Source organism: Heterodontus francisci, chromosome 24, assembly GCF_036365525.1.
Source record: "Heterodontus francisci isolate sHetFra1 chromosome 24, sHetFra1.hap1, whole genome shotgun sequence".
NCBI lineage: Eukaryota > Metazoa > Chordata > Chondrichthyes > Heterodontiformes > Heterodontidae > Heterodontus > Heterodontus francisci.
This window is the reverse complement of record NC_090394.1, coordinates 18,179,424-18,323,602: the sequence shown is the minus strand read 5'-3', so window position 1 is coordinate 18,323,602 and position 144,179 is coordinate 18,179,424.

Here is a 144,179-nt window from a genome sequence, read left to right as displayed (position 1 = left end):
CAGAAACATAATAATCATCCAATTACAAAAGAAACCAGAGAGCACAGAAACAGTGGGTCTGCTGTATGCACGTTGCATGTTGGTGTTGATGCTCTAAGATGCTATACTGAGTCTGAATACACTAAATGATAATCAGTCTTTTCAGTAGCTGTATTTACACATATAAGTATCAAATTGAGTTGGAAGCATTTGAATTCTAACGATATCTGTTACTTCACAGAAACCAAGTGCTAATCTTCTTGCCACAAATTTACAACAGAATGTAGCCACAGGTGCATGTATGTATTGTATTTCAATAATACTAAGTTTGCCATATTGGAGTGGAACATATAATCTGGAGCACATTCTGTTGTAGGTCAGTCAGTTAAAGCTCCGAGTCTTGGTGCATATAGCCTTACAGTGAATCATACAGTTTTGTAATGACATGCAATGCAAAAAGCTGGGATGAAGTTTGATCCTTCACGGAGGATAATCTTTTCTTCCAGAACTCAAGGAGCACATCTCTGTGGTGGTTCTCCCGGTCATGTGTCATCTTTCTTGGGTTTCGATTGGCTCTTCCACCAAATTAAGGACAAGCAGGAGAACCCTTGTGGGAATTCATACCCATACACTTAAACTCAGTGGGCTGAATTTTATGGCCCCCCTTGGGATGGGAACAGAGATGCGTAGGAAGGAAGGGGGCAGAGTGCCCATCGCCTTCCTGATGCCTCCTAATTTAGTCGGGGATTGAGAAGGCCGAAGACAGCCTTGTTGCCCCAGCCTAACTGTGGCACTTCAGGGCCTCTTCCTACTTCGACTTCAATTAAGAGAAGGTAGAGGGGCCCACCACCGCAGGCCGACACTGCCAGGTAAAACATGGCGGCCTCCTAGCGGGGGTCGGGACGGTCCGTCCTTTGGGGGTGATCGCCGCCCTGCCTGGGAAGATGTCCCCCCCACCATCTCCCTAACCCACCCCTCACCCTGTTGCTGGCATCTGCCTGAATGGCCCCGGCGACCATGACCCCACTCACCTCTCCTGGGGTCTCTGACATCATCGGTACTGTAAGGCCGCCTGCAGTACCAACAGCTCCCAGTGGCACTACTGATACTGCAGAGCTGTCGGCCTTCCGATTGACCGGCAGCTCCTCGAGGCGGGAGCTTGTCCCTTAAAGGGACAGTGTCCCAAACAGAGGACAGTTAATTGCCCGCCACCATGAAATTGCAACGGGGGTCCGATGGAGGACAAAGGTGGGGACTTCCCCCACCTTTCGGCCTGCCTCCGGGACTCCTGTATTCAGAACAAAGTTCAGCCCAGTGTCAGTCACTTGTCAGCATTACATGTAAACCCCAGTCTGTTCTGTGCAGGAAAATGTTACCTAGTCAAAAAATCAATTGGAAACAAGCATAAGATTTTTTAAAAGTAAAAACCCATGGTTTTTCTGTGGTGTTGCTCATGGATAGTCTGAACTACTTCATGGTCGTGATAGTTCACCATTAACCTGGCCTTCCCCTTTAAGGCCATTCCTCAGGTACTGAAAAAAAGCCTGAACAGATCCAGAGATCAATTGGAGGCTAATTATTGTTATTTTGGAAGGGTCTCTAGATAGGCAACTGCTTGAATCCTCTATTTTTATCTCAAGAACCTTTCCCGATAACTAAAGATTAAAAAAATAGAAAGTAAATATGTTTCTTTCTCTTATGCTGACTGTTCATTTGTGATTTGTTGAAGTTTATTGCAAAGCATAGCTCTGAAAACATCTCTAAAAATAGATGTAGGAGGACTAGTTTTTTTTTAAAAATGGCAGATGCACGGTATAAATACATCATCTAATGGGATTTCACTCTTGTCTTGATTTGTATTGTCTCCATGTGACTTTGTCACTCATGGGATGTCTGAGCCATTCATAGAATAATTTCCATATTTTATTTTTTAGAGATACAGCACTGAAACAGGCCCTTTGGCCCACTGAGTCTGTGCCGACCAACAACCACCCATTTATACTAACCCTACAGTAATCCCATATTCCCTACCACCTACCTGTACTAGGAGCAATTTACAATGGCCAATTTACCTATCACCTGCAAGGAAACTAGAACACCCGGTGAAAACCCACACGGTTACAGGGAGAACTTGCAAACTCTGCACAGGCAGTACCCAGAATTGAACCCAGGTCCCTGGAGCTGTGAAGCTGCAGCGCTAACCACTGCGCCACTGTTCCACCACCTCTCAGGTGATAGCCTCTGTAGAAAGCAATTGAATCTAATCTTCTGACATTTTCTCTTTAGTTTCTGCCCTACATAGTTTCACTTTTGTCTTGTTGCCATATCCCACATTATATCTATAAGGCTTAGGACAACTTACATTTGCACAGCATTCCTCACATACAGAAAGACATCTCAAAGAGGCAGATCCTGACTGTGTGAAAGTGCAATACAGGTGCCAGCTGGTCATTAACTCATTTACGTTACTGCTGATTTTTATCACCACAGACTTCAATCGGCTACTGTGTCTTATGACGTGGGGGATAAACAATGGAAGTCGAGACGGAGAAAAACAGGGAACACGGATAAGCTGCAGGGGATAGTCCACAATTCAATCAGAGTCGCTTAGCTCCTGTATAAAATAGGTGGGGCAGACGGAAAGTTCCAGAACAGTTAAACACATAAAATGTAGGGTGTTGTGAAATATTCATGAAGGCACAGACTCAGCCGAGCAATTCAGCAGAAAAATATGATAAATTATTTATAAAACTGAAACTTCAAAAAAGCACATGCAGCAAAGAAACCGTTGTTATCCCCGATTGTAACCCTTGGTGCAGCCGCAAAGCTAGAAATAGAAGTAACGAAACAAAAGACGAGTCTCATCCTGATAAGGGCATTTGTTTCATAGTCCATGTATCACAGGTTCGATGCACAGGCTCTCAAACTTTTCCATCAAGCCCGACTGAAGCATTCCGCACTATAAATTCTGACTGCAATGCCAGCTTGGTACTGAATCCAAAAATGGAAAAGCCTGACTAATGGGTAACTTGATTCCTAGCAGGAACATACGCTTGAGGTGAGTGTGAGTTGGAGAATCATTGCTGCTCTCTTTAACCCTTTCTTAAACCATGCTCTCTGCTTGTGACTTGCTGGTGGGGGCACAGGGTGAGTCAATTTAATATTAGACTGTGTGACGATGTCACAAGAGCGACTGTGGGATATGGAAGATGGTCATGATTGAAGATTTAGGGGTCGAAGGGCTAGAAATTTACTAGTGCTGAGATTTTGCAGGATGGGTGTGGAGGTCACAATTTGTGATGTGCCCATACCCATTCAGATCAAGGTGGGCTTTTATCTGACTGATTGTGGTGCTAGCTGGTGTACCTCCAACGCTGAGCTCTGTCTCTTAATGTTGCTGACAAGCTCTGCGCACAGCAGGAGGCCCAGCAGTGTTGTTTTCCAATCACATGGCAGGAACAGCCTGCTCTTTCTTACAGCAGGTTATCTCTTAAAGGTAAGCTGGACAAAAAGATTGCTGCAATGGAAATTCTTGCAAACTGAACACTAGTGCAGACCAAGGGATCCATAGTGATGGATGCAGCACTGGAGACATTAATGGTGCAGGTGAGAATGAGGCGAGATACCATGGTCCCACAGGGTGGAGGGGGTGCAGGAGACCCTCAGGAACCACCATCAGAAGGGAGTGGCCAGGGAGGTCAATTCCTGGCGTCTGGACCCAAGGACCTGTTAGCAGTGCTACAAGATGTCTAATGACTTCACGCAGGTGATCAAGGTCAATGAAAGTATCTTTACATGACATCTCCTAGTCACTACTACAGCAGCCTCTCACACGACTCAATGCACCACACTTCCGTCACTCACCCAGCAGAACTCCCTGACACTCAGGACTAACATCCAGATACTCTATCGCACCCTCACACACCTACCAATGCTGGCAGCCTCACACCTAACTCTCACTGCCTCCACATACCTCCAGCGATTCAGCTGTGGTAGGCACATCACCCAAACAGTGCAGGACAACCACTGACAGAGCTGGCAGAGGAAAAGGACATCTGCATCTCCTGAGCCCTCCTGAGGAGTGGCTCCCTGCATCATGGTGCTGGCAGCGATGGGGCCAGTAGCATCTGGAGTCACTGAGAGCATTATGAATGAAGGCATATCTCTGTCCTATGCCTCTTCTCAACTCCCAGCTCAGCCTCATCCTGTTATCTGAAATGATGAGCAAGCTGCTGATGGTGTGACCATGGACTTCTTGCTTCCCACCCCAACCCCCTTCCCTCACACCAACCATCCCCTTCTGGATTTCTGCTTTGAGACCCCCAAAAACTGCCACCTGCACAGCCACACGGGGGCCCCAGGCGCAGGAAAGAGAGCAACAACACAGCACTTATGAAAAGGCCTCATCACTAGATCTGACATAGCCACAAGACCTACCTTGGAGGCTAGTATAGAGTTGGGATCAGCACATGGTGAGTCACTGGGCACGAGTGGGCTGCAACCAGGCCACGGTTAAAGGATGGTTCATTTGCCAGTTCACCAGAGGGTTGGGTGGAAGACAAGTGCTGCTGCAGAGGACTCAGAGGAGAATATCGATGGGGCAGCACACGGGACAGCGCTGATGGGCATGCACACCAAGTGCATTGGCTGGCCTGCCAGGCAACCTCCTGTCACTGTTAATGAGTGTGGAAGAGTCTGACACCAACTTGGTAAAGGGCATGGCTCAGAGCTTGCCCTCTCCTCAGTAGGCAGTCCAGATTGCTGAAGCCCATGCTGAGATGGTGCAGTCTGAGGTGAATTTAATTTAATTTTTAATTAATTTTAACTTTAATTTTAAATTTAAAAAAAATTAATTCAAATCAAACATAGCATCGAACATCACAGGCTTTCAGGTAGGTGATTGATTTGGGAAGAAGCTACCTGTTTGGTGAGTATCTGGTAAGTGATTAAGGTCCAATCCATTTAAAATAGTAAAGGAGCTAGTGGTAAGCTTAATAAAATATATAAAAGGAAAATAAAATCAATAATTGAATAAAATAATTAAGTAGTTAATTAAAACCCATTAAGGATGGCAGGACAGGTGATGTGTCACAGCTGCAGCATGTGGGAGCTCCTGGATGCCAGTGTGATCCAGGGCAAACACGTCTGTAGTAAGTGTTTGCGGCTCGAAGAGCTTTGGCTCAGAGTCATGAAACTGGTGTCAGAGCTGCAGACACTGCGACACATCAAGGAGGGGGAAAGTAACCTAGACTTTTTGTACCAGCAGGTGGTTACACCCCTTAGGATAGGGTCTTCTGATTTGGTCAGTGGTCAGGGACAGGAGAGTGCGGCTGCAGCGGAGGAAGTTAAGGTGACCCAGAGGGCAGGAGTGCAGGAGCCTCAGCTTTTGTGACTGTCCAGCAGGTTTGAGGTTCTTTCAGCTTGTTTGGACGAGATTGGGGGTGCAGGGTGGATGAGCAACCTGACCATGACACCATGATACAGGAAGCTATTCAAGTGGAGGGAGAAAAAAGGAATGTAATGGTAGTGGGGGACAGTATAGTTAGGGGGATTGACACTGCAGCAAAGAGCGAGAGTCCAGACGGCTGTTTTGCCTGCCCGGTGCCAGGGTTCAGGACATCTGCTCAGGGATGGAGAGGATCTTACAGTGGGAGGGGGAGGATCCAGTCGTTGTGGTCCATGTAGGTACCAATGACACAGGCAGGACAAGGAAAGAGGTTCTGCATAGTCAGTATGAGGAACTAGGCACCAAATTAAGAAGCAGAACCTCAAAGGTAATAATCTCTGGATTATTTCCTGAGCCACATGCAAATTGGCATAGGGCAAATAAGACTACAGAAATTAATGCGTGGCTCAAAGACTGGTGTGGTAGAAGTGGGTTCCAGTTCGTGGGGCACTGGTGCCAGTACTGGGGAAAGTAGTGGCAGTACCATTAGGACAGTCTACACCTGAACCATGCTGGGGCCAATGTTCTAGCGAGCCACATAATTAGGGACTTAGAGAGGGATTTAAACTGAATAGTGGGGGCATGGGATCAAACTTGGGAAGATATGGTAAATCAAGGAGTAGAGACAAAGCAAGAGAGAAAGGTATTAATATGGGAAACGATAAACAGACTGTGACAGGAAGGGACAGAGGGTACAAATCTAAGAGTAAATCAAAAGATAGGCTAGAAGTTACAAAAATAATAAAAGGACAAAACTAAAGGCTCTGTATCTGAATGCACATAGCATTTGAAACAAAACAGATGAACTGAGAGCGCAAATAGAAATAAATAAGTACGATCTGATAGCCATTACACAGACATGTCTGCAGGACGACATAGATTGGGACCTGAATATTGAAGGGTACATGGCATTTAGGAAGGACAGGAAGCTAGGAAAAGGGGGAGGGTAGCTTTGTTAATTAATTATGGTATTAGCTCAATAGAGAGGGATGACCTAAGTTCAGAAGACCAGGACATAGAAGCAGTTTGGGTAGCAATGAGAAATTAAAGGCAAGAAGTCACCTGTGGGAGCGGTGTACAGGCCACCTAACATTAACCATAGAAACATAGAAAATAGGAGCAGGAGTAGGCCATTTGGCCCTTCGAGCCATTCATTTTGATCATGGCTGATCATCCAACTCAGCAACCTGTTCCCACTTTTGCCCCATATCCTTTGATCCCTTTAAACCCAAGAGCTATATCTAACTCCTTCTTGAAAACATACAATGTTTTGGCCTAAACTGCTTTCTGTGGTAGCAAATTCCACAGGTTCACCACACTCTGGGAGAAGAAATTTTTCCTCATCTCATTCCTGAATGGTTTACCCCATATCCTTAGACTATGACCCCTGGTTCTGGAGTCCCTCACCATCGGGAACATCCTTCCTGCATCTACCCTGTCAAGTCCTGTTAGAATTTTATAGGATTCTATGAGATTCCCCCTCATTCTTCTGAACTCCAGTAAATATAATCCTAACCGACTCAATATCTCCTCATACGTCAGTCCTGCCATCCCAGGAATCAGTCTGGTAAATCTTCGATGCACTCACTCTATAGCAAGAACATCCTTCCTCAGATAAGGAGACCAGAACTGTACAATATTCCAGGTGCGGCCTCACCAAGGCCATGTATTATTGCAGTAAGACATCCCTGCTCCTGTACTCGAATCCTCTCGCTATGAAGGCCAACATACCATTTGCCTTTTTTCCCGCCTGTTGGGCCTGCATGCTTACCTTCAGCGACTGGTGTACGAGAACATCCAGGTCTCGTTGCATATTCCCCTCTCTCAGCTTATAGCCGTTCAGATAATAATCTGCCTTCCTGTTTTTGCTACCAAAGTGGATACCCTCACATTTATCCACATTATAATGCATCTGCCATGCATTTGCCCACTCACTCAACTTGTCCAAATCACCCTGAAGCCTCTCTGCATCCTCCTCACAACTTACCCTCCCACCCAGTTTTGTGTCATCTGCAAATTTGGATATATTACATTTAGTTCCCTCATCTAAATCATTAATATATATTGTGAATAGCTGGGGTCCTAGCACCGATCCCTGCAGTACCCCACTAGTCACAGCCTGCCATTCGGAAAAAGATCCATTTATCCCTACTCTTTGTTTCCTGTCTGCCAACCAATTTTCTATCCATTGCAATACACTACCCCCAATCCATGCGCTTTAATTTTACTCGCTAATCTCTTATGTGGGACTTTGTCGAAAGCCTTCTGAAAGTCCAAATAAACCACATCCACTGGCTCCCCCTCATCAACTCTACTAGTTACATCCTCAAAGAATTCTAGTAGATTTGTCAAGCATGATTTCCCTTTTGTGAATCCATGCTGACTCTGCACGATTCTACCACTGTTCTCCAAGTGCTTTGCTATAAAATCTTTGATAATGGACTCTAGAATTTTCCCCACTACCGACATCAGGCTAACTGGTCCATAATTACTGCTTTCTATCAACCTCCCTTTTTAAATAGTGGGGTTACATTAGCTACCCTCCAACCTGTAAGAACTGTTCCAGAGTCATCTTGGAAGATGACCACCAATGCATTCATTATTTCTAGGGCCACTTCCTTAAGTACTCTGGGATGCACACCATCAGGCCCTGGGAATTTATCGGCCTTCAATCCCATCAATTTCCCCAACAACCGTTTCTCTACTCATACTGATTTCCTTCAGTTCCTCTCTCACTAAACCCTGTGTTCACCAACATTTCTGGTATGATATTTGTGTCCTCCTTTGTGAAGACAGAATCAAAGTATGCATTTAGCTGTTCAGCCATTTCTTTGTTCCCCATAATAAATTCCCCTGTTTCTGACTGTAAGGGACCTACATTTGTCTTCACTAATCTTTTTCTCTTTACATACCTATAGAAACTTTTACAGTCAGTTTTTATGTTCCCCGCAAGCTTGCTGTCGTACTCTATTTTCCCCTTCTTAATCAATCCCTGGTCCTCCTTTGCTGAATTCTAAACTGCTCCCAATCCTCAGGTCTGTTATTTTTTCTGGTGAATTTATATATCTCTTCCTAGGATCTAATGCTATCTCTAATTTCCCTTGTAAGCCATGGTTTGGCTACCTTTCCTGTTTTACGTTTGCGCCAGACAGGAATAAACAATTGTTGCAGTTCATCCATGTGCTCCTTAAATGTTTGCCATTGCCTTTCCACCGTCATCCCTTGAAGTAACGTTTCACAATCCGTCATAGCCAACTCGCGCCTCATACCTTCGTAGTTTCCTTTACTAAGATTCAGGACCCTAGTCTTAGAATCAACTATGTCACTCTCCAATTTGATGAAGAATTCTATCATATTATGGTTGCTCATCCCCAAGGCGTCTCGCACAACTAGATTGTCAATTATTCCTCTCTCATTACACAATACCCAGTCTAGGATGGCCTGTTCTCTAGTTGGTTCCTCAACGTATTGGTCCAGAAAACCATCCCGTATACACACTATGAATTCCTCCTCTATGGAATTGTGACTAATTTGATTTGCCTAATCTATATGTAGATTAAAGTCACCCATAATTACAGATGTTCCTTTATTGCATGCATCTCTAATTTCCTGTTTAATGCCATTCCCAACATCACCACTACAGTTTGGGGGTCTATATACAACCCCCACTAACATTTTTTGCCCCTTAGTATTTCTCAGCTCTACCCATAAAGACTCCAATTCATCAGAGCTAATATCTTTCCTCACTATTGCATTAATTTCCTCTTTAACCAGCATTGCAACTCCACCGCCTTTTGCTTTTTTTCTGTCCTTCCTAAATACTGAATACCCCTGGATGTTCATTTCCCATGCTTGGTCACCTTGCGTACATGTCTCCATAATCCCGACTATGTCATACCCGTTTACATCTATTTGTGCGATTAATTCATCCACTTTATTGCGAATGCTCCGCGCATTAAGGCACAAAGCCTTATTAAGTCTTTTTAACATTACTTGTCCCCTTCCCACTATTTTTAAACTGTGGCCCTGTTTGATTCTGGCCCTTCATTTCTCTGCCTAGCACTTTTCTATTCCCCTTCCTGTCTTTTGTTCTTGTCTTTGATCCCCCCTCCTCTGACTCCTTCCAAAGGTTCCCATCCAGCCATTTTAGTTTAAACCCTCCCCAACCACTCTAGCAAATACACCCCCTAGGACATCAGTCCCAGTCCTGCCCAGGTGTAACCCGTTCAGTTTGTACTGGTCCCACCTCCCCCAGAACCGGTCCCAATGTCCCAGGAATCTAAAACCCTCCCCCTCACACCACACTGTAGGACAGGGTATAAAGGAATAAATAATGTCAGCTTGTCAGAAAGGTACAGCGATAATTATGGGGGATTTTAACCGATGTATAGACTAGAAAAATCAGATGGGCGGAGGTAGCCTCGATGAGGAGTACATAGAATGTTTTCGGGATAATTTTTTGGAACAATACGTTCTGGAGTCAACCCGAGAGCAGGCTATACTAGACCTGGTATTGTGCAACGAGATAGGATTAACTAATGACCTCATTGTTAATGCGACCCTAGGTAACAGCGATCATAATATAATTGAATTTTACATTCAGTTTGCGGGAGAGAAGAGTGGGTCCAAGCCTAGTATTTTCGACTTAAATAAGGGCAATTATGAGGGCATGAAAGCAGAGCTAGCTAAAGTGAACTAACAAATTAGGTTAAGGGATAGGTCAATAGAGATGCAGTGGCAGACATTTAAGGGGATATTTCAGAACACACAGAATAGATACATTCCAACGAGGAAGGAAAACTCCAAGCATGGAACCCGCCATCCGTGGTTAACTAAAACAGTTAAAGATAGTGTCAAACTTAAAGAAAAAACCTATAATTGTGCAAAGATGGGAGGCAGAAGATAAAAAAACTGCAAAGAATGACTAAAAGATTGATAAGGAGGGCAAAAATAGAGTAAGAAAGAAAGCTAGCTAGAAATATAAAAACAGATAGTAAGAGTTTCTATGGATATTTAAAAAAGAAGAGAGTTAGCATAGTGAGCATTGGTCCTTTGGAAAGTGAGACTGGGGAATTAATAATGGATAATGAGCAGATGGAGGATGAATTGAACAGATATTTTGCACAGTCTTCACTATTGAGGATACAAGTAACATCCCAGTATTAGCTAAAGTCAGGAAATGGAAAGGAGGGAGGAACTCAAGAAAATTACAATCACCAGGGAAGTGGTACTGAACAAATTGTTGGAGCTGCAGGCTGACAAGTCCCCGAGTCCTGATAGACTTCATCCTAGGATTTTAAAAGAAGTGACTAGTGAGATAGTTGATGCATTAGTTTTAATTTCTAAATGTCCTTACATTTGGGGAAGGTTCCATTAGATTGGAAAATAGTGAAGGTAACTCCTTTATTCAAAAAGTGAGGGAGACAGAAAGTAGGAAACTACAGGCCAGTTAGCTTAACATCTGTCTTAGGGAAAATGTTAGAAGCTATTATTTAAGATGTTATAGCAGGGCATTTAGAAAAATTCAAGGTAATCAGGCAGAATCAACATGGTTGTGAAAGGGAAATCATTTTTAACCAATTTATTGGAGTTCTTTGAAGGAGTTACATATGCTGTGGATAAAGGGGAACCGGTGGATGTATTGTACTTAGATGTCCAGAAGGCATTTGATAAGGTGCCACATCAAAGGTTATTGCAGAAAATAAAATCTCATGGTGTAAGGGGTAACATATTGGCATGGATAGAAGATTGGCTAGCTAACAGGAAACAGACAGTAGGCATAAATGGGTCAATTTCTGATTGGCAAGATGTAACAAGTGTGTACCACAGGGATCTATGCTGGGGCCTCAACTTTTTACAATTTATATAAATGACTTAGATGAAGGGACCAAAGGTATGGTTGCTAAGTTTGCTCATGACACAAAGATAGATAGGAAAGTAACTTGTGAATAGGACATAAGAGGGCTATAAAGGGATGTTGATAGGTTAAGTGAGTGGGCAAAGACCTGGCAAATGGAATATAATGTGGGAAAGTGTGAAATTGTCCACTTTGGCAGGAAGAATAAAAAAGAAGCATATTATCTAAATTGTGAAAGATTTCAGAGCTCTGAGATGCAGAGGGGTCTGGTGTCCTAGTGCATGAATCGCAAAAGGTTAGTATGCAGGTACAGCACGTAATTAGGAAAGCTAATAGAATGTTATCGTTTATCATGAGGGGAATTGAATACAGTTTCAGCTATACAGGGCATTAGTGAGACCACATCTGGAGTACTGTGTACAGTACAGGTCTCCTTATTTAAGGAAGGATGTAAATGCGTTGGAGGCAGTACAGAGAAGGTTTATTAGACTAATACCTGAAATAGGCGGGCAGTCTTACAAAGAAAGATTGAACAGGCTAGGCTTGTATCCACTGGAATTTAGAAGAGTAAGAGGCGACTTGATTGAAACATATAAGATCCTGAGGGGTCTTGACAGGGTGGATGTGGAAAGGATGTTTCCCCCTGTGGGAGAATCTAGAACTAGGGGTCACTGTTTAAAAATAAGGGGTCACCCATTTAAGACAGAGATGAGGAGAAATGTTTTCTCTCAGAGGGTTGTGAGTCTTTGGAATTCCCATCCTCAAAAGGCAGTGGAAGCAGAGTCTTTGAATATTTTTAGGGCAGAGGTAGATAGATTCTTGATAAGCAAGGGGGTGGATGATTATCCGGGGTAGGTGGAAATGTGGAGTAATCAGTTCAGCCATGAACCTATTGAATGGTGGTGCATGCTTGAAGGGCCGAGTGGCCTATTCCTGCTCCTAATTCGTATGTTTGTATGACCATCATGGCCCACAGCCTTTAAAGGACATCCCAAGAAGACATCTAAACTGCCCTCTTCAGATTCCAACAGCCATCCACCTCACCTGCTGCTGTCAGTTGGGTTGTTCTTCATAGAAGCACCAGAATAGGCAAAAGCACTTATAGGATAATCAGTAAGAGTAAGCACCAGGGTAAATAGTTTTAAGTCTGTTGGTGCTGTTGGTTGCTGTAATGTTTTCATTGTTGTTTTTTGCTCTAGATAAAGAGTGATTAAGGTAATTGAATAGTGATGAAATTAGTGGTATATTTTATTGTGTTGTTCATGGGAAAGTTATTGAAAGGATTGAGTGTACATGTTGGACTTCCTGGATGATGCACAATTGTGGAAGGAAAGGCATGTGGAATCAGTGGAGGACTTGTATGAAAAGTGGTCTTCAATTAGATGGCAGCAAGCATTCTTCTCATGTGCAGACCATCTAACTGGAACCCTCTGGTCCTCCCTCAGTCCTCCTCCTCAACCTCCTCCTCCTCTTGTGACTCCTGACCTTGACTGTCTGACACAGTTACAGGTGGTAAAGGCTGATCTCTCATGATCAGCAGACTGTGGAGCATGCAGCAAATCAGAATGAGTGTGGAGCCCACCTCGCGCTCCTGTCCCTCTCTACTGTAGCAACTGGTGCTGCACTGCCTGGCCTCATCTCCTCCCATTCTTCCTCCTGACCAAGAGGGGAACCCTAGCAAGGTCCCCATGGCCCTTTCTCATGGTGACTCCTGTAAGGTCTCCAATAAAGGTACAGTAGCAGAGTGCTCACTCTTTAATTCAGAGAATTTCCAGAAAAAGTTTTGATAGTGAAGTCTTGACAAAGTGTCCTAGGAAGTCTCATGATAGGTCTCAAAAGTCCTCTTCAAATGCAGTGTCATCAGTTTATCTCCAGCATCAAGTGAACAATGAATGCTGAGCATAACTTCAAGTAGAGTTCCCAATCCTCAGCAACGACTTCTTTACTGCTGTTAGGAAAGGCCATTAATTGCAGCGCTGGCCAGCAAAATGGCATGCAGCCTCTTTAATGAATACTAGGAGCAAACTTAATTGTCAGAGCCTTAATGATCCTCAGGGCAGCAGCTCCTTGCTTATGTTTCAACTCCGTTACCAAGATGCTGTCTCGCGTTAAACGCTTGCTAAACAGGAACAGCAGCTCATGATGCCATCTTAGCAATGTCAAGGACTCTTCAGCGCCTAAAGTATCTGGGGAAAATTACCCCAAAGATCTTTGTTCTGGTTCTCATTTTTGGGACCAACACTCCTTTAAGGCTGTATGAAAAGCAGACGTGGTTAAAAAGTGGGTGAAATGATAGGAGAAAGTGACAAAAGATAACTCCGAACGTTACTCATTCTTAAAGATGGGTTTTAAAAATGCTTGAAAAAAGTTGAAAAAAAGAGACCAATAATTTAAGGCCTAATTAAATGTTATGAATGAATAGCTAGTGCAGGATTCTGCAGCTATTGCGACATAGCAACAATCTACAAATGTCCAGAAATGAGAATGACTACCTAGAAGAGTAGTGGGACAGACATTTTCATGGGTGCAGTGGACATTGCCAGGTATATTATGGGAATGGAGAACAGGATGGAATGAAGTCCAAAAGCGTAGAAGGCTTGGGAGACTCTCAAGTCACAGTAGATTATAACCCAGATCGCAAGCTTATTGCAGTTGAATCAGATATGTGAGCATGGCTGAGGAGTAGTTTTGGAACAAGTTCAGAATCACTAAGGAATCTTGGTATGGTTACAAAATGGTTTTCTCACCTTCAGCAATAACAATATAATTCATCATGTCTTTTTTTTTGTATCTATGTGTTCTTTGTTCATTTATAACCTGCCCTTCCCTTTTCCTTTCCCAAAAATAAAACCAAATTGCGATCTAAAAAATGCTAAAAGCATTTCCAACTAGAATCTCTGTTTCCTCAACCAGAAGGATCAAAAATCAACAAAACATCTGTTGGTTGGCAGCACTTTACAATTTATCTGGATAATGAATGAAGGCACTTTGCCTAATTACTAAATTTGCCAATATGAAAGACAACAACAAAGAACTTGCCAAAAATTGAGTTAATGGCTTGATTTAAGGAATGCCTCCAAAAGGCTTCAACCATGAATGGCTGCCATTTAAGTTGACATTGTGAATGGTTCCCTCTCCTCAGGCAGAAACCCCACCCTTTCAAAACTAATAATGAATCTCTCCTCAAAGGAAAACCTCCCATGATTCTTCTGTTCTTGTAAACTACCATCTCATCTCCACCCTTCCTTTCCTTTTCAAAGTCTTTGAAGATGTTGGGTAGCCAGAGCAACTCCACTAATGGCTTTGCCTCCCTCTGGAGTCCTCTAAAGATCTTTCCTTTGTCAGTTCCTCTTCCTCATCAATATCATGCCCCTTGGCAACATTCTTCAAAGTCATAGGATCAGCATCCCCATGTACACTGATGACAGTCAGCCCTACCTCTCCGCTACCTTTCTGAACCGCCCCACTGCCCCTGTCCTTTCAGTCTTCTTGTCCAGCATCCAGTCTTGGATGAGCTGTAATTTCTTCCAGTTATACATTGGGAAGACCAAAGCCATTGTCTTCAGCCCCCACCACTACTTGCCTACCCTTACCACATCCTGTTTAAATCCATTCATGGCCGTGTCCCTTCCAATTTCTGTAACCTCCTCCCTACAAGCATCCCATAACTCCCTGTTCCTCCAATTCTGGCCTTGTGTATGCCTCCTTCCTTTGCTCCACTGTTGATGACTATGCTTTCAGCCATTTAGACTACATGGTCTGCAATTCCTTCCCCTCCACCTCTTCACGTCTTCTCCTCCTTAAAATCCACTTCTCTAATCAAGCTTTTGTCACCCCATCCAATATCTTAACTTTGCTTTGGCATCCGTTTTGTCTGATTGTGCCTCTATGAATCACCTTGAGAGATATTTATAAGTTAAAGGAATTATATAGATGCAAGTTTTTGTTGTTGGAAAGATCTAAGGATCATATGGAGACACTTACTGGATAAGGTAATGTAAGCACTGTCAGTGTACTCAAGAGGAGGTGCAGAAGGAATAATTGGTTCATTAACAAATAGAGCAAGGGCACCAGCCAAGACAGCCCATGGATTGCTTAATCAGGGCCATAGCTTAAAGCTTGAAGAAAAGATGATCAGCCTGAGATTCAAAACTATGTGTCTTTGTTCACAAGACACTTCATTTCAGACATGTCTTCCAACTGACTCAACGGGCTGGATCTTGTGCTCGGCCCGATGTCAGGTTCCGTGGTGGGGGGGGGGGATGAAGGGGCGGTGCCAGAGAATTGGAGCGGCAGCAGCCACCACGGAACCCGGCACCGGGATTGCCTGTCCTCATCTTCCTGGAGGCGGGGAAGGTCGGTGGCAGCACCTCTGCCACTCTGTGATGGGACCCTAGTTTAAATATTTAAAATACCTCTCTGCATACATTACAATGTCATCAGCTATGATCTTCCTCGAGACACATATTTTCAATCAGAGGACTGGCAGCTCTGAAACCTCAGCAGCGTCACCAGGAGTGGCTGTCACAGCTGAGATCTACAGGAGACCTCGGGAGCTGGGTCAAGTAAGTTTTTAAAAATATTTTTAAAAAATCATGGGGCCAGGTGTCGGTGGGGAAACCCCTCCAGAGAGATTGTTGGAGCCACGGGGGCTGCCTTCCCTGCCCAGGCCCTATCTTTGTTTCATTGAGCCTGGTGTCCCTGGCTGCTGTTGGGAGGCCGCCTCCATTTAGTTGGCGACCTCCCCATGCCATTGGCAAAATGCCAAAAACACTGTAAAATGGCACCAGATTGGGCCTTTAATTGTGGTAATATATGCCCACCTCTTTGAAGCACGCAGTCTCTCCGCATCCTATCCCACAGCTGGGAAGTGCCCTGATGGCAGGGTTGCATTGAGGACTGACCTGACGTGGTTCCCCCCCTTTTTTACTAGACTCCCGCCTCTCAGCTTGCCTCCTGTTGGGATGGGGTGGGGGAGGGGGCGGTAAAATCCTGGCTTTATGTCTTTTATGTATATATAGTTACTCTCAATTGTTTTGATTTTCTTACTGCACAAGCTGACTGTTTGAACTAGCTTTAATATATTGATCAGTTTAATACTGGGTTGTGCTAACTACTCGGCACTGAAACAACTTAGCTCCACCTAAAATCTATTTATTGAGTCCACCTGGTGTTATCAATATGTAATTTAGGCAAAGTAAAACTTTGAGCGATCAAATATTGTTATCCTATTAATTAAAAGAGGAATAACTTCAAACTTAAAAGTCTCATAAAGTCCATTGCTCCTGGGATCTGGAAGTTAAGTCCCCCATAATGCACAGCATCAAGCCTATCAAACCTAAAAATATCACTATTTATTAGCTATCTGTATTTCATATAAATTAATATAATATTCAAAACATACAAGTGATTAATTTTTAATTTAAACACCATAATATTTTTCATTTATAACATAAGCCTGTCAGTTACATTTTGAAAAAGTGAGTCACAATTTTGATTCATATGACAGAAGTTAAACTGTGCTCCATCAATGTCATAGGTCACATCACCACTTACCAAGAGCCCACAGGACATTTCACTATCACGCAGATAACAAACTTGAACTCGGCAGTGCAGTTCGCCTGAATGATCAGCTCACAGAGTTCCTCGGATCTCGACAGCAGAGCCGGTCATAGCCTGCAGCGTAGTTAAGCAGTCAGCTCACATCACCATCAGACTGTCACTACAGTTAGTTGATTAAGTCTTTGCTGTAGAGCTGGTTTAAAGATCACTGATTCTGTCAATTGCCTGGCAGGACCAATCAGACTGCAGGTCACTGATGAGACACGTTCTTCTTTTTAATGGTTGTTTCCACTCAAACTACAGGTTCCAAAGACGTAAAGGAATTGGTTACAAGAGTTTAACTAGAATCTTTTTGTGAATCTTTCAGTAAATAATTGCAAATAATATGTAACAATAATAAAAGATGATTCCTCATTAAACGCTGTTCATCATGCACTTTCTTTTAATACTGACTTGGGTTCCATAAGGGTTAAATGTAATGGCACTCCAGAGGCGGAGGGACAGAGTATAGTGGGATTAGAACGTGTTAAAAATGTTAGAATTTTTTTTGTTGTTGTTATATAAATTACAGCTGTCCACATACAAGCATCATGACAGTCATGTTCCCCCAAGGAGAATGGATGTCATTTGATATTTAAAACTATAAAGATTCAGTCTTGTGTCTTGCAGCCGAGTGAGACGGTGCTGATAACATAATCGATGTACAACAGCAGCTCAATATTCAGTTTCTGCATGTTTAATCTGGAGGCTCTGCCCTTGTCCTAACTGTTTTGAATGGGAAGAGTGGTGTTCCTGTGTCTGGACATTATGCATAGTTGCACATCACAAAACCATTACGGATTGACCTCAATAATTTAATATTATTTTGAACCGTCGGCAGATTTTACCATCTTTGCACTGATTTCCATTCAGGGAGATCATAATTTGTATCAAGTCTGCTAAGATCAAGAGCAAAAATGCCTATGAAATAACATCTTAAGAATTTTGTCAGTTGCACAAAATTCTGAAAACATTGATGTATTAAATTGGTTTAATTAAAAATGTTATGTTTGACTTTAATATGTGGAAGTGGAAAACACAACTACCAGGTAAGGGCTAGGCAAACCATTGTAAACAGTTTTAACATATACTGACCCACTTCTCCTCCTCCCCTCCAAAATATGCAAGAATACTGACATGGATAGAAAATGCAAAAATGTTTCCACTCTTCAGATTTGGTGGAATCTACAGAAACTATTAAACTCTCAATACATTTCCAAAAGCTTCTGCCTGTGGCTCAACCTGCAGATATGCTGATGGCAATTTCTTCCTCTTTAGTGAATGTCAGGCATTAAATATGAATAGTCTAAAAGACATCTTCCACAAAAATGGGTTACATCCTTCCAGTCTTTGTCTGATAAATTGTACATTACAAAATCCTAATTGTTGTGTCCTGTACTATAAAAGTTAGTCTCTCCGTTTCAATGAAACCCCCATATCTACACAACTAGAACTCCTCTTGTGTAGTTACTTCAAAACTCTCTTGAAGCAGTCTCACTTAAGGGAGGTCTCTTGTAGAAATCCCAGTATTAGCGACGCCCACATCCCACGAACAAATAAAAAAAAAATTTATGGTTACCATGTTGGATGACTCCATCCTTCTTGGGGAAACATCTGGGAAAACTGCTTAGTAGACTGTATATTGAATTATAGAATCACCGAAATGGAGGCCATTTGTCCCTTCATGTCCATGGCAACTGAAAAAGAGTTATCTAGCCTAATCTCACTTTCCAGCTCTTGGTCATTAGCCTCATAGGAAGGTTACAGCACTTCAAGTGGATATCCAAGTACCCTTTAAATGTGATGAGGGTTTCTGCTTGCACCTCTCTTTGGGATGAATTTTAAGTGCCCGCTCCCGTTCTCGGCGGTGGGGGAAATAAATGATGGGCGGCACGCACGGGCTTCACACTGCAGAGCCACCGCGATCTCCTGCGCAGTGGCTCATTTAAATAGTTGGGTCGGTCCGCCCGCCACCCCCCCCCGCCCAAACACGTGGAGGAGGTGGGCTGACCAGTGCCAGCAATGACGTCAGCTGCCTGTGCACAGGCACTGGTGCCATTTTTAAATTGCAGCTAGCGCTGCCGGCATATTTAAATTTTTAAAGATACACCCTGGCCAAAATTTACCAAATAAAATTCTAACACCCCTTTCCCACCCCCCAATAACAACTAAATTAACTATTTGCCCTTCCACCACCACCCCCACCCCCCCAAAACACTTACCTTTTAAATAAAAGCAAAATTCTGCAGATGCTGGAAATCTGAAATAAAAACAAGACACGTTGGAAATACTCAACAGGTCCAGCAGCATCTGTGGAGAGAGAAGCAGAGTTAACGTTTCAGGTCAGTGACCTTTCTTCAGAACTTACCTTTTAAATCTGACCTGGCCCCGCCCCCCCAGACTGCACAAAGTTTAAAGTTCACCCCTCCCCACCACCCCCTACACTCATTGCGTTTATTTGACCCCATTCCCCACCACCCCCCCCCCCCACACTGAAAACCTTACCTCCCCCCTCCCCACCAGTGTCACACCTGCTTTCCCCAGATGGGGAATTAAAGACACGGGAGTGCTTGCTGCCGCACTGAAGAATGTGGAGAGCCCAGAAGAGTGAGGGTAAGTATCTTTAAATGCATTAAATTTACTGATTTAAATATTGAAATTTAGGTCTGGTCACCCAGCAGTGGGGGGGACTGTCCCAGACCAACCTTCCGAACCCCACCCCCCACCCTCCCCCCCACCATGGAGTCCGACCTCGGGGGCCCGGTAAAATCCAGCCCTTTGAGTTCCAGACCACCACCACCCTCTTGGTGAAAAAATTACTCCTTAAACTCCCTTCCAATCCTTTCATGAAATTTATGCCTCCTGATTATTGGCCTCTCTGCTAAGGGAAATAGGTCCTTTCCACTCAATCTAGGTCCCTCATAATTTTATGTGCTTCAATCAAATCTTCCCTCTGTTGTGTTTGCTTCTCTTTGTGTTAGTATTGACTATACACAAAAAGCAACCAAGCAGAAGCGATTGGTTAACATGTAATGTAGGTTCTTTATTTACTGCAGGAGCTATCTTACACAGGTCTAGCCTGAATGCCTACTCTTGACAAACTCCCACCAAGTAGAAGTCACATGGTTATTAAAAACATAAACACACCTTCTTAAAGGTGTACCACACCATCCCACTTTTTCTAAAACAATCTCCCTTAAACAAATAAACCAGAACTATATACAAATCAGCAAACAGTGGTAAATTACAAATATACATCATACAAGATTATGACATATGCCTCATAGATTCATAAGTCTCGATAACGCAGTGATGGTCTAACTATACGCCCTGCCTTGGTAACTGTATATCTGCTCTTGGATTGTTGAACAGTTCCACGCGGACTCTTCTCCTTGGAAATAGTGTGCTTAGACTTGCTTGAGACTCGGTTTTGGATCTCGTCCTGTTCACGATGGAATCATGAAGTGATACATGGTCAGGGACCTCTCTGATCCGACCTCTGTTTCATCTCATTGTTATACCATTAGTTTTGATGACTTCATATGAACGTGGTTCAGAACATATTTTAGAAACTTCTGCTGGACTCCACGTGTCATTTGTAGGATTTTGTATTCTGACTTGCTGTCTTACTGACAGACTGGATAATTCTCCACCTACATGGCTGTCATGTTCACCTTTCATCCTCTCCTGTTTGTCCAAAAGCTCGTCTCATACATTCAGATGGATAGAATGGTTGCTAGGTAGATCTATGCATACCTGACTTCTGAACATCAATTCTGTTGGAGATGGAATGGTAGAACTTAGAGGAGTTGCTCTGAGATGGAGCATCGCGATATGTAGATCTTGATTGGTCTGCCTGCACTTGAGAATGAGAGACTTTACTCTGCTGATCCTGCTTTCTAGTAAGCTGTTAGATCTTGGGTAGTGAGTGAGGATGTAGTGTGGTCTATGCCCCATTTTTGACACATCTCACGGAATGGCTTTCTGGTGTATTGAGGCCTATTGTCAATCCAAAAAAAAAAATCTTGTGTGCATTAGTCTCACACTTTTGGCTGTTAACTACAAGGCCTTCTCTCCTTACCACCTGCATGAAACTTGCTTCTTAGGACATTTGGTCTGTATGGATCCAAAAGTTTCCAATGGTGTGATGGATCAATGCATGCAATCACATTCACTGTATGAAAAGCTTGTTCCTCATGTCCTGTGGAACCTGAATCACTGTTATCATCATCACTCTGGTCACTTCCATTGGATGCCTCATGTATCTGCTTTTTGCTGTATCTAAAATGGTCCCTCTGCTTAGAAGGGTGTTGTACCTTTTTGTTGATCATTCGACTCTTGTCACAAGCCTTACTCCTTCCATCAGGTTTGGCTCTCTTGCACTGACACTTCCAGTGTCCTTTTGCACTGCTATATGAGGTCTTGACTGGGAGCAGCCATGTTGAAAACTTTTGTTTACACAACCCCAACAGAGAGGGCAGCAGAGAGGCAGTATAGCGGCATACAAATGCTTAGCTATCATACTATAATCAGCCAGTACAGTACACGATACTCCCTCCCCACTTAACTTTTTTTTACATTAAATGTAAAATGGTATTTGCACATAATTTCCCAAAATACAATAACAATGTTCTGAAATTTAACAGGTTGGGTTGCATGCTTGTTGTTACTGTAATCACAACAAAAATATATATAATCAATACTTCCAGAGTAATTTACATGTAAGAAGAGCTTTTCCTTAACACCAGTATGTCTTTAGCCAAAAATATCATCACCTGACAAAAAGTAATGAAAAGAACACCTTATTTCTTCTTCCTTCCTACATACTTTCAATTACCCTATCTGGCTTCTTTCTCTTTCTGTCTGGGTATCTTCTTCCATTTCCATCAGGTTGACACTACTCTCCCAGAATTTCAGACTGTCTCGCCCCTGAACTTTGACTTTGGCTACCAACTCCACTTTACGGTTGGGAGTGTGAAATTGAATGATTAGTCTCAACCAAAGACTCATTTTGCTCTACTGGTCAATTCTGTGATACCCACAAACTTTCAGTTTCTTCATGACTTGCAGTTTCTTTCTGACTTACACTTGGAACTGTAGGAACTTGGACTATAGGAGGTTTCTCATGCCCTCCCTTTTTCAGATTTCCTCTGTCAAGCAAATGATCTACTTGGCACTGACAGACTCTCTCTCCAATCCTCACTAGATATGTGAATGTACCTAGTCTTTTTACAACAACTCCAAACACATATTTCTCCTTATCATCTTGGTGGTTTTTCACCATGACTGTTTGACCTGTACTGAACTCTTTAAGTTTCATGCCTCGAGTAGTATGACTCATCTTCACCCTGTCTTGCTTTTCTCTTACTCTGCTATTGAACTCAGGCATAAGCAAACTAAGCCTTGTCCTAGGAGCATGTTTAAACACTAACTTGTAAGGTGAGCAATCTGTTGTAGACTGTAGGATTATTCTGTAAGAGAACAGAAAATTGTCTAGCCTGTGTCAAAGAGAAACATGGAAAGTACTGCCGAGCTTATCACCTAGCAAATGCTTCTGCAAAGACCTCTTCATAATTTGTACACTTTTTTTCTGCAGTACCATTTGGTGCTGGGTAATATGATGGTTTTGGAGTGTGTTTGATGCCATTCTTACTCAGAACTATTACAAACTCTTCTGATGTAAATTGTGGACCATTATCTGACACCAACACCTCTGGTGACCCATTAATTGCAAATCAACTTCTCAAAACTTCAGTAGTTTTGGCATTTGTGGTATTGGGCATAGACCCAAAATTTATCCACTTGCTGTAGCTATCAACCAAAACAAAATACTCTTTTACCTTCCACTTCAAAGAAATTGACATGGAATGAAAGGAAACTTGGTTGGATCATTTCTCATTCTGAAACGCACTTCACAACTTTTCACCAACTCTTCAACATCTTTATGTACCTTTGTATAGCAAAAATAGCTTCTTGCTACTGCTTTCATACAGATGATCTCTGCGTGCTTTTGATGAAGTTCTCTAAAATTTCTTTTTAAACCTTGGCGGAATAACGACTCTTAAAATCCATAGGAAGCAACCTTGAACTACACTCAGTTCATTTCTCCATGTGAAATACTCCTGAAATTTCCTATCATCACACTCTTTAGACCAGCCATTCATAACATAGTTGAGTACTTTACTAAGCGCCACAACCTTGTGGGTTTCTTCAGAAATGTCTCTGGCATGACATTTGTGTATGTAAAGTAATTCATGGGTAACTCATTGGCTAAAATTGAATCAGTCTTCAGTTCCTTAGTGCCAGACTTACTCTTACTGATCCTACTATAAATAACTCATCCCAGTTTAACTGGATTTTCTTAAGCCAATGTCTCACCATCAGGGATACTTTGTTCCCTCCTACTACTACCAATAGCAAGTAATAGGATGTATCATTGTATTCCACCCTAACATTCACTTCACCTAATACTAAAATATTGTTATTGGAATAACTAATCAGTTTCACACCAGTTTTTCGTAAGGGAATGCAACTTAGGGACTTCTTGTACTCTCCTGAAATAACAAGCACTGCTGCAGCTGTATCAATGATGAAAGTAAGTTGTGAATCTCCAACTTTCATTTTTTTACTGTGGGTGCTGGAATTATATCTTCTTCATTTTTCTCTTAACTTCCATGTGCTGCTTTTCTTACTCTCTGAATGAGTACAACTCTTGATCTTCCTCCTCAATAACATCAACTTCTGTTTCCATATCTATCATGTGCACATTGGAGGACTTCCAAGAGCTTGTAGAAGCTTTAGGTCTACTATGACCTTGACCTGGTGCATTGCTGCGACCTGAAGCTTTCCCACAACCTGGTGCATTACTATTTCTTCTACTCCTGCATGCTGTCTGCAAATGACTGATCTTCCCACAGCCATACCACTTTGATTTGAAATAGCAGCATTTAAATGGTTGGTAGCTACCATGGGAATGGTAGCATCTAAATTTCTGACTCTGAGTCTGTGAATTTGGCTGCTGTGGCCTGGTTCCTGCTGAAATTCGGTGGATCTCCCCTGCTGGCTCAGGAAAAGAACATCCTTGCAATCTTCAACTACCTCGTCCTGTCATTTACATGACTGGGGCCTCATAGCAGGCCTCCTTCTACATCAGCTTATTACCTTTACTCAAAGGCTTGGCCAGGATTTTGCTGTACTTTCGACCTCGAACGAAGGTGTCTCTAAGGTTGACTTCTAAGATTGACTTCTAAGCTCATGCCATACCCACAGTAATGAGAGAGTTTCTTTAATTCAAGAATATAATCAGCAATGAACTCACTCTGCAATTGTTTCCTTCCACACAATGCAACTCAGAGTGTAATTTCATTCTTAGTTGTGCCATAATATGAGTCCAGAATTTCATTAATTTCAGAATAGTCCAAAGTACTGAGGTCTCATGGGCAACATTGGTTAAACACCACCTCAAAAACATCTGGCCCCATCATGGTGAGGCAAACATTCACTTTATCCTCATCCCTTATTTTATTAGCTTTCAGCCAAATGTGTAACCTTCATTCATTATTACACCAGTCTTTTTTGTTAGGGTTGAATTCCCCCATTGTCCCAAAATAATGCCTCAGTGCCATATTTTTAAACTAAGTGCTCACGAAGTTGAACTGAACACCAAGTGCAGAACTCCCTTCCTTAACAGCATTGTTGGTGTACCTACACCCCAAGGACTGCAGCGGTTCAAGAAGGAAGCTCACCACCAACTTCTCAAGGGCAATTAGGGATGGGCAATAAAAGCTGGCCTGGCCAGCAATGCCCACATCGCCCGATCGAATAAAAAAAAAGACTCAGCCGGGGCCATTGTTCAAATCACCCAAATTTCCTCAGAATCAACTTGGGCGTTCCAAAACATATGTCACAATGTTCTTCAGACTTTATGCTCTCAAATTAAATTTTAAAAAATATTCAATTCTACCTCATCGCCATGTGTATTCACAGAATAAATCTACATGTGGTCTTTACTGGTAGCAGCCATATTGAAAACATTTATTTACACCACCCCAATAGACAGGGCAGCAGAGAGGCAGTATAGCAGTATACAAATGCTTAGCTATCACAATACAATTAGCCAGTTCAATACAGTTCACTACAGTAGAATGCCGGACAGCTCATTGGCACATGCAGGGGTCCACATCTCTGACATGGTCTTCCAAATTTGGAACCATTCGCTAATGTACTAATTAATGGGGAGAACACAAAGATTGCAAACTTTGTTGTCCTGCTATTATGGCTTTGTATTTGAGTCCATCATTGACCAGTGAATCAATGATGTAACCTTTAGGTTTCTCCAAGAGATCCTTCTGGTATGGTTCAACTAACATTCACGCAATGACTAATTCAGTAATTCACCCTGCGAGTTCAGCTTCTGTGAAGTCGCAGTCACGTCCCTTGTCATGACACCCATTAACACAATGATCAACAGATTTGTGCGGCTGCTGACAGAATGACATGAACTCAAGGCGGTGAACACGGAAATTGATCGTGATCCACAGTTGATCTTCAAGCATAGACCAAATCTTAGCGGGATCTCTCTGATCCTCCTCTGTAAGCCCCAATGTATTCAACTGGTGAAACCCATTGTTGCCCATAGCGATACAAATTTTCACAGCTTGATTTTCAGGCACAGAGACCGCCAAGGTGATGAAGTACAACTCGACTCGCTGTTTGACCAACTTAGGGCTGAAATCCGCCCATGTGGGCTGCACATCGTGGAGCCACCACAAGGCCACGCTGCCACCAGCAATATCGGGCCAGGCCTTCCCGGCGTCGAGGCCCATGGTGGGTCTCTGCCGGAGGCATTTTTCAGCGCCCTCCCTGTCACGACCCCCAACATTGGGGGGGGGGGGGGTGCGTGGGGCAGGGTCTGTAAAATGCAGCCCTTAAACTCCAAGACAAGATCAGCTGCTTTCCAATTGATACATGAAAATTTGTGCCTTAACTAACAGTGGAAGCATTCTTTGCAGCAAAAAAACAACTTCCTTGCTGTTTTGGGAAATATTATTGCAGCAACAACGGCCTGCAGTTCCACAGGTTGCCTCAGCCAGTGGAATGGTATAGTAAGGCTTGGAGTGTGTAGCGCCTTCTCCCTGTGCCCTGTTAGCCCTGCCCATGCAGGGCAATTTCAGCACTAAAAAGCGCGATGACGAAACGGTCAGTAATGGCGCTGAATTTGTTTTGTATAGCTTGCCTGATATCTTTGTGCGATCGCTCAATTCCAGCACAATTAAAGCATTGCCTCACTCTGCCCTCAATTGGTCTGGAAGCCCGATATAGCTACCCCGTGTCTCTGCCCAAGTGCCAATCTGGCGTGACACCCTCTGACGCGAAGTGCAGAGAATCTGTAGTAACCTACAGATTCCCTCTGTAGGTTCAAGTTAATCCTGAAATGCTCCTGTTGACTCGACTCCCTTACTGAACTGACGCCTTTACCCGAGTCTGCGAGGACCCAATCGCACAGCTACAGTGCAGACAATCTTACCCTACACAAATGTAGAGCTGTCTACACAGGCTATGTTGCAAACGTTGCAGTCAGAAGTCAGATTTCTCTCTGTCCTCGAGGATCTACTGAGGTCTGTGAACTTGAACCCCATTGGAGCTGGTGGAGTTCGGAATTGAAAAGTTTCCACTACTGCCACCATATTGTGTTTGCTTCTCTTTGTGTAAGTGTTGACTATACATAACCAACCACACATAAATGATTGGTTAACATGTAACATAGGTTCTTTATTTATAACTATACTGCAGGTATACAACTAGGACGAATCTTACACAGGTCTGGTCTGCACTCCTACATTCTACAGATTCCCACCAACTAGAAGTGACATGGTACATTGAAAACATAACCACACCTTCTTAAATGTGTACCACACTTAAATGTGTGCCACAACACCCTCAGCCTCCATTGTTCCAAAGAAAACAACTCCAGCCTATCTAATCTTTCCTCATTTGCTAAAATTCTCCATTCCTGGAAACACCCTCTATAAATCTCTGTACCCTCTCTCTTGCAATCGTATCCTTCCCATAATGTGTTGACCAGAACCATATGCAGTATTCTAGCTGTGGCCTAACTAGTGTTTTACACGGTTCTAGCATAACCTCCCTGCTCTTATATTCTGTGCCTTGGCTAATAAAGGAAAGTATCCCGTATAGCTTCTTAACCACCTTAGCAGCCTGCCCTGCTACCTTTAGGGATCAGTGAACATGCATTATAAAGTCCCGATGTTTCTCTACCCTTCTCAACATCCTACCATTTATTCTGTATTCCATTGTTCTCCCCAAATACATCACCTCACACTCTCTATATTGAATTCCATTTGCCATATAGTCGCTAATCTAAAACTAATTCATCACAAAGCATTAAAAGTTGCAAGGAGCATCAACACAAATAAAATCAAATATTGAGCAGAACAAAAGGAGACACTAAATAAATCGAAAATGCTGAGATATGTTGGGCGGAACTTTCTGAGACCCAGGTCACCACTGGGATCTTGCAGACAGTAGATGGCTTATCGGAAAATGTTGTGGATAATTTTAACTTTGGGATATGGTGTAAAATGGGGGCTATCAACTGAAGTTAGTGAAAGGGAGAATCAGGCAGAGTGCATAAAGGGCAGTCAATTCGATATTACCCATTCTACACTATCACCCCAAGTTAAAACTACTCCCTGTGAGCAATGTACTCTCTAAGCTTATGCCAGTTTATGCATAGTGAAACTTTCAGTCAAGTGCAGGGATATCTGTGACATTTGACAGTCACCAATATGTATCAGATAGGTTCAGATGCACTGTTTGTAACAGCAGGCCAGTTCATTTCATTCCCAATGACAGAGAGTATTGGGGATTTTTCAGAGTAACTATCATTCCTAGAGGGCTGTGGACAGCAGTTATGTGGCAAGCATACACCAGCAAAAAACATAGGTGTTGACCTCAACCTGCTGAAATTGGCATTCCGGCTCAGTAATTATCTCAAAAGGGTGTCAGTAGCCATATCACCCTGTTAACCCCAATGATTAGCCCATACAACTTTCACAAGGGCCTACAGGTGAGCAGTTGATGCACCTGCCTGCTTCAGGGAGTACGGCCCTTTTAACAGGCAAATCAGAGTCTTATAACATACATAGGACCCTGGATTGGAATGTTTGGTTAAAACTGGTCAGAAAGTGAATCATGCATGCTCCAACCAGTTCCACTAGTGACAGAGCCAAGGAGAGGCCCTGGAAATGTACATTTTGAATTATTTTGTGGTTATCCTGGGCCACACAAAAATACTGTGAACTGCTACCAGCCTGAGCTCACCTAACTTGGCTTAGCCTCTTGCCTTTTCCCAGGAGAGGATTCCCAACACTCCAGAATTGCCTTGAAGTCTCCAGGTATTGGAGATTCGGACACTCCTGCAAAAAACGCAGGAGAAAAATCATGGGGGTATTAAAAATATTGTTTTCATATTCTTTGAATATGTTTGTTTATTAGTTATAGAAATTGGGAATGGAAAGAAAGAATATTTGACTGGACAGGGCTATTGGAGGCTCGAGGAAACCTCCAGGAATACACCCGACAGAGTTGACAAACCTTTCCCAGGACCTACCTGCAGCTGCCGCCAGCATCCCAGCCAACTGACATTCCTGTGGTCCAAAACCGGGGAGCTGCCCTGGGACACCCATTTGCAAGCCGCAGGCCTCAAAATAGTGACCTTCGCCACTGAAACAGGCGGCTGACTGGTGCTCCACTGGTCTGCCATCCAAAAGTCAAAATCTACCTCACAGTATTATATTTTAACAGAAAGGGATATCATTCCCTGTATGTTCAGCTGGTATGCGACTACAGACAAAAGATACTACATGTCACCACAAGGTATCTTGGCAGTTATGATGAGACAATTACCTGTCCCGGCAGATTTTTTGCTAGATGGCTGGGTGATTTCAGAGAGATACGGGTTATGTTGTTCAATCCAGACCATCCTGGTCATGATTCTTCATAATAATATGAAGTAGAGAACTCCATCCTCTCCCTGGCAACAGTCGGAGACTAAACCAGTTTGTTTGCACCTCTAGACTTGACTATTCCAATGCACTCCTGGTTTGACTCCTGTAACATTACTTGTCGCTTTGATGTGTGAACTATTGTAAGATTCAAATGACTGAGTAATATCCGAAGAAAATGTGGGTTTTTATTATAACTTTAACTGAAGCATATATATTAAAACAGTTACGGCATAAGCACACTTACACATGTCTCACTCTGTTGGGCTCTACCCACAACTAATTGGTCATGTGTGACACAACATCACTTCCTCTGGTGATCTTCACTTGCAGCTCTTAAGATGGTCTGCTCTTAAGATGGTCTCTTCTTAAGGTCATCCCACAACAGTCTTCCACATTCTACCCTCCGTAAACTTGAGATCATCTATTACTCGTGCAAAGTTTGGTTCACCTATCACCGCCCCCGCCCCCCCCCCCCCCCCCCCCCCCCACTGTGCTTGCTGACCTACATTGGCTCCCAGTCAAACAATGTCTTAATTTTAAAACTCTCATCCATGTTTTTAAATCCCTCCATGGCCTCACTCCTCCCTATCTCTGTAATCTCTTCTAACCCCACCACCCTCCAAAAAATCTGCTCTCATCTAATTCTGGATTCTTTAGCATTTCGATTTTAATTGCTCCACCATTGATAGCTGTGCCTTCAGTTGCCTAGGCCCTAAACTCAGCAAAACCTAAACCTTTCTGCCTTTCTAGTTCACTTTCCTTCTTTAAGACGCTACCTAAAATCTACCTATTTGACCTAATATTTCCTTGTGTGGTTCAGTGTCATATTTTGTTTTATAATGCTCCCAGGAAGCACCTTGGGATGTTTTATTAATTTAAATGTGCTATACAAATATAAGTTGTTTTTTATTGTAGTGATTGAACAAGGCCCACTCATCATTAGAGTCATAAGTGAGCACACAATTGGAATAGTGGAAGTACAATTCTGATGTGTGGACAGGTCTGGTATGTAGAATTGTCGTCACCTGCTGAATCCTGCATAATTATGCATTAGGGAGAGGAGTCACAGAAACATAGGAACAGGAGAAGGCCATTCAGCCCTTGAGCTTGTTCTGCTGTTCGGTTATATCACAACTGATCTGTACCTCAACTTCATTTACCCATCTTTGTTGCATATCCCTTGATGCCCTGAATTAACAAAAATCTATTAACCTCAGTCTTGCAAATTTCAAATGATCCAGCTTGCACAGCCTTTGTGGGGAGAAAGCTCTAGATTTCCACTACCCTTTGAGTAAAGAGGTGCTTCTTGATTTTACTCTGAAGTAGCTTAGTTCCAATTTTAAGACTTTACACCCATGTTCTGGAGTTCCCCCACCAGAGCAAATAGTTTCTCTGTGTCTACTCTATGAAATTCGCGTATCATTTTTAAATCTCCTCAACAGCCTACCATCTACATTTTTGCAACTTATCCTCATAATTTAACCTTTTAACCCTGCCAACATTCCGGTGAACCAGCACTGTACCCTCCCCTCTTGTATATATCTTTTCTGAGGTTCATGCCCAAAACTGGTTGGAGTTCTCCAGATGGGAGAACTGTACCAGGGCACTGTACAAGTGAAGCATTACTTTCTCACATTTGAATTCCAACTCAACTGAGATAAATGGCAACACTTCATTAACTTTTTTGATTACATTTTACACCTGTGCATTAGCTTTTAGCTAATACACAGATACTTAAATCCCTTTGTTCCTCCACATTTCCCAGTTCTCTCAGTGGGCTGGATTTTGTTCTGAAGACAAGGGTCCCACCGGCGGGCCAGAAGTTGGGGTGAGACCCTGTCTTAGACCCCTGTCAGACCCGTGTTGCAATTCTATAGCGGGCAGGCAATTAACTTTAAGGGATGAGCTCCCAACTCCAAGAGCTGCCGGCTGTAGTATAAGGAGGTAAAGGGTTAATACTGAAGCCAGTGAGAGTGACCCTTCCCATTGTAAGAGTGATGATGTAACAGTCACATGGTATGGGCTTGAGGAAAAGAAGAGATAGCAGCACAGAGGATGCTAGCTTATGAGGCTTGTGGAGAGTGTATAAAGTAAATGCAAATAATTAGGAGTGAGTTAACTTTATCTAGAGCCTAAGACATTGTTCAGAATGCCCTAGCAATGCTACAACAACAAATACAACAACAATACACAACACCAGCCAATCGGAAGGCTGGCAGCTCCACTGGGAGCAGTGGCCACTGTCAGCATTGCAGTAGGCCCTGCAGTACCAAAGAGTGTAGAAGAGCCCGGGAAAGATAAGTGAGATCAGGGTTGCTGGGGCCATTCAGGCAGGCCGCAGCAATGGAATGGGGTTAGTGAGGGTGGAAGGGGTCTTTTTAGGGGCATGGCAATCACCGCCGGGGGCCCTCCAGGGGTCCTGTATTGCCCCCAAAGAGACCCTCACCAAACCTGCTAGGAGACCTCCAGGTTTTACCTGGTGGTGTCTCCCCATGGGGGCAGGCCCCTCTGTCTTCCATTAAATTGAGGCGGACGTGGGAAGAGGGCCATGTGCCCATTAATTGGCTACTGAAGGGTCTCAATTGGCCAAGATGGGATGGCCGTCTATGGCCGTCCCTGCCCTGGACTAAGTTGGAAGACATCGGGAAGGTGACAGGCACTCTGTCCCCCATCTTCCAACTCAATTTTCTGCCCCCCCCCTCACTTTTGTTCCCGTCCCAAAGGAGCCCATAAAATTTATCCCAGTATATCTGACTGTGGATCAGTTGGTAGCACTCTCACCTCACCACAACATCCTGGTTTCAAGTCACACTCCAGGGCATGAGCACAAAATCAAGGCTGACACCCTAGTGCAGTACTGAGTGAGTGCTGTACTGTTGGAGGTACTGCCTTTCAGATGAGATGTTAAACTGAGGCCCCATTTGCCTGCTTGGATGGATACAAACCATTCCATGGCACTATTTTAATGAAGATTAGGGGAGTTATCCCCAGTGTCCTGTCTAATATTTATCTCTCAATCAACATCACAAAAACAGATTATCTGGTCATTATTACATTACTGTTTGTAGGAGCTTGCTGTGTGCAAATTGGCTGTTGTGTTTCCTACATTACAGCAGTGACTACATTTCAAAAGTACTTCATTAGCTGTAAAGTGCTTTGAGAAACCTATGTGCTATATAAATGCAATCCATCCTTCATTTCTTCCTTCCTTCCTCCCTCCCTCCTTCCCTTCCTTACTTCCAAGAAAGTATTCTGATTTCTCTGTCTTGGATCTAAAGTAGACGACTTCACACAGCAAATATTCAAGAAGTGGGGGAGGCAGAAAACAGGTAACTATAGGCCAGTTAGCTTGACATCTGTTGTGGAGAAGGTGTTAGAATCGATCATTAAGGAGGTAATAGCTGGGCACTTAGAAAAACACAAGGCAATCGGGAATAGTCAGCATGGTTTTGTGAAAAGGAAATCATGTTTAACCAATTTATTGGAGTTCTTTGAAGGAGTAATGCGTTGTCGATAAAGGGGAGCCCATTGACATACAGCACTTGGATTTCCAGAAGGTATTTGACACAGTATAACCTAAAAGGCTATTGCACAGTGGGCGGCACAGTGGCGCAGTGGTTAGCACCACAGCCTCACAGCTCCAGGGACCCGGGTTCGATTCTGGGTACTGCCTGTGCGGAGTTTGCAAGTTCTCCCTGTGTCTGCGTGGGTTTTCGCCGGGTGCTCCGGTTTCCTCCCACAGCCAAAGACGTGCAGGTGGTAAGTAAATTGGCCATTGTAAATTGCCCCTAGTGTAGGTAGGTGATAGGGAATGTGGGATTACTGTAGGGTTAGTGTAAATGGGTGGTTGTTGGTCGGCACAGACTCGGTGGGCCGAAGGGCCTGTTTCGGTGCTGTATCTCTAAAAAAAAAGTAGAAGCTCAAGGTGTAAGGGGTAACATATTGCTATGGATAGAAGATTCGTTGGCTGGCAGAAAACAGATAGTCTGCATAAATGGGTCCTTTTCTGATTGGCAAGATGTGACAAGTGGAGTCCAGCAGGGGTCTGTGCTGGGGCCTCAACTTTTTACAATTTATATCAATGACTTAGATAAGGGGAGTGTTGGCATGTTAGCTAAATTTGCAGATGACACAAAGATAGGTTGGAAAGTATGTTGTGAAAAGGACATAAGGAAGATGCAGACTGATATAGATAGGGCAAAAATCCAGCAGGTGGAGTATAATGTGGGAAAATGTGAAGTTGTTCACTTTGGCAGGAAGAATAAAAAAGCAGAGTATTACTTTAACGGAGAATGACTGCAGAATTCCGAGGTGCACAGGGATCTAGGTGTTCTAGTGCATGAGTCACAAAACGTTAGTATGCAGGGACAGCAAGTAGTAAGGAAGGCTAATGGAATGCTATCCTTTATTACAAGAGGAATTGAAACTAAAAGTAAGGATATTATCCTTCAGTTATAAAGCGCATTGGTGAGACCAAGGCCAGAATTTTACACACCCCCAAAGAGCAGGAAAGTGGCGGGGGGTGGTGGGGGTGTGGAGTGGTCGTAAAATGGAGCGGGAGCTCGGGGGCCCTTCCCAACCCGCTGCCGCCTCCACCGCCATTTTACGCAGGGCAGCGCAGCAAAAAACAGCCCACCCATCCCAGGCCAATCAAAGCCCTTAAGTGACCACTTAACAGCTACTTATGGGCCTCCACCCGCCGCCACAGGGATTTTACCCAAGGCCAGTGGGGTGGCCCAGGCCTGAGAAAAGTTGCCTGACAAAAGCAGGCGGCTCTCTGACGGCCTGGGGGTGGGGCGCCCTCACAATAGGGCACCCTGTGCCCGACGGAGGGCTGCCCCCACTGCCCCAACCACTCCCAAAACCCAACACGCACCCCACCCCCCCACACCTCCCAATCAACCACCTTTGCCTTGCCGGGGTCTGACCGATCACCCCCGATGAGGCAACAAAAACTTACCTTGGTTCCGGGGCTCCCCAACATCTTCTTCTTGAAGCTGTGCTGCAGTCTCAGCAGTGGCCACTGCTCCCAACAGCTCCATTTGGCTGTACTTCCTGCCTCAAACGGGTGGAAGTCCCACCTCAGAACAATTAAAGGCTGGGGAACCGCAAAATGCGAGTCGGATCCCCAGGTCAGGCGGAAGCGGGTTTGCCACTGGCTTTTCCGTCGGTAGATGGCTCCCGTCCACCGACTAAAAAATCCCAGGCTACGTCTCAAATACTATGTGGAGTTTTGCTTCCCTTATTTAAGGAAGGATGTAAATGTGTTGGAGGCATTTCGGAGGAAGTTTACTAGATTGATACCTGGAATGAACAGGTTGTCTTATGAGGAAAGGGTGAACAGACTGGGCTTGTTTTCACTGGAGTTTAGAAGAGTGAAGGGAGACTTGATTGAAGTTTATAAGATCCTGAACGGTCTTGACAAGGTGGATGTGGAAAGGATGTTTCCTCTTGTGGGTGAGTCCAGAACTAGGGGGCACTGTTTTAAAATTAGGGGTCTCCCTTTTAGGACAGAGATGAGGAGAAATTTTTTCTCTCAGAGGGTTGTGTGACTTTGGAACTCTCTGCCTCAGAAGGTGGTGGAGGCGGGGTCATTGAATAATTTTAAGGCAGAAGTAGATAGATTCTTGTTAGGTAAGAGTTATCGGGTTATCAAAGGTTATCGGGGGTGCATGAGAGTGTGGAATTCAAAACACAAACAGATCAGCCATGATCCTATTGAATGGTGGAGCAGGCTAGAGGGGCCAAATGGCCTACTTCTGCTCCTAATTTGTATGTCTATATTCACTTAGTCTGTCATTGTCCCTTTGTAACTCCCTGCTCCCAGCTACACAATATAATTTTGCAATTTTTCAATCCAGAGGCCATTCCTGAATCTCGATAGCTTTGAAAAATGAAGACTAATGCATCTGCAATGTCCTCATCTATTTCCTTAAATACACTGGGTGGAAACCTAAGGTCTTGGAGATTACTTATAGCAATTCCACTAAGTTTCTCCCCTTGACTTATTTTTAGGTTCCATTGTACTGTTGGTAATTTGTCCTTGTCATTGCAAAAAAAAGCACGAAGTAACTGTTTAACAAGTGTTCAATTTCCTATTTTTCATTATAGTTTCATCTGCATCTGTCTGCAGAAAAAGGAGGAACCTTCATAGGAAAGAAAGGAGGATTTGGATAGAGATAGTGATGAGTAGGGAAATGAGGGAAATCCTAGGTTCTCCTGTGCATTGGTCAAGTAATATCATAATTTCTGATAAGACATTCAAGGCATTACCATCACTGAACTACTATCAACATCCTAGGGGTCACCATGGATCAGAAGCTTAACTGGACCAGCCACATAAATACTGCGGCTACAAGAACAGGTCAGAGCTGGAAATTCTGCGGCAAATTGCAGAAATTGCAGCTCACCACCACCTTCTCAAGGGCAATTAGGGATGGGCAATAAATGCTGGCCTGGCCAGCGTCACCCACATCCCATGAATGAATAAAAAAAATGTAACTCACCTCCTAACTCCCCAAAGCATGTCCACCATCAACAAGGCACAAGTCAGGAGTGTGTAGAATACTCTCCACAGCTCGACACCATCTGGGGCAAAGCAACCCGCTTGATCGACACCCCATCCACCACTTTATACATGCACTGCCTCAACCACTGGCACAAAGTGGCAGCAGTGTTTACCATATACAAGATGCACTGCAGCAACTGGCTAAGGCTCCTTCGATAGCACCTTCCAAACTTGCAACCTCTACTACCTAGAAGAACAAGGACAGCAGACACATGGGAACACCACTACCTGCTAGTTCCCCTCCAAGTCACACACCATCCAGACTTGGAACTCTCTCTTTCTCTCTCTAGCAGCACGGTGAATGTACCGACACCACAAGGACTGCAGCGATTCAAGAAGGTGGCTCAAGGACAATTAGGGATGGACAATAAATACTGTCCTACCAATGACACCCATATCTCATTAATGAATAAAAAATAGGGACACATTCTCCTGAAAATAATTTTTTCATCCGCATCTGCATCGAAACATCCAGCTACCTCTGTCTGAGATCATCAGTACCTCCCCAAAATATTGCAATTCTGAAATTTTAATATTTCTAATTCTGAAATTTAACATTTCTTGCAACTTTCCACTAACACACCAAAATCTATCAACTCCTTTATCTTTATATCTTCATTAATGCCAAGGGAATACTATCTACAAATTAGTGTCAATAAACTTTATTACATCATGTGCTTCAATAAGCCATCAAAATTTTAAGTCTACATTATAGTGCTTCCTCTTTGTGCTTTACATGCCTTTGTAGCTTTTGCTAGCCATGCACTTCTGGGTCCAACCTGAATGAATGAATTGTAGGGATTACCTAACTGCTGATTATCTCTATTAACCTCATGAGACTGAGGTGGTTGTTGTCTTTAGAAGCCACTATCCTAAGAAGGACCAATTTCAGCTTTTATCCACAAATCAGTCTCCATGGCAACATGGGCCTGCTATTATCAACTAATATATTCTGGCATCTGGAGGACCTGAAAGATTTACTGGACCCGCATTCCTGAGGGAATGCTAGATCCTGACAAGACTGCCTATCAGATCATTATTGTTGATACATGATCTACTGGGCCTTGATTAACAGGCAAAGTAAATGGTTACAATTAGAGCTGAGAACCATCTGGCATTGCAACTCCAGATGAGGAAGTCCAAGACCTTCTTGTCAGCAGTGTGAGCTACCTCTCAGGCAACTGACATGCTCCAGAGATCTCAGTCCTTGAGTCAGCATCTGTAGGCTTTTTTTGGAGCAGCTTCCCTTCTTCGAGGAATGTTGCGCTGAGGAGAAACCCTCCCCAGTGGTGCTGCATATGCTGGTAATGGATTTCTCCAGAAGACCAGACAGATGCAATGTATTTTGGGAGATACTACACAGTGCCTGTGTTCAATGTTCCATCAGCATCCTTTGCTTGAAAGCTGGGCCCATAACATGTGTGTCTTGAAGTTTCTCAGGCAAGGTCTGATGTCTCTGGACCTTCCGATCAGAAGTATCATCACCCTTTGCTTCGATCCATTCTTCCTTCTTCATGACCACTTGTACATTGTTCATTACCCTGGTGATACCTTCCCTATCACAAGTCTGATATCCCTGGGTGCTTGTCCCTGGGTTGATGCTTGGAACTGAAGTAATGAACAATGATGTAGGTGGTGGAGTGCGAGCAGGCAGCAGCCAAAATGGGCTGGCTCCTTTTCTTCTATTTCATCAGATACATCTGGCAGGTTTTTATCTCTATGGAAGACAGAATAACAGAAATTATCATGTGTGTATTAAATAGTAAGTTGAGTTGAATCATTAAGAATTCAGTACAACCATTTTAGGCGTCCCTTCTTTGTTCTTCATCCTCTGTCATTAAATCCAGTGAGAGAGAAGTACCAAAAGCAATCATCATAACTTGAAATTAAATGGTAGAAAAACAAAATTAACTCTCCTGTCAAAGACTTCTGCCACTGTGAATGAGGTCATCTAACACTGCCCACAGGATTATATTTACCTTCTTCAAGACCGTCTAGACACCCTGGTCTCCCAAACCATGCTGTCAACATCACTGAGCCCACTAAGCCACTCCTATAACATACTTCCAGTTTGCAATGTTTTAATCTACTTGAATTTAACCCATGAGTGGCACACTGGATGATAACCTATACAATGCAAGATTTATTGTTAGTGCTGTAACTTCAAAATTACTTCATGTTTTATAATCAAATTTTTTGTAGTGACTTGTTTCATTTTGAAACTTTGCTAGTCACACATTACAGTTTTAGGGTACCCCATTTACTTCTTATTTTACATGAATATTAAAATTTGGAAAAGTCGTTCTGCATCTTAAATTAACATAACTGTATAGCGGTGGGTCACAATGAAAGGTGAATTCCAGTTATAATTTTTGTTTTAAGGGACAGTGTAGACTTGAATTTTTCAGTCATGATGAAGTTATTTTCATGCTTAAAATAAACAATTCACTATGTGAAGGTCAGAACGAATGGTGAAGATAAGTGAGCATCAGTATATTGAATGAACATTGCTGTGTGGTTTGAATGTATGAATGTTAGAGATGGGGGGGTTTTCACGCCGACAATTAACCGTTTTACTGCTCGGGTGTGTCAGAATAAGCATTGAAGTTGTCGTTCAGCTTCTAAGTGCAAAATCAATACCAATGTTATACTTGAGTGGACTTCAGAATAAAAATGAATGTGTATTTTGCGCAGGAGCATGGGACTGAAGGGCTGGGTTGATGCAGATCACTCCTGTGTGCAGGAGAGATTTGTAAGGATTTTTAGAGGTATTTCCTGTGCCTTAAAAAGGCACAAAATATAACAGAGAGAATACACTCCGTTGGTGAATATGAGAGTGTATATTCTAATCCTGGCACTGAAGCCGCAGGATTAAAGTGCTAGAAGCGAGAAGTGCTGTCCCAGCTGAATCTTCTGATGTTGGCACTCGTTGACCATACACAGCTCACTCCCAATCTGGAGTTGGTCTACAAATGGGAACTAGCCAAAGAGGGAGGAGAAACAGTGTATGTCATAATTAAAAACATGTAGCTATTTAAAGGTAAGTAGTCACATCTGGAGGCGATTTTTATCAGCTTTATGGGACAACAGATGTGGCTGTCAAAAAACAATGGATAGCCAAGAGTCTATAGGCAGGTAATGGAGTGCTGTAGTATCCAAATCATTTAGCAAGCTCCCTCTTGCTGGTGGCTGGCAAAGTAGAGGTGCTGCTTTATGAAGTGGGTGCAATGTGGGTTGCCTTGCTTGGTATTTAAAATGTACCCTTCTCAGAGGGCAGCATTGCAACATACCTGGAAGACATAACAGCAGAATGCAATGTTGTATACACTACTCATAGATTCTGGCTACAGATGTAGAAGAAGATGTCAGCTATGACCAGGTGAGAAAGGTGTCTAGGGGTCTCTTTCAGCCTTCACCTGGTCTTATTGTAACACTGTGTTTTGAGCTCCCCCTTTGGAGATAATTGCTCATCTGCAAACTAACTCTAGGTACCGCCTTTGTCCCATATCTCATTCTACCTTTGGTTAATAAAAATCTATCAATCGCAGATTTAAAATTAACAATTGATCTAATATCAATTGCTGTTTGTGGAAGAAAGTTCCAAACTTCTACTACCTTTTTCATGTAGAAGTGTTTCCTAATTTCACTCCAGAAAAGTCTAGCTCTAACCTTTAGTCTTTGTCTGCTAGTCTTAGACTCCATAACCAGTGGAAATAGTTTCTCTCTATCTACTGTACCTGTTCCTAATTCGTATGTTCACCTTAATATCTTGAAAACTTCGATCAAATCACCCCTTAACATTCTAACCTTCAGGGAATAAAACCCTAGTATATGTAAGCTCTCCTCGTAATTTAATCCTTGGAGTCCAGGTATCATTACATACGAACATACGAATTAGGAGCAGGAGTGAAATTTTTCAGGAGGCCACTCAGCCCCTCGAGCCTACTTTGCCATTCAACAAGATCATGGCTGACCTGATTGTAACCTCAACTCCACATTCCTGCCTACACCCAATAACTTTTCACCCCTTTGCTTATCAAGAATCTATCTACCTCTGCCTTAAAAGTATTCAAAGACTCTGCTTCCACCGCCTTTTGAGGGTTGTGAGTCTTTGGAACGCTCTTCCTCAAAAGGCGGTGGAAGCAGTGTCTTTGAATACTTTTAAGGCAGAGGTAGATAGATTCTTGATAAGCAAAGGGGTGAAAAGTTATTGGGTGTAGGCAGGAATGTGGAGTTGAGGTTACAATCAGGTCAGCCATGATCTTGTTGAATGGCAAAGTAGGCTCGAGGGGCTGAGTGGCCTCCTGAAAAATTTCACTCCTGCTCCTAATTCGTATGTTCGTATGTAATGATACCTGGACTCCAAGGATTAAATTACGAGGAGAGATTACATATACTAGGGTTTTATTCCCTGAAGGTTAGAATGTTAAGGGGTGATTTGATCGAAGTTTTCAAGATATTAAGGTGAACATACGAATTCTAATGAATTCAGTTAATTAACAGTGGCCTGATGGTGCACTCAGCTGGAAAGCCAACAATGTAAAAGAGGCCCGACTATTAAACCTGGTTTTCAACTCCCTCTCCCACTTCAAACCGCACTCCCACCTCACCACTCACTCCAAGTTAAAATCCAACCCAGTGAGTCTATGGGGAAAATTATTTGGTTCTAAATCATCTCACTGTTCAGGTGCAGCATATTTGCTAAAAGTGAGTGAGTTCCACCCACGATTAACAGCCACAGTTGGTTACTTACTCCATTCCAGCCATTGCTGGAGAATATGAGAGCAAAGAAAGTGAGGAAATGCCTTCCAGTAATCATCGCAGCAGCAGGGCACCACATTTATAGAATCATAAACTGGTACAGCACAGAACAAGGCCCTCATTAATTTAAACTCCTCTAATAAGTCTCCCTTAATCTAAGAAAACAATCGCAGCTTTTTTACTCTCTCTAGATAAGTGAAACCCCTTATGCCAGTACTATTTTAGTCAATCTTCTCTGTCTTCTCTGCTCCCTCTCTAAGGCCTTGACATTCATCCTGAAGTGCGGTGTCCAGAATTGGATATAATGTTCCAGCTGCGGCCTAACCTGTGATTTATAAGGGCTTGTACTCTATGCCTCACAAAGAAGTGGCTGAAAGTTTGCTCTAACAACTGTGACAAAGAAGGTCTTTTTCCCACCTGATGGCTGACGGGTGGGTCAGAGCGCCTGGTAGGAAAGCATGTCATTGATTGGTCTCCATTGATCAGAATAACCTTAAAGCTGTCATTGGATTTATTGTCACACAGGCCATCAGGTGTGCTGAGACACTGCACAGGGGCAGGTATAGATTGTTCATGGATGCTGTCTCTCTGGATGAAAAAGCACCCTTCCACTACCTCACTGTGATGATTGCATGATTGTGAGTAAACTTGCATAACCCTGCTGTTGCTGAACTGCTGCAATGGGTTCACAGAGGTCATGAGCTATTCATGGACATACTGCAGCCACCTCCCATGCTTCAGGCACAGAGGAAAATGCAGATGGAGCACTAGATTTGGTGGTCAAGCATGTGATAAAACCATTGATATTTACAGTGTAGAAGGAGGTTTCACATGAGCAATGCAAATTAATCCTCCTGTTCTCTTCCCATAGCCCTGTACCTGCCTCTGCTTCAAACATTATCACCATTTCCCTTGTATCACACATTCACATCAAGGGAACTACTCGGGTGGCAAATACAAGTAAATCAGACAGTTCACAAATAGAGAAATAAGATTTTATGATACATCAGTCCTCGTGTTATGATATTGGATATTATATGAACAAGTGACAGAAATTTTATGGTTGGTAATTCTGTAGGTGTTAAAAAATTAGATGGTATATCTGTTGTGGTCATGGTGAAAATAGACTTGTAGCCTTTGCAGCTCAAGAAATTCCTTATAGCAAAGACTTTGTGAAATCCTGCTATTTGGAAAAAGGTCAGGACCCTCTCCTTCTCTTGTTTCTTGTCCACAGGAAAAGATATGATATTGCTTGTTTAGGAAACAGTATGCTAGCCCCTTGCCTATTACATCTGTGGACTGCAGATTGGCTGATATTGCTGATATCCATTGAAGCAGCATGAAATGAGCCCTAGGTGGAAATTTTCAGGGATGAATTGACCTCTAGCCACTGGCAGCGCTGAGCCAGGTTGCCTCCAGCTTAACTCGAAGCATGAGGTACAACACTTTTCCAGCTTAATTTGTGAATCAAAGCCTCCGCATACACTGTCCCTCATTCCAGTTGATTTAAGTCTTCCATTCCTTACGTACATTACTGGGAATTTAATAACAGAAAGGCACCCTCCTCCTTGCACAGTTCAGTTCTTCCTCCTTCGAGTAACACAATTAAATTGGGAGATGCCTATCACTCTGGATGACGATGCACGTACACCCTTGTTGCTCCAGGATGGATACCCAGGGTTGACAGAGGCTATTCATTGCACTCATTTGGCATTGCATGTCCCAAATATAAACCCCAGATTTATATAACCGCAAAAACGTCCATTCTCTAACTGCAACTCATTTGTTATGACAGACACAGCTTCTAGCATACAAATTCATGACATTCTGGGAACTGTCACAATTCTTTCCTAGTGATATCAGTTCATTGTCTCAGCTGTTTTTCAATGGGACAAGAGGAAAGATGGCTGCTGGGTGACAAAAAATACTCACCAAGCTCACAGCTCATGACACCCCTTGAAGCAGCACCAGTGCTGGAAAGGAGATTGGCAAGAAGACAAGAATAAGAATTAAAAATTAAATGTCCTGAGATGGATGCAGGACAGGCTGATTCATTGTCCTGGGCCTGGAAAGATGTAGGCTTGTGTGGGGAGCATGCATTACAAAATGTGAGGCACTCAACTTGAGTGCTCCTTGTTATGTTTCATACTCCAAACATGAAGAAACTAGAGTCAAGATTTCTGTCTGTGTAGTCGTCATTCAGATGGCTGCCCAGATCTGTCTTAGTTTCACTTTTGGTACCATGCCCCCTCAGAGTTGACTGACAGCATAGTGAGCATCCTTACAAACACAGTACAGAGCAATCAATCACTGAGCAATCAAACATAATCTATTTTCCCCCTTGTAGATTAAGGAGCTTATTTTGAATGAAACCGTCATAAGCATCGAACGGGTGTATATTGAGTAATTTCTTAAAGTACACAAATAATCTTCGTGATATGGAGGTCTTCTATAATGGCTGAGATCAATGAAGTCATGGCTGTGGTTCAGCGTGATCATCTTGATGAGGTAGATGATCAGCATCACAATCGCCAATCAGAAAAGGAAATGTATCCTCACAGTCACAATCGTCAAAATTCCCAGGTCTGCTTGTAATCAAGTGCTTTGCATTGCACTTGGTGTTGTTTTCCAAGAGACACGTGTTGGTACTGAGCATCCACTTGATTTGCTTGGGTCATGATGAAGAGAACGCAAGCTTGTGGTTGTGATTTGGGTGTTTGATGCGAACCCAATCTCCGACTGTGAATCATGGTTTCCTGAATCATGAGTTCTGAAGAAGGGTCACTGACCTAAAACGTTAACTTCTCTCTTCACAGATGCTACCAGACCTGCTGAGCATTTCCAGCATTTCTTGTTTTTATTTCATGGTTTCCTTGAGTGTGCTTGCTTATCGGAGTACGCTTTTACTTTGCCCTGTCGCTTCGAGATTTCTTTTGCTTTCCAATTGCCATTCACATTGAATGGCAGTGACAGCTGAAGAATGGTCAGCAGCGTGCGAAGGTTGCGACCAATCATTAGTCTAGCCATTGTCTTTCTGGTCAGAGAGTGTGGGGTGGATCAATGGGCTGGATTTTATGGAGCCAGTGGGTGTCTGGACACCAGGCCAAAAAGGTGAGGGGAACTCCACCTTGGCCTTTTGGAGAAACCCACAGCTCTATTTAATGATTCTTGGGCAATTAACTGCCCGGCACCAGGGTCCCCATCCCTTTAAGGACCAGATTCCACCTCCAAGAGCTGCCAGCCAATCAGAGGGTCAGCAGCTCAGTTGTATAGGCAATGCCACCAGGAGTGGTGGCCACTGCCCATACTACAAGAGGCCTGGGATGAGGACCAGCACCACAGTCTGGTAGACCCCAGCAACAAAGGTGGGGGGGATGGGGAGTTGGGGGGGGGGTAAAACTGAGGGTGGTCATTGAGGACAGGTGGAGGTTGTTAGCAGAAGGGTGGCCTTTGCTGCCAAGGGTCCTCAGTGGGCCACAGGTTGCTCATGGAGGAGGCAATCCCCCAAGCACACAGGGAGACCACCTTGTTTTACTTTTACCATTAATTGGTCACTTAAGGGCCTCAATTGGCCATTGGGTGGGAAGGCCCTCTTTGGCTTTCCCTGCCATCATCTAAATTCCAAGGCATAGGGAAGATGACAGGCACTCCGCATTCTCACCTCACCTTCCCATGCAATTTTTTGGGCCCTCCGCCTCCATTCCTGTCCCTAGGGGGCCCATAAAATTCAGCCCAATATGTGCGAAGTAGGCTATAAATGGATTATTTCAACATTCTCCCCTCCGACATGCTAGCTCTCAAACTGTCCTTGATCAATCCATTGAAACGTTTGATGTGTCAAGAAAACTTGCTATACCAAAGGGAGATTTTTTAACTTATCGATTGGAAACCTACGTTCAACTTTTAATGAAACAGAAAAAGCTGGAATTCTACAGTTAACTTTTTTTAAAAAGCTGGCAGCCAAGATGGCCACTGCAATTTGCAATTGAACACCTGGCACAGTTCAAGGCTTCAAAGAGGAGACATATGTCTGATGAGCCTATACCCACAACGATGGCTTGCTCAATGAATGAACCACAGGAGATTGCGTTCATTAGCAAGACATTCAAAGCCATCGTGGCACATTAACCTTGAAAGAGCAAACCGTGCCAAGTGTACACATTAACATGCTGAGGCCTGAAAGACTGAAATTCCTAATGAATCTCATTAGAAGTTTTCAGACAATACACTGAGGCAGTCATGTGACTGTCTGTCCATCTCTGTGAAGGTTGGGAGTTTTCCCTTGGACAAGGGAGACAAGCTAGTGACTGATTCTGGGCAGAAGCCAGAAGATCTCTCTCTCTCTCCAGAAGGCCTGGTGGGGTAGTGCGAAGCCTAGCTGCTGGTTACTGGATCTAAGACATAGACACCAGGAGAAGAAAGTCACCTACAATTCTGCCTATAAGAAAGCCCTGAACCAAATGGGCCAACCACAAACTGCACATTACAAGCCAAAGAATTCAAGAACACAACTTCAGTCAGAAGACAACTGAATCATCCAACCCCACAGACTGTGTATGAACTTTTATTTGTTCTGGACTCTAATCCAACCACAGATCTACCCCTCATCACTCTGTAATCTATTTATGTGTGTATGATTCTCCTGTGAGTGCGTGTGTGAATGGGTTGCGTAATTTTGCTTTTTAATATCATGTTCAGATTGTTAAGTATAATAAACTCCCCTCTTTCTTGTTTAAACTCAAGAAAGCCTGTCCGATTGGTTCTTTTACAATCACAACAAAGTGAAAGGCAAACACTTACTGAGGTGGTAAGCACATCCACTCCTTAAAAAGGAACAAACCCTGTTACGGTCAAATAAGAGGAAGGACAAGAGGGAAGCCTTGTGGCCCCTCCTCACCTGATCGTAACAGACGCTACCATTCGATTACAGGTTATGTCATGATGTCAGATGGTGGTGAATTCTGTAACTTGCTAGGAACTCTGTGAACTGACTGGAAACAAACTGTGGTCTGTTGTCCATAGTGATAGTCTCTGGCAAACCTTATTTTGTAAATAAATGTCTAGCAGGCCAATGACCAATGTGGTGGTTATGGAATATGTTGCAGCGATTTCCGGCCACTTGCTATGTAGATCATGATCAACAATCAAAAACCATTAATTGCTAGGGGTTGCATGCACTTCTCCAAAAGTATCTACTTGGAGTTGATGCCATGGTTTTGTTGGCCATGGGGTCGGTTGTAGAGGTGCGGGACATGGTTTAATGGATTGTTCAGAGTGTACATGCTACGTGGTTTCTGTTGACCTCTTCTATGCAGCAATTTATTGCTGGCTGCCAGACTACAGATATCCTTCATGGGCAAGATGCAAGATGCTGTATCACTTTCAGGATAACAGCTCAAGTTCCGCATGCGATACAGTCGCCACCAAACAATGCAAGCTCATTGCGTACTCTGTAGCACGGGACCAGTTCTTCCTCTATTTCATGAGGCTAGTCAGTTATTAGATACTGGCTTACTTTCTGCAGTATGATGTCTGCCACCGACTCTGCCATCAACACCTCTCATGTTACAAGATTTGCTGTCGTGTGTGAGATCACCGTAACTACGTATGCTTCAATATTGCAAGTTGCTTCACTATCGCTAACGCTGTCTGCGATAGTAGTGCGGTTAAGCATGTCAGCTACTCGGTTGTGTGAACCTGCGAGATACGCAACCTTGAAGTTATACTAACAAAGATCAGACCATTGGTAGATGCATAGAGATTGATGACTAGACCCTGATGTGGTCAACAATGTAGTCAGTGCTTGGTGATCAATGCAGGGTGTGAACTTCCTACCATAGAGATACATGTGCCAATGTTCACTAATATAAATGCAGGCTTGTGCTTCCCGTTCTCCAGTGGAGTATATGCATTCAGTTTCTGAAAATGAGCATGACGTGTATGAGATCAGTTGTTCGCTTCCTGCAATACACTGTGAGAGTACAGCTCCTATCACATTCCCTGACATGTCTGTTGTGATGTACATTTCCTCATGTGGTTTGAAATGCGTGAGGACTGGCGGAAATGCTATCTTCACCTCTGTCTGCATTGTGATTGTCTGTTCCCATTGAGTATCTTTGCATAGTAGCTTTCAAAGAGGCTTTTCAATCTCCGCATATTGGAGCACAAGTTTGTGATACAAGTTGGTAATGTCGAGGAACAATGCCAACTGTTTTGCATGAGACAGGGTTCGAAGCCCATGAATGGCTTTGACATTGTCATACGTGGGAATTACTCCACTTGCTGTTACTTTGTACCCAAAAAAGTCAATCTTGGATGCTGCAAATGTGCATTTGTCCTATTTGAGTGTCAGATTGTGTTGAGCGAGACAAGCGAGCATCGCAGATAACCACTGATCATGTTCTGCTTTGTCACTTCCATGCATGACAACATCATCGAGAAGGTGGAGCGTTCCCTCAACGTCTGACAAAACTGAAGAGACAATCTTCTGGAACGTGCTAGATGCTAAACAGAGTCCATAGGGCATTCTGCAGTACTGAAACACATTGTGTGTAACGAAGGCTGTAAGATGTCGGCTTTGTGCCGTTAATGGTATCTGAAGATAGCTCCTAGCTCTGTTGCATGTTGAGCTTTGTAAAGATTGCAGAGTCATGAAATGATTGTAGGGAGCTGGAACTTGTCCGGACTAAGTGCTTTGTTGACAGATTTAAGGTTAACCCATAGTCTAAGTTCTCCATTTTTGTCTCATACAATGAATAGGTTCGATATCCATGGGGATTTGCTCAGTGATACCTGTAGTATAAGGTTGTAAAGGGTGAATACTGAAGACAGTGAGAGAGACCCCTCCCACTATACAAATGATAATGTAACAGTCACATGAGATAGGCTTGAAAAGAAGAAGGCATAGCAGCACGAAGGATGCTAGCTTAGGTGGCTTGAGGAGAGTGTATATAGTAACTGTAAGTAATAAAGAGTTGTTAGTTAACCTTTACTGGAGTCTAAGACTTTCTGTGGAATGTCCTACAATGCTACTAATGCAAATACAACTAAACCCAACAATACCGTCTGCTTTCAGTCGTTCCAGCTCCTGCGACACTTCAACACAGATTGCAAATCGCAACTGTTGTGGATTTTGTGAAACAGGCAGAATTGACATATTGACGTGAGGAGCATGACAGTACACCTTAATCTCCCCAAATCCAGTGAATAAGGAATGATACTACTGTGCATAATCTGTATCACTGATCACATTAATGTGTGCTCCAGTGGGGTCTGCAAGTTTGCAGGCAAGCTTATTGAGCAGGTTTACCCATATAAGGCCTTTGGCCTTTGGCCACATAACATGAACGTCTACATTTTTGTAGTGCATTAAAACCGTGATCGTTCTGAAGACTGGAATAAATGAGTCGTTGTAAGCTTGAAGAGTGTTACAGGAGTGAGAGCAATGTTGTGAAAAATAACAATAGAGGTCTTCGCTCATTGATGTGGATAATTTTGCACCCACATCAATGAGGAGCAACACTGAAATACCCAGGATTACAACTGTGCAATCCTTGAAGTGACAGCTGTACATGGGACCGGGTGTTAGAGAAATCTTCAAACCTGTTTGTGAAGAAGACACTGAGACTAGGATGCTTTGGTGTAGATTGTTTATTGCTTGTCACAGAGCTTACTTCTGCTCTTCAAACAACACCACCAATCAGTGCTGGCTGCCTCGTCTTTATATACACACTTGAATACAATTAACTAATTAACACCCAATACCTGTTCACCCTATTGTCTTGAACTACCAGATATTTATCATCCATTAACAGAACTTCAGAGCCTAACAGATTCACCCTTCTTTAAATTAAATACATATGTATATAAGAAAAATAAGTAAAAAACAAATAATGACATTTTTCTTTACATTATTTTCATTAACTTTCAACAGCACTAGCTATTAACATGCTGTATATTCCCCCCCTTAAAAAAACTTGTTTAAAGAAAAAGCGATATCATTAAAAAAAATGTCCACGTTTTCCTAACTTATAACATAAGACCGCCCTCTTCGAGGGCATCCACCAATTTTTTCAAACAAGCACCTCTCTTAGTAAAGCAATCTGACAACTGATGACTTGCGTCAGCCCATTTTATTTTGGTAATTTATTTTCTTTCCAACATTTCTTTTATACTCGCGAGGTCAATCCTCAACCCCTTCTCTGCGACACTTCTTGTCGGATGGACATTGTCCCAGAGAGAATGGTTATCTATGTAGCATTCTATAGGAAAACACTTCTCCGATTGCCCCTTTTTCAAGAGTTCCTTTAAAATACTCAATAAATATATACCCATATCTATCGCTTCTATCAGTGCAAGTGTCTCAGCAGCTAAGGTGCTTTTAACTATCCTCTTTATTTTCTTCGATTCCCAGGCTAACGGACAACATTTATTATTTCTTCCCACCAAACACATAATGAAGCCTGCTGAGCTCGAATAATCATCGGGAAGATTAGTATGTGAGGCGTCACTAAAAATGACCAATTTCATCTCTTCTGGGTCACCCAGTACTGCAAACTTGAGTGTATATTCATCAAAACTCAATTTCTTCAATGTCTTATTTACTTTCAACATTTCCCCAACAGTAGCATGTTTTAGCATGGTGCTCAATTCTAATACATCATAGCAACCATCCGGCCTAGTTTGTGTGCACAACCAGTTCAAGTGCCCAATTAAGCTCCTTAACTGGTCTACATCTTCCTTGGTTGCAGAGTCTTCCTTTTGTGAGGATCTGACCCGATTTATTGGGATCCTATTAACATTCTCTAGGTAAGACTGTTGATTTAGGGTTACTCCCAACTTAGTCTGCCTAATATTCAACCCTATATATTTAAAAGCTCCGGAAGCCTGACCTCCAATTTTAAATTCCTGTCGAATTTTATCTACCACAAATTTCTCAAATGCCTCACATCCTCCACACAGAAAATCATCCACATGCATCAAGAAAATGCCTGCTAGTTTTTCTTCATAGTACCAATAAAACATTGCCGGATCCACCTTTAGTTGAATACAACCAGCTTTTAGTAGGATGGACCTAACTGAAAAATACCACACCCTGGATGCATCATTTAGCCCATGAATACACTTGTTTAGCTTCCATAATTCCCCTTCTATGTCTCCAGCTTCTTTTGGTGTATTTTTAAATACTTCCCTTTGAAATTTCTCCCCTTGCAAAAATGCTGCTTTGATGTCAATGGACTTACATTCCCATGAATGTGTCGCTAAAAGGGCTAGGAAAATCCTCAAACTTGCTTTTCCTGCTATTAGGGAGTCCACTCTAACTTCCTGGTCACCTAGTCATTCCTCCAATCCCCAAGCTACATGTCTGGCCTTCGCTTTATACGTACCATCGGGAAGTACTTTCGCTGTACAGATCCATCTATGGTTGTCCTCTATCTGGCACCTCTGTGTATACGCCAAACTCTCTCCAACTGTCAAGCTCTTTTTGCTTGACATCCTTTATCAATTTATCATCTAACTTGTTAGTACTCAATAGAGCTTCTCTATCGTAACTGCTCCTACTTCTTGTGACACCCCTTGCCTGATCTCTGGTCCTTGCTCTTGTGAAAGCACATCCCCTACTAGAGTTCCTATCCCTTTCTGGACTGCTACTACTCGACCTGTCCCTCCTACAACCAGACTTCCTTTCACAAGTTTCCTTGGACTATGATCATCTTCAGGCCCACTGTCTGAACTTATACAACATTTTTTGGCCTTCCACATTTTCACTTCCTTCTGCCAATCTATAGGTCTGATATCCTGTCCCTTGTCTTGCACATTCGGCCAATGTTTGTATTTCCCTGTGGTCTTTCTTGCCCTTCCTATAATAGTGGCTTCCCTCCATTCACTCGTCCCTTCTGGCATATACATCACTCTAGTCCCAACTTTCAGTAGTTGACCTTTGGGATAAATTGCCTTATCTAGATCTTCACTATCACTTGGTCCACTCTCAGTCAGCCCATTATCTGCCACAATCGGTTGCTCACAAAGGTCCGACATAGGTGCATGCGAAGGACATGGTGCATCATCAATATCCATCATTTGTTCAGATTCTGTCAATGTATGATCAGTGCCAATAAGCCGTGAGGAATGTATGGTTTGGTCGCAAAATCAGTTTTGCCATCAGTGCCTATAACCTTTCCTGGGCCTCTCCATTCTTTCTGCCCTTCTCTTTTGTAATACACCATTTCCCCCAGTATCAAAATTCTTTTGATGGGCTGATCCGATACCTCAAAACTCTTCAGATTTTTTCTGAAACCTCCGCTTTAATAAATGCTCTTCTCCCTGCATGCATGGCATTCAAATGTTCCGCTAAAATTGAACTAATCGTGGTCCCCTCTAAAGCCGGGCAATGATCCCACATTACCAAAGGTATTTTCGGATTCCTGCCAAAAACTAATTGATATTAGTTTTAACCATTTGAAGTGTGTTTTTCGCATGTACTGCCCACGCCAGAGCAGTAGGTAATTTGGCTGGTCTGTGAAAATTTTTCGGAGCATTTTGTCAATCACGACATGATTTCTCTCACAAATCCCATTACTAAAAGGACTTTCTGCTGCCGTGGGCATTGCTACAATATTCATATTTTCACACATACTCCTGAACTCATCATTGGCAAATTCTCTTCCATTGTCAGTTAGAAATCTAGCCAGTGCTCCCAGCCCTGTTCCTATCCACCTTTCCATTATCTTGTCCACTATTAATTTCTTTTCTTTACTATAAATTACTGTCGACAGACTGAATCTAGTCGCCATGTCTATAAAGTATAGAATAAAAATGTTTTTTTCTTTATCCCATATCTTCAAGTCCATCGCTATGGTTTCATTAAAGTCTTTTGCTAATGGGAGACTCACTATGGGTTGTGATGGCGTCCACCAGTATTTTTATTTTTATAGATATTACATTTTTCACTGATATCTAATTTAAGTGGTCATTGGATAGACATATGGATGAAAATGTAATAGTGTAGGTCAGATGGTTTCACAGGTCGGCGCAACATCGAGGGCCGAAGGGCCTGTACTGCGCTGTAATGTTCTATGTTCTATGTTCTATCTTCGATAAGTTTAGTGTAGTCGTCACCTCCTGCATCTTTTAACAGAATCTTCAATCTATGACAAGATGGATGTGCAAACTGTCGATGTAGTTTTGAAATAATTTGCCTTTTCTCCTTTAAATCCCTACCCCCGGATGCCACTAATACTTCTTTAACATCCTGCTTAGAGATGTTAGGTGTCGCTAAAGGAATACAACAATGTCCTGACTGTGTAAACCGCAAAGCGACAGATTTCCCAAAGACAAGCCTTATCATGTTCCATATCCAATTTCATCCGAGCCTTTTTCATAGACAGTTTACTTAACAGCAAAGGTATATCACTGGATACTACATCCGTACTAATAAAATGGTTTACCCCTGCTATTTTACATGGAATTACCACTCATTTTAGTGATTTCAACATGTTCTCATCCCCAAACCTGAAACAGGTAGAACTGTCGTATTCTTTGACCTTATTTTGGTCTTCCTTACTTAAAGAATCCATGTAACACCTTAACCAGTCCACTCCACATACTGTGGACATATACCCACTGTCTAGTACTGTGCAATTGAACGAATCTGCGACTAGGACACTCATTACCAGACTGAAGCTTCTCATGACCAGTAGAATTCCTTCTGATTGATCAGTAGCGTCATCCTCTCCTTCCGAACCTTCCATGTCATGTGTCATCTCAAAAACCTTGTTATTCCTTTTTGGACAATGCAACGCATAGTGATACTTTGAGTCACATCGGAAATACCTGTTGACCACCCCTTGGTTATTCCTGGGGTTCATCCTTCTGCCATAATTGCCCAATTCCTGCCATCTGTTATAGCTGCCAAAAGGGTCTCTATCATCATTTGTTTTGTGTGCGTTTCTCCTTTCGTACTGACGCTTGGGCCCCATACTTGAACAGCCTCGAAATGCTGCTAGCATTGTATCCTCCACCTTCAGTGTCACCACTAAGGAACCCATCTACACCATGAAAGAGGCCAGAAAGAAATGTTTTCCCCCAATTTTTTTTAAGGCATCAGACATCTGATCAAACAGCATATCTTTTTCATTGAATCTAACTCTGGTTAATACCAAGAGCCTATCCATGTTCGATATCCTAGCACAATCCAACAATTTGAAGGCAAGTACTGGTTAGGCAATTTCCAAGTAGAATTGCTGCAACCTTGCATATAGTCGGTTAAATTCCATAAAATGTTCTTCTATGGAAGAACTGTCCATTTTTCTAAATGTATCAAAGTCTGGCCATGCCTCATAGGCACTCAATAAGTCATCTTTCATATAAATTTTATCTATAAATTTAAAGAGTTTGTCCAAATCTTCCTCATTGTCCAAATGATGAGTCTCTAGCTCCAAGAACACTTTCCACCTGATCTTGCTTCTGGCAGGAAGTGAAAGTGCAAGGGCCATTCCTTGCTTCCTTTTGGCAAAGATGTAACCCGTGTTCATATATCAACTTCGTTCTTCCATTGATCGTAAGGTTCGGCTTCACAAAACAGCGGTGAGAAATCATTTCCTGACACCTTACACTTGGTTTCAGTCATCTATCTTCAAAAAAACCCTCCAAACACAGCTTTCTAAAAAAAAACTCCAATTCTAATCTCCTGTCTGAAAACAAATCTTAGTCTCCAGTCTTCACTTTCAGGCAACCATCCTCTGCTACCAATGTTAGAGAAATCTCCAAGCCTGTTTAAGAACAAGACACTGAGACTAGGATGCTTTGGTGTAGATTGTTTATTGCTTGTCACAGAGTTTACTTCTGCTCTCCAAACAGCACCACCAATCAATGCTGGCTGGCTGTTCTTTGTATATACACTTGAATACAATTAACTCATTAACACCCTATTATCTTGAACTACCAGGTATTTATCATCCCCAATTAATAGAACTTCAGACCCTAACACCAGGCACGTTACTGTCCACAATAGATCGTATATACATAACATATTTCACTCTCAGGAATAGGTTCCTCCACGTGTCGAACTGACAAAGTCCTCTTCTTCGGCAATCTGCATACCTTTGCAAAGTGATTCATCATTGAGTATGAGTTGCACTTTTTCCCTAGTGCCGGATATGATGTTTTGAATCCAAGGGTACCCCCACAATTTGGGCACGTTTTTGAGGGTGCTTGACTGTGAGAGGGCAAGTGTTGATGAGCCTGCTGAGATCACTTTGTCCATAACCCTTGCACTTGAGCTGATTGGGTAAGCTGTGTCTGTGACCCTGAGCCTGAGGGTGTATTTTTGTGTAACATCTTTGAATCTAACACGGATTTGATTCGGATGGCCAAGGTCATGGCCTTTTCCAAAGTCAATCCATCATCCTCCATGAGTCACATTCCCTAATTCATGGGATTGAAGTTTTTTCAATTAGTTGGTCATGAATTCGTTCACTAGTTTGTTTGCCAAATTTGCATGTAGAAGCCAACTGACACAATGCTTTCACATATTGTTTTATGGGTTCACCATTTCCCTGGCTTCTCTGGTGGAACGTGTATCGTTAAAATATTACACTTTTCTTTGGGCTAAAGTATTTCTTGAAAGGACTTACTGTCTTATCCAACCTAGACATATCATCTGTTAGCTGCTCAAATATATGCTGGCTCTCTGCTCCAAGGCAATGCACGGGTATCGCCTACTTGTGGGTCACAGCTACATCCGTATTGTCCATACCTGTAGTGAGCAAGTAGGTTTCAAACCCAGAAATCCATCTGTCCCACAGAATGGAAGATCTCCTGGTAATGATGGAAAGGCACTGGGGCTGGTAAATTTAAATTACTCATCAACTTCATCAACAAATGTTATGTTTTGTACCCCAAACATGAAGAAACTAGACTCAGGATTTCTGTGTGTGTGGGTTTTAGTTAGATGGCTGCCCAGATCTGTCTTAGTTTCACTTTTGGAACCATGCCTCCTTAGGGTTAAACTGACAGCAAAGTGAGCAGTCTTACAAACACAACACAGAACAATCAATCACTGAGCAATCAACACAACACTCCCCAGTGACTTTGCTTCTGGAACAAAGAGCATAGTGTTTTCTGTTACCCAAAGGAAAATTCTTGACTATTGCGCTAGGAAATACGTTTGATCTTCTCTCTGATTAAGATATCTGCCTTGATGTTCATCATAAATCACTCTGATCTTTGCTGACTCAGTGAGGTCATTACACTTCATTCAATACGGCAAGATCAGACTCCCTGAGACAGCCACTTTCTTCCACATGGCTGGTCCTGCGCCTGTTATTACAACTCCTTTTTCTAATTTGACCCAGCAGCACTTCCACATCAGCCTCAAAGCAGTTCGATGCTTGTCTTTTCTCTTTTTTGGTCCATCTTCCAAGGACCTGTCCAGCCATTTAATTGCATATACCCTTTAAATACAGAAATTGCACCCTGCTCTGCCCCATATCCTGAATTTTTAGGGGTCCCCCAGCATATGGGCTGCCTGCTGACAGGACTCTCACCTTTGACCCATCTGTGTTATTGAAATTAGCTAACACCAGCTGGGTCAAAAGCCTGGAACTCCCTATCAACTGCACTGTGGGTGTACCTTCACCACATGGACAGCAGCGGTTCAAGGCGGCACACCACCACCTTCCCAATTGGGGATGGATGATAAATGTTGGCTTTGCCAGTGACACTCACATCCCATGAACGAATTAAAAAAAAAATCAGCTTGCACAAATTACAGTGGGCTGCACTTGTGACACTGCGGCAGCAATTCAGGAATTTCCGTATCCGGACTAAATTCAACCTCTTTTTTGGATTCAATGTGGTTTGTACCCTGAAAAGTTGCATCACTCAGGCATGACACTGAAAGCTGTCCCCATGTGCACAAACAGTGTCATTTGTCATCTCTTGCTCCACATACCTCACTGCTTTTCTCACAAATGCCACTGCCAGGCAGAAGAAAAACAGAGTATCTTTTCAAAAAGTAGCATCTGTAGTTCACAGCCGTATGAATCCACAACAATCTGGTGTTCAATACTAATCACTCACTGTTAAAAACCTGGATTTCAGCCATGATCAGACTACATCTGCACTCAGCATAATTTTTACAGCAAAGCTGTTGAACTGACTGGTACTTCAAATGATCACATCTGGGACTGTTCTCCTTACAGCAGAGAAGGTTAAGGGGAGATTTAATAGAGGCATTCAAAATTACAAGGAGTTTTCATCGAGTAGTTGGGGAGAAACTCTTTCCACTGGCAAGATGGCTGATGACCAGATGGCACAGATTTAAGATAATTGGCAACAGAACAGAGGGGGAGATGAGGAGAGTTTTTTTTATGCAGCAATTTGTTATGATCTGGAATGCGCTGCCTGAAAGGGGGGTGGAAGCAGATTCAATGGTAACTTTCAAAAGAGAATTGGATAAATACTTGAAAAGAAAAATATGCAGGGCTATGAGGAAAGAGCAGGGGGATGGGACTAATTGGATAGTTTTTTCAAAGAGCCAGCATAGGCACAATGGCCCAAATTACATCTCTGTTGAACTGATGAGCTATCTTTGGATGCCCAATTGGCAATGTGGCAATATGCCCAATTTCGGGTGAGCCTCAAGCCTCTGCTGTTTCCGTGTGCACCCAGCTGTCTATTTCAGGCTGGTCAACGTGCTGAAACAAAATTATGCCTCTCCATTTATATCAATGATTTGGGTGTAAGGCACGGTTAAAGAGCTTTAAGGGCCAAAAGTCACAAGGAGGCCTGAGGGCTAAGAAATCACACAGGACCTGGGAACAGAGGACCTCCACTCAGATTCTCACCAGCTGAAAATTCTTGCAGAGGCCTGGAGGATGGTGAACCTTCTGTCTGATCCAAATAATCCCCCTGACATTGGTAAATGGGGGGTGCGTGGGGATGGTGCAGTGCCAAGGGCAGGGGCAAGGAGAATTCCTATACTGGGAATTCCTGCTGTCAAGTAATTTGGAGCCAGGATGAACATGAACTACAGGTCAGCTCAATGGCAAATGAGACCCACTCGGGGGTTGTAGGCTTGGGTCTTGCCTGGATCGCTACAAACATTTTGTCACCATGTATCTTTTCAGCTCTCTTATAAAGGGAGTGCGATTGGACCTGTCTTAAAAAATATTAATGCTTGCCGGCTCTGATTTTCCTGCCCCTCCATCCTTTGGTGGAACCAAAGGATGCATTTCTCGTGAATGGTCTTTAAATGATGTAACTCTGTCTTGACCCTTGATGCTCCAAGAGGGTCAGGAGGAGAAGTTCAACCACGCTTCCATGGAAAAGCAGAGTCAAAGATTTTCAATTCCTTACCACTTAGGGTATCCTCGCTGCCATTGTTTCTTCCCCCTCATTTTCTGCATTGAACTGTATATGCCACCTACCTGCCCACCTTACTTCCTCCAATCTCCTGCTCTCTTCCTCGTAGTTTGTCACATGTAGAAGGGTGATTGAGGGCCAATATATCAGCCAAAGGCTGATGAGGGCTCTGATCCACAAGTAATGGCATGGCCTCTTTAAGAACTTCCCATTTATAGATAATTGGACCTGGAGCGGAAGGAAACGTTCCCCAGCTAGGTGACTATAAAATGGGAGGTTCAAAAGCAGTAGGGGGCTGAATAAGGCTGGGAATTGGAGACTGGAATCATGTGCTGTGTTGTCTAGCTTTGTGCTCTGTGCATCAAAAAAGGTGTTTGAAACTTTGATTATTCAAGGTGACAGTTTGTAAAGGATGAGAGGCTTTGTGACAATAGGACCCTGTAAAACATGCCTCCTAATTTGATATCATCACCAAATTTCAATATCACCCCTCTTGTGTCTATACAGGGCCGAAATTTATACTTCTGCCTCCGTAAACAATGGCGGTCCGCCCACGCAGGCTGCAGATCGCGGAGCCGCTGCATTTAAAGTCACGGCGCTCATTTAAATAGCCGCTCCGTCCCCGGCAATGGCATCAGCTGCCTTTGCGCAGGTGGTGACACTATTTTTAAAGTGCTTTGTGCCCTACAATTCAATTTAAAGCTGGATCGATTTTTAAAACTTAATTAATTTGATCTTGACCCTCTCCCACCACCCCCTCAATAACCATAGAATTAATTCCTTGCCTTCCGCCCCCCCCCCAAATACTTACCTCGTGCACCTGACCTTCCCCCCACAAAGTTCATAAACTGTTCACTGTAACCCTTCCCACTATCCCCCAAACCAATGAAATGAGTTTGACCCCGCTCCTCCTCATCCCGCACTGAAAAAGTTACCTGATCCCCCCACCCCCTCCACCAATTTTCCACCTCGGATTCCCGGACTGGGATCTGAAGGCGTGGGAGTGCCGGCCATTAGCATCAATATTGCTTCGGGACGGACGGCAGGTGTGCAACAGTAATTAATTAATTAATTTCAATTCTTTTACATATTTAAATTTGGCTCCCATCACCGAGCAGTGGGGGGCACGACAGGCTCTGCTATAAAATCTTTGATAATGGACTCTAGAATTTTCCCCACTACTGACGTCAGGCTGACTGGTCTATAATTCCCTGTTTTCTCTCTACCTCCCTTTTTAAATAGTGGGGTTACATTAGCTACCCTCCAATCTGTACAAACTGTTCCAGAGTCTATAGAATCTTGGAAGATGACCACCAATGACCACTCTTTCTAGGGCCACTTCCTTAAGTACTCTGGGATGCATACCATCAGGTCCTGGGGATTTATTGGCCTTCAAACCCATCAATTTCCCCAACACCATTTCTCTACTAATATTGATTTCTTTCAGTTCCGCTCTCTCACTAAGCTCTGTGTTCCCCAACATTTCTGGTATGATATTTGTGTCCTCCTTTGTGAAAACAGAACCATGGTATGCATTTAGTTGGACAGCCATTTCTTTATTCCCCATAATAAATTCCCCTGTTTCTGACTGTAAGGGACCTACATTTGTCTTCACCAATCTTTTTCTCTTCACATACCTATAGAAACTTTTACAGTCAGTTTTTATGTTCCCCGAAAGCTTGTTCTCATACCCTATTTCCCCTTCTTAATCAATCCCTTGGTCCTCCTTTGCTGAGTTTTAAACTGCCCCCAATCCTCAGGTCCGTTGTTTTTCCTGGCAAATTTATATGCCTCTTCCTTTGATCTACTGCTATCTCTAATTTCCCTTGTAAGCCATGGTTTGTCTACCTTTCCCGTTTCACTTTTGCACCAGACAAGAATAAACAATTGTTGCAGTTCATCCATGTGCTCTTTAAATGTTTGCCATTGCCAATCCACCGTCATTCCTTTAAGTAACGTTTCCCAATCCATCATGGCCAACTCGTGACTCATACCTTTGTAGTTTCCTTTGCTAAGATTCAGGACCCTTGTCTCAGAATCAACTACATCACTCTCCATCTTGATGAAGAATTCTATCATATTATGGTCGCTTATCCCCAAGGGGTCTCGCACAATTATTCAATTATTCCTCCCTCATTACACAATATCCAGTCTAGGATGGCCTGTTCTCTCGTTGGTTCCTCAATGTATTGGTCCAGAAAACCATCCCGTATACACTCCAAGAATTCCTGCTCTATGGTATTGTGACTAATTTGATTTGGCCAATCTATAAATCTATCTGCAGATTAAAGTCACCCATTATTACAGATGTTCCTTTATCGCATGCATCTCTAATTTCCTGTTTAGTGCCATTCCCAACATCACCACTACAGTTTGGGGGTCTATATACAACCCCCACTTTGCCCGTTAGTGTTTCTCAGGTCTCCTCATACAGGTTCCACATCGTCAGAGCTAATATCCTTCCTCCCTATTGCGTTAATTTCCTCTTTAACCAGCAATGCAACTTCACCGCCTTTTGCTTTTTGTCTGTCCTTCCCAAATACTGAATATCCCTGGATGTTCATTTCCCATCCCTGGTCACCTTGCAGCCATGTCTCCGTAATCCCGACTTCATCATACCCGTTTACATCTATTTGCGCGATTAATTTATCCACTTTATTGCAAATCCTCCACGCATTAAGGCACAAAGCTTTAAGGCTTGTCTTTTTAACATTGCGTCCCCTTCCCACTATTTTTCACTGTGCCCTGTTTGATTCTGGCCCTTGATTTCTCTGTCTAGCACTTTTCTTATTCCCCTTACTGTCTTTTGTTCTTGTCTTTGATCCCCCCTCCTCTGACTCCTTGCAAAGATTCCCATCCCCCTGTCATTTTAGTTTAAACCCTCCCCAACCACTCTAGCAAATACTCTCCCTCGGACATCAGTCCTGGTCCTGCCCAGGTGTAACCCATCCAGTTTGTACTGGTCCCACCTCCCCCAGAACTGGTCCCAATGCCCCAGGAATCTAAAAGCCTCCCCCCTCACACCATCTCTTCAGCCACGTATTCATCCGATATATCCGACTATTTCTACTCTGACTAGCACGTGGCACTAGTAGTAATCCTGAGATCACTACCTTTGAGGTCTTACTTTTCAACTTACTTCCTAACTCCCTATATTCTGCTTTTAGGACCCCATCCTTTTTTTTTCCCTATGTCGTTTGTACCAATGTGTACCACGACCACTGGCTGTTCACCCTCCCCCTTCAGAATGTCCTGTAACCGCTCTGAGACATCCTTGACCCTAGCACCAGGGAGGCAACATACCATCCTGGAGTCTCTTTTGTGGCCACATAAATGCCTATCTATTCCGCTTACAATTGAATCCCCTACAACTATTGCATTCCTACACTTTTTACTCCTCCCCTGTGCAGCAGAGCCAACCGTGGTGCAACGAATTGGGCTGTTGCTGCTTTTGCCTGAGAGGCCATTCCCCCCAACAGTATCCAAAGCAGTATACCTGTTTTGCAGGGGAATAGCCACAGGAGATTCCTGAACTGCCTGCATAGCCCTCTTGCTCTGCCTGTGGGGTCTGAGCCTGCAGTGTGACCACCTCTCTATACGTGCTATCCACAATACTCTCCACCTCGTGGATGCTCCACAGTGTCCCCAGCTGCCGCTCCAGCTCCAAAACCCGGGCTTCCAGGAGCTGCAGCTGGAGACACGTCCTGCACACATGCTGGTCCCGGGCATTGGAATTGTTCCCGGCTTCCGACATGGAGCTTGATGAGCACACCACGGCTTTGAGCTCTCCTGCCACGACTTAACCCTTTAAATTAAATTAAACCTTCTGGAAGATCTTAATGTCCAATAATATCAGTTACTCTAGGGCCCTTCTTCCCTGGTCCTCATTACCACAGAACTCCCTGAAATAAAAACTATTTACTATATTTGAAATAAACTTTAAACTTTTAAGCTTTTCTTACCTGAGATACTTACCCAGCTATTTAGAGTTATTCCCTAACAGCAGTAACTCACCAACCAATCACCTTGCAGCTCTCCTGTGACGTCACTGTTGGCTTTTTTTTCAAAACCCCTTCCCGCTGCCACTGCCACTGCACTTTTAAACTCTGCCGGTCTCACTCAGTTTCGCTCCTTCCCGCTGCCGCTGCACTTTTAAACTCTGCCGGTCTCACTCAGTCTCGCTCCTTCCGGCTGCCGCTGCACTTGTAAACTCTGCTGGTCTCACTCAGTCTCGCTCCTTCCTGCTGCCACTGCACTTTTAAACTCTGCCGGTCTCACTCAGCCTCGCTCCTTCCCACTGGCGCTGTGCTTTTAAACTCTGCCGGTCTCGCTCAGTCTCGCTCCTTCCTGCTGCTGTTGCGCTTTTAAACTCTGCCGGTCTCACTCAGTCTCGCTCCTTCCCGCTGCCGCTGCACTTTTAAACTCTGCTGGTCTCACTCAGTCTCGCTCCTTCCGGCTGCCGCTGCACTTGTAAACTCTGCTGGTCTCACTCAGTCTCGCTCCTTCCTGCTGCCACTGCACTTTTAAACTCTGCCGGTCTCACTCAGTCTCGCTCCTTCCCGCTGCCACTGCACTTTTAAACTCTGCCGGTCTCACTCAGTCTCCAGTTCGTTAATGACACAACGTTTATTGAGAAGGTAAGTGGTGAGGAGGTTGTCAAGAGGTTGCAGAGGGACATAGAAAGGTTGGATGAGTGGACAAGAACAGGGCAGGTGGAATACGATGCGGCAAAGTGTGAAACTACCACTTTGGTATGAAAAATAAAAAAGCAGAATATTCTTTGAATGGTGAGAGACTGGGAAATGGTTACATTCAAAGGGACCTTGGTGCCCTTGTACATAAATCACGGAAAGTTAACATGGAGGTACAGCAAGCAATTAGGGATGCAAATGGTATGTTAGCATTTATTGCAAGGGTGAGGGGGTATAAGAGTGAAAAAGTCTTGCTGCAATTATATAGGGCTTTGGTGAGACCACAACTGGAGTACTGCATGCAATTTTCATCATATTATCTAAGGAAGGATATACTCACCTGAGAGAGAGTGCAATGAAGGTTTACTGGACTGCTTCCTGGGTTGAGGGGATTGTCCTATGAAGATGGTAGACTAGGCCTATATTCCTTGGAGTTTAGAAGACTGAGAGATCTCATTGAAACATATAAAATTCTTAGAAGGCTTGACAGGATAGTTGCTGAGAGAGTGTTTCCCCAGCTGGGGAATCTAGAACACGGGGTCACAGTCTCAGAATAAGGAATCAGCCATTTAGGACTAAGATGAGGAGAAATTCCTTCACTCAGCAGGTTGTCAGTCTTTGGAATTCTGTACCCCAGATGGTTGTGGATGCTCAGTCATTGAGTATATTCAAGATGTTTTGGGTCCGAAGGGAACTAAGGGATATGGTGATAGTGTGGAAAGGTGGTGTTGAGTTAGAAGATCTATGGTGGCTTGCTAGGCTATTTCAAAGGGCAGTTAAGAGTCAACCCACATTACTGTGGATCTGGAGTCACATTAGACCTATGTACTAAACATGCAGATGCACCCAAAGTGTACTCTGTCTGCAAAGGCCTGAGCCCAACTCCATTTCACCTGTAAATTCAGATTATTTAAATGATCCAGATGCTCGCAGTACAGGCCTACCTTCTTGAGGCTGGAAGTAGGAGAATGTTTGTAGTTGCTGCTGCATGTCTAAGAGGCCTGGGGGACAGTGGGAATAGCCAAGCTGCCTAGGCCCTTCTAGCTACTGATGAAAAACAGCAGTCAAAAGGTTTCCAGTGCCAATCCTAATGAGCAGAATTTTTCCAGCCTCCGGGTGGTGGGCTTAGAGGTGGAGAGCCGGGAAAATAGCGGGATAATGCGCCAGGACAGCTCCCTGATGCATTCGCGCCACCAAGGAAGTTTCCTAGCAACAAGCGGGGATGCGGATCGGCTGCCTACACCAGTGAGGCGGGCATCCAAATTAAGTAATTAAGGCTCAGTTAGGGACCATTTTTTCAGGCTCTCCAGAATTTTGCCAGCGGCAGAGCGCCCCCGCCCCACATCCCCGCTGCCAGCGTGTGGGGAGGCCTCCAGCTCCGTGGTGGTGGCCTTCCTGTAGGAGTTTGATGGGGGGGGCCATCGGAGCCAGAGACTCCATGCCCCAAAGAGGGAGCTGTGGACAAGAAAGGCTGCCCCCTTGACCCCAATGATACCACTGGAGGGGTTTCCCCTCTGGTCCACAGGGCCATCCTGACTCAAACATTAAAAATGTTTATTTAAACTTACCGCTCTGAGGGTGCCTCAATGTTGAGGCTCCCTCTCAGTCAAATATCTTCCTCAGCAGTGTCCGCCTCTCCAAGTGGTGTTGCCAAGGCTCCAGAGCTACGTGCCCCCTGATTGAGCCGGCAGCATATAGAACCCGCCTGCTGTCCTTAATTGGAAGATCACGTGCCAGTCCTGCTACCAGCAAGTGCGGGCATGGGACTCCCATTTGGTCCCGACGTCAGGGTCCCGAAACGTCTCCGCAAAAATAAAGTTAGTTACCTTTGACTACCACCTGCTTCCTCCATGCACTTTCCATTTAGTATTTACTGTATTCTCTGCTCACAAAGTGCTCCCCGCTGCATTGGGGTGACCGCTTTGCTGAACACCTCCATTCAGTCCGAAAGCCTGACACCAAACTTCATTCTAATGTTCCACCCCCACTCCCATTCTGACCTCCCTGTCCTTAACTTCCTACACTGTTCTAATGATACTCAGTGTGAGCTCGAGGAACAGCACCTCATCTTTCAATTAGGCACTTTACAGCTTTCTAGACTCACCATTGAGTTCACCAATTTCAGATCATAACCACTGCTCCCATTTTTAGGACAGCAGTTGTTTGTAATGATTCTGCCATTGCCATTTACACCTCCTCCAGCTCCATCTTTACTTAAAGTCATAGAGCCATTCTGACACAGAAAAAGCCCATTCAGCCCATCGATTCCACGCCGGCTCTCTATAGTGCAATCCGGCCAGAACCATTCCCCCATCCTAAACCCATAGCCCTGCAACTTTATTTCCCTCAAGTGCCATCCAATAACCTTTAGTCCTTGTCCCATTAAAATATATTTTTGCCTTGTACCATCATTCCTTTTGTCATTTAATCTCTCCTGCCTTCCAACCTTCCCTTTTGTTCTTTCCTTCCATCTCCCCTTTCCCTCCTCCTGTACTTGCTTAAAAGCTATTACATCAGTAATATTTTCCAGTTTTGATGAAAGACCATCGATCTGAGATATTTAATTCTGTTTCACAGATACTGCCAGACCTGCTATTTCTAGCACTTTTTGTTCATATCCATGTTCTTCTCTGATCCCCTGTTTGGAATGGGAATGGACACAGGGATTAAAGCTAACTTCATGGTACCCTTCAAAATGGACACTCTGCCAGTGATTCATGCAAAGTATGAAGCAGAAAGGGCAGGAATTTCCGACAAATCTCAGGGCAACATGAGGAAGGCATGGAGACCTGACATCACAGGTCTCGACTCCTTTTTGCTGATCTATGCACTTGGGCTATAAGCATTCCCAAGGCATAAATCACAAGATAGTTGGACCTTAAATGTACACAAAGGAGGTTAGAGTAAGTCTGTTGTTATCCGTTAACAGTTCCTTGATCATGTTCTACCTTGTTGATTCTTTAAGAGCCTATTAAATGAACTATCTCCACGACTAGATTCCCTCTGCTAAATACATTTATTAATGTAAAACCTAGTATTAAACAATATAAAAGGGTAATGTTGAGGTCATGTCTGACTAAGATCATAGCTGAGTGGAATTTTATGGTCACTAGTGGTTGAGGTTTTTAAAAAAATGTTGCATTCATTCCTGGGATATGGGTGTCACTGCCAAAGCAAGAATGTATTGCCCTTGAAGAGGTGGTGGTGAGCTGCTTTGTTGAACTGCTGCAGTCTATGAAGGTGCTCCCACAGTGCTGTTCAATAGGGAGTTCCAAGATTTGACCCAGTGATGAAGAAACATTGATAATGGGCGGCACAGTGGCGCAGTGGTTAGCACCACAGCCTCACAACTCCAGGGACCCTGGTTCAATTCTGGGTACTGCCTGTGTGGAGTTTGCAAGTTCTCCCTGTGACTGCGTGGGTTTTCGCCAGGTGCTCCGGTTTCTTCCCACCACCAAAAAACTTGCAGGTGATAGGTAAATTGGCCATTGTAAATTGCCCCTAGTGTAGGTACGTGGTAGGGAATGTAGGGTTAGTATAAATAGGTGGCTCTTGGTCGGCACAGACTCGGTGGGCCGAAGGGCCTGTTTCAGTATCTTAAAATAATAAAATATTTCCAAGTCAGGATGGTATTTGACATGGAGGGAAGCTTGAAGGTGGTGGTGTTCCCATTAACCTGCTGCCCTTGTTCTTTTCGGTGGTAGTGGTCTCGGGTTTGGATTATTACTGGAGGCCAGGGCTGTTGTTGAATGAAACCATTGAACTCAAAGGCAATTATAACAAACAATGTGGTCAATAGAAGTGACGGAAAAGGGGCAATTCCTACTTTAATTCAAGGCTTGCATCAGAATAAGCTTATATGTAGACCTGGAATATGCATTAATAGTGCAGCAGAAGGGGTAAGGGGATGTGCTAAAGAATGTTAAAGTGATCTGGGAGCAGCAGATTAGTACATGACTATCATACTGTGACACACTGGCAATTTGTATACAAGCTATGGTCATTGGAGTGTGCACCGTTGGTGGATGCTTCATCCACTAGCAACATAAGTCATAAATTTGGTTGGGTAATTATAGGCAGTACACCACGGAATTCCTAATTTGTGTTGCCAGTCATTGAGTCTTCCTGTAGGCAGTGCACACTCTTAAAATTATCCTCATCGTTTCAATAGAGATTTTACACTGTGCATCCCATCAGTCACAGAGTTGGGTATACAATTTCATCACCAACTTACCAGTAGTAAATGGGTGCAAAGTCAGCGGAGTGACTGTGTCGCCCACTGCACATTGTCTTTGGGAAACCCAAACCTTTTGTGGGTTTGGGCCTGATTTGGTTGCTGACAGTAAGCTGCGAAGCCAAGCAGTAGCCTAGTGAAGTTTGAAATTTATAGGATGGCAAGGAGTTATCTGACTTCCATGCTGTGCCTGTCCCATACAGGGTCAAGTATGGGCTGGCGGAAGGCCACAGTATTTCTGTAGAGCAGTCTTGTTGCTCCTGGGCATACAGAAATTCTCCCAAAGAGATTTTGGGCATTTTCTTGAGAGTTCCCTTTAAGAACTGTTGGCCGCTCAGCAATTGGTACAGCTGGACAGTGTCCTCCAATTTGTAGCTGAAAATTGAAAATGGGTTCCTACAACTGACTACGACAAGGGTTGGCAACCCACGGCTCCAAGCAGCCCCCAGCCTTTATCAGCTGGTTCTCAGACAATTCTTCAAATTTTTAAATGAGGTAAACTGTCAATGCTCCAGTCTTAGCCTTCATAATAAAGTACGTTGGCTATCTACAGGAACTGTCTTAGCTTGATTTGCATCATGTATAGAAGAAGTCAAGATGGTTTTGCATGAAAAGGACTATGAACCTGGTGAACTAATAGATCCTGATTGATTGCAGAAGTTTTATTTCCTGGCTTACATCACTGACCATTTAAATATCCTTAACAGAAAGCTACAAGGACAGGGAACCACAGCCCTCTTACTGTTGGCAGAAGTGCTCTCTTTTGAGCGAAAATTGGAATTATTCGCAAAAAATATAGGGGAAGTTATTCTGGCATATTTTCCATTGCTTAGAGAATTATAAAAATGACAAATATTGCAATTAGAAAGATTTTTTTAAAAATGCAATACATAAAATGAAAGAAGCCTTTGATAGTCAATTTCAAGAATTTAGAAAGATAAAATAAATGCTAAATTTTATATTAAGATCTCTTGAGATAGATACAATGTCATTGAACTTATAGCATTTACATGTTATATTCTTACAGGCACCAGAAAAAGTTGGGCAATTGCCTGTTTACAGCATCAGAGAGTGGCATAATGTTCATTAGATTCTTGATAAATACTTTTATCACCTTAATTTGTGCTTATTCCTTGACTCAATCTTTTAAAATGTTATCTTTTTTTGTCTTGCATTTCTGAACAGTTTTTATTTTAGGTAAATTTCTTTGAAAAGGCTTTTCAGGTAAAGATAGTTGCCGACCCCTGGCCAAGGACCTTGATTTCTATATTTATGCAGCCTCCTGCCTGTTTCAGGCGAGCATGCTGTTCACCAATTGCAATTGGCGAAGTCAAGGCATCAGTGGGGACCAAATGCCTCCGATACCCCATACAATTTTGAACTGCCACTACTCATTTTTCAGGCAAGAAATAGGCAGCTGGCATTTGAAAATCCCCCCTGTGTTGTCAGTCTCCTCCAGTGAGACTGATCTGATGTGCTTTGTGAGGCATTTTGTAATTACGACCTGTACAATTAACAACGAAGTACCTCTCTCCCACAGCGAGTCAAAAACTACCACTTCAAATACTGTATGAGACAGTATACTTAGTCTCAATACAAAAAACAAAATGCATTAAACATATGTCATTTAAATTAATTTAAATTTATGCAAACATTTTGGCTCCATTCCATTTTGTTCTCAGAGAGCACCGTGATTTATAATGTTTATTAAGTTTTGACTTACTGTTTTCCTCTTCTTTAGAGTGAATTACTCAAAGAATTGGTGTGAAACTGATCTTTATTACACACCTTCTGCCACACTCGAAATGGAGGGGTATGGTGTCGAGGGACACTTTACACATAGATTAATTTCACGGCATATGTTATGTCTCTTATATGTTATGCCTTAAGAGTGATGTCTCTTTAAGAATTCAGTAAGCTAATGAGTTAAGTACCAGTATGTAGTCATGTGATGAGAAGCCATAGTCAATTTTCAACTGTAACACCCTAGAGAAAGGTTCTGTATGTAGTTTTCTCTGTATTTTATATACTAGTTTAGCTGTTAATAAACCTGTTAGAGATCTTCAATGAACTGGAATCCACATACCTCGTTGTGTTACTTAAGATCACACAAAGGAACACATGACATGGTGGCAGCTGTGGTGAAAAGACAACATCTAAGCTTGAAGGTTACAGCTAAAACAACTGTGAAAGTGACCCTTCCTACAGCCAAAAGCAAGAAAGTTCCAAAGAAATACTGGCCCAAACAGTGGAAAGAGGAAAGAGGTTCCATGAAGAAAAAACAGGGAAACCCTAATTCCTCTCTCAGCTAATCAAGGTCTCCATTACAGGAGACGTACAATAGTAAAAACAAGCGTGGGAAACCCCGAACACTGCAGAGTCTCCATTCACGCAACCAAAGCTAAAAAATCATTAAACCACTCAAGCATGAAGAACATTAAAAAACTCAAGCAAAATAAACAAAGGGAAAACCCTTGAACTGCCTATTGAACATGTGTAAACATACAAGTTGAAGTGCTGAAAGCAAAACAAACAGAGAACACTGTCAAACATCAGTTACTCTGTATCAAAGCAGCTTATCTAAATAAAAGATAATTTCTTAAAGGGAAAACAGTGCAGAGTTAATAGAACAAGTTTTAAAACTAGTTTCAAACCACAAAATAGAAAAGTCATAATAAATACAATGGTGAAAGCACACACAGAGCTGTTAAAGGTTAAGTTAAAGGACAGAACAGAAAGCAAAAGAGCAGTAGAAAGATGGATATCAAATTTCCCAGCATGAACTGGAAAGCCATTGATATCCTATCCGAGATCAAACTTTACTAACAAAAAATGCAGTTATGCTTCACAGACCAAGCAGTTGTAGAACCAGAGAAGCAGGCTGTGAAAATATTGATAGCAGTTGGAAATGAGGGTTACACAGAATCAATACCTCTGGCTTATCTGAAGAGCACCAGAAAGATCCCACAAAGATATGGAAAGTACAAGAAGATCAGCTCTGGACAGGAGTGAATTTTAGAATTCACCACCTGGAATTGATGTCCTACAGGCAACAGCCACAGGAATCAATAGATCAGTTCATCAGTAGATGCCGTAGTAAGGGCAACGAATGCGATTTTTCAGAAACTGAGCTGTCAGAGTGACTAATGGAGTGGGCGATTGTCTCAACATCTATTGAAGCATTTCAAAAGGCCTCTTGGGGAAAAAGAAAGATCACAGCATTGATGCGCTGCTAGAAGATGGCAGGAAATACGAAGCCATTGTAGCTGAATAACAGCATCTGCAATCACTAGTGCAGCCAACAGTATTTGGTTTGCCCCACTTGCCGCAAAGTTGTCCTGCATTTCAAGACCTGTGCAAGGCATATGGTGCAAAAGGACACTGTGCCTGCAAGAAATATGGCTCCAAAGATGCAGCCACAAGTCACAATAGGACACAAACAAACAGAAGACAGGCGCAGCAACAGGGCAACAGCAGCAAGGAGAGTGCCAGAGACTTGAGTAAACACAAGCCAATACATGAAGTTCACAGTGAAATAGACTCGAGACAAGATTCAGAGTGGAGTGATTCTCAGTCAGAAGGCGAGCAGGCATTTCACATTGTGAACCTGACACATTGTGTTGATAAAGTCAAACAATTGGAAGCTTTTGCTACTATTAATATCATGTGCCCAATGAAAGTTGGCAAGCACCCACTCAGGATTAAGATTGACACTGGAGCTAGTGCAAATATCATACCAATCCAAATCCTGAAGGATATATACCAGAGGCATTGGAAATTAATGATACAACTGCAAATTTATCTGCATACAATGGGTCACCCATCCCTTGCAATGGCACACTAACAATGCAATGGGAAGTCGGCATGGAAACCACAAATATTTTACCTGGTATACACAAGTGGACCAGCAGTGGCAGGACTACCAGTGTGTAAGGACCTCAACATTGTGACTATCCACAAGGCCACCAAGGCACCCACTACAGCAGAAGAGACCAAGGGTACCCGCATTGAGTCAGTCCAGGAACTACAACAAATGTACCCGGACAAGTTCAACACCATAAGAGATTTCAAAGGTGATGCCGTACTGCTCCTCAGAGAGGATGCAATTCCGTCAATCGACCCTCCCAGAAAGTGCAACATACAAGAAATTGGATGACATGGAACACAATGGCATCATCCGTCACTTACATGATCACACAGACTGGTGCAGCTCAATTACGTGTGTACTGAAGAAGGATGGAGCAATCAGGGTATGTCTAGATCCGAGACATCTAAACCTCTCCCTAAAGAGATGCCCCCACAAGATTCCGACATTAGAGGAATTGAATCCCAAGTTCACAGGAGCCAAAGTCTTCTCCAAGTTGGACGCTAAACATGGATATTGGTGGATACACCTAGCTAAGGAATCTCAAGAAATCACCACCTTCAGAACATCATTTGGAAGATATTGCTTTCAGAGACTACCCTTCAGCTTATCTGTCAGGCAAGATCTGTTCCAGCAGCATATGGACAGAATTACGAAAATGTGCCTGGATGTATATGCATTGCTGATGATATTGTGGTAATGGGCAAAACCAAAGAAGAGCATGATTAACATCTTCATTCACTGATGGCAGTCGCTCATCACAAAGGGCTTGTTTTTAGCAGCAAAAAATGCCAGGTAAATGTAAGTCCGATCAATTTCTTTGGCTCCATCTATTCAGATTGCAGAATCCGTCCTGACTCAGGCAAAGTCAAAGACGTAAGGCATATGCCTAACCCACAAGACAAGGAAGACCACCGGTATTGTCTTGGATTTTTCAATTTCTTGGTTCCAGAAACTGAGCTGTCAGAGTGACTAATGGAGTGGGTGATTGTCTCAACATCTATTAAAGCATTTCAAAAGGTCTCTTGGGGAAAAAGAAAGATCACAGCATTGATGCGCTGCTAGAAAATGGCAAGAAATACGAAGCCATTGTAGCTGGACAACAGCATCTGCAAGCACTAGTGCAGCCAACAGTATTTGGTTTGCCCCACTTGCCGCAAAGTTGTCCTGCATTTCAAGACCTGTGCAAGGCATATGGTGCAAAAGGACACTGTGCCTGCAAGAAATATGGCTCCAAAGATGCAGCCACAAGTCACAATAGGACACAAACAAACAGAAGACAGGCGCAGCAACAGGGCAACAGCAGCAAGGAGAGTGCCAGAGACTTGTGTAAACACAAGCCAATACATGAAGTTCACAGTGAAATAGACTCGAGACAAGATTCAGAGTGGAGTGATTCTCAGTCAGAAGACGAGCAGGCATTTCACATTGTGAACCTGACACATTGTGTTGATAAAGTCAAACAATTGGAAGCTTTTGCTACTATTAATATCATGTGCCCAATGAAAGATGGCAAGCACCCACTCAGGATTAAGATTGACACTGGAGCTAGTGCGAATATCATACCAATCCAAATCCTGAAGGATATATACCAGAGGCATTGGAAATTAATGATACAACTGCAAATTTATCTGCATACAATGGGTCACCCATCCCTTGCAATGGCACACTAACAATGCAATGGGAATTCGGCATGGAAGCCACAAATATTTTACCTGGTATACACAAGTGGACCAGCAGTGGCAGGACTACCAGTGTGTAAGGACCTCAACATTGTGACTATCCACAAGGCCACCAAGGCACCCACTACAGCAGAAGATATGTTGTCCAGACCTCGCTGCCATAGAGTAAGGTACTGAGGACACAGGCTTGATACACCCGGACTTTTGTGTTCCGTGTCAGTGCGCCATTTTCCCACACTCTCTTGGCCAGTCTGGACATAGCAGCGGACGCCTTTCCCATACGCTTGTTGATTTCTGTATCTAGAGACAGGTTACTGGTGATAGTTGAGCCTAGGTAGGTGAACTCTTGAACCACTTCCAGAGCGTGGTCGCCAATATTGATGGATGGAGGATTTCTGTCGTCCTGTCCCATGTTGTTCATTTTCTTGAGGCTGATGTTTAGGCCAAATTCATTGCAGGCAGCCGCAATCCTGCCGATGAGTCCCTGCAGACACTCTTCAGGAGCCAATCACAGCAAATATGGACTCAAACAGCACTCTTGTTCTTCTTTGCTCCATATGTTAGTAAAAACTCTCATTTAAATTTACTCTTAAATACAGGTACCTCAGAAGAATCCTGATCTGCCCTGCTCAAGGGAAACACATTTTGGAGAGGGGCCTTCATCAAGCATTCGGCTGCTAATTAACGTATATGAAGAGTCTACTCCCTGTTTTAAGTGACCTAATAAATGGGGTCAATGAATTTTGCATTGGGACGAATGCCTGGGCAATTTGGGCGTAGACTGCCCCAATGTTAAATTCAGGGATAGACACCAACATGTTGCACCACAGATATTTGACAAAATTATTGGCTCAGCCATGGACATGGGGCAATTAGTCTGTATATAAAGTGTATAGCCAACCTAATGCCATCAAAGCACAATCTGATTTAAAATGCATTTCTCCCTATTTAGTGATTGTTTTTGCTTGCACATGTAGCCAATGTCGGCTCACACACTTGATGGAGCGATGTGGGGAATCCAGATTGACATCCGTCTGTCAAATGTGATCTTGATCACTTTCTCTCCCCTCTCGCTCTCTCTCTCCCTCTCTGTGTCAATCCATATTCCCTCTCAGTGTCCATCTCTCACCCCTCTTTCTCCCTTTTGTGTCCATCTCTCTCCCCCCTCTCTCTCACCTCCTCTCTTCTCCTTCTCTTCTCCATCCATGTCCCCCTCCCACTCCTCCTCTCTCTCCCTCTCTCTCTCTCTTCCACCTCTTTCTCTTCCCTCTCTCTGTCTCCATCCCTGTCCCCCTTCTCTCTCCCCTATCTTGCTCTGTGTCCATCCCTCTCACCCTCTCTCTTTCCTTCCCCTCTCTCTCCCACTCTCTCTCCCACTCTCCCTCCCTCTCTCTCTCTCCTCTCTCTCTCTCTCCCACCTCTATCTGTGTCCATCCCTTTCCCCCACTCTCTCTCCTCATTCTCTCTCTACCCTCTGCTCCCTCTCTCTCCTCCATCTCTCTCTGCTCCTCTCTCTCTGCCCCTCTCACTCTCTCCTGCCCACCCTCTCTGCCCCCTTTCTCTCTACTCCCCTCTCTCTCTTGGTGTCCCCTCTTCACGCTCTCTCCCCCTATCTCTCCCTCTCTTCCCTCTCCCTCTCTTCCCCCACTCCCCCTCCCCCTCTCTCTTCCCCTCCCCCTCCCCTTCACTCTCACTTGCCCCGCTTCTTTCTCTCTCTTTCCCCCTCCCTCTCTCTATCCCTCGTCCTCTCCCCCTCCCCCTCTCCTCCTCGCTCCCCCTCTCTCCCTCCTCCTCTCTCTCTCCCATCCCCCCTCCCCTCCCCCCTCTCTCTCCCTACCTCTCTCCTCTCCCCTGCTCCTCTCTCTCCCTATCCCTCTCCCCTCCCCCACCCCTCTATCCCCCTCCCCTCTCCCCTGCCTCTCCCTCTCCCTTCCCCCTACTCTCCCTTCCCCCAACTCTCCCTTCCCCCATACTCTCCCTTCCCCTTCCCTCTCTCCCTTTCCCTTCCCCATGCCCCTCTCCCTTTCCCCCTCTCCCTTCCCCCCTCCTCCCTCTCCCCTCCCCCTTCCCTCCCCCCACTTTCTGACAGTTGCAGGGAGTGGGAATTCTCCCCAGAGCTGCTTTGTGATTGGTCAGTTGTTTTGAAAAGAATTCACAGCTGATGGGTGTTGGCAGCAGAGACAGCGGCTTCTGAACTCAATGGACTTTAAAAAAAAAATCAGAACCCATTGGAAAACCCCAAACTTGTCCCGAGTTCGGAAGCTGCTGTCTCTGCTACCAGCACCTGTCAGCTGTGAATTTTTTTAAAGTCGGACTGGTCTGGAAAGAAGAAGCCAAAGAGAAACTTCTCATCCCTGAAATTGCCAGTCACAGACCTCAAAATCTTTACCACAGACACTGATGTCCGAGTATAGATACGTTGCCGACCCCTGGTTATATTGATCAGTGTTGCACCCATTTTACACAGGAAAGATGCCTGCCATTTCTCCCCCAGAGTGTCTAATAGTTGTATTGAATCTGCTGATGACATGTGAGTAAACAAATTGGCTGAAACTTTCCAAGGTCCCATACCATTGGCTGGGCCTCACACACAGCAACTGGCTTATCGGAAAATTGTGAGTACAGCGGCTGCAATTTTCAATTCATCATTGTCAGCTTGGTTCAGTGGTGCCACTGATTTCTGAGTCAGGATGTTGAGGGTTCAAGCTATGCTCCAAAGATATTTCACAGCAGTTCAATGAGGGCATTGTCAGAAATGCTGCCTTTCAATAAAATATTAAACTGATGTCCTATCTGCCTGACTCTATGATACAATCATAGGAAAGAGCATAGGAGAGTCATAACAATTATCCCTCAAACTCACCATCAAGAAAAGGCAGATTATCTGGTTATTTATCTCATTTGCTGTTTTTAGCACTTTGCTGTGTGAAGATTGGCTGCCATGTTTGCCTACATTACAATATACACTTTTCAAAAGAACTTCTGTGGCTTTAGGACATGCTGAGTATGAAAATATGTTGTATGAATTCATGTTATTGTATTCAGAGAGAGACTTGGGCAGGATTTTGTCCCAATATGGGAGCAAGAAGCGGACAAGCATATAATTTCATACCACTGGGTGGCGTGCCAGTTTGCCGGCACCATCCTGTCCCTGAGCCATTTTCCCTGAGGCCAGATCGGGGCAGAAAGGCTACCTGCCTGCAAGCAGGAGGTAGTTATTTAAGGTAATTTAAAGACCAATTAAGGCCAATTTTCCAGTCAGCCTGTGGGCCCCCCTGCTGCCTCGAGAGCATGGCAGCTGTCTGGAGGCAGCCTCCCAGTGTTCCCTTCCCAATGGTGATCCAGTAGTTGTGACCATTTTTTAAATTCAGCTTTGTTAAAATTTCTGAGGGGGCACCTCAAGAGCTTTGAGAGCTCACCTGCCACCCTTAATTGGACAGCCAGCATGCCCTCTGGCCACTAATGTTCAGTTGGCAGATATCCATTCACCAGTCTGTGATCCACAACTGTTTTATTCTCAATTCACAGTTCAGTACAAATACCAGTTTCCACTCTTCCCTTCTGGACTGACTCCCTGTCCAGAAGTAACTGCCTGCGAAAAACCCAGCCCTTAAATACAAACTGCAATGAGCATCGCTTGCTTCTATTAACACTGAAGTAAGTCCTGGATACTTACTTAAAGGGACCGCATTTTCAATATAGGTTAACAAATTGGTCAATCAAGGCAAAATCACTGCCAGGTGACTGTTCCCAACACAGTGCAGGGCTGGGACCAGCATTTGACCCTGACATCGGGGACAGGACTCACATTTGACCCTGACATTGGGGTCCCGACCCAAAATGCAAAATCCTGTTCTTGGACCAATCATGTAGATGAACAGAGATTTGGCAGATGGATTTTAATGCAGTACAGATAAGTATAGGATAATGTAGAAAAGAACAGGATGGTACAGTGGTTAGCACTGCGGCCTCACAGCTCCAGCGACCTGGGTTTGGTTCTGGGTACGGCCTGTGTGGAGTTTGCAAGTTCTCCCTATGACCTTGTGGGTTTCCGCCGGGTGCTCCAGTTTCCTCCCACAGCCAAAGACTTGCAGGCTGATAGGTAAATTGGCCATTGTAAATTGCCCCTAGTGTAGGTAGATGGTGGGGATGTAGTAGGGAATATGGGATTAATGTAGGATTAGTATAAATGGATGGTTGTTGGTTGGCACAGACTCAGTGGGCTGAAGGGCCTGTTTCAGTGCTGTATCTCTAAATAAATAAAATCAAATAGCAGAGGCATAAATAGGGTTGCAGTAAGCAAGCTACTTAACAATGAGCATACAGTGGAGAACACACGTACAGCATTTGCAAGCCTTATAAAAGGTTAAACATTACAAAAAGAAATTCCCGCAGGAAACTCCTAGGGAAGTTATTTGATTCAGGATCGAAAGTAACTGCATCAATGACTCAGAATTTCCTCAAAGCTCACCCTGCTCGACCACGTTAACTTTGCTGGGAGTGCAGCGGAAATTGCAACTTCCAGTGAAGGAAATCCTGGGCCAATACCTGCAGAGAAAAGGAACTGAAGGTTTTTAAAATGGATATTGTCAGGCAAACTCCCCACCTGCCAAGTGGCATACATTATTTTGCCACATGAACAGTAAAACTTAAAATTGCAAGCCCCTGACTGGAAAGACATTTGCATAGTAACCAACAGTGTTGGAACAATGGGGACCCAGTCATTGCTTCCCCAATACACAGAAGAAGTGGTCAGGCCAGTTTTAGTCACATGACTAACTGGCTGTTGCAGAGTTGGAACTGAGAGAGTTTTAAATTGGAGAAAACGGTGTTTGAAGTCACAAAGCACTCTTCTCCTGGACTGAGACCACCTCCAGTCCCACTTGCCTCCATCTCTTTCCCACGGAACTGAATCTTGTGAAAACACGTGAACCTCAAAGAGAGAAAAGTTTCCTACGTGGACAAGGTTTAAGAAGAACACTGGGCCCCGATGAACAGCAAAACTACCTACAATCAAGTGAGCTCGAAGCACAGTAAACAATAAACTTTTCTGATATTGCCTTGAACCCCTCTCTACTATATTTTCCTCTCCTCTTTTCGACCCGATTTGCATGTGTATATCGCACGTGCATGCTAGTGTGGGCGCGTTGTATATCCGTAGACGTGAACGTATTAGAGTTTAAGTTTAAGGTTTAATAAATTTCACTTTGTTTCTTTAAACCTAACAAAACCTGTTTATGCTCATTCCTTTGTCTTATAATTGGAAAGCTGTGAACAAGGATTCACAAAGAGGGAGCTCAAAATACTGTGTGTTTAAAATTAAACCCTGTCACAATAAGACCAGGTGAAGACTAAAAGGGACCCTGAGGCACCTTTCTCACCTGGTCGTAACAATATATTTTGAGTTCCTCACACATTCCATTCTGCAAACTGGGATTGAGGGAAAATTGTCTCAGAATAGAGGAACAATACCTTCATTTTTTTAAATATCTTAGTAATAGATTGTATTGCTTGTATTGTAAATGCTTTTATTGAAATTTTTAAAGTTCAGAAGCAATGCTAGGAATTGCATCACTTAAATATTAATTTTAATGTTTAACTAAAGCTTTTATGTGGAACTCAACATCAGCTATGTAAATACCTTCCAAGGCAGTCAGCCAGACAAGCAAGCTGTTGGTAAGAAAAACTCACTGTTGATAGTATTAGCTATTTACAGCTAGAAATCAAGTAAACAATTTGTGCATTTAAGAAAAACATTATTTGGTTATTGGCAGTGCAGTGGGGGGAGGGGTGCGACCTGCTGTGCCTAGTGGTTTAATGGAGTGACACAGTAGACTTCCATATTCCTGTGAGATGGTGTGTGCATGTGTGTGGGCAAGAAGCGAGGGGAGGGATGTCAGTGTTTCTTGGAATGTTGAACAAGCCAGAGGGATCAGACTTAAATTTTTAAATTTGACCACACAATTACCTGAAGTTGAAACCTCAGAATCTGAAATTGAAGCCAGATACTTAATGAAAATTAAATTGCTGCTCATACATGCTTCGGGGAACACTCAATAAATACACTTAGAGATACCTGTTCCTCTGGTTGTCAGTGAGAACAAATAACCCCCTCTATAATCTGACAATAGGGACTGGAGAAAAACACCCCCCCCCCCCCCAATGAAAAGAGGTAAAATTCATTCTGTTTAGAATTTTGACAATAAATGGGGTAGTACTCATACTGACTACTCCTCAGTCGATAATTAAAATTGTTTTGAAAATAAATGTCTCTCAGCAGCATCTTGTTTTATTGCCAGTATGATCACTTACTTAAGAATTGGAATATATTTGCAAGACCAGTCTACACAAGCAAGGAAGTTGGAAATGGGGGTATTAAAAGAGCTTCCCTTTTTAACAAGAAAAGTTGCCTTATAAATTAACAGTGTGACTGTCATGCTTTCTACCAGTGCCAGTAACATTGAAAGTTACATCTATGCAGCATCTTTGGCAGGGTTGACAATCTGTAACTTTCCAGCACGGTCTGTGTAATTGGTACAGTCGAGGCTTGGCAAACACACTGAACTGGCAAGAATTTTTTTTTAGGTATTTGGGCATGTCTGGAAAAAACTTTAAAGAGAAGGGGTCCCTATACTTTTTATCCATATCCAAAATGGACATGTAATCTGTAGTAAGGCTTTAACAATTTGAAGAACTGCAGTTAGCACCGCAGTCTCACAGCTCCAGCGACCCGGGTTCAATTCTGGGTACTGCCTGTGTGGAGTTTGCAAGTTCTCCCTGTGTCTGCGTGGGTTTCCTCCGGGTGCTCCGGTTTCCTCCCACATACCAAAGACTTGCAGGTTGTTAGGTAAATTGGCCATTATAAATTGCCCCTAGTATAGGTAGGTGGTAGGGAAATATAGGGAGAGATGGGGATGTGGTAGGAATATGGGATTAGTGTAGGATTAGTATAAATGGGTGGCTGATGGTCGGCACAGACTCGGTGGGCCGAAGGGCCTGTTTCAGTGCTGTATCACTAAATAAAATTAAAAAAAATAAAAATAAAATTCTGACCCCCAGCCTCACAGGAGGAGAGGAGGTCCTGGCCTTGTATGGAGCAATACATTTGGTTGTATCAAACATATGAGCAACATAAAGATGGAACTTCTGTCCAGCGTGATTTTTTTGTCATAAAGGTTAGTTTAGTCTACCATAACAATGGCATTTTAAAATTAGGCACGCATAAGAGGCTTTGTAAACGCATAGTGGAAACATTGTTATGTCTAGTACTGTTTTCATTCCTACCAGCTAAAGTACTGTGTAGTGAAGCCTACTTTTACATTTCAACACTGCTATTATTGTTATTACACCTCCGCATGCTGGTTACAGTTCTCCATCGTTCTGAATATAAGCGGCAACTCCTACAATGTTCAACCAAGCATAGATCAAACTGCTGGAATGACGCACTAAGCGATAGTGGTTGTAGGTTATATGGTATGCGAACTCTGGGAAAATGCTGATGATGCAAAAGGCAATGTATCCTGCAAGTTATAATATGGATTATTTGCGGGGTTGTCACTTTAAAAATTGTGCTAGTGTTTCACGTCAGCTTTCAGAATTGGTGTGCAATTTGTGTCAGCAGCAATACATTACTCTCTTTGGAATCTCCTTATCCATAGGATTTCTACTACCTGGATTGTATAAATAAATTGGACAAAATCTTCCTGGAATGGGGTATCTTGCAACGTATGCTGTTACTAGACTTTTTCCTGCACACATCAGCTCTTTTTTTTTCACATCCTAAATTACTGGAAGTCAGATCTGATAACAGCTTTGGGAGAGAAACAGGGCATTGGGATCAGCATTAGTGAATGGCAGAGTATCTCCTTAAAAAATGAGATTTAAGGATTGAAAAGAAAACAGAGGAATGACAGAGAAGGAAAATGAATTAGAGCCAAATCAGGCATAGGAAGAGAAGTAAATGGGAAGAGCAGTTGGATTAAGAGGGGAAGGATAGAGACAGAATGGAAAAGTAATAACTAAAAATTAAATCTCAAAGAAGCATTTAATATGTGTAGAAATGAGACTGACCAGTTTAAATAGTTTACTCTTTTGGGCCAGAAAGGTTGATCGGCATTGGATTATCAATTATCATATTGTTAAAAGGATACCTATAAAATTCTAACAGGACTAGACAGGCTAGATGCAGGAAGAATTTTCCCAATGGCTGGGGAGTCCAGAACCAGGGGTCACAGTCTCGGGATACGGGGTCTGCCATTTAGAACTGAGATGAGGAGAAATTTCTTCACTCAGAGGGTGGTGAACCTGTGGAATTCTCTACCGCAGAAGGCAGTGGAGGCCAAGTCGTTAAATATATTCAAGAAGGACATAAATATATTTCTTAATGCCAAAGGGATCACGGGATATGGGGAGAAAACAGGAATAGGGTACTGAATTAGGCGATCAGCCATGATCTTTTTTGAATGGTGGAGCAGGCCCAAAGGGCCGAATGGCCTACTCCTGCTCCTATTTTCTATGTTTCTATGTAATTATGGCCTTTATTACAAAGCTTAACTTTCTGCGGCGAGTTGAATGGGCAAGTAATGTGCAAATCCAGGAAATTCTTAAAACTAATGGGGAGGCCAAGGGTGGGATACTGTTTGTGCAAAGCAAATGGCAGGATGGCATAAGTCAACCAGCACCAGCAAGTTCTGAAGATTCACAACTCATGATATATCTTTTGATGCTCTGAACTAGCGGGCCGGTTTTTACATTAATAATGACGTACATTGTTAACACACTGATAAAGTGTGGATCTCTCTCCCACAAAAAGCAGTAGCTGCTAGCTCAATTAATAATTTTGAGATTGATAGATATTTGCTAGCAAAGGGTATAAAGTGATATGAAGCCAAGACAGGCTGATGGAGTTGGGATACAGATAAGCAATGATCTCATTGAATGGTGGAACAGGCTTGAGGTGCTGAATGGCCTACTCTTATTGCTATAAGTATGGGGACCAATATCCTCACTGTTATTTTGACAACTAATTCTAGCCCATTGAAGACTTGTCTTGCAGCCATCGAGATCTTAACCCAGTGGGATAGACTTTAACATTGTACAATAGTATAAAATGGGTGAATCAGCAGCCTGATTTACATCTCTCAAGATGTTCATTTGCATTGACTTCAATGGAAATAAACATCATGGGTGATGTAACACAAGCTGCCAATTCGCAATCACCTATTTTGTACTATCACGTATACTATCCAGTGATTTTATTATCAAGTTTTGTGGAATGGAAATGAGGTATGGAATTTAATGTAAAATTGAAATAAGATAAATATAATTTTGCACAGGAAACAGTATTTCATTTCAGTACAGTGTACAAAGCATAATGGAAGATAGAGTGGCTAAATATTTACCTTTTTTCTCTTTTATGCTTTTCTCTTTTTTCTGGTCCTCTGTCTGGTCATGAGATTTAGTAGCATTATTGTTTCTTTTTCTATGGAGAGGGACAAGAAGCAAGACAGCCATGGAAGTGGGAGCTTCCCAAATCCACTGCAATAATGATAAATCTTTCCTTAATATTATGTGGCCTACAGATCCCATAGATACTGGAAATTCCCACTGAATGTGAACGTTGTAGACAGGAAACACCCTTATTAATAAAGGACTGAACATGACATTATTCCACTGGAGAAAACAGACTGCAATGGAAAATGGATGCATTCCCTTCCTATAAACTACTAATAACATCATCAAAACTATCTAGACCACACAAATGTGGACACGCCCCAGCTATACTACCAGGTTAAAACATACAAAAAAGGTAAAACCCAAGTCAGCAATGTTCATGCATAATCAACATAATAACAGGAAACTAATAGGAGATAAGCAGCAAGTTCTTTGCACGGTAGCAGAAAGGAGTAAATGTTCCTTTGCTTATTTGGCAATGAAAAGGCATAGATAAAGGAAATATGCACAATCCAACAGCCTATTTCTCCCTGTGCACAGAAATTCCACAACAAATGGAATAGGCCAACTTCTGCTCTATTTGTTGTAATGAGAAGCTTTTTATGTTATCTGATGCAACATAAATGAGATGCATGCAGTCCAGGTTGTTGAAGATCTCAAACAGATTTATTAACAGCTAAAAAGTATATACAGTCCAGAGCTAACTATTTACATGACTTGCCTCTAGGTGTTACAGTTACAGAGTGAGTCTGGCTGGCAGCCACATGACTGTCCTTGGCTCATTAGCATACTAAGATCTTAAAGGTGCATTACTCTTAAAGGCAATCACACAACATCCCCCTTCTTTCCAAAGAGTAAGAACATATAAACATATAAAATTAGATAATATCAAAATTGTTTGCATATGTATAGAGATTATGAACTTTACAAGTATAGAGGCTCAAAAGTCTATATATTGTCTTAGTGGTTTGACAACTCTTGCTAGGGGAGTTTGCATCTCATCTGTTACTGTTTTTACTGAAGTTTCTCCCTCTCTGCATTCAGTTTCTGTAGTTCTGCCTTCAGTCTGCTAACATACTCTGTCGATTTTCTCAAGATGACCACTTTTGGGGCCTTGTTGTTCTTGGAAAGTTCAGGCACCTCATCTCGAAGAGTCAATAGACAATGCTTCAACTCATTCCTCTTCTGCCTCTTCACGACATTGCATGTCTTTCACCTCTCCTCATCCGCTGTGTCTGAAGGCTTGGAGCACAAGGTCGAGGACTTGTTGGGGGAAAAGTACTTGGTCTCATGGAGATACCTGTTCATCCTGGTTCGTTGTGGTGCTGGTGGTTTTCTAGCGAGCAGAAGTGAAGGCGTCACATTGTTCTGTTGCTGGGTTTCCAGACTGCACCGTTTGATGTTGGTCAGAGTCTCCAAGGGGGTTCTAGTCCTTGGAGATTTCCCCTTGGCAATGCTCTCGTGGATGGTTACAATGTTGAGGTCCTTACACGCTGGTAGTCCTGCCACTGCTGGTCTGCTCGTGTCTACTAGGTAGAATGTTTGTGGTTTCTGTGCCAACTTGTAAGACTATTAAAAAGGGGGTCTCACTTCCCTGTAAGGTACTGACCCCATACTGAGTATCAATCACACGAAACAGACTTTGGATACAATTTCCACTTAATGTGGAACATCTTTATTAACTTTATATAGTATATACTTACAACACCAGTTGCTTAGTAGACCCACATACAGGAGCTCATTCCCAGGTGGTCAGGTCTGCCGAATGACTTCTCTCGCATGACTTCCTGTGACTGGCCAAGTCACATTTCCCGGCTGCAGCAACAATGTCCTTGTGAGCTTTGGCTTTGTACCCCTTTCTGACCCTGGTCTCTCGACACATAAGGTAATGTTTTGAATTGGGTCAGCCGATTGGGTTTCAGTGCCTTATCAATCTCACCCTGGCTATGCAAGACCACCTGCATATGGTCATATCCTGCTCTCAGCAGGGGGAGTTCTTATCTGCATCTTGATAAGGCAACAAGGAAACCATTCACACATATTTTAAAGGCCATTGTCCATGATAGTGGTTATAGACAGGCTGTTTGATGTTTAAACAGCCCAGGCTACCATATCATTGGCATGTCCTGACTTGTCTGTCTGTGTGTGTTTGTGGGGGTCCTTTTTATAAAGTCCAATATGAACCCCAGCGATGATGTCTTCAGTCAGAATTCTTCTCCCTTCTTCCCGATGTCCTTCGCCTCTACGTTTTTGCCACCCAGTGAGCTCCACACACTGGTCCAACACCACAACTGGAACTGAGTTTTACCAGCCCCTCAATGCCGCGGTGCGGGGGCCGGTAAAATTCTGTGAGGAGAGGCCCACCTTGAGCCGTAACGTCGAGAAGGGCCTGTCGCATATTAATGGTGGCAACAGGATCTTGGTGCAGCCCCCCCCACCCCCGCCACCTGGTGGCAGGCCCTTCATCTGCATATTTAAATGAACATTAATATGTAACTAAACTTAATTGCAGATGTCGACCATCCCGCACCAATTTTACGGGAATAAAGTGTTTTCTGTCAAGAGTGGCAATTAAAAGACCATTGGGGGGTGTTGGGGAAGGGCTTCCATAACATAACTGCTTATTCAATAAAACTCGGCACTAAAATTCCTTTATAAATGTAAATCTGTGTTAAGGGCTTAAAACCCTTCAAAAATGGCGGCAGCACCTGCGCAATGGCGCCAGACGCCATTGCCGGGGACGCAGCGGCCGCCCCCTTTACATCATCGAGGGTGGCCGCTCTGCCCCTTCTATTTAAATGAGCCCCCGCGCGCAATATCACGGGGGCTCGTCGGCAGCACTTCCGTGTCGGTAGGCCGCCGAGTTGAAAGAATGCCGCCACAAGTAAAATTCAGCCCCTGGTTACAATCTACTTATAAACAAAAATACAGAAGATATTAACAAATGCCTTACAGCATAACAAAAATGCAAGAGATATCCAAATACCTTACAAACTTGCCATATCTGCATAGCGGTGTTAATGTGCCACTACACGGAATAGGCGACCCATTGTATGCAGATAACCTGGCAGTGTCAGTTATATCATTGATCTCTAATGACTCAAATCAAATCTTCTCTGGCCACAGGAGAGGGACCAGAGGACTGGAGGACAGCGGATGTGGTGCCATGATTCAAGAAGGGTAGCAAGGATGAACCAGGTAATTACAGGCTGGTGATTCTAACATCAGTGGTTGGGAAAATATTGGGAAAATTCTGAGGGATAGGATTAATCTCCATTCGGAGAGACAGGGATTAATCAGGGATAGTCAGCATGGCTTTGCCAGGGGGAGATCGTGTCTAACTAACTTGAATTTTTCGAGGAGGTGACTAGATGTGTAGATGAGGGTAAAGCAGTTGTTGTAGTTTACATGGATTTCAGTAAGGCTTTTGATAAGGTCCTGCATGGGAGATTGGTTAAGAAGGTAAGAGCCCATGGGATCCAGGGCAATTTGGAAAATTGGATCCAAAATTGGCTTAGTGGCAGGAAGCAGAGGGTGATGGTCGAGGATTGTTTTTGTGAGTGGAAGCCTGTGATCAGTGGTACACTGCAGGGATCGGTGCTGGGAGTCTTGTTGTTTGTAGTGTACACTAATGATTTAGACGTGAATATAGGAGGTATAATAAGTAAGTTTGCAGATGGCACAAAAATTGGTGGTGTCGTAAATAGTGAGCAGGAAAGCCTGAAATTACAGAACGATATAGATGGGCTGGTAAGATGGGCAGAGCAGTGGCAAATGGAATTTGATCCTGAGAAGTGTGAGGTGATGCATTTTGGGAGGACTAACAAGGCAAGGGAATATTCAATGGATGGTAGGACCCGAGGAAGTACAGAGGGTCAGAGGGAGCTTGGTGTACTTGTCCATAGATCACTGAAGGCAGCAGCACAGGTAGATAAGGTGGTTAGGAAGGCATATGGGATACTTGCCTTTATTAGCCGAGGCATAGAATATAAGAGCAGGGAGGTTATGATGGAGCTGTATAAAACGCTAGTTAGGCCACAGCTGGAGTACTGTGTACAGTTCTGGGCACCACATTATAGGAAGGATGTGATTGCACTGGAGACGGTGCCGAGGAGATTCACCAGGTTGTTGCCTGGGCTGGAGCATTTCAGTTATGAAGAGAGACTGAAAAGTCTAGGGTTGTTTTCCTTAGAGCAGAGAAGGATGAGGGGGGACATGACTGAGATATACAAAATTATGAGGGGCATAGATAGATTAGATAGGAAGAAACTTATTCCCTTAGCGGAGGGGTCAATAACCAGGGGGCATAGATTTAAGGTAAGGGGCAGGAGGTTTAGAGGGGATTTGAGGAAAAAAGATTTCACCCAGAGGGTGGTTGGAATCTGGAACACACTGCCTGAAGAGGTGGTAGAGGCAGGAACCCTCCCAACATTTAAGAAGTATTTAGATGAGCACTTGAAACGCCATAGCATACAAGGCTACGGGCCAAGTGCTGGAAAATGGGATTAAAATAGTTAGATGCTTGATGGTCAGCATGGACACGATGGGTCGAAGGGCCTGTTTCTGTGCTGTATAACTCTATGACACCAGTACATATCTTTGAGGATTCGGACTGGTAAGATATTTGCATTAGCACCGGTGTCAATCTTGACCTTGAGTGTATGTTTGCCAGCATTCTTTGGGCAAGTGATGTTAATGGTGGTAAAGGTTCTAGTTGTTTGACTTCATCAGTGTGATGTGTCAGGTTTACAATGAGGAATGATTGGTCGTCTTCTGACTGAGACTTGCTCCTACCTGAGTTTTGTCTCAGGTCTGTTTTGCTGTGGACTTTGTGTATTGACTTGCATTTATGCAGGTCTCTGATGCTTTTCTTGCTGCTGTTGCAGTGTTGCTGCGTCTTTCGAGCCAGAATTCCTGCATAGGCGGGCCCAGTGTTCTTTTGCACTGCATGCCTTGCGCAGGTCACGAAATGCAGGACAACTTAGCCCTGGATGGGACCAACCACACTTACCACAGAACTTGCTTGCCCTTTTCAACCTGGTTATGGTGCCAGTACTGTTGGCTGCACCTATTGCTTGCAGGTGCTGTTGTCCAGCTGCAACGGCTTCGTACTTCCTGCCATCTTCTAGCAGTGCATCGATGCTGTGACCTTTCTTTTTCCCCAAGAGGTCTTTCTGAAATGCTTAAATGTCTCCATTATTTGGTCTGACAGCTCAACTTCTGAGAAATCGCATTCGTTGCCCTTACTTCGGCACCTACTGATGAACTGGTCAATTGATTCTTGTGGCTGTTGCCTGTAGGACATCATTTCCAGGTAGCAAATTCGAAAATTCTCTCTCAATTGGAGCTGATCTTCCAGCACTTTCCATATTTTTGTGGGATCTTTCTGGTCCTGCTTAGATAATCCAGAAGTATGGGCTGAATTTTATAGAGCCCTCGACATCGGGAATGGTGGCGGGAATGGAGGGGGGGTGGTGCATGAAGATTGCTCCGGATGAGGCCCGCCACTGACCCCGACGCTGTGAGGGCCCGTCCCAATCTCAACGGAGGCGGAGAGGCCTCATGGAGGCACCCTCCCCCGCCACTTGGCGATGGGACCACGATGTACATATTAAAATAAATTACCTTACCTGAATTAATGAAGATCCCATCGCCTCCTCATTTGCCGCACTCATCTTCATCCTGGCAGCAGGCATTGCTGTGCCTTCGAATCCCCAGCTGGGGAAACAAGGTGCAATTCCTGTGGGGAGGGGGCAGGAGGTACTTTTCTCAGTGTGGGAGGGGGGATCAATGTCAAACCCTTCTGATTGGTTGAGGGGGGGGGAATAGTGGGAAGGGGTTGAGGGTTAAATTGTATGAACTTCAGGGATGGAAGGTCAAGTCATCAAGGTAAATATTTTGGGGGTGGGTGAGTGGGAAAGGAATTAAATGTAAGACTATTTGGGTGGTTAGGAGAGAGGATGGAAAGATTTTCGCAATTACTTTCATTACTGTAAAGTGCAATGTTCCTTTAACGTTTGAAATAGTCATGGGGCTCTAAACACTTTAAAAATGGTGCCGGCGCCAGCGCAGTGGCGCTGGATGCCATTGCTGGGGAGAGCTCGCTCACCCCCTCCATGTCATCGGGGGAGGGGTGCGGCAGCTGCCCCAGCCATGCTAATGAGCTGCCGTGTTCAGAATCACGGCAGCTCCGCGACATGCACCCTGTGTGTGTGGGCCACCATTTCTTTAGAATCCAGTCCATTTATTCCTGTGCAATCCCTCATTTCCAATTGCTATCATTATTTTTACTGCTTCCTTTTCTAACTCTGTAATAACTTGGTCTGTGAGGCATAACTGCATTCTTTGTTTGAACAATTGGAACTCAGGTAAGATTTCAATGGCCTTCCATTTTATGCTGGGATGTTTGCTATCCATTTTCCTGCTGTTCTTTTACTTTAACATTTGCTTTAAGAACTTGCTTTGTGACTCTGCACTGTTTCCCTTTTAAAAATATCTTCTTTCTGGCTGGTTTGATTGACAGCGACAGGTATTTAACAATGCTTGTCTGTTTATCTAGCTTGCAGCACTCTAGTCTGTTTATACAGCTGCGCAATCAGCCTTTCAAGAGCTTTTTTAACTGGGGCTTGTTTATACAGCCGTTCAAGTGGCAATTATTCATGCTTGAGTGGTTTATGAATTTTTTTAACTTTGGCTGAGTGAATGAAAGATCTTCATGCTGGAGTGATTTAATGGGTTTCTTTTTATAGCTCCAGCTGCAAGCTGCATGAGTGGAAGATTCCCATGCTTTTTACTGTTGGGCGCCTCCTGTAATGGTGCGGCCCTGATCAGCATGGGGGAGCCCTTTAACACAATCGATCGGCCTGAGATAGGGATTGGGTTTTCCCTGTTTTTTTCTTTTACTAAGCCGTTTAAAAAAATCAACTTTGCAAGCACCTCAAAGCTTTTTTTAACTGGGTTTCCTCGATGATCGGCACACTGACTCACCCACACACAGTGATTGATTTACAGCCTGTCGTTCAGCTCTGTCCTCTATAGCTGGAGGTGAGTTTTTTTTTGAAGATCTCAAACAGGTTTATTAACAGCTAACAAGCATATATAGTGCAAAGCCAACTATTTACATGACTTGCCTTTAGGTGTTACAGTCACATGACTGTGTCCTGGCACTTGGCTCATTAGCATACTAAGAACTCAAAGGTACATTACTCTTAAAGGCAATCACACAACATTTCTGGTGCCCTGAAATATCCCAGAATTCACTCTGCTGTTTGACTGTATATCTAGATTTAACTTCTCAGTTCAACTTGTAATGCAGGTTTCACAAATAATCGACATTTCAGTAATGGTCAGAATCATTAGCCAATTTCAAACAGTTGGGCAGTTGTATAGAATAGCTACTTTTAACTTTTTTGCATTTAGGATTTTTTTGGTGGGATTTTACAGTAATTCTGCCAGTTTGGAGGAGGTAAACGATCCTGGATGTCAGTCACACAGCCCACAATGAAGACAATATGTTAAGATACCTTAAACGCTTTCTTATTGTGATATGGCACTGGTATGGCTGCAGGAACTGCCGGAAACATGCCAAAGGTGACACATGACTGCCTACGGGATTCCGCTCCGGATTTTCTGTTAGGGTTTACTCCCTTAGCCTTGGTCTCTTCCAAGACGCCCACAAGGCAGTGGGGTTGTTAGGGACCCTACACAGGTGTAGGATGATGCCGGTGGAAGGAGAGGGTGCGAGGGGGAGGGGTGGAGGGAAGGGGGTGCGAGGGGGAGCTGGGAAGGGGGCTGTAAGAGTGTGGTGGGGGTGCAGGGGAAGAGGGTGCAGGGGGAAGATGGTGCGAGGGGGGTGCTGGGACGGGGTTGTGAGGGGGGAGGGGGGCGCGGTGGGGGGGGGTGAGCTGAAAGAGTGGAGCTGGGAAGGGGAAGGGGGGGGTGGAAGGGGGGGAAGGGTAAGGTGGGGGAAAAGGGGTGCAGGTAATAAGCCATTTCCTCAGTTCCCACCATCGATGCCTGGAAATCTCATCCGCGTCCTTTGGGAGGTGAGCGTCATCCTCGGGCCCCGGTACCAGCATTGCCAACATTGCGCTGCAGATGCTCTCCGAGCCATCTCCCGCGAGCGCTTTGAAATTGCGGCCACGGAGCCGTGCGTGGCTTTTTGCGTGTTCGGGTCACCTTTTCGCAAGGCTTCCCTAGGGTCCCGCTGCTCCTTCTTCTCTTTAATGGACTTACCGCACGCCGTGGCCGCAGACACTCTGGATGGTGTAGACAGCAGAATCGGAGATCAAAGTATCACCAGCTTTTCAGTTTCATCCGGACTGCGATCAAATTCGCTGAGAAAACAAAGAGCAGGTATGGCTGGAGGAGGGCAGTGGGCCGAGGTAACGTAAACTAGCTGATAGCTTGTAGTTAGGGCTAAAATGAACTGATTAAAGAGCCAGGGGAGTTTAAACAGTTTAAGAGGGTAGATTGGGGGAGAAAACACTAAGAATGGGAGCAGATGGCCATGCATAGAGTTGAACAGCAAGGGAGCTTCCTAGGGAGTTTACAGCCCAGGAGCCATCTTGAAGCAGGGGGGTTTTGACGATTTGGCAACTCTCAACCTCCATAAATTCGCCCAGGCATGTGCCATGGAGAGGTCACTCCATAGTTGCCTCACAGCGACTGAAACAACACGGAAGGCAGCAGTTACAGGTTATAAGTCCAGCTAAATTGGCGTAGAAACTGGGCACCACGGGTTGCCTTTGTCGGTGGGAGAGGTCATCGCACCTCACTGGACAGCTACCACCTGCCTCAAACCGGGCAGCCCTCGGTCAATAAGGTTCTGTCCCGCCACAGTCTACCTGCTTCAATGGGTGCTTGGAGCTCAGGGTCATTGCCCGAAAGGTGGACTGCAACACCGCACCAAACAACACGAAAAAAGCGCTTCGCTTTGCAAGCTGGAACGTCAGAACGATGTGTCCTGGCCTGTCGGAAGACCTTACACAAATCAACGATTCTCGGAAGACCGCCATCATTAACAACGAGCTCAGTAGACTCAATGTAGACATTGCAGCACTTCAGGAGACACGCCTCCCCGCGAGTGGATCCCTAGCAGAGCAAGACTACACCTTCTTCTGGCAGGGCAGGGATCCTGAAGAACCAAGACAGCATGGAGTGGGCTTCGCCATCAGAAACTCCTTGCTCAGCATGATAGAGCCTCCCTCAAATGGCTCGGAACGCATACTGTCCATCCGACTGCTCACCACCTCTGGTCCAGTACACCTACTCAGCATCTATGGTCCAAAACTCTGCTCCCCACCTGAAGCTAAAGATCAGTTCTACGAGGAACTCCATAACATCATCAGCAGCATACCCAACACCGAACACCTATTCCTGCTGGGGGACTTTAATGCCAGGGTTGGGGCCGACCATGACTCATGGCCCTCCTGCCTTGGGCACTATGGCGTTGGAAGGATGAATGAGAACGGGCAGAGACTGCTTGAGTTGTGTACCTATCATAACCTCTGCATCACCAACTCGTCCTTTCACACTAAACCCTGTCACCAGGTTTCATGGAGGCACCCAAGATCGCATCATTGGCACCAGCTGGACCTCATCGTCACAAGGCGAGCCTCCTTAAACAGTGTTCAAATCACACGCAGCTTCCACAGTGACACCGACCACTCCCTGGTGTGCAGCAAGGTTAGACTCAGACCAAAGAGGTTGCATCATTCCAAGCAGAAGGGTCACCCGTGCATCAACATGAGCAGAATTTCTCATCCACAGCTGTTACAAAAATTTCTAAATTCACTTGTAACAGCCCTTCAAAACACTCCCACAGGGGATGCTGAGACCAAGTGGGCCCACATCAGAGACGCCATCTATTAGTCAGCTTTGACCGCCTATGGCAAAAGTGCGAAGAGAAAGGCAGACTGGTTTCAATCTCATTATGAAGAGTTGGAACCTGTCATAGCCGCTAAGCGCATTGCACTGTTGAACTACAAGAAAGTCCCCAGTAAGTTAACATCTGTAGCACTTAAAGCAGTCAGAAGCACTGCACAAAGAACAGCCAGGCGCTGCGCAAACGACTACTGGCAACACCTATGCAGTCATATTCAGCTGGCCTCAGACACCGGAAACATCAGAGGAATGGATGATGGCATTAAGAGAGCTCTTGGGCCAACCATCAAGAAGATCGTCCCCCTCAAATCTAAATCAGGGGACATAATCACTGCCCAACGCAAACAAATGGACCGCTGGGTTGAGCACTACCTAGAACTGTACTCCAGGGAGAATGTTGTCACTGAGACCGCCCTCAATGCAGCCCAGTCTCTGCCAGTCATGGATGAGCTGGACATACAGCCAACAAAATCGGAACTCAGTGATGCCATTGATTCTCTCGCCAGTGGAAAAGTGGAAGGACGGCATTATCCCTGAAATAATCAAGAGTGCCAAGCCTGCTATACTTTCAGCACTCTACGAACTGCTTTGCCTGTGCTGGGATGAGGGAGCAGTACCACAGGACATGCGCAATGCCAATATCATCACCCTCTATAAAAACAAGGGTGACCGCGGTGACTGCAACAACTACCGTGGAATCTCCCTGCTCAGCATAGTGGGGAAAGTCTTTGCTCGAGTCGATCTAAACAGGCTCCAGAAGCTGGCCGAGCGCGTCTACCCTGAGGCACAGTGTGGCTTTCGTGCAGAGAGATCGACCATTGACATGTTGTTCTCCCTTCGTCAGATACAGGAGAAATGCCACGAACAACAGATGCCCCTCTACATTGCTTTCATTGATCTCACCAAAGCCTTTGACCTCGTCAGCAGACGTGGTCTCTTCAAACTACCAGAAAAGATTGGATGTCCACCAAAGCTACTAAGTATCATCACCTCATTCCATGACAATATGAAAGGCACAATTCAACATGGTGGCTCCTCATCAGACCCCTTTCCTATCCTGAGTGGCGTGAAACAGGGCTGTGTTCTCGCACCCACACTTTTTGGGATTTTCTTCTCCCTGCTGCTTTCACATGCGTTCAAGTCTTGTGAAGAAGGAAATTTCCTCCACACAAGATCAGGGGGCAGGTTGTTCAACCTTGCCCGTCTAAGAGCGAAGTCCAAAGTACGGAAAGTCCTCATCAGGGAACTCCTCTTTGCTGACGATGCTGCTTTAACATCTCACACTGAAGAGTGTCTGCAGAGTCTCATCGACAGGTCTGCAGCTGCCTGCAATGAATTTGGCCTAACCATCAGCCTCAAGAAAATGAACATCATGGGGCAGGACGTCAGAAATGCTCCATCCATCAATATCGGCGACCACGCTCTGGAAGTGGTTCAAGAGTTCACCTACCTAGGCTCAACTATCACCAGTAACCTGATGCAGAAATCAACAAGCGCATGGGAAAGGCTTCCCACTGCTATGTCCAGACTGGCCAAGAGAGTGTGGGAAAATGGCGCACTGACACGGAACACAAAAGTCCGAGTGTATCAAGCCTGTGTCCTCAGTACCTTGCTCTATGGCAGCGAGGCCTGGACAACGTATGTCAGCCAAGAGCGACGTCTCAATTCATTCCATCTTCGCTGCCTCCGGAGAATACTTGGCATCAGGTGGCAGGACCGTATCTCCAACACAGAAATCCTCGAGGCGGCCAACATCCCCAGCTTATACACACTACTGAGTCAGCGGCGCTTGAGATGGCTTGGCCATGTGAGCCGCATGGAAGATGGCAGGATCCCCAAAGACACATTGTACAGCGAGCTCGCCACTGGTATCAGACCCACTTGCCGTCCATGTCTCAGCCTTAAAGACGTCTGCAAACGCGACATGAAGTCCTGTGACATTGATTACAAGTCGTGGGAGTCAGTTGCCAGCGTTCGCCAGAGCTGGCGGGCAGCCATAAAGGCGGGGCTAAAGTGTGGCGAGTCGAAGAGACTTAGCAGTTGGGTAAGCAGTTGGCAAAGCAGTTGGCAGGAAAAAAGACAAAAGTGCAAGGAGAGAGCCAACTGTGTAACAGCCCCGACAAACAAATTTTTCTGGAGCACCTGTGGAAGAGCCTGTCACTCTAGAATTGGCCTTTATAGCCACTCCAGGCGCTGCTCCACACACCACTGACCACCTCCAGGCGCTTACCCATTGTCTCTCGAGATAAGGAGGCCAAAGAATTATTGTGATATGACTTTTCTTATAGGCATTCCATTCTCAATATTCCTAGTCCTGAATAATGTTCCATCTCCCCCAGTTCTCTCAGGCCCATGTTTAATTTGTTGAATTTTGGCCTAATAGGCTGAGACAGTGAAATCTATTAAAGCAGATCTGGATTAGTCAAAAAGTCTTTGACAAATATGTCTTATTGTTTGCTGAGGGAAAAAAGCTGTGGATCATTGTGTTATTTAAAAATAAAATCTCAAGTTTCTGCTATTCTACTTTCAAAGTCTCAGTCTACAGTACCTTTCCACAGTCCTCTGCACCTGTCTGAGTGCTGATTTTTTCAAAAGTAAACTTAGATAGCAAGTATTGCAAAACAATTGTACTGTGGGAGCATTGTAGCTTCACCTGAACCTCTCAGCACATGAAGACTACACATAAGCACTTCACAATAAGAGAACTCTGCTGATATTTTGCCCTTCCTCATTCTAGCTAGGCATAGAGGGCAACTGTCGCTTCCTTACCATTACCCCAGCTGAGATCAGCCAGTTCAGGACACAGCAGAGATTGAAGCATAGAGCCATAGAAAAATACGGCACAGAAGGAGGCCATTCTGCACATTGTGGCTGCGCTGGGCGAAAAACTAGCCGCCCAATCAAATCCCACCTTCCAGTATCTTGTCCATAGCCTTGCAGTCTAGGTATCTTTTAAAAGAGCTGAGGGTTTCTGCCTCCACCATCATTCCTGACAATGAATTCCAGACACGCACCACCGTCTGGGTGAAAAGGTTTTTCCTCATGTCCCCTCTAATCCTTCTGCCAATTACCTTAAATCTGTGCCCCCGGTAATTGGCCTCTCCGCTAGAGTAAATAGGTCCTTCCTGTCTGCTCTATCTAGGCCCCTCATAATTTTGTACACCTCAATTAAGTCACCCCTCAGCCTCCTCTGTTCTAAGGAAAACAACCCTAGCCTATCCAATCTTTCCTCATAGCTGCAACTTTCAAGCTCTGGCAGCATTCTTGTAAATCTCCTCTGGACTCTCTCCAGAGCAATTATGTCCTTTCTGTAATGTGGTGACCAGAACTGTATGCAATACTCCAGCTGTGGCCTAACCAGCGTTTTATACAGTTCCAGCATTCCATCCCTGCTTTTGAATTCTATACCTCAGCCAATAAAGGAAAGCATTCCATATGCCTTCTTCACCACTCTATCTATCTGTTCTGCCACCTTCAGGGAGCTGTGGACACACGTTCCAAGGTCTCTCACTTCTTCTACCCCTCTCAATATCCTCCAGTTTATTGTGCATTCCCTTGCTTTATTTGCCCTCCCCAAATGCATTACCTCACACTTCTCTGGATTGAATTCCATTTGCTACTTTTCTGCCCACTCAACCAAACCATTGATATCATTCTGGAGTCTACAGCTGTCCTCTTCACTATCAACTACATGGCCAATTTTTGTGTCATCAGCAAATTTCCCAATCATGCCTCCCACATTTAGGTCCAAATCATTAATATATACCACAAACAGCAAGGGACACAACACTGAGCCCTGTGGAATACCACTGGAAACCACCTTCCATTTGAAAAAATATCTATCGCCTACTACCCTTTGTTTCCTGTCCCTGAGCCAATCTTGGATCCAACTATCACATTCCCCTGTATTCCATCGGCTTTCATTTTTCTAACCATTCTGCCATGTGGGACCTTGTCAAATGCCTTACGGAAATCCATGTAGACCACATCAACTGCAATACCCTCACCAATCTTCCTTGTTACCTCCTCAAAAAACTCAATCATGTTAGCTTGATTAAGCTTGGGATCTTCCTGCTCTGAATGGCTGAGTTTCACATCGGGGAAGTCAGTGGGTAATTTCCATCTTGACAGCATCACATGCATGATGTGCATAGATTTGGCTTCCGACATTTATGTTGTGTGTGTTTTAGTGGAAGAGTACCTCTTTAGATAGATTCAGTGTTATTGTACATGTTTCACAAAACTGATGTTCAGATTTTATACACATTTCACATTATGCAATAGGTACAGAAACGGAAATGCTCTGTGCTGCTGTAAAGCACCACTCCTTTGATAATGATAATCATTATTTTGCCTTACTACAAAGCACTTTTCTAGAAACAACATATGGTGAGCAGAAACAAAACCCCTGTCTACTTTAGCCTCAGGGTAAGGCTGTTTCTCCCTTGTCCACCTCCATTTTTCTTGCTTGGCTTGATTCCCTTTGTTGGTAAAAAAAAAATATGGAGACCAACCCACACAATGGTCAGCCAAACTGTGTGCCAAATCTGCAAACATAGCTTTGTGCGTAACTGATATTCCTGGCAAAGTGCCTGTCGTTAGAGGCTTTTAATTATTGCAGACAATGGAGATGTGTGACAAGCCGCACTTCACACATTACATACAGGTTTTGGCCTCTCATTTGCTGAAATGGACTTCAGCCATTACATATGGATGTAATTAGGCAAATATTTCTTTGTAATGGATGCATCCAAAATCAAGCAGAAATCAGTGCCATAAATTTTAAGTCAGATGTTTAGGGAATTTGGATGATGGATTGAGGAAAACAAGAAACAGTGTAATTAGTAGAGTGAATTCTGATTCAAACTGGGACCTCAAAATGAGAGGTGATTGGGCTATGTTGCAGTATCTGTCAATAGCTGTGTTTGGCCTAACTATAGCTATCATTATAGACCCTACCCAGCACATCCTAGTTTCTGTAAAAAAAAAAGTTCTGAAATGCTGCTTCCTGCTTCTCTGAAGTAAATGAAGGAATGCTTCCATCAAATCTTACATCCTGCATTATAATTTTGAAGCCAGTTGGTTTTCTAGGCATGACATTTTGACTATTCCTAGAAAACAACCTTTATCTGTACTTATCCTTATAACCCTAATATTTGGTGGTTTGATCGATTGAGCTTTGGACTCAGGCCTGCAGCCTCTCATTTTTTTGCAATTTATATTACATTTATAAATAGAAGCACAGAATATAAAAACAAAGAGATCACGCTAGAAATTTATAAATCGCTGGTTAGGCTGCAGCTGACGTATTGTGGACAATTCTGTGTACCATCATTCAGCAAAGAGGTCTTAGAAAGGATACAGTGGAGATTTACCTGGGATGACATGCTTCAGTTATGAGGAGATGTTGGAGAAGTTAGGACTGTTCTCTTTGGAACAGAGAAGGTTATGAAGTGACTTAATAGAGATTTTCAAGATGGCTGGAATTTTACATCCCCTGGGGAGCAGGCTGGGAGGCAAGGGGACGGGGCGTAAAATTGAGTGGTAAGTGAGGGGAGCTGTGCCTGTTGCTTACCTGCCCCCGCTGCTATTTTACCAGTAGCAGGGCAGGTGGCAAATAGTTCACCTGTTCTAGGCCAATTGAGGCCCTAAAGTGGCCAATTAATTGCCACTTAAGGGCCTCCTCCCACTGCACATTTCAGCACCTGAAGAGGCCACTCAGTAATACCTGGCAGCCTCCTTACGGGCTGGGGGTTGAGGTGGGCCTCCTGATCGGGCACCCTGTGCCCCACAGAATCCCTGCCCAGCAGCACAGGTTGCCCTTGCTAAAACTCCTCCCCTGCTCTGCTCCCCACCCACCTCGTCGGGGCCCAGCCTATTGTCGCCGACGAGGCCCAAATCCCACTTACGTTTTTGAAGGGCATCGTCCATCGTCCTCTAATTGTTGGGTGCAGTCGCAGTAGTGACCACTGCTCCCAGTGGCACAGCTGGGACTCAAGAGCTGCAGGCCCTCTGATTGGCCAGCAGCTCTTAGAGGCGGGACCTGGAGGGGTGAAAGTCCTGACCAACGGCAATTAAGGATCTGGGCCATGCAAAATTGCAGCACGGTTTCCAGGCCTGGCGGAGGCGGACTTTCTCCCGACTTTTCAGTCGGTGGGCGGGGCCACTGCCACAATGTAAAATTCTGGCCAATGATGCAAGGTCTTGATTGAGTAAATAGAGAAAATCTATTCCCTCAGGTGAGTGGATCAATAACTGGAGGTTATGGATTTAAAATCATTGACAAAACAGCTAGAGGGGAGATGAGGAGAAAGCTTTTCACTCGGAGTTGGCTCTGTAATGCTCGACCTGAAAAGGTGGTGGAAACTGATTCCATAAATAATTTTAAAAGGGAGTTGGACAGGTACTTGAGGATGAGAGGCTTGAAGAGTTACAGACAAAAGGTGCGGATGTGAGACTAAAAATGACAGCTCTTTCAAAGAATCTGAACAGTCATGATGGTCGCAGTCATGGCCTCCTTCTGTGCTGTAATTTTCTATGATATCGATGAAACATCAGGAGCTGTACACCTGCGATTTCTCAACCAGTGCTCCTTGATTAGGCACTACATCACTCTGAGATTGCCCAATAAGGGAATCTACCTGTTTGAGCCCAGTCCTGCTCCCTACACTTGGAGCTGGATTTTACAAGGAGGCAGGTAGACCCGCCGCTGAGACCAAAAGCGGGTTCCGAGCCAGTGCAGACGGACAGCGAGACCCTGGGCAGGATTTTACTGGTGGTGGCCAATGCAGGGGCTGCTGCCGGGACTGTCATCCAATTAAGGATGGCGGCCTCCCTCACAGAGCTGCTGACCCAATCAAAGGGCCAGCAGCTCAGCAGCCTTGGCAGAGCCACCGATGTAGGTGGCTGCTGCTGAGGTTGCAGGGAGCGGAAGAGGGCGCCTCCATGTTGAAGTGCCCATGAAGACCAGCTAAGTTTTTCTTTTTACTGTGCCGGGGCCAGGCAGGCAGCCCCGGTGATTGAACTCTCCAGCAACAACATCAAAGCCATGGAGCGGCCATGGAGGAAGGCCCATCCCCCGCTCTGGGAATCTGCGGCTGTCACAGTTTGCCTGATGGTCTCCCCACATGGCGGGGGTCTGTCCCGATGCCAGGAAAATGGTTAATTTGCTGCCCACATACAGTCAGCGGGTGGCTGCACCACTGCTGCTCCCACCATTGACAATATCCGTTGACGACAGAAAGCTGTCGGGCCCCCCTCCTGACACCTTCTGCTGCCATTTTACTAGCCTTCCCACATCGCAGCCCGTCTCAAGAGGCCTGGTAAAATTGTGGCCTTGGTGAATGATATTGAGGGCTGCGTTTTCGTTCTGGGGTTGGGACCTGGATGTCAAGTGCATTTCCAGGTCCGAGCCCCCCGTCACGGCGGCACCTGATGGCCAAAATGATTTTAAACAAGCAGGCCAATTAGTGGCCAGGGTGCGCGCTCACCATCCAATTAGTAGCTGCGGAGGTGTGGGGTAGGTGGGAGAGCAGCAAGACAGCTGCAATTTAAAGGCAAACTGGTAGCCATTATTACCTTCCCGCCTTACTCCAGCACAGCCTCCTCATGCCAGTTTGGTTATCTTTCGTAATATCCACGTGACCCCACGCCTTCTGTCTCAATTTTATGACTCCTCTTGCCTTTGAGCCCATCTTCTGTACAGCTCATAGAAACATAGAACATCTACGGCACAGAAGGAGGCCATTCAGCCCATCATGTCCGTGTTGGCTGAGAAACAGCTTTCCTGTCTAATCCCACATCCCAACTGTTGGTCTGTAGCCATGTAGATTACAGCACCTCAAGTGCATAAGCAAGTATTTTGTGAATGTGCTGAGGGTTTCTGCCTCTACCAGCCTTTCAGGTAGTGAGTACCAGACCCCACCACCCTCTGGGTGAAAAAACTTCTGCTTAACTCCCTTCTAATCCTTCCAGTAATTATTTTAAATCTATGTCCCCTGATTATTGACCTCTCTGATAACAGAAATAGGTCCTTCCTATCTATGTTATCTAGGCCCCTCACCATTTTATACCCCTCAATTAAATCTCCTCTCAGCCTCCTCTGTTCCAAAGAAATCAATTCCAGCCTATCCAACCTTCCTCATAGCTAAAATTCTCCATTCCTGGCAACTTGCTTGTAAATCTCTTCTGTAGCCTCTCTCGTGCAATCCTATAATGCAGTGACCAGAACTGTTCACACTAGTATAGCCATGGTGTAACTAGTGTTTTATACAGTTCTAGCATAACCTCCCTCCTCTTATACTCAATGCCTCGACTAAAAGAAAGTATCCTGCATGCCTTCTTGACCATGTTATCTACTTGTCCTGCTACCTTCAGGGATCTGTAGACATGCACTCCAAGGCTGCTCTATTCCTCTACACTTTTCAGAATCCTACCATTTATTGTGTATTTCCTTGCCTTGTTTGCCTTCCCCAAATACATTATCTCACACTTCTCCGGATTGAATTCCATTTTGCCACTTTTCTGCCCACCTGACCAGTCCATCACTATCTTCCTGAGGTCTGCAGCTTTCTTCCACATAGTCAACCATACAGCCAATTTTCATATCATCCAAAAACTTCTTAAGCCTCTACATTTAATTCTAACTCATTGGTATATACCATGAGCAGCAAGGCTTGCGCCAAAATTGGGAGATCTATCCCACTGACTGGTCAAGCAACAGCCTGACATAGTCATACTCATGGAATCATACCTTGCAGACCATGTCCCAGACATCGCCATTACCATCCCTGGATATGTTCTGTCCCATCGGCAGGACAGACCCACCAGAGATGGCGGCACAGCAGTATGCAGTCGGGAGGGAGTTGCTCTTGGAGTCTTCAACATCCACTCTGGACCCCATGAAGTCGCATGGCATTAGATCAAACATGGGCAAGGAAGCCTCCTGTTGATTATCACCTACCGCCCCCTTGACTGATGAGTCAGTACTCCTCCATGTTGAACACCAATTTGAAGAAGCACTGAGGGTCGCAAGTTCACAAAATGTACTCTGGGTGGGGGACCTCAATGTCCATCACCAAGAGTGGCTCGGTAGCACCACTACTGACCGTGCTGACCGACATAGCTTCTAGACTGGGTCTATAGCAAGTGGTGAGGGAACCAACAAGAGAGAAAAACCAACTTGGCCTCGTTCTCAGCAATCTACCTGTCACAGATACATCTGTCCATGACAGTATTGGTAGGAGTGACCATTGCACAGTCCTTGTGGAGACAAAGTCCAGTCTACACACTGAGGATACCCACCATCGTGTTGTGTGGCACAGCCATCGTGCTAAATGGGATAATTTTCGAACAGATCTAGCAACTCAAAACTGGGCATCCATTAGGCGCTGTGGACCATCAGCAGCCGTAGAATTGTATTCAACCACAACCTGTAACCCCATGGCACAGCATATCCCCCACTCTACCATTCCATCAAGCCAGGGGACCAACCCTGGTTTAATGAAAAGTGCAGGAGGGCATGCCAGGGGCAGCACCAGGCATTCCTAAAAATGAGGTGTCAGCCTGGTGAAACTGCAACAAAGAACTACTTGTATGCCAAACAGCAGAAGCAGCATGCGATAGACAGGGCTAAGTGATCCCACAACTAACGGATCAGATCTAAGCTTACCAGTCCTGCACGGTAGTGGATAATTAAACAACTGACAGGAGGAGGTGGCTCCACAAATATCTCCATCTTCAACAATGGGGGAGCAGAGCACATCAATGCAAAAGACATGGCTGAAGCATTTACATCAATCTTCAGCCAGAAGTGCCAAGTGGATGATCCAGCTCGGCCTCCTCCCGAGGTCCCCAGCATCACAGACACCAGTCTTCAGCCAATCCAATTCACTCCATGTGATATCAAGAAACGGCTGAAGGCATTGGATACTGCAAAGGCTATGAGCCCTGACAACATTCCGGCAATAGTACTGAACACTTGTGCTCCAGAACTAGCTGTGCCCCTAGCCAAGCTGTTCCAGTACAGCTACAACACTGGCCTCTACCCGGCAATGTGGAAAATTGCCCAGGTATGTCCTGTGCACAAAAAGCAGGACAATTCCAACCTGACCAATTGCCGCCCTATCACTCTACTCTCGATCACCAGCAGAGTGATGGAAGGGGTCGCGACAGTGCTATCGAGCGTGGTCCAAGCATGGACCAAAGAGTTGAACTCAAGAGGTGAGGTGAGAGTGACTGTCCTTGACATCAAGGCAGCATTTGACAGAGTATGGTATCAAGGAGCCCTAGCAAAACTGGAGTCAATAGGGATCAGGGGGGAAAATTCTCCACTGGTTGGAGTCATACTTGGCACAAAGGAAGATGGCTGTGGTTGTTGGAGGTCAATCATCTGAGCTCCAGGACATCACTGCAGGAATTACCCAAGGTAGTGTCCTAGGCCCAACCATCTGCAACTGCTTCATCAATGACCTTCCCTCCATCATAAGGTCAGAAGTGAGGATGTTCACTGATGATTGCACAATGTTCAGCACCATTCACGACTCCTCAGATACTGAAGCAGCCTATGTCCATATACAGCAAAACCTGGACAACACCCAGGCTTGGGCTGATAAGTGGCAAATAAAATCCGTGCCACATAAGTACTAGGCAATGAGCATCTCAAACAAGAGAGAATCTAACTATCTCCCCTTGACGCTCAATGGCATTACCATCACTGAATCCCCCACTCTCAACATCCTGGGGGTTACTATTGACCAGAAAGTGAACTGGACCAGCCACATAAATGCTGTGACTACAAGAGCATGTCAGTGGCTGGGAATTCCGCGGTGAGTAACCCACCTCCTGTCTCCCCAATGCCTTTCCATCATCTACAAGGCACAAGTTGGGAGTATGACGAAATATTCTCCACTTGCCTAGATGGGTGCAGCTCCAACAACACTCAAGAAGCTCAACACCATCCAGGACAAAGCAGCCCACTTGATTGGCACCCTATCTACTACCCTCAACATTCACTCCCTCCACCACCGATGCACAGTGACAGCAGTGTGTACCATATGCAAGATGCACTGCAGCAACTCACCAAGGTTCCTTCGACAGCACCTTCCAAACGCGCGACCTCTAACACCTAGAAGGACAAGGGCAGCAGATGCATGGGAACACCACCACCTGCAAGTTCCCCTCCAAGTCACACAGCATCCTGACTTGGAACTATATCGCCATTCCTTCACTGTCGCTGGGTCAAAATCCTGGAACTCCCTTCCTAACAGCACCTTGGGTGTACCTACCTCACATGGACTGCAGCAGTTCAAGAAAGCAGCTCACCACCACCTTCTCGAGGGCAATTAGGGATGGGCAATAAATGCTGGCCTGGCCAGCGACGCCCTCACCCCATGAATGAATAAAAAAAAGGCGGCCTATTACTGAGCCCTGCAAAACCCCACTGGAAACAGCCTTCCAGTCACAAAACCACCCATCGCCATTATCCCTTTCCTTGCCACAGAGAAAATTATGGATCCAACATGCCACTTGTCCTTGAATCCCATGAGCTTTTAATTTTCTGACCAGTCTGCCATGTAGGATTTTGTCAAAAGCTTTGCTAAAATCCGTACAGACTACATCAAACATGCTCATTGACCCTCCTTGTTACTGTCTCAAAAAATTCAATCAGGTTAGTCAGACATGACCTTCCCTTAACAAATCTGTGCTCACTCTCCTTGATTAATTCATGCCTCTCTAAATGACGATTTATGCTGTGTCAGAATTTTTTCCAGTAATTTTCCCATTACCGGGGTTAGGCTATCTGGCCTGTAATTACTCAGGCTATCCTCTCATCCATTTTTAAACAATATTAGCAGTCCTCCAGTTCCATGCCTGTAGCCAGACAGCATTGGAAAATGATTGTCAGAGCAGCCTCTGTTTCTTCCCTTGCCTCCCTTAGCATCACAGAATATATTTCATGCAAATCCATTTTCAAGGATGCTAAACACTGTAACATTTCCTCCCTCACTATGTTTATCCCATCCAATATTTCACACTCCTCCTCCTTAATTACAATGTTTACTTTATCTCTCTCTTTTACGAAGAAAGAAGCAAAGTATTCATCAAGAATCATGTCCACATCTGCCGCCTCTACAAGCAAGTAACTTTTTTGCTCTCTTATCAGCCCTACTCTTTCCTTAGTTATCCACTTGCTCTTCATGTATTTCTAAAACATCTCTAGGTTTTCCTTGATTTTACTTGCCAATATTTTTTCATGCCTTCTCTTTTTGTTTGCCTAATTTCCTTTTAAAAATTCAACCCTGCACTTTTTATTCTCCTCTAGACTTTCTGCAATATTGAGCTCTTAGCCTCTAACATAAGCTTTCTTTTTTTGCTTTATCCTCCTCTGTATGCTCTTTAACATCTGTGGGGGGGGGCTGCTGGGAGGGGTCTACATTTGTGTGTTCCACACTTTTTCTTTATGGGAACATTTTGTTTGAACCCTCTTTAGCTTCTCCTTGAATACCTCCCACTGCACTGACACTGAATAGCCATCAAGTATCTGTTTCTAGACAACTTTTGCCAAATCACATCTCAGCTTGGTAAAGTTGGCCTTTTCCCCAAGTTAAAATGTTCACTCGGTCTATCTTTGTCCTTTTCTGTAGCTACTCTAAATCTAACTGAATTATGATCACTACCACTGTAGTATAAGCATGCAAAGTGACCCTTTCCACTGTAAAAGTGATGATGTAACAGTCACATGTTATGGGCTGAAGAAGAGATAGCAGCACAGAGGATGCTAGCTAAGGAAGCTTGTGGACAGTATATATAGTAAATGCAAATCAAAGAGATGTTTGTTGACTTTATCTGAAGTCTAAGACTTTGTCCAGAACACCTAAGCAATACTACAAGTACAACAACAACAACACACAATATGGTGGCAATGGTAAAACAGCAGTTAAACTGTGGTGAACATAGAAATTTAAAGATAAATACTGGCCCAGTACAGTAAGAAAGCTACTTACCTGCAGAAGAGGCTGTGAAGTGCTCCGGAGCTGCAGTGAGTCAGAGCACAGAAATACAGGCTGCACCACAGAAGCGTGGTGGTTTGAAAGTAGAATCCAGAGATCGGGTGAGTCACGATGCTGACGGTATTGGATAAGGTTAAAAGCTCTTTGAAAATCTTGAAGTAATTCTGGAAAGCATTTTACTCTGAATGTGAAAAACCAGGCTGAACACGAGGGTGAAGAGCGGGAACTCCCCGAAAAGCACGGGACCTCCCAAAAAGCACAAGAAACCCCCAAAAACAGCAGGGACACCTCCATTAGAGCAAGGAAGCCTGAAAAAAAACTGAATTTCTTCAAGAAAGGGGAACACTTAAAAAAAAAGCATATTAAAATAGCAGGGAACATCTGAAAACAGTCGGGACACCTCCATTTAAAGCAAGCAAGCCCTGAAAAAAAACATACAGAATTTCTTCAAGAAAGGGGAACACCCTAAAAAGTCCATTAAAGAAAGCAATATTTGGCATGATTGAAAGCTTCCACATTCAAGACGGACCCAATCAGGTACAAAATTGGTCCTTATGGAGGAAAAGGTTCCTAAGTTTTAGGACTGCTTTTCAATTCCATACCAAACCAGAAGTGGAACAAGTGAACAGCCTTTTATATTCAGCACGTGCGATTGCAGACATTGTAATTGTCCGACAAGGGATTAATGAGGCTTATGATAAATTCGAAGAGGTACTTCAAGCCTTTGAAAAATATTTCAATCTTCGCAGCATAGAATCTTGATAAGAGACAAATTTAATCAGTTGGCGTAGAAGATTGGTGAATCCGTAAATTCCTATATTAATGACCTGTACAGATTGGCAGAAGGGTGCAAATACAACGAATTAAAGGCAGAACCACTTAGAGATCGATAGTCGACGGCATAGCTGATGAATCCTTACCAGGCCTTTTGCAATCCAAGGAAGACTTTACACTGGAAAAGGCCATTCAGATTGTAGGACAGGCTGAAGTTCACAAACAGAATAGGGCCATTCTACAAGCTGAAGAAAAGCCATGGATGAGAAGGAGTCCAATGCCAGTACAGTTTGTGAGGCCAAAGTCGGAGAAACACTTTGTGGAAAAGAAAACACATGCAAGTGAGAAGGTGCATGACACATGGAAACCATGCCAACATTGTGGAGCCAGGAAGACTCGCAGACAGGAGCAGTGTCCAGCAAGTAAAGCTGAGTGTTTTAATTGTAAAATATCTAGACACCATGGGAAAATGTACTAGAGCAAAATTTCTTCACTTAGGAACATGGGAGCAGGAGTAGGCCATTCAGCCCATCGGGCCTGCCCCACCATTCAATACGATTTTGGCTGATCATCCACTTCAATGCCTTTTTACCACACTACCCCCATATCCATTTATGTCATTGGTATTTAGAAATCTGTCAATCACTGCTATAAAAATACTCAATGACTGAGCTTCCACTGCCCTCTGGGGTAGAGAATTCCAAAGATTCACAGCCCTCTGAGTAAAGAACTTTCTCCTTATCTCGGTCCTAAGGGCTTTCTGCTTATTTTGAAATTGTGTCCCCTGGTTGGGGAGGGGAAACATCTTAACTGCATCTACCCTGTCTATCCCATTAAGTATTTTGTAGGTGTCAATGATATCACCTCTCATTCTTCGAAACTCGAGAGAATACAGGCCCATTTTCACCAATCTCTCTTCATAGGACAGTCCCGCCATTCCAGGAACAAGTCTGGTGAACCTTCATTGCACTCCCTCTAAGGCAATAATATCCTTCCTAATGTAAGGGGACCAAAACTGCACACATTACTCCAGGTGCAGTCAACCAAGGTTTTATACAATTGAAGCAAGACTTCGCTACTCCTGTACTCAAATCTTCTTGCAATAAAGGCTAACATACCATCAACCTTCTTAATTGCTTGCTGCGCCTGCATGCTAGCTTTCAGTGACTTATTGATGAGGACACCCAGGTCCCTTTGTACATCTACACTTTCTAATCTCTTACATTTAAGAAATACTCTGCACATGTGCTCCTCCTATCAAAGTGGATAACCTCACATTTTCCCACATTATATTCCAATTGCCATGTTCTTGCCCATTCACTTAGTCTATCCAAATCTCCTTGAAGCCACTTTGCATCTTCCTCACAACACACATTCCCACCTAGTTTTGTTTCATCCACAAACTTGTAAATATTGCATTTGGTCCCCACATCCAAATCATTGATATATATTGTGAATAGCTGGGGCCCAAGTACTAATCCTTGCAGTACCCCACTAGTCACAACCTGCCAATGCAAGAATGACCCGTTTATTCCTACTCTCTGCTTTCTGCCTGTTAGCCAATCCTTAATCCATGCCAATATATTACCGCCTATCCATGTGCTTTAATTTTGCAAACCAACTTTATCAAAAGCCTTCTGAAAATCCAAATATATTACGTCCACTGACTCCTCTTTATCAATTCTGTTAGTAACATCCTCAAAAAGCTCCAACATGATTTCCCATTCATAAATCCATGTTGACTATGCCCAATCAGATCATTATTATCCAAGTGTCCACTTATCACCATCCTTTAGAATAGATTTTAGCATTTTCGCTACTACTGATGTCAGGCTTAAGAGCACAAAGCGGAAGACCTTCATGCAGAGAGCAGTGAATCAAGTACATCAATATCCTGACGAGAAACAACCAGGAGGTTTCCTGGGAGAAATTAATAACCCAGATCAAGGTTTGTGGACGGTGAATATCTACATGAATGGATACCTTACGAATTTTAAACTTGATACAGGGGCTAGCATCACAGTATTGTCTGACCATGAGCCATGGGTGATGAGACATTGCCTATAACCAGCAGATATACAGTTGCATGGTCCAAGTGGGACACAACTGAGAGTAAAAGGCAAACTCCAAGCCACTCTTCAGCATAGAGCGAGACCATTGGTAGAGACTTTATATGTCTTGCAAAATCAAGAATTTTCCTTACTGAATAGGAATGCATGTTTAGAACTGCAGTTGATTAAGAAGATAGATAAAATAAAAAAATAAATAGATGAAGTCAAGCAATCAAAGATAAACAATCGCTTTCAAGCAGAATACCTGAAGCTTTCTACACAGCTCGGAAGACTCAAGACGGCGTACAGGACCACACTGAAGGAAGCAGACAGACCAATGTGTATCTTCACACCAAGAGGAATATCTCATCCGTTGTCGACTAAGTTCCAAGAACAATTGAATGAGATGACAAGAATGGGCGTTATCCCTCTGGTAACATAACCAACCGAATGGTGTTTGGCCATGGTTCCTGTTCCAAAGCAAAATGGAGCTCTGTGTATTGATGTGGATTTAACGCAGCTCAACAAAGCAGTAGTGCATGAGATTCACCCCATGTCCACAGTTGATGACAGTTTAGTGAAACTCCCTCAGAGCACCATGTTTAAAAAACTTGATGCCAATAGTGGGTTTTGGCAGGTACCCCTAGTTGAGACCTCAAGATAACTGATAACATTTATAACACCTTTGGGCGGTTTTGTTTCAATAGGTTACCATTTGGAATAACAGCCGCACCAGAGATCTTTCAACAATCTATGTCCAACATCTTAGAAGGACTCAAAGGAGTTATTTGTCACATGGATGACATCCGGATACATAGACAGTCAGTAAATAACCACGACCAAAGAGTTCGACAGGTTCTTCAGAGACCTCAAAACGAGAAGTGCGAATTTTCCAAGACTTCGATTCATTTCTTGAGACATATAGTGAGCAGGGAAGGTATAATGGCAGATCCACAGAAGACAAGGGCCGTTACAGAATTTCCTCCTCCTACTACCATTCAACAGCTCCAGAGATTCCTGGGAATGGTACATCAATTAGCATTTTAATTAGATGAAAAGGAACTTGTGAAAATGCCTCTATGTATACAAATACTGATGAGGTATACATATGAGACAGTATACATCCAAGGGAAGTTGCAATCATCAGCCAATGCACTACCAAGGACGCCGGTAAACCATCCCACACAGGAAGACGTGAATTTCATATGTGACATAGAATCATATTCACAACATACAGCACAAAATTGGCCAGCTAGCACACACAAGTTGCAAGAAATACAATAAGCCCCAAAGAGTGATGAAGAATGCATTCGCATTAGACGGTATTGTACACAAAGGTAACCACAAAAAGTCCAGAAGAGAGAACAATGAAGACATTCCCTGAGTATAGGACATACTTTACGATAATCGATGACTTATTAATTTACTATGACAGAATTGTTATTCCACATTCAATGAGATCTGATTTCTTAGATCGTCTACACCAAGGCCATTTGGGAATAACAAGTGCAGAGCGAGGGCACAATCTTCAGTATGGTGGCCTGGAATATCTAAGGAACATCATGAACATGATCCAGAACTGTCAGACATGCGCGATACAGAGGCCAGAACAGCGGGAACCTCTGTTAACTACCCAATTTCCAACTAGACCTTGGCAAAGGTTAGGGGGGGAGATGGTGGCATACTGGTAATGACACTAAACTAGTAACCCGGAGGCCCAGCTCATGCCTGGGGACATGGGTTCAAATCCCACTATGGAAGCTGGTGGAATTTAAATTCAAATAATTAATAAGTTAAATTAATTTATAAAAATCTGGAAAGCTAGTCTCAGTAATGGTGCCATGAAACTATAGTCGATTGTTGTAAAAACCCATCTGGTTCACTAATGTTCTTTGGGGAAGGAAATCGGCCATCCTTATCTGATCTGGCCTACATGTGTCTCCAGACTCACAGCAATGTGGCTGACTCTGAAATGGCCTAGCAAGCCATTCAGTTGTCAAGGACAAATAGGGATGGGCCTTGCCAGTGACACCAACATTCCATGAAAGAATGAAAAAAAGGTATGGCTTTATTTATGTTTAGTGGGAAGGCATATATAATCAACATCGATTACTTTTCAAGGTGGATAGGAGTCCGAAGATTACATTCTACGACCACCGAAGTACTTATCAAGATTCTTCAAGACATCTTTGCGACACATGGGATTCTGGATTAAATATTATCAAACAACGGACTACAGTTTGCGAATGAATGTTTTACTCGGTTTGCAGTAAAGATGGTCTTTCAGTATCTCTCAAACTCACCGAAGTATCCACAGTCTGATGGTGAGGCAGAAAGAGGTGTGAGAACCATAAAGTCTTTACTAAAGAAAAATGAAGATCTTCTCAAACACTCCTGATTTATTGTTCAACGCCATTAATGTGTGGGATTATCACCAGCAGAATTACTGATGGGTAGGAAGATAAGAACAGAGCTTCCAGTGTTACCTCAGAAATTGATTACTGGATTGAGTGCTCAAGACTATGAGAAAGTACGAGATAGGGAAAACTCCTATAGAAGGAAACAAATCCAGAATTATAATTGAAGATTTCGAGCAAGAAGCCTACCCAAATTAAACAGTAGTCAAGGTGTATGAATAGATGACCTGGAAAGGAAAGGTAGAATAAGCCATAAACATGAAGACTATCAGTGATTGTGTGTGATGCACATATCTGAAGGGAACATATGAAGAAATTGGAGGAATATCATTCCTCTTCCCCAAAAGCAACAGCCAGTAATTCATTTGGAAGACCCAGAGGACAATGAACAAACCCAAACTGAACAGAATGCTACACTCCGTAGTAAAGTTGAACCAAGTCAGCAATCCAGACTTACAAAGAAGACTATTTATCATCACAGACAGACTACAACCAGATCGGGGAGAGTTGTCAAACCTCCTATCAGACTAAATCTGTGAAGTCAGAGAGTTGGGGAGAGGTGGCAGTAAATAAGTCATTAATGTATATATGTTTGAGAAAATGCTGGATAAATACTTGGGGAGAGATGTAGTATAAGGATGTAAAGGGTTAATACTAAAGACAGTGAGAGCGAACCCTCCCACTGTACGAGTGATCAGGTAGCAGTCACATGGTGTGGGCTTGAGGAGAAGAGATAGCAGCACAGAGGATGCTAGTTTAGGAGACTTGTGGACAGTATATATAGTAAATGCAAATAATAGAGATGTTAGTTGACTTTATCTGAAGTCTAAGACTTTGTCCAGAACACCTAAGTAATACTACAAATACAACAACAACAACACACAATATGGTGGCAATGGTAAAACTGTAGTTAAACTGTGGTGAACACAGAAATTTAAAGATAAATACTGGCCCAGTACAGTAAGAAAGCTACTTACCTGCAGAAGAGGCTGTGAAGTGCTCCGGAGCTGCGGTGAGTCAGAGCACAGAAATACAGGCTGCACCACAGAAGCGTGGTGGTCTGCAAGTAGAATATAGTAAATGTAAATAATAGAGTTGTTAGTTGATTTTATCTGAAGCCTAAGACATTCTCCAGTATGCCCTAGCAATGCTGCAAACACAACACACAACCACCACTAAAATGCTCTTGCACTGATACCCCTTCCACCTGCCCGTATTCATGTACTGTACTTAGATTTCCAGAAGGCATTTGATAATGCGCCACATCAAAGGTTATTGCAGAAAATAACAGCTCATGGTGTAAGGGGTAACATATTGGCATGGATAGAAGATTGGCTAGCTAACAGGAAACAGAGTAGGTATAAATGGGTCATTTTCTGGTTGGCAAGATGTGATGAGTGGTGTGCCACAGGGATCAGTGCTGGGGCCTCAACTTTTTACAATTTATATAAATGACTTGGAAGAAGGGACTGAAGATATGGTTGCTAAATTTGCTGATGACACAAAAATAGGTAGGAAAGTAAGTTGTGAAGAGGACATAAGGAGGCTACGAAAGGATATAGATAGGTTAAGTGAATGGGCAAAGATCTGGCAAATGGGAAAATGTGAAATTGTCCATTTTGGCAGGAAGAATAAAAAAGAAGCATATTATATAAATGGTGAGAGATTGCAGAGCTCTGAGATGTGGAGAGATCTGGGTGTCCTAGTGCATGAATCACAAAAGGTTAGTATGCAGTTACAGCAAGTAATTAGGAAAGTTAATAGAATGTTATCATTTACCACGAGGGGAATTGAATACAAAAGTAGGGAGGGTATGCTTCAGCTATACAGGGCGTTGGTGAGACTACATCTGGAGTACTGGTCTCCCTATTTAAGGAAGGATGTAAATACATTGGAAGCAGTTCAGAGAAGGTTTACGAGACTAATGAGGAAAGATTGGACAGGCTAGGCTTGTATCCACTGAAGTTTAGAAGAGTAAGAGGTGACTTGATTGAAACATATAAGATCCTGGGGGTTCTTGACAGCGTGGATGTAGAAAGGATGTTCCCCCTTGCAGAAGAATCTAGAACTAGGGGTCACTATTTAAAATAAGGGGTTGCCCGTTTAAGACAGAGATGTGGGGAAACTTTTTCTCTGAGGGTCTTGAGTCTTTGGAAGTCTCTTCCTCACAAGGCAGTGAAAGCAGAGTCTTTAAATATTTTTAAGGCAAAGGTAGATAGATTCTGGATAAGCAAGGGGGTGAAAGGTTATTGGAGGCAGGCGGGAATGTGGAGTTGAGGTTACAAACAGATCAGCCATGATCTTATTGAATGGTGAAGCAGGCTCAAGGAGCCATGTGGCCTACTCCTGCTCCTAATTCATATGTTCGTATGTTTGTATGTTCGTATTCCCCTGTCTACCTGTGTTGCTGCTTTCAGGGAACTATGTACTTGCACCCCAAGGTGTCTCTGCTCACCAACACTCCCCAGGGCCCTGCCATTCACTGTATATGTCCTGCCCTGGTTTAACTTCCCAAAATGCATCACTTTGCACTTGGCTGCATTAAATTCCATTTGCCAATCCCTTGCCCACTTTCCCAGTTGATCTATATCCTGTTGTAACCTTAGACAACCTTCTTCACTGTCCACTATACCAGCTATTTTGGTGTCATCTGCAAACTTACTAATCATGCCCCCTACATTCACATCCAAGTCATTAATATATATGACAAATAACAGAGGGGCCCAGCATCAATCCCTGCAGCACACCACTGGTCACCGGCCTCCAATCTGAAAAACAACCTTCCACTACCACCCTCTGCCTCCTATCACCAAGCCAATTTTGTATCCAATTGGCAAGCTCACCCTGGATCCCATGTATTCGAACCTTCTGGACCAGCCTACCATGCGGGACCTTGTCAAAGACCTTGCTAAAGTCCATGTAGACAACGTCCATCGCCCTGCCCTCGTCAATCCTCTTGGTCACCTCCTTGAAAAACTCAATCAAATTTGTGAGATATGATTTCCCACGCACAAAGCCATACTGACCATCCCTAATCAGACCATGCCTTTCCAAATGCATGTAAAGAAAGAGGTTAACTCTATTGTACCTAAGCCGAACTACTGAAAATAATAAACTACGCGCTAACTTTCACTCACTCACACACACACACATGCTAGAGGTTTACACGTACACAAAGTAGGTTACAGAGTGGGGAAAGGTAGATTGGTTGTGTTAGTGTCTGTAGAAAAAAGGGGTATACAGTCTGTGGGGTTTGGTGATTCAGCTGGCTTCTAGTTGAAGTTGGTGGTCCTGATGCTTTCAGTTTGAAGAGGTAGATGACTGGTTTGGTGGATCTCTTGGAGACAGTGATGCAGATGATTTCCTTTAATGGGTTTTCTAATTGTAGATGGAGTATGCAAAGATGATTGGGACTTGAAGCTTGCAAGTTGGAATGGCGAGAGAGACAAATACCCCCATTTGGGTCTGCTCACGTCAGAGTCCAGATGCTTCTGGTTGCTGCTACGGAGAAACACAAGCTTAAAATGACAGATGGGGAGGGGCTTGTCACATGACACTCAGTGATTCTGGCATAGTAATTAGCAGTATTTCTTATTGGTAAAAGAACAAGCAGATCCCTTAAACGTCCTGAATCTTGGTTCTTGCTGGGATGTGCAGACATTTTACCTCCCTCCTCACAAGCCTTGCAATGTAGGATACAGTGTTGCAAATTGGATGGCCATCTTAAGCTGCTAGCAAAGTCATCTTATATCTGTTCTTTTACATTTCTTTAAAAAAATATAAATTCAAATCTCCTGTCAGGGGATTAAAGAAAATTATCATTCAATAAAGCAAGTTGGCATGAAACAGACTCTCAGAGGGACAGGAGGAGGCCATACAGCTTCTTGAGCCTGTTCCACCATCCATTTGGATCATTGCTGATCCGTACCTCAACTCCATTTACTCGTCTTAGTTCCATATCCCTTGACATCCCTACCCAGCAAAAATCTATCAATCTCACTCTTGAAAGCTTCAGTTGGTCCCCAGTATCCACAGCCTTCTAGGGGAGAGTGTTCCAGATTTCTGCTGTCCTTTGTGGAAATAATACTTTCTCATTTCCCTCCTAAATGGCCAAGGTCTAATTTTAAAATTATGCCTCTTTCTGATTCCCTCACCAGAGGAAATAGTTTCTTCATACCTACCCTATTGAATCCTTTTTATAGTTTGAACATCTCGATCAGATCAGCCCTCAATCTTGAGGGGATATAAGCCAAATTTATGCAACCTATCCTCATAATTGTACCCCTTAAGCTCCAGTGTTGTTTGTCTTGCTGCTAATTGCAGAGTCGTCTCCTCTGATGGGTCAGTGATTATCTGAGCTGGACAGACCAGGAAGTTGCAGGTTCGATGGCCGCTCTGCTAAGTTATCAGATCTCCACAGGAATGGGCAGGATATGTGTTAAAACTGAGACTCAGTGCTTCTGTGTTAGCAAGGGGACGTTTAGCCAGGTTCCTGCTCCTGGTCAGTATCCACTGACCCCTGTCAGTAGTTGAATGTGGGCATAATTAAGCGTGGCTGTTGTAGTCAGCCAACACGCACTGTTTTCTGGGAGAGATTCTGTTGTCTTTGTGTCTCTGCTAGGTGGAGTTGGGGCTATGAATTTAAGTTAATCACTAATAAACCCAGTAGGGAATTCAGGAGAAACTACTTGGAGTAGTGGGAATGTGAAACCTGTTACCATGTAGAGTGATTGAGACGCATAGTGAAGATGCATTTAAGGGGTACCTAAATAAGCAAATGAGGGAGAAAGGAATAAATGCATATGGTGATGAAGTGAGATGAAGTAAGGTGGGAGGAGGCTTGTATGGAGCTTAAGCTGTTTCCAGGTCTAGGTCTTACTGGGTATGCAAGATTTAAACCAGGTGTGAACTGTTCAGGCAATGGTGCTCCAGTCTGTCTTTGCTGGGTTTTTTTCCAAAAATGTATTTTAATCGTAAAATTTGTTAAAAATTACAAAACAATTCAAATTGCACATTTCATAAAGTGCAATAAGATCAGTTTCTTTCAATACAGTACATGAAATGCCTCACTACCCTTGCCATTCCAGGTTATATTTACACTATACATTTGTGTTACATAGCAAAAACATTCTCTGGTGCATATAGCCTGAGGAGTTTTACACGGTTTCCAGTCCCTCGGAACACGATGGTGGGAGGAACTTACACAGTGGTTTTGATCCATAACTGGAGGCTTTCAGACTGGGGATAAATGTTAGCTGGCAACCATTGCTTTAGTTTGCCTTTTTAAAATTTGGTTTGTGGGATGTGGGCATCACTGGCTAGGTCAGCATTTATCACCCATCCCTAATTGCCCTTGAACTGAGTCGCTTGCTTGGCCATTTTAAGAATCAACCACATTGCTGTGTCTGGAGTCACACGTAGGCCAGACCAGGTAAGGACGGCAGATTTCCTTCATTTCCATTAGTGAGCCAGATGGGTTTTTACAACAATCGACAATGGTTTCATGGTCATCTATTAGACTATTGCTTTTTTTCATATCAGATTTATTAATTGAATTCAAATTTCACCACCTGCCGTGGTAGGATTCGAACCCATGCCCCCAGAGAATTAGCCTGGGCTCTGGATTACTAGTCTAGTGACATTACCACTATGCCACCGCCTTATTCATACATGTCTAAGTCATTGTAACCAGATGGAGGTCAGTGTAGGCCAAGGTGTCTTCCATGTAAAACTTTAAATGGAGGCTCTGAATCTTCAAGCACTTTGTGAACAATGAGAATTAAGATGTCAGTTTTATTGCTTATGTATTGTTTTCTAATAATGTAAATCTTACAGTAAGTGTGAAAGAGCACCATGAGCATGGTTTGGCAACACCTCGATTTCAAAATTCTCATTCTTGTTTTCAGATCTCTCCATGGCCTCATCCTCCCTATCTCTGTAACCTCCTCCAGCCCTACAATCCTGCGAGATCTCTGCACTCCTCCAGTTCTGGCCTCTTGTGCATCTCCGATTTTAAGCACTGTATCATTGGCGGCCGTATCTCAGCTGCCTAGGACCTAACCTCTGAAATTCCCTCCTTCAAATCTCTCCCACCTCTCATCCCCTCTCCTTTCTTTAAGATATTTCTTAAAACCTACCTCTTTGACCAAGCCTTTCGTCATCTGTCCAAATGCATCCTTTTGTAGTTCAGTCAAATTTTGTTTGATAATGCTGCTGTGAAGCACCTTTAGGATATTTTACCACATTAAATGTGCTATATACTGTATATAAATTGTGTAGATATTCAAGATGGCTCCTGGGCTGGAAGCTCCCGAGGAAGCTCCCTTGCTGTTCAACTCTATCCATGGCCATCTGCTCCCATCCCTAACGTTTTCTCCCCCAATCTGCCCTCTTAAACTGTTTAAATTCCCCTGGCTCTTTAAATCAGTTCATTTTAGCCCTATCTAAAAGTTAACAGTTAGTTTAGTGTATGTTACCTGGGCCCACTGCCCTCCCCCAGCCACACCTGCTCTTTGTTTTCTCAATGAAATTGATCCGGATGAAACTGACGAGAACAGCTGCCGATACTTTAATCTCCGACACAAAAACAAGAAATGCTGGATTCACTCAGCAGGTCTGGCAGCATCTGTGGAAAGAGAAGCAGAGTTAACGTTTCGGGTCAGTGACCCTTCTTCGGAACTGACAAATATTAGAAAAGTCACAGATTATAAACAAGTGAGGTGGGGGTTGGGCAAGAGATAACAAAGGAGAAGGTGCAGATTGGACCAGGCCACATAGCTGACCAAAAGGTCACGGAGCAAAGGCAAACAATATGTTAATGGTGTGTTGAAAGACAAAGCATTAGTACAGATTAGGTGTGAATATACTGAATATTGAACATCAGCAAGTGCAAACCTGAAGAAAAACAACCTGAAAAAAAACAGTGGGTAAGCAAACTGAACAAACTAAGATGAAATGAAATAAATGCAAAAAAAGATTGTAAAAAATGTAAAAAGGAATGCAAAAAAAAGGAAAAAATAACTAAAAATGACTAAAAATGAAAGTAAAGTGGGGGGCTGTCATGCTCTGAAATTATTGAACTCAATGTTCAGTCCGGCAGGCTGCAGTGTGCCTAATCGGTAGATGAGATGCTGTTCCTCGAGCTTGCGTTGATGTTCACTGGAACACTGCAGCAATCCCAGGACAGAGATGTGAGCATGAGAGCAGGGGGGAGTGTTGAAATGGCAAGCAACCGGAAGCTCAGGGTCCTGCTTGCGGACTGAGCGGAGATGTTCCGCAAAGCGGTCACCCAGTCTGCGCTTGGTCTCCCCAAGTTATTTTAGTCATTTTTAGTTATTTTTTCCTTTTTTTTGCATTCCTTTTTACATTTTTTACAATCTTTTTTTGCATTTATTTCATTTCATCTTAGTTTGTTCAGTTTGCTTACCCACTGTTTTTTTTCAGGTTGTTTTTCTTCAGGTTTGCACTTGCTGATGTTCAATATTCAGTATATTCACACCTAATCTGTACTAATGCTTTGTCTTTCAACACACCATTAACATATTGTTTGCCTTTGCTCCGTGACCTTTTGGTCAGCTATGTGGCCTGGTCCAATCTGCACCTTCTCCTTTGTTATCTCTTGCCCAACCCCCACCTCACTTGTTTATAATCTGTGACTTTTCTAATATTTGTCAGTTCCGAAGAAGGGTCACTGACCCGAAACGTTAACTCTGCTTCTCTTTCCACAGATGCTGCCAGACCTGCTGAGTGAATCCAGCATTTCTTGTTTTTGTTTCAGATTTCCAGCATCCGCAGTATTTTGCTTTTACTTTAATCTCCGATCCTGCTGTCTTCACAGTCCAGAGTGTCTGCAGCCACGGCATGCGGTAAGTCCATTGAGGTGAAGAAGGAGCTGCGGGACCCGAGAGAAGTCCTGTGAAAAGGTGCCCCGAACACCCAAAACATCCACGAACGGCCCCCCCTGCCGCAACTTCAAAGCGCCCGCGGGAGATGGCTCGGAGAGCATCTGCAGCGCACTGTCGGCAATGCTGCATGCCTTTATTTAAACCACTGCAAAAAAAAAAACCCTTAGCAAATGTAATCACCTCTAAGTCTGCCAAATGATGCTTCACCTCCCGAAGGACGTGGATGAGCTTTCCGGACGTTGATGGTGGGCACTGAGGAAATGGCTTATTACCTGCACCAGATTCCACCCCCCTCCCCCCCCCTTTACCCCCCTTCCACCCCCCCCCACCCCCGTCCCCTTCCCTGCTCCACCCTCTCAGCTCACCCCCTCACAACCCCGTCCCAGCCCGCCCCCCCCTCGCACCATCTTCACCCCGCACCCCCTTCCCCTGCACACCCCCCCCAACCCCTCCCTCTACCCCTCCCCCTTGCATCCCCTCCTCCCACCAGCACCATCCTACACCTGTGTAGGGGCCCCAACAACCCCACTGCCTTGTGGGCGTCTCGGGAGAGACCAAGGCTAAGGGAGTAAACCCTAACAGAAAATCCGGAGCGGAACCCCGTAGGCGGTCATGTGTCACCTTTGGCATGTTTCCGGCAGTTCCTGCAGCCATACTGGTGCCAAACGTCGTGTCCTGCACTCCTTTGGACCCCACCAGAAAGACCGAGAGGGGGGTTTTGACGACTGGGCAACTCTCAACCTCCATAAATTTGCCCAGGCATGCGCCATGGAGAGGTCACTCCATAGTTGCCTCACAGCGACTGAAACAACACGGAAGGCAGCAGTTACGGGTTATAAGTCCAGATAAATTGGCGTAGAAACTGGGCGCCACGGGTTGCCTTTGTCGGTGGGAGAGGTCATTGCACCTCACTGGACAGCTACCGCCCGCCTCAAACCGGGCAGCCCCCGGTCAATAAGGTTCTGTCCCGCCACAGTCTGCCTGCTTCAATGGGTGCTTGGAGCTCAGGGTCATTGCCCGAAAGGTGGACTGATACACCGCACCAAACAACATGAAAAAAGGAAAGAAGGTACCAGCCCTTCGCTTTGCAAGCTGGAACGTCAGAACTATGTGTCCTGGCCTGTCGGAAGACCTTACACAAATCAACGATTCTCGGAAGACCGCCATCATTAACAACGAGCTCAGTAGACTCAATGTGGACATTGCAGCACTTCAGGAGACTCGCCTCCCCGCGAGTGGCTCTCTAGCAGAGCAAGACTACACCTTCTTCTGGCAGGGCAGGGATCCTGAAGAACCAAGACAGCATGGAGTGGGCTTCGCCATCAGAAACTCCTTGCTCAGCATGATAGAACCTCCCTCAAATGGCTCGGAACGCATACTGTCCATCCGACTGCTCACCACCTCTGGTCCAGTACACCTACTCAGCATCTATGCTCCAACACTCTGTTCCGCACCTGAAGCTAAAGACCAGTTCTATGAACAACTCCATAACATCATTAGCAGCATCCCCAACACCGAACACCTATTCCTGCTGGGGGACTTTAATGCCAGGGTTGGGGCCGACCATGACTCATGGCCCTCCTGCCTTGGGCGCTATGGCGTTGGAAGGATGAATGAGAACGGGCAGAGACTGCTTGAGTTGTGTACCTATCATAACCTCTGCATCACCAACTCGTTCTTTCACACTAAACCCTGTCACCAGGTTTCATGGAGGCACCCAAGATCACGTCGTTGGCACCAGCTAGACCTCATTGTCACAAGGCGTGCCGCCTTAAACAGTGTTCAAATCACACGCAGCTTCCACAGTGCGGACTGCGACACCGACCACTCCCTGGTGTGCAGCAAGGTTAGACTCAGACCAAAGAAGTTGCATCATTCCAAGCAGAAGGGCCACCCGCGCATCAACACGAGCAGAATTTCTCATCCACAGCTGTTACAAAAATTTCTAAATTCACTTGTAACAGCCCTTCAAAACACTCCCACAGGGGATGCTGAGACCAAGTGGGCCCACATCAGAGACGCCATCTATGAGTCAGCTTTGACCACCTACGGCAAAAGTGCGAAGAGAAATGCAGACTGGTTTCAATCTCATAATGAAGAGCTGGAACCTGTCATAGCCGCTAAGCGCATTGCACTTTTGAACTACAAGAAAGCCCCCAGCGATTTAACATCCGCAGCACTTAAAGCAGCAGAAGCACTGCACAAAGAACAGCTAGGCGTTGCGCAAATGACTACTGGCAACACCTATGCAGTCATATTCAGCTGGCCTCAGACACCGGAAACATCAGAGGAATGTATGATGGCATGAAGAGAGCTCTTGGGCCAACCATCAAGAAGATCACCCCCCTCAAATCTAAATCGGGGGACATAATCACTGACCAACGCAAACAGATGGACCGCTGGGTTGAGCACTACCTAGAACTGTACTCCAGGGAGAATGCTGTCACTGAGACTGCCCTCAATGCAGCCCAGCCTCTACCAGTCATGGATGAGCTGGACATACAGCCAACCAAATCGGAACTCAGTGATGCCATTGATTCCCTAGCCAGCGGAAAAGCCCCTGGGAAGGACAGCATTACCCCTGAAATAATCAAGAGTGCCAAGCCTGCTATACTCTCAGCACTACATGAACTGCTATGCCTGTGCTGGGACGAGGGAGCAGTACCCCAGGACATGCGCGATGCCAACATCATCACCCTCTATAAAAACAAAGGTGACCGCGGTGACTGCAACAACTACCGTGGAATCTCCCTGCTCAGCATAGTGGGGAAAGTCTTTGCTCGAGTCGCTCTGAACAGGCTCCAGAAGCTGGCCGAGCGCGTCTACCCTGAGGCACAGTGTGGCTTTCGTGCAGAGAGATCGACTATTGACATGCTGTTCTCCCTTCGTCAGATACAGGAGAAATGCCGTGAACAACAGATGCCCCTCTACATTGCTTTCATTGATCTCACCAAAGCCTTTGACCTCGTCAGCAGACGTGGTCTCTTCAGACTACTAGAAAAGATCGGATGTCCACCAAAGCTACTAAGTATCATCACCTCATTCCATGACAATATGAAAGGCACAATTCAACATGGTGGCTCCTCATCAGAGCCCTTTCCTATCCTGAGTGGTGTGAAACAGGGCTGTGTTCTCGCACCCACACTTTTTGGGATTTTCTTCTCCCTGCTGCTTTCACATGCGTTCAAATCCTCTGAAGAAGGAATTTTCCTCCACACAAGATCAGGGGGCAGGTTGTTCAACCTTGCCCGTCTAAGAGCGAAGTCCAAAGTACGGAAAGTCCTCATCAGAGAACTCCTCTTTGCTGACGATGCTGCTTTAACATCTCACACTGAAGAATGCCTGCAGAGTCTCATCGACAGGTTTGCGTCTGCCTGCAATGAATTTGGCCTAACCATCAGCCTCAAGAAAACGAACATCATGGGGCAGGATGTCAGAAATGCTCCATCCATCAATATTGGCGACCACGCTCTGGAAGTGGTTCAAGAGTTCACCTACCTAGGCTCAACTATCACCAGTAACCTGTCTCTAGATGCAGAAATCAACAAGCGCATGGGTAAGGCTTCCACTGCTATGTTCAGACTGGCCAAGAGAGTGTGGGAAAATGGCGCACTGACACGGAACACAAAAGTCCGAGTGTATCAGGCCTGTGTCCTCAGTACCTTGCTCTACGGCAGCGAGGCCTGGACAACGTATGCCAGCCAAGAGCGACGTCTCAATTCATTCCATCTTCGCTGCCTTCGGAGAATACTTGGCATCAGGTGGCAGGACTATATCTCCAACACAGAAGTCCTTGAAGCGGCCAACATCCCCAGCTTATACACACTACTGAGTCAGCGGCGCTTGAGATGGCTTGGCCATGTGAGCCGCATGGAAGATGGCAGGATCCCCAAAGACACATTGTACAGCGAGCTCGCCACTGGTATCAGACCCACCGGCCGTCCATGTCTCCGTTATAAAGACGTCTGCAAACGCGACATGAAATCATGTGACATTGATCACAAGTCGTGGGAGTCAGTTGCCAGCATTCGCCAGAGCTGGCGGGCAGCCATAAAGACAGGGCTAAATTGTGGCGAGTCGAAGAGACTTAGTAGTTGGCAGGAAAAAAGACAGAGGCGCAAGGGGAGAGCCAACTGTGCAACAGCCCCAACAAACAAATTTCTCTGCAGCACCTGTGGAAGAGCCTGTCACTCCAGAATTGGCCTTTATAGCCACTCCAGGCGCTGCTTCACAAACCACTGACCACCTCCAGGCGCGTATCCATTGTCTCTCGAGATAAGGAGGCCCAAAAGAAAAAGAAAGAAAGAATTCCCCAAAACTAAATCCGGAATTGTCCCTTCTCTTGTTGGGCTTGCTACCTACTGGCTAAAAAAAGTTCCCCCGAATACATTTTAAGAATTCTGCACCCTCTATACTTTTTACATTGAATTTATCCCAGTTAGGGTACTTGAAATCCCCTACTATTGATGTCCTAATGTTTCTGAACTATTCAGCAATTTGCCTACACATTTGCTCTTTTATCTCCCTCTGACAGTTTGAGGGTCGAGTATAATCTCAGCAGCGTGATTGCCCCTTTTTTGTTCTTCAGTTCGAGCCATGTGGTCCCATTTGATGCTCCTTCTAGCATGTCATCCCTCCTCACAGCTTTGAATAGTACCACAGAGGTTTTTACATCTACCTGAGATGGCATCTTATCTGAAAGACGGCACCTCCAACAGTGCTGCACTGAAGTGTCAGCCTGGATTATGTATTTACATCTCTGGAGTGAGGTTGACAACCCACAATATTCTAACCCAGAGGCAGGTGTAATAGTAGTGACCCAAGGCTGACAGTAGGCATTCTTGTTCTCCATTCCTATGTCTATCATGCCTCAATCTCTGCAATCACACTGAAATTTGTCATTTATTTCTGTGAAAAAGCTCAAAAAATCTCTTTGACCCGACATTAAGCATGTCTGCTGGCAACTGGACCACTCAACAAGGTGTGCATCTACATCTCAGGAAGATGCAGTGACTGTTACTAAAGGTGAATCAGGCATTTTGATGAGAGAAGAGAAGCAGAGTTAAAGGATAAATCAATTCAACTAAAAGCTGATTCTTAGAGGAAATTAATGTTCCTTGTACAACTTGCTGTATGGTGCAATTTTTTCCTCCTCAGCATAAAATAAAATATAGATCTAACTCTAGCTTTCACTGGTGTCTACTCTTGATGCATCCTTCCTCGATTGATGTTGTTTAACTAAATTACTGTCACAATCAGTTTTTTGTACCATAGAGTTTTGATACTGATGACTTTTAGTACTTATAATATTCTTCCTTTATTTCTATGCTGATGAACTGCAAAACTTGCCCTGGTGGCTATGAACAATATCAAAGCACATGGCTGATAGAGGATGACAGTTTCTGCTGTTTTCTCACAACCTGAAGCTTCACCAAGAGCAAGAAAATCAGGAAGCATAGCTCTAATTATCCAGTGAATAAGCCCCGACTGATCACTTTATACTGAACAGATGTTCAGTGTCAGTTCAGCTAAAGCTAACAATGCAGTTCACATGTATATCAGCCCACTGTTTCAATAATGGATCAACTACTCCAAAGCTTCCAAAATGATTCACGTTTGCCCATTGAAAGTCAGAAGGAAACTGATTTTGCTCAACATATATAATGGTAATTATAATCAAAACTTGTACTGTTTGATACAGATTTTATGAAGATTTGAATCTATTCTAAAAACGAAGTTTGACCACTGGAATGTAGTTTTAACAAATCAGTGACTCTTGACTTCTGAGTTAAAGGGTACCGTTCTAAAGGGTGTGCAGGAACAGCGAGACCTGGGGGTGTATGTGCACAAATCGTTGAAGGTGGCAGGGCAGGTTGAGAAAGTGGTTATAAAGGCATATGGGATCTTGGGCTTTATAAATAGAGGCATGCAGTACAAAAGCAAGGAAGTTATAATGAACACTTATAAAACTGTTTTGGCCTCAACTGGAGTATTGTGTCCAATTCTGAGCATCACACTTTAGGAAGGATGTGAAGGCTTTAGAGAGAGTGCAGAAAAGATTCATGAGAATAGTTCCAGGGATGCAGCACTTCAGTTATGTAGATAGATTGGAGAAGCTGGGGTTGTTCTCCTTAGAGAAGAGAAGTTTGAGAGAAAATTTGATAAAGATATTCAAAATCATGAGGGTCTAGACAGAGTAGATAGAGAGAAGCTGTTCCCATTGCAGAAAGGTTTGGCAACCAGAAAACACTGATTTAAGGTGATTGTCAAAAGAAAAAAACAACAACATGAGATAAAGCTTTTTTATGCAGTGATGGTTAGGATCTGGAATGCAGTCCTGAGACTGTGGTGGAGGCAGGTTCAATTGTGGCTTTCATAAAGGAATTGGATAAGCACCTAAAGAGAAAAAAAATTGCAGAGCTATGGGAAAGGGCAGTGGAGTGGCTGTACCTCAAAATCTATTCAGGGTCAGGAGTTTCTGCCATGGATCTTCATTTGACTGAACAGGCCGATTCTCCACCCACAGATCTCTGGGCACTTGAGGCAGGACATCACACGAGGTAGTGGGATCCAGAGTACAGGATTTGCTTCCTTTTCTTTCCTTCTCTGCCACCGCTGTGCCTTATCATTAAGGCATTGGGGCCTCCCAGTCCTTAATGTCAATGCAGCTACACTTTAAGGAGAGCTTCAGAGTGTCTTTGAAGCGTTTTCTTTGTCCTTCCCTGGAGCGTTGGCCCTTTGAGATTTGTGAGAATAAGACCTGGCGGAGGAGAAGGTTTTCAGCCTTGCAGACGCAGTGGCCAATTTATCAGAGTTGACTTTGCAAGAGTTTTGCCTGAATGCTTGTGGATCTGACTTCAAGAAGGACACTAGCATTTGTTTGACGGTCCTCCCATTGAATCCGGAGGATGCAGGTGATGCATTGCTGATGGAATTTCTCTAGCGCTGTTACGTGTCCCTGATACACGGTCCAGGTCTCAATGCAGTATTGGAGTGTGGTGATGACAACTGCATTCATCATAATGTCAATCAATCAGTTTCCGGGAGAATGGATGGTACCGTGCCTTTTCACCTCTGGGAATTGCTATCAAAACTATATCAGACTAATGAACTGAAAGCCTACTCCATGTGAAGAAAATTTTCCAAAATTTTGCATAAAGCCAAAGGTTTTTATTTATAGATTTTTTGCACTTAGCCTCACCCTCTCGACAACTTTTTTTCTGTGCAGTGTAGTCCTCAGCACCCTCACTACCATCTTTTGTCAACAGAGCATATGAACATCTCCAGATGTGCAATCTGTTGGTCAACTTGTGAAGAGTTTTATTTGATCAAAGGATGCCATGACATAGAATTATACAGAATGTACAGCAGAGAAACAGGCCATTCAGCCCAACAGTTCAGTGTTAGTGTATATGCTCCACATGAGCCTCCTCCCATCCCTCTTTATCTAACCCTATCAGAATAACCTTCTCCTTCTTTATTCCTCCTGTGTTTATCAATCTGCCCCTTAAGTGTATCTATGCTATTTGCCTCAATTACTCTATGTGGTAGCAGGTTCCACATTCTTACCAAGCTCCGGGTAAAGAATTATCTCCTGAATTCCCTATTGGATTTGTTAGTAACTATCTTATATTAATGCCCTCTAGCTTTGGTCTCTATTCAAATGGAAAATCTTCTCTACGTCTACCCTTTCAAACCCTTTAATAAACTCAAGGACCTCTGTCAGAGCTCTAGAGAAAAGATCCCCAGCCTGTTCAAACTTTCCTGATAGGTATAACCTCTCAGTTCTGGTATCATCCTTCAAAATAATTTTTGCACCTTGATCAGTGCCTCTATAATGCGGAGACCAGAACTGTGCACCATACTCCAAGTGTGGTCAAATCAAAGTTCTAAACAAATTGAATATAACTTCTTGAGACATTTTCCCCTCTTCCTCTCCCATGTGATCGGGAGAACGAACCTTAGAGAGAAGTCATTTGGGAAGCTCAATGAAGACTAGGATTAAAACTTAGGCCTTTTAGTGAATTTTTTTGTCAAGCTATGTTCATAGAACTATTGAAACAGTACAGAAAGAGGTCATTTGACCCGTTGTGCCTTTGCTGGCTCTTTGCAAGAGCAGTCATGCTTAGTCCCACATTTATGTTTTTTGTCTGTAACACTGTAAGTTCCTCATCCTCAGGTACCTGCCCAACTTTTTTTTTTAATTACTATGGAATCAGCTTTCAAAACCTTTTCAGGTCAAGCGTTCCAGATCCCAACAATTCCCTGAGTGAAAAACTTCTCCTCATCTCCCCTCTAGATGTTTTTTCAATGATTTTAAATGGAGTAGAGCTGTAGGTCAGAAGTGCTAATTGGAAGTCTTCGTTTTCCTTCAACATTGCTTTAATGGTTCTGACTGCTCGCTCAGCTTCTCCATTTGATTGTGGATGCTTAGGAGAGCTCGTTAGATGAACTAACCCACGTTTTTCCACAAAATGCATGAAGTAATCATTTGCAAATTGTGGTCCATTATCGATACTAGCTGATCAGGTATACCATGTGTTGCAAAAACGTCTTGTAAAACTCCTATGACTGCTTCAGTTGTTGTTGTGTACATTCATTTAACCTCGATCCATCTTGAGAAGTAATTGACTATAATTAGATAGGATCTTCCCTCAAAGAAGAATAGATCCATTGTCAACTTTCCTACGGTCTAGTTGGGAATTGGGTCAAAATTAGAGGTTCTTTCTAATCCTGTCTGTGAACTGCATCATACATCATAATTCAAAATCAGCTCTTTGATATCCTTCAAGATCCTTGGCCACTACATAGAGTCCTGAGCCCGTGCTCTACATTTAGTTATGCCCATATGCCCCTGGTGTATTTTATCCAAGATCTGCACTCTGAGTGACTCTGGAATCACCTGTCTCATCATATACCAGTAAATCATCCACTATGGTAAAGTGTCTTCTGTGTTTGAAGAACATTTTCATCCTCTTATCTTTGGGATTCTGTTGTGGCCAACTTTGCTCGCAATATTGGCTGACATAGATGCATTCTTCATCTTGCCTCTGCGCCTAATGAATTTGTTGGACTTGCTTTTTCCTGAGTTCTCTGTCTGCGTAGAACTCTAGCAGGAACTTGCTGCACTTCTTTCTCTTGCTCTGGTAGTCTTTGAGCGGCTTGGTGGGCTGTGCTGTGTTTCACAGGTTCTCTGTCCATTGGGAGGTCTCTCTGGCGGAGTCCAGACTCTCTGCAGTGATCAGGTCAGGCTGTGGGCACTCCCTCTGTCCTAGCTCAATCTCCCTAGACCTGTGAACAATTTTGAGAATTCCTCTTGAAAGTGACTGCTGGGTTCTTGTTGTTTAAATTCTTCTATTTTCTCTATAAGATGAAGGTCAATACAAGCTCTTCTACTTAAGAGTGAGAACTCCTGATTTCTTAGGATATACAGTGTTTCTAGTATTTACTTTCCCTTGTACTGAAGTGTTGCTTGTAACTTCCCCTTTACTTCAAATTCAACCCCTCCTGGACCACGTAACCGAGTTTCCACTGGTCGCAGAAAGCGTGTGGAAAACCACAACTCTTTTTCTAAGGATTGTTACACTGGCTCTGGTGTTCAGTTTAAAATTAGTGATATGTCCGTTGACATATATGCCTGTAGATCAAAATGCCTGATTTGGATCATTACTCTTGCCAAGAAAATGTCTCGAATGGTCAGCTGCAGGAGGTTGTTTGACTTCGTTAACCTCTTTATTGTTGAATGCTTTTCCGTTAGAGCTTGAGGTAGTTGAGATGTTATTTTGGCACATCTTACTGAAATGTCCTATTTTTCTACAATAAAAGCATTCTGCTCTAGTGGCAGGACATTGTTCCCGCCTGTGGGTACTTTTGGTGCCACATCGCTGGAAGGGTTTAATGTTACCTTTCACTTCCACCACACAACCAACCCCCCCCCAACCCCCCCCAACCACCCCCAAACCCTATCAGCCCCGGACAGTGTACCTTTTTGTCCTGGTGCCTCTTTTTCAGCCCTCTGGTGAAGGAACTGAACAGTTGCAGGAGGTTTCCTGAACCAAGGTCTTTCGTCACCTTGTAGGATTGGTCTCTTGTTCTTCCTGTCCTCATCTTGCCTCACCAGCTGAATAGCTTTATCCAAGGTGAGGTCTTCTTTAGACTGTAAAATATCTGATGCGGAATCATCAGCAACACCCACAACAATATGATCTCTTATCAATTCATCTTTAAGGTCTCCATACTCACATCCCTCTGCAAGTCTCTAAAGGTCATTGATAAAAGTATTGGCCATTTCGCCAAGTTTCTGGACCCTTTTGTTGAATTGTGCTCTTTCAAAAATCTTATTACTCCGCAAATTGAAATAGGAATCAAAAGCTTTCAAAACTTTTTCGAATTTGGCAAAGGTTTCAGTAAGACCTTGTCTTGCAATTTTATCAACTATAGCACCAATTGAATATACTAGTGTATTCACTTGCTTTGCTTCAGACTTGCTGTCTAATTGAGAGGCTATTCTATATCTGAGAAATCTTTTTTTCCCTCATTATACACAGCTTTGAATCTGATTGGGTCCCTTGTGGCTTTTGAAACTCTCTGGCATTCCCAATTTTTGATCCATGTTGCTTTATTTTATAGACTTTTTTTAGAGTGTTCCCCTTGAAGAAACTTGTGGCTTGATGTTAAACTTTGTTTGATAACAGTCCTGGAAGTTCCTTGGGAATTTTTAAAACATTCAAGATGCTATATAAATGCAAATTATTGTTATTGTTGAATAGTTCACGTTCTCGACAACATCATCCTTTTTCTCACAGTTGATCGCTTTACACTGTCTCTAGATTAACCCTTTTAGACCCTTATACTGCACTGTGAGTGGCACCAAGAGGAGAGAGTGACCAGTTCCAGGGCGTTAACCACTGGAATCAGGTATTGTGAAATTTAAAAAGTGCTTAAAATGAATTAGAATATGACACTTTAATACAAAAATTCAAAGCTTTCTCAGGGATTGTGCCTCTTGACCCTTCTAGAAAAGTAAAATCAGTTTTGTGGCCTTCAACATTCAGATTTTCCCTTCAGGCTTTTCTTCAAATGCAAGTGAAAGACTGTTGTTTAAACCTACTGTTTACATTATAAATTTTGTGTAACTACTTGTTTTCATATGTCAAGGCTGATGACAACTTGTCAGCTTTTTGAGACTGTGTCAGCTTCTTTTGAACCTGTTAGTTTTTCTAGTTTTCTGAGTTGTTATCTATGTAATTCAGTATTCTGTTCCCTTTGATTGATGTTGCACAGTGACTTGACATGTTAACTGTTAAGTTGATTCACATTCCCAGATCTCAGTCAGCCTCAACTTTAACTATTTCTACACCATTGATATATTTCCCTCAATGTGTGGGAATTCATATTAACATATTCGCACTAAATTTCATCTGCCACAGTTCTGCACATTTACAGACTTCCAGTAATTCTTTTTTGAGTACTTGTCTGTTTCTACCAATTCAACTTCCCCTCTAGCATTGTATCACCAGCAAATGTGACCACTTTGTTCAAGTCCAATTCATAGATGTAGATTAGAAACAACTGGTTCCAGGTAATCCTCAGATGCATTCCATTCAATTTTTCCCAACTCACCATGGCTCTACTGTTCCCCCCAACATCACTCTCCTAAAGAGTACCCACTACTTCCTTTCTCAAATACTTCGATGGGATACATGTATGAGGAACTTTAACAAAGCTTTTTCGAAGTCAAGATGCACCACATTAAAAGATTAACTACAATTTGCTCGGGATATCAAAAGTATTTATGATGGAATATGTAGTACAAATTATTGCACAAGGGAGTAGTCTAAACAATAAATTTGAGAGTTAAGCTTGGCTCAGTGGTAGTACTCTTGCCTTGTGTTACATGGCTGTGGGGCCATGTTCACCCCAGGGACTTAACCACATAATCTAGGGTGATGTTTCATTGCAGTATTTAGGGAGCACTGTTGGAGGTACTGCCTTTTAGATGAAATGTTAAAATAAGGTCCTGTCTGCCCTCAAAAGTGGACCTAAAATATCCTACTCCACTATTTTCCGAACAGCAGTGGAGTTCTCCTTGGTGGCTTGGCCCTCACTAAAATAGATTATTCGTTCATTTATCTTTCACTGCTTGTGCAACCCTACATTACAACAGTGATTATACTTCAATTTTTTGTCCTGTTTGGGTGCAGCGAATAAGAGAACATTGGACAAGCTTCCCTATGGGTGTGTAATGCTCTCTTCCCAATTTTCCATTGTTTGCTATGTCCAGGTGCTGGAACAGGAACATTGTCCCATTGATCTAAAAAGGTCAGTATGGTTCATATAATGTCACAGAGTCATTGAGTTATTATTGCTGTCATGCAGGCTCCCACCTGCCAAGAATGAGGGACATTAATTTCGCCACATGGACATTAAATTTCAAATTGTTGCTGGGAAGAAAGGAAGGCCTATTACAAGGGGTTGCAGGCCCCTGGCTGGAAGGACATTTTTGCATATTAGCAGACAGTGTTGAAACAAGGGGGCTATCCCCTGCTCCCAATACACAGAATGGACCTGGTCAAACCAGTCGGTCACGTGACACCCTGCTGGCCAACTTGTGGAGTTTTAAATTGTAGAGATAGTGTTTGAACTGGGAAAAAACTCTTTGCTCCTGGACTGAGAAGATCTCTCTCCTGTCTGCTCCCATCTCTTTCTCACGGAACTGAAACCCACTGAATAAACATGAACCCCAAAAGGGAAAAGTCTCCTGCAGTGAACAAGGTTTAAGTAGAATACTGGGCCCCAACGAAAAGCAAGATCAATCTACAAAAGGACTCAACAGTGAGCTTGAAGAACCGTAACAAACTCTTCAGGTATTGTCTTAAATCTTTCCACTGTATTTTTCCTCTGCTCTTCTCTGTCTCTATTTGCATGTGCATATCACGTATGCATGCTCGCGTGGCCACATCGTGTATCTGTAGGCGTCAACCGAATTAGAGTTTAAGCTTAAGTTTTGATAAATTTCAATCTTTCTTCTCTAAACCTAAGAAAACCTGTGTGTGTACTGGTTTCTTTGCCTTATAATTGGAAAGCAGTCAACAAGGATTCACCAAGGGGGAGCTAAAAATACAGTGTGTTTAAAAAATAAAACCCTGTTACAATAAGACCATGTGAAGGCTGAAAGGGAACCCTCGACCTCTTTCTCACCTGGTCATAACACTGCAGAGAAGGAGGTCTTTCAGCCCATCCAATCCATGCCAGCCCTCTGTTGAGCAATCCAGTCAGTCCATTCTATCCCTGCCCATCCAATTTCCTTTTGAAATCATTCATCGTCTCCACTTCCACCACCAACGTAGTCCACGAGTTCCAAGTCATTACTACTTGCTGCATAAAAAAGTTCTTCCTCACGTTATTCCAAATCATTTGCACAAAACCTTAAATCTGTGTCCCTTAGACCTTGTACCATCAGTTAATGGGAACAGCTTTTCTTTGTCTACCTTAACTAAATCTGTCATAATCTTGTACACCTCTATCAAATCTCCCTTCAAACTCCTTCACTCTAAGGAGAATCACCCCAGTGTCTCCAACTTAAACTGTAGCTAAAATCCCTCATCCCTGGAATCATTCTGGTAAATCTCCTCTGCACCCTCTCAAGGAGCTTTATATCCTTCCTAAAGTGTGCTGACCAGAAATGGACACAATACTCTAGTTGTGGCCTAACCAGAGGTTTATAAAGATTCCCCATAACTTCCATGCTTTTGTACTCAATTTCTCTACTTATGAAATCCCAAATGCTTTGCGAACTCACCAAGGCTCCTTCAACAGCACCTTTCAAACCCGTGACCTCTATCACCTAGAAGGCCAAGAGCAGAAGATGCATGGGAACACCACCACCTGCAAGTTCCTCTCCAAGCCACACACCATCCTGGCTTGGAACTATATCGCCGTTCCTTCACTGTTGCTGGGTCGCAATACTGGAACCCCCTTGTAACAGCACTGAGAGTGTATCTACACCACATTTTTTATTCGTTCATGGGACGTGGGCATCACTGGCTAGGCTAGCATTTATTGCCCATCCCTAATTTCCCACTGAAGGCATTTAAGAGTCAACCAAATTGCTGTGGGTCTGGAGTCGCATGTAAACCAGAGGACGGTAAGGACAGCAGGTTTCCTTCCCGAAAGGACATGAGTGAACCAGATGGGTTGTTACAATAATCAACAATGGTTTCATGCCCACCATTAGACTAGTTTTTAATTCCAGATTTACAAATTGAATTCAAATTTCACCATCTACTGTGGTGGGATTTGAACCCATGGCGTCATAGCATTAGCCTGGGCCTCTAGATCACTGGTTCAGTGACATTACCACTACACCACAGTCTCCCCACACAGACTGCAGTGGTTTAAGAAGGCAGTTCACCACCTTCTCAAGTGCAATTAGGGATGGGCAATAAATGCTGGCCTTTCACTTTATCTTGTGCTTGATATTGTTTGTAAACTTCTGCCATTCACTTGTCTAGAGAAGGGATGAAGTTCCATCTTATCAGCTTTAGGAATGTCTTGTTTCAGAGCCTGTGCTAGAGTCATGTCCTTGGCAGAGATAACGGGCTTAGGCGGTGCTAGCTACCTGCTATAGAATCATTCTTAATAAGAGAGAGACCTATTTCTATAAAAATTTTATATTATTATGAGAAGAATCAATTATTAAAGGTCCCATTTCTTACATTACCCACCACTGATGTTAAACTGACCAGTCTGTAGTTACTAGGAATATCATCACACCCTTTCTTGAATAAGGGTGTCACATTTGCCACTTTCCAGTCCCCTGGCATCTCCCTCGTAACTAGGGAAGATTGGAAGATTATGGCAAGCCCTTCCACTATCTCCACCCTCACTTCCCTTAGTAACCTGGGATGCAAGCCATCCCGACCAAGCAACCTATCCACTCTAAGCATAGCCAGCCTTTCCAGTACGTCCTTCCTATCAATTTTCAGCCCATCCATTAATGATATTTTGTCATCATCCTCTTCTGAGTAAACACCAATACAAAGTACTCAGTAAGTACTCTAGCCTTGCCCTGTGCCTCTAAATATATATCACCCTCTTTGTCCCTAAAATACCCCACCCTGCCTCTTACTACCTTCTTACGATTTACATGCTGGTAGAAAAATTTTGGGTTCCCTTTTATGTTAACTGTTATTCTATTCTCATATTCTCTCTTTGACAGTCTTATTTTACTCTTCGCTTCCTCTCTCAACTTACTGTATTTGACCTGGTTCTTGCTTCACGAATTCACTTGACATGTATCATACACCCTCTTTTTTTGTTTCATCATATTGTCTATCCCCCTCATCATCCAAGAAGCCCTGGCTTTGGTTCCCCTGCTTTGCCCTCTTGTTGGAAAGTACCTAGCCTGTACTTTTATGCTACAGTTATTCCTGTCAGTCTTTGGTTCCATGTTGGTGTGTTGCCTCCCTGGTGCCACGTTAAAGGACATCACAGAGAGGGTGCAGAATATTTTGCAGGGAGAAGAGTGTGAGCCAGAAGCTGTGATACACGTCAGTACCAACAACATAGAAAGGGCAGGTATTGAGATCCTATGATCAGATTTCCAGGAGTTAGGGAGGAAGTTAAATAATAGGACCATGAAGGTAGTAAGTTCTGAATTACTCCCAGTGCCACACACTCGCAAGAGTAAAAATGGTAAAGGAGGGAAGATCAATGCATGGCTTGAGGCATGGTGCAGGAGGGAGGGCTTCAGATTCTTGGGGCATTGGGACAAGTTCTGGGGCAGGAGGCACCTATTCAAAAGGGATGGGTTGCACCTCAACAGGACTGGGATCAATGTCCCCATGAGGAGCTTCACTAGTGTGGTTGGGAAGTTTTTAAACTAAATTGGCATGGAGGTGAGCACCAGCACATAGGAGTAGAAAAGAGGAATAAGGTACATTTATTTATTTAGTTAGAGATACAGCACTGAAACAGGCCCTTCGGCCCACCGAGTCTGTGCCGACCAACAACCACCCATTTATACTAACCCTACAATAATCCCATATTCCCTACCTACACTGGGGGCAATTTATAATGGCCAATTTAGCTATCAACCTGCAAGTCTTTGGCTGTAGGAGGAAACCAGAGTACCCAGTGGAAACCCACACGGTCACAGGGAGAACTTACAAACTCTGCACAGGCAGTACCCAGAATCGAACCCAGGTCCCTGGAGCTGTGAGGCTGTGGTTCTAACCACTGCGCCACTGTGCTGCCCTTACATGAGGAAGTGAGTGTTGGACTTCCTTCAATCATAAGATCAGAAGTGGGGATGCTCGCTGATGATTGCACAATGTTCAGCACCATTCACAACTCCTCAGATACTGAAGCAGTCCGTGTAGAAATGCAGCAAGACTTGGACAATATCCAGGCTTGGGCTGATAAGTGGCAAATTACATTCGCACCACACAAGTGCCAGGCAATGACCATCTCCAAGAAGAGAGAATCTAACCATCTGCCCTTGACATTCAATGGCATTATGATCACTGAATCCCCCACTATCAACATCCTAGGGGTTACCATTGTCCAGAAACTGAACTGGAGTAGCCATATAAACACAATGACTACAAGAGCAGGTCAGAGGCTAGGAACCCTGCAGTGAGTAACTCACCTCCTGACTCCCCAAAGCCTGCCCACCTGTCCATTTACAAAGCACAAGTCAGGAGTGTGCAGGAATACTCTCCACTTGCCTGGATGGGTGCAGCTCCAACAACGCTCAAGAAGCTCGACACCATCCAGGACAAATCAGCCCACTTGATTGGCACCCCATTCACAAACATTCACACCCACCACTGCCGACGCACAGTGGCAGCAGTGTATACCATCTACAAGATGCACTGCAGCAATGCACCAAGGCTCCTTAGACAGCACCTTCCAAACCTGCGACCTCTACTACCTAGAAGGACAAGGGCAGCAAATGCATGGGAGCACCACCACCTGCAAGTTCCCCTCCAAGTCACACACCATCCTGACTTGGAACTATATCGCCGTTCATTCACTGTCGCTGGGTCAAAATCCTGGAACTCCCTTCCTAACAGCACCGTGGATGTACCTACCTCACATGGACTGCAGCGGTTCAAGAAGGAAGCTCACCACCACCTTCTCAAGGGCAATTAGGGATGGGTAATAAATGCTGGCCTAACCAGCGATGCCCACATCCCATGAATGAATAAAAAAAAAATTACTGGCTAGATTCCCTCTCATCCCATTGAATTTAGCCCACTTCCAATTTAGAATTTCTACTTTAGATTGTTCCTTGCTCTTCTCCATTGCTAATCTAAACCTTATGATGATCACTCTTCTCCAGAGTTCCCCACAATTGGTCCATTTGGCCCACCTCAATCTCCAGCACCAGATCCAGCAATGCCCCCTTCCTGGTTGGACTAAGATCATACTGGTCAAGGAAGTTCTCCTGAACACATTTCAGAAATTCCTCCCCTTCCTTTCCCTTTACTCTAACATTATCCCAATCTATTTTTGCGTAATTAAAGTCCATCAATATCACCACTCTATAGTTCTTGCACATCTCTGCAATTTTCCTGCAGATTTGCTCCTCTTTCTCTCTCTCACTATTTGGATGCCGATAGAGTACCTCCAGTAGCGTGATCATATGCTTTTTGCTTCTCAGCTCTAATGAAGTGGATTCTGTCTTTGCCCCTTCAAGGACATCCACGCGTTCCAACACTACAGTGTCTTTCCTAATCAGTACTGACACCCCACATCCCTTTTTTCCTTCCCTATCTTTTCTGAACACCTTGTATCCTTGAATATTAAGCACCCAGTCCACATCATTTTAAAGACTTGTTTCCTTTATTGTCACAACATCATACTCCACACGGCTATTTGTGCTTGTAGCTCACCAACCTTATCCACCACACTTTGTATGTTTAAATACATGCACTCTAAACCTGCCTTTGCATTCCTCATAGTCCTTCTTGGATTGCTTCTAATATGGTACTACTTCCTTCTCTAGTAATCTCCAACCTCACTCCTTCATGCACCTTATTCTTCTTTTCTACTTCTATGTGCTGGTGCCCACCTCCATGCCAATTTAGTTTAAAATCTCCCCAACCACACCAGTGAACCTCCCCATGAGGACATTGATCCCAGTCCTGTTGAGGTGCAACCCATCCCTTTGAAACTCCTGCCCCAGAACCTGTCCCAATGCCCCAAGAATCTGAAACCCTCCCTCCTGCACCATGCCTCAAGCCATGCATTGATCTTCTCTCCCTTACGATTTTTATTCTTGCTATTGTGTGGCACTGGGAGTAATTCAGCGATTACTAACTTCACGGTTCTACTTTTTAACTTCCTCCCTAACTCCTGGAAATCTGACCATAGGATCTCAATACCTGCCCTTTTTATATTGTTGGTACTGACATGTATCACAGCTTCTGGCTCACACTCTTCTCCCTGCAGTATATTCTGTACCCTCTCTGTGATATCCTTTAACCTGGCACCAGGGAGGCAACAAACCATGTGGAACTCATGATAACAGTTACAGAAATGCCAGTCTGTCCCCCTAACCATGGAATCTCCTATAGCAATTCTACACTTTGTTGGTCCCTCCTGTGCAGTCCTTGCCATTGGTACCATGGTCTGGACTGCATTCCTTCGAAGTGTCATCACTCCCAACAGTCTCCAGTGCTGATTACCGTTTTGAGACACATCCCAAAGACTCCTGCGCTTCCTACCTCTTTCTACTCTTCCAGATGGCCTCCCATCCACTATCTGAACTCACTCTGTCTGTTTCATGAAATGTTTATGAATGTGACAAAATACAAAAAGACATTAATAAACTTGCAGAATGGTTCATAGGATCATAGGAAATAGGAGCAGGAGTAGACCATTCAGCCCGTCGAGCCTGTGCTGCCATTCAGACAGATCTTGGCTGATCATCTACATCTACACCATTTTTCCCCCACTATCCCCATATTCCTTGATGTCATTAGTATCCAGAAATCTATCGATTTCTGTCTTGAACATGCTCAATGATTGAGCTTCCACAGCCCTCTGGGGTAGAGAATTCCACAGATTCACCACTTTCTGAGTAAACAAATTATTCCTCATCTCAGTCATAAATGACCTTCCCCTAATTCTGAGACTGTGTCCCCTTGTTCTAGACTCACCAGCAAGAGGAAACATCCTATCCACATCCACCCTTTCACACCCTGTAAGAATTTTGTAAGTTTCAATGAAATCACCTCTGATTCTTCGAAACTACAGAGAATACAGGCCTAGTTTCTGCAATCTCTCCTCCTAAGACAATTCCACCATCCCAGGGATTAGTCTGGTGAAACTCCGTTGCATTCCCTCTATGGCAAGTATATCCTTCCTTAGATAAGGAGACCAAAACTGTACACGATACTCTAGGTGCGGTCTCCCAAGCCTTTATACAATTGCAGCAATACATCTCCTGTAATCAAATGCCCTTGCAATGAAGTTCAACATACCATTTGCCTTCTTAATTGCTTGCTGCACCTGCATTCTAACTTTTAGTGACTCATGAACAAGGACACCCAGGTCTCTTGGGACATCAACACTCCCAACCTCTCACCGTTTAAGAAATACTCTGCCTTTCTCTTTTTTCGACCAAAGTGGATCACTTCACATTTATTCACATCTGTCATGTTCTTGCCCATTCACTTAGCCTGTCTAAATGCCCTTGAAGCCTCCTTGCATCTTCCTCACAACTTACATTCCCTCCTAGTTTTGTGTTATCCGCATATTTGGAAATATTACAGTTGGTCTCCATATCCAAATCATTTATATAGATTATAAACAGCTGTGGCTCAAGCAGTGATCCTTGCAGTACCCTACTAGTAACAACCTGCCATCCTGAGAATGACCCATTTATTCCTACTCTCTGCTTTCTGTCTGTTAACCAATTGTCAATCCATTGCAGTATATTACCCCCAATCGCATGTGCTCTAATTTTGTTTACTAACCTCCTGTGTGGGACCTTATCAAAAACCTTCTGAAAATCCAAATATACCACATCCACTGGTTCTCCTTTATCTATGCTACAAGTAACACCCTCAAAGAACTCCAACAGGTTTGTCAAAAATGATTTCCCTTTCACAAATCCATGCTGACTCTGCCCACTCATATCATTATTTTCCGAGTGTCCAGTTGTCTCATCCTTTATAATAGATACTAACATTTTCCCTACTACTGATATCAAACTAATAGGTCTGTAGTTTTCCATTTTCTCTCTTAAATAGTGGAGTTACATTTGCGACTTTCCAGTCTGCAGGAACCCTTCCAGAATCGAGAGAATTTTGAAAAATAACTGCCAATGCATCCACTATCTCTATAGCCACCTCCTTCAATACTCTTGGATGTAGCTCATCTGGTCTAGGGGATTTATCAACTGTCAATCCAATTAATGTTTTGAGTACTAACTCCTTATTGTTACTAATTACTTTCAGTTCCTCATTTTTACAAGTCCCTTGGTTCCCTAGTATTTCTGGGAGGTTTTCTGTGTCTTCCTTGTGAAGACAGATAGAAAGTAATTGTTTAGTCTCTCTGCCATTTCCTCATTCTCCATCACAAACTCTCCTGTCTCCGCCTGCAATGGACCCAGATTCGTCCTTGCTAATTGTTTCCTTTTCGCATACTTAAAGAAGCTAGCTTGCATTCATAATCTCTTTTCCCTCTCTATCAGTTTCTTGGCCCTCCTTTGTTGGACTCTAAATTGCTCCCAATCTTCGGGCTTACCACTTTTTCTGGTGACCTTATAAGCCATTTCCTTTGACCTAATGCAATCTTTAACTTCTTTTATTAGCCATGATTGATTCACCTTTCCTGTTGGGTTTTTGTGTCTTAGAGGGATGTATATTTGTTGCAAACATTGTAATATTTCTTTAAATGCTAGCTATTGCCTGTCTACTGTCAAATCTTTTGATGTATTTTCCCAATCCACCATAGCCAAATTGCCCCTCATACCTTCATAGTTTCCTTTGTTCAGATTTAAGACCCTAGTTTCAAAATGAATTCTATCTCTTTCAATCATCATGTAGAATTCTATCATATTGTGGTCACTATTTCCTAATCGCTCCTTTACAGCAAGGTTATTAATTAGCCCTTCCTCATTACATGATAATAAATCTAAAATAGCCCAATCCCTAGTTGGTTCTTCAACATACTGCTCCAGAAATCCATCTCGTACACATTCCAGGAATTCATCCTCCACAGCATTAGTGTTAATTAGGATAATCCAATCTATATGTAAATCGAAGTCGCCCATTATTACTGTATTGCCCATGCTACATGCAGCTCTAATTTCCTGATTTATACCATGCCCAACATTACCACTACAGTTTGATGGCCTATAAACAATGCCCATCAATGTTTGCTGCCCCTTGCTGTTTCTTAGCTCCACCCAAACCGATTCTACATCTTGCTCCTTCGATCTAAGATCCTCTCTCACTAATGTACTAATCTCGTCCCTTATTAACAGCGCTACCCCATCTCCTTTTCAATCCACCTATCCCTCCTAAATGATGAATGTCCCTGATTATTCAGCTCCCAGTCCTGGTCATCCTGTAACACGTCTCCATAATGACAATTAAATCATACCAATTTACCTCTATTTGTGCCATAAAATCATCTACCTTGTTGCGAACACTGCGTGAATTCAGAGCGCTCTTAACTTTGGCTTAACAGTATTCCTCATTCCGACCCTATTTAATGTTTGCCTTCATCTCGTCTGCTTTCCAATTACACTTACTACTTTTCTACTTCCTATTGCCAGTTTTGCTTCCCACCAATCTGAGCTCCCTCTTAGGTTCCCAACCCCCTGACAATTTAGGTTAAACCCTCCCCAACAACACTAGCAAATCTCCCTGCGAGGATGTTAGTCCCAGCCCTGCTAAGGTGCAACCCGTCCATTTTGTACAGGTCCCACCTACCCCAAAACAGAACCCAATACCTCAGCAATCTGATACCCTCCCTCCTGCACCAATTCTCCAGCCACATGTTAAAGCGCTTAATTCTCCTATTCCTATGCTCACTTGCAAGTGGCACTGGGAGTAATCCTGAGATTACTGCTTTTGAGGTTCTGCTTTTTAATTTATTTCCTCACTCAATAAACTCTGCTTTCAGGACCTCATCCCTCTTCCTACCTATGTCATTGGTACCAATGTGGACCACCACCTCTGGCTGTTCACTCTTCCCCAGAAGAATGTCCTGCAGCTACTCCATGACATCCTTGACCCTGATACCAAGGAGGCAACACACCATCCTGGAGTCAAGTCTGTGGCCGCAGAAACGCTTGTCTGTTCCTCTAGCTGATGAATACCCTATAACTATTGCCCTTCCACTCTTCTTCCACCCCTCCTGTGCAGCTGAGCCACCCGTGGTGCCATGGACTTTGCTCTTGCTGCACTCCTCTGAGGAACCATCACTGTCACCAGTACCCAAAATGAAAAACCGGTTAGTAAGTGAGATAGACTCAGGAGACTCCTGCACTACCTGCCTGGTTCTCCTAGACTGCCTGGCAGTCACCCATACCCTCTCTGCCTGCACATTCTTAACCTATGGTGTGACCTCCTCCCTAAACGTGCTATCCACATAGTTCTCTGCCTCACGGATGCACCATTGTGATTCCAGCCACCGTTCGAGTTCTGAAACCTGGAGCTCACATTTCTGCAGCTGGTGAGATTGCATGTAGATGTGTTTGTCAAGGACACATGGTGTGTCCACGACTTCCTACATACCACAGGGGGAACATTCCACTTGGCCGAGCTGCCCTGCCATACCTTAACTTTACAAACTAATTATTGTTAGTGTAATAAGTAGAATAACTTACCAGTAACTCACCAATCAGCTTCTTCCCCTGTATCAAAGTAAGAACCAAATGGTGGAGGCTGAAAAGGCAGTAAAAGAAAAGAGACAAAGGAGCACCTCCTTCCCCTTGTCACTGAACTCCCTTACATACTAAACTCACAGCTTCACACTCTGTCCAAGCAGCACTTTCTATTTAGTAATTAGTAATAAATTACACTAACTCAACCCTTAGTAATACTAACCTTACCACTTATAATGCAGCTATCTGAGGGTTACAAAAAAATCTACTTTTTTTCTGATTTTTCCAGCTATTTACAGGCACTTTCTAACAGCAATTACTCGCCAACCAATCAGCTTATGGCTTTAACGTGATGAGACTGTTAGGTTTCTTCCACTCTTTCTTCAAACCCAACATGCACCGACCTCCAGCCACAGCCATAGCCTGCCTCTCCGCTCTCCCAGGTAAGTATGGGCCTTGAGCCCTGGTCTTGATTTATTCTGTCTGGTGCAATTCCTCCCACATTTCCTGCCTCTCAGTTCTTCCAAGTACGTGTGGGTCCTGAGCCCCAGTCTTGATTTATAGCTCTCCCTCTCCAATGTGATTCCTCCCAGGTCTGCTGTCTCTCTACTCTCCCAGGTTGTTCAATTGACAAATAAATTTCAATATAGATAAGGTACATTTTGGCAGAAAGAATAAGGAGCTCACATACAACTTGAATAGAGTCTAAATGGGGTAGAGGAGTGAAGGGATCTAGGGGTACGATTCATAAATGACTAAAAGTAGTGACACAAATCAATAAGGCTAATACGAAAAGCAAAGCAAGCACAGGGGTTCATTTCTAAAGAGTTAGAATTGAAAATCAGGGACATCATGTTAAACCTGGATAGATCCACACTTGGAGCACTATGCACAGTTCTGGTCTCCATATTAAAAATATATATATACAGGTACTGGACAAGTTTATAACAAGTTCACAAGAATGATACTAGAAATGAGGCATTCTGACTGTCAGGAAGCATTGAAGAGGCTGGGACTCTTTTCCTTAGTACAGAGAAGGCTGAGAGGTGACCTTACAGAGCATAATAAGATAGTAAAAGGGTTTGATAGGGAGAAAGGGAGAGACCAAGACTAGAGGTCATAAATATAAAGTGGTGGGGAAACTGGTGACTGGAATCTGGAACACCTACCAAAAGTAGCAGTTGAAGCGAATGATATAGATGCACTCAAAGGGAAGCTAAATAAACATATGAGGGAGAAAGGAATAGAAGGGTATCCTGATAAGATTAGATTAAGAGGGGTGGGAGGAGGCTCAAGTAGAGTGTAAACGCCCAAATAGACCAATTGAGCCAAATGGCCTGTCTCGATGCTGTAGACTTGATGTAAGTTGATCTTGACTGATTGATGTAGGCCACAATTTCACAGTGACTGAATAGGGTAAATCTTCCTATTTGGGGAAGACCAAGTAATCGTGTGCCTAGTGTGCTTCATACCAACCAATTCGATTGGAGGCAGGACATTTTCAAATGTTCACAGTTCATCTTATTGGTATTAAAACCATAAATGTTACAGCCAGTAGAACATCATTTGCTTACCCACCCTATGGGGCTGGTTTCAACAAGGGTGGTGGGATAGGTTGCCAGTGTGCGGTGGCGGGGGGTGGGAGCGGGCAGTGGGAGGGTGGTTTAATTGGGGAAATTTACCAACTTCTATGTTTTGCTGAGGCTGGACAAAGGGTGGGCAGCCAACCCACTCCCAGGAGGAGGGTTGCATTTAAAATATATTATTGAGGTTGGTAGCTTGCAATTTAACCTGCTTTGCAGGTTTTACAATGGCAGGCCAAGTTTCTCAGGCCTCGGGAAACCTCACAGCTGCAGTAATGTGAAGACAACTTCAGAGAGAAGGCATAATAAAAACAAGAAATGTTGGAAATACTCAGCAGGTCTGGCAGCATCTGTGGAGAGAGAAGCAGAGTTAATGTTTCAGGTCAGTGACCCTTCATCAGAACTGGCAAATATTAGAAATGTAATTGGTTTTAAGCAAGTAAAGCGGGTCTGGGACAAGAGATAACCAAAGTGAAGGTGTTGATAGGACATGGTCACAGAGAATAACTGACCAGAAGGTCATGGAGCAAAGGCAAATGGTATGTTAATGGTGAAAGACAAAGCGTTAGTGCAGAGAGTGTGTTAATTGACAGAAAAATGACCAGCCCACATGTCCACATCTCTGTCCTGGGCTTGCTTCAGTGTTCCAGTGAGCGCAAGCTCAAGGAACAGCATTTCATTTATCGATTAGGCACGCTACAGCCTGCCGGACTGAACATTGAGTTCAATAATTTCAGAGCATGACAACCCCTGCCCTTTTTATTTTTAGTTATTTTTCTTTTTTTCCTTTTTCATTTTTATTTGTTTATTTTAATTTAGTTTTCCTGTTTCATATACCTTTGCAGACTCATTCATTATTCTGTATTAGTCTAACAATATGAAGAATATTGCGTGGCGGCAGCGGGTGAAACATAGTGATGGAGAACTCTCTACCATTGCCTGAAAACTTTGAGAAAGTTACAGGCCTCAGTTAGGCAGAAGCATGGCCGAAATGGTACTGGAGATTTGCCAGATATCGTATTGCGTGGGCCTTGTTGCGAAGGTGAGCAGTGAGCAGGTCAGTATGCTATTATATGTGATGGGTGACTGTGAGAATGATATCTTCGTCATGCAGGGTATCAATGAGGAGGAAGCCATGTACAATGAAGTAATCAAAGCACTTGATACATACTTTAATCTGAGAAAGAAGACCATTGTTTAGCATGCCAAATTTAACAAATGCACCCAACATCAAGAGGGAAGCATTGATGCATTTATAAATGACCTGTATAAACTTGCAGAGGATTGTGCATATGGCAGCTTGAAAGATGAACTGATCAGAGACAGAATTGTCATGGGAGTGTTGGATGATGCCTTGTCTGGCCACTTGCACTCAAGTGATTGTTATGTTTATGCCGGGTTGCTGGATATTATATATCTGATGTATCTCAGAGCAATGCAGATATCACACTTGTATTAAATCACCAACTGGTTTATTTACAGTACTTTAAAATATCTCAGCATTTGCAGCATTTCCATACAATGTCTTCAGAACACAATCACTGTTTCTACTAGAAGATTCTTGCCCTGTCTCTTTCTAGTTTCAGGTTCAACTAGGCTTAAACAATCAAACACAGTGAACGTTGATCAGTGGACACACTAATACAATCAAACCCAGATAAATCAAACACTACATTTTTCCCCTTTTGACTAAAGACATTATTTTTGAATTAAAATATTCTATACATCAAACTTATATCAATCAAGTTATTTCTTACTGTTCAACTTAACTGTTTTCTCTAAGTACAGAAATAGTCTTTAAGATAGGTCTTTTAGGTCTGCAATTAAATTTACAAATTTGAGGTTGTAGATCTGTTTGATCATCTTGTTAAGGTGGATTATTAACATCAGTCATAGGAAAAGGAAATGTATCCTCATATCCTCAAAATATACTGGTCTGCTCCATATCAAAATTATCACATTCCAATTGGTGTTATCACCCAACAGATAAGCATTGGTACTGAGCAAACGTTTAAGAGTCTGTCACAGAAGTGAGAGAGAGTTGTGAAAAATATCAGTGGTAGAGTTTGTCACTCAAAATAGAAACTTTTGCGCCAACATCGATAAGAAGGGACATTGAGATGCCTGTGATCTCGACTGAACGCTCCTTAAAATGACCTGGTGCTTTAGTTTTTGCAATGGTAAATAAATGTTGTACCTCACTCTCAGAATGAGACTCCCCCACATGTTGAACCGATGAAGTCTTTTTTTTCGATGACCTGCACATCTTTGCAAAATGGTTCCACTTTGAACATGAGTTACACTTTTTTCCACGAGCGGGACATGGAATTGTGACTTACTGAGCATTTCCACAATTTGGGCACTGTTTTGAAGGTAACTGACCTTGATGGAGCACGTTTTGATGAGGTTGCTGAGGTCTTCTTGTCCATAACCCTTGCATTGCACTGAAGCTGGTTGGGCAAGCTGTGTCTGCAACCATGAGACTAAGGGTGCATGTGTGTGTAACCTTTTCAAATCTAACATGGTAGATTCAATTTGGACTGCTAAGGTTATGGCTTTTTCCCAAGATTAAATCATTATCCTCCATGAGAAGACGTTCCCTAATTCGTGGAATTGAAGTTTTTTCAATTAATTGGTCACAATTTAGTTTGTTGGTTAGTGTGCCAAATTTACATGTAGCCGCCAGTGGCTGCAATGCTGCCATGAATTGTTTAATAGATTCACCATATCCCTGGGATCTCTGGTGGCATGTTTATCACTCTGTCATCACACTCTTCTTTGGCCTGAAGTAATTTTTGAGAGCACTTACCGACATATCAAACGTTGCAGTATCTTCCGTGAGCTGCTCGAATACATGCTGGCCTTCTATTCCAAGACAATGTACGAGTATTGCTTTCCGACGGTTCATTGCCACATCTGGGCTGTCCATCCCCGTAGCATGCAAGTAGGTCTTGAACCCCGAAATACATCGCTTCCAGGAGATGGGAGGATTTCCCAGCTTTGAAAGAAATGGGTCTGGAGCTGATAAAATTAAATTTTACTGAACCATCTCGTTGCCACTTTTTGTTATTTTTGCACTGGGTTGCTGGATAGTATATATGAACATATGAACATATGAATTAGGAGCAGGAGTAGGCCACTCGGCCCTTCGAGCCTGCTCTGCCATTCAATAAGT